Source organism: Coloeus monedula (genome assembly GCF_965178545.1).
Source record: "Coloeus monedula genome assembly, chromosome: 29".
In the NCBI taxonomy this organism is placed as follows: Eukaryota; Metazoa; Chordata; class Aves; order Passeriformes; family Corvidae; genus Coloeus; species Coloeus monedula.
In genome coordinates this window covers 203,182-341,503 of record NC_138809.1, presented here as the reverse complement: position 1 = coordinate 341,503, position 138,322 = coordinate 203,182, and the positions used below count along the sequence as shown (strand labels likewise).

General features: G+C 55.4%; 7 protein-coding genes across 9 annotated transcripts; 5 read left to right on the top strand and 2 right to left on the bottom strand.

Moving 5' to 3' along the window:
• Window positions 1–7,717: 7,717 nt before the first annotated feature.
• Window positions 7,718–19,881, bottom strand: MEX3A (mex-3 RNA binding family member A; the record flags this gene model as incomplete). The annotated part of the gene is made up of 2 exons (XM_082298447.1): window positions 7,718–8,823; window positions 19,416–19,881. 2 exons carry the CDS (start codon window positions 19,879–19,881, stop codon window positions 7,718–7,720), a joined length of 1,572 nt encoding a protein of 523 aa, XP_082154573.1.
• A 24,403-nt stretch (window positions 19,882–44,284) lies between these two features.
• On the top strand, window positions 44,285–66,720 carry LMNA (lamin A/C). The gene is made up of 12 exons (XM_082298925.1): window positions 44,285–44,698; window positions 60,361–60,517; window positions 60,703–60,828; window positions 60,936–61,106; window positions 61,205–61,330; window positions 61,435–61,655; window positions 61,746–61,950; window positions 62,084–62,191; window positions 62,355–62,474; window positions 62,556–62,651; window positions 64,467–64,721; window positions 65,356–66,720. Exons 1-12 carry the CDS (start codon window positions 44,349–44,351, stop codon window positions 65,386–65,388), a joined length of 1,968 nt encoding a protein of 655 aa, XP_082155051.1. The 5' UTR covers window positions 44,285–44,348; the 3' UTR covers window positions 65,389–66,720.
• Window positions 66,721–72,724: 6,004 nt separating this feature from the next.
• SEMA4A (semaphorin 4A) lies at window positions 72,725–77,848 on the top strand (the record flags this gene model as incomplete). The annotated part of the gene is made up of 14 exons (XM_082298527.1): window positions 72,725–72,860; window positions 73,829–73,989; window positions 74,102–74,164; window positions 74,246–74,344; window positions 74,848–74,956; window positions 75,070–75,186; window positions 75,290–75,420; window positions 75,652–75,821; window positions 75,897–76,047; window positions 76,287–76,476; window positions 76,565–76,680; window positions 76,768–76,949; window positions 77,023–77,135; window positions 77,226–77,848. 14 exons carry the CDS (start codon window positions 72,725–72,727, stop codon window positions 77,846–77,848), a joined length of 2,361 nt encoding a protein of 786 aa, XP_082154653.1.
• Window positions 77,849–78,880: 1,032 nt separating this feature from the next.
• On the top strand, window positions 78,881–95,029 carry SLC25A44 (solute carrier family 25 member 44). Of its 3 annotated transcripts, XM_082298832.1 has the most exons (7): window positions 78,881–79,017; window positions 82,747–82,858; window positions 83,202–83,929; window positions 85,852–85,979; window positions 86,388–88,104; window positions 88,209–88,784; window positions 89,600–89,691. In XM_082298832.1, exons 3-5 carry the CDS (start codon window positions 83,308–83,310, stop codon window positions 86,577–86,579), a joined length of 942 nt encoding a protein of 313 aa, XP_082154958.1. In that variant the 5' UTR covers window positions 78,881–79,017; window positions 82,747–82,858; window positions 83,202–83,307; the 3' UTR covers window positions 86,580–88,104; window positions 88,209–88,784; window positions 89,600–89,691. The 3 variants fall into 3 exon arrangements, with proteins under 3 accessions (XP_082154958.1, XP_082154957.1, XP_082154959.1); XM_082298831.1 differs by having other exon boundaries at window positions 86,388–88,784; XM_082298833.1 differs by lacking the exons at window positions 78,881–79,017; window positions 82,747–82,858; window positions 83,202–83,929; ... (1 more) ...; window positions 86,388–88,104; window positions 88,209–88,784 and adding exons at window positions 89,242–89,418; window positions 90,409–90,509; window positions 93,460–93,655; window positions 94,002–95,029 and having other exon boundaries at window positions 89,600–89,705.
• An 877-nt stretch (window positions 95,030–95,906) lies between these two features.
• On the top strand, window positions 95,907–96,693 carry BGLAP (bone gamma-carboxyglutamate protein; the record flags this gene model as incomplete). Its single annotated transcript, XM_082298448.1, has 4 exons — window positions 95,907–95,967; window positions 96,233–96,277; window positions 96,360–96,426; window positions 96,561–96,693. The coding sequence occupies 4 exons, from the start codon at window positions 95,907–95,909 to the stop codon at window positions 96,691–96,693; spliced, it is 306 nt and encodes a 101-aa protein (XP_082154574.1).
• Window positions 96,694–102,147: 5,454 nt separating this feature from the next.
• On the bottom strand, window positions 102,148–133,114 carry SMG5 (SMG5 nonsense mediated mRNA decay factor). Its single transcript, XM_082298508.1, has 22 exons — window positions 132,964–133,114; window positions 126,789–126,887; window positions 126,082–126,205; window positions 125,293–125,449; window positions 122,270–122,359; window positions 120,880–120,969; window positions 119,924–120,002; window positions 119,221–119,346; window positions 118,701–118,769; window positions 116,624–116,832; window positions 116,340–116,477; window positions 114,546–115,247; window positions 111,435–111,604; window positions 111,091–111,166; window positions 110,118–110,293; window positions 109,599–109,757; window positions 109,314–109,373; window positions 108,400–108,559; window positions 107,929–108,019; window positions 107,277–107,351; window positions 106,847–106,985; window positions 102,148–106,463 (listed from the first exon to the last, which is right to left on the bottom strand). Exons 1-22 carry the CDS (start codon window positions 133,038–133,040, stop codon window positions 106,380–106,382), a joined length of 3,150 nt encoding a protein of 1,049 aa, XP_082154634.1. The 5' UTR covers window positions 133,041–133,114; the 3' UTR covers window positions 102,148–106,379.
• Window positions 133,115–135,776: 2,662 nt separating this feature from the next.
• On the top strand, window positions 135,777–137,349 carry TMEM79 (transmembrane protein 79; the record flags this gene model as incomplete). Its single annotated transcript, XM_082298565.1, has 3 exons — window positions 135,777–136,497; window positions 136,688–136,901; window positions 137,145–137,349. 3 exons carry the CDS (start codon window positions 135,777–135,779, stop codon window positions 137,347–137,349), a joined length of 1,140 nt encoding a protein of 379 aa, XP_082154691.1.
• Between the last annotated feature and the right edge of the window lie 973 nt (window positions 137,350–138,322).

The following is a 138,322-nucleotide window of genomic DNA, read 5'->3' as shown; positions in this document are numbered from 1 at the left end:
TCCCGGGATCTTCCCACACCTTTGGTGCTTGGAGAAGTTCAAAAACCAAGAACAGCCCAAGGAAAGTAACAGCAACTTTGAACATTTTTCTGCAATTTCCTGCTCCAAGCCCAAGGCTGGAAGTCAGAATAAGGCAAAAATTAATGGCCTAAAACTTCCTTATTTTGTTCCGTGACTAGCCAAATCTGTCTATTTTTATTAAAAAAGCAACATAAACCCCCAAACGTATCTTTTTAAAAAAATACATATTATTAGATCCTTTTTTTTTGTCTTTTTTTTCCCCTCTATAAAAATAACTTCAGGACTTTGATTGACAGAAGGTACCAGTTGGTGGCCATTATTTTGTTAGGCTTTCGGTCATTTATTTGTTTGCTTCAGAAAAATAGTACCAAAAAAAGATGGAATTCCTGGGGAAGTTAACAATGATCGTGTTCACAAGTTTATTTTACATTCTGCTCTGTCTGGGATCACTTGGATCTACTATAGATTAAACAATATGGATAGCATCTACTATTTGAACTAGTTAATTTTTTTTAATCTTTACTCTAGGATTATATGAAATAAATTTGAGTGTTTATTATTATTAACATTTTTTTTAATACCCATCAACGCAAACCTTTTTTCTTCTTCTCATTTTTGGTTAAAAACAAACAAACAAACAAACAGAAAAAAATCTTATTTTAAAATGCTTCTTTGAAAGGCAACAGAGCAGAAGCATCGCCCCATCTTCCTGCTGCTTTGGGAGGGGGAGCAGGACATGGGCTGGATTGGGGGTGTGAGGGGGACAGACTACCCCTCACTCCCCAGCCCACAGGGAGGTCGTGGCTGCTCAGCACATCCCTAAAGCAGCCCCTGGGACAAGATCCTGTGAAACACTCCGGGATGTTCTGGAGCCAAGCGCATGCTGAAGAGCTTTCCTGGGTTAAAGAAAGCTTGGAAGCCTGCCGGGGGCACTCCCATTGCTCTGGCTGTCCCTGCAATCGGTGTCTTGCAGGAGCTGTGCCCACACTGGCTTGGGGGTGACATGTTCCCATCCAGGGCGGGCTGGAGCTGGCCAGGAGCTCTGTGTAAGCTCAGCCCGTGGCTGGTCAAAGCACCAGCACAAGCCGACAGCTCTGGTCTGGCACAAACTCCAAAGGAATGACCATGGATGTTCTCAAGATCACACCTGGCCTGAACACTGGGACCAAACCCTCCTGTCCCTGCAACCCGCCCAGTGCAGGAAGCGACGGAGCCAAGGTCTAAAGGGAGGCAACAGACGGTGACCACCCTCAGGTCTCCAGAGCCCCCCACGAGCACGCTCCAGCCGGGCGTCTGTGCCGGCAGCGGCTGTCAGTCCCTCCCAGCAAGGCTGTGCAAAGGACCATAAACCCTCGCGTTGCACTGGGCTCTCTGGAGCCAGATCAAGGACAAAACTCCTCTGGCTTCCTGGGATGGGATCAGGCTGGCAGTGCTGGCAACAAGGCGGAGGAGGGCAGGGAGGTGGGTAGTGCCAGCTTTGCCCTCCGAGCACCCAGCTCTCCACAAGCCCCTGTCTCAGGGAACCACAGCAGGAGCAAACTCTGTTCCCCAGCGCCCGCCCGGGTGGTGAATCGGGTTGGGTTGGACCCTGGGATGCCCAGGGTGCCCAGGAAGTGCTGTGCCACAGCAGGGCAGGGCCTTGCCAGCGCCGGCACGGGGTGATGCCGCCCAAAGACTGCCCCAGAGCCAGCCCGGAGCCGAAGCCCACCCAGACCTCGACCCTTTCCAAGGGGATTCCCAGATGGAGCAGCCACAGGATGGGGACACAGGCTTGGGTTTATAGTGGTTTTTCTCTTCTACTTCTCTGCTTTTAATTACCTTTTTTTTTTTTCTCTTTTTTTTTTGTTTAAATACATCCAACTGTGTTAATTTCTTATTTGTGGAAAGGGCTATCTGCACCATAACTATCACCTTTACATACACACACACACACACGAAAAAGGAAACATATATTAAAAACACTTTTTAAGCAATACTCTGGATACAAATGTATTTTTTAACCTACATATATTCTAAACCTTCTAAACTTTTAAGGATCACTTTATCATAAAATAAAATATCCTTTTTTCTTATAATAAATTACCTAATAAAAAGTATTTTTATTAGCCCAGTTCCTTGCTACATTTACATGTAATAAATGCATTTATTAAAATAGAATATTAAATTATAAAGAAATGTTCTAATTTTAAAATCTTAATTTTTTTTCCCTCCTCTCTCTCTCTTTAAAAAACACCAGGAAATGCATCAAAATAAACCCTTCAAACACTAAACAAAACAGGTTGGAGTATTTTGATTTCAGAGGTTAACAGTATTAACAGTCTGAGCCTTTGTATGTATGAAGATTATTATTTTTTTAAGAAAGAAAGAAAAGAGAAAAAAATAATAGATATCCCTCCAGCTGAAAAATACTTTTGCAAATGGGAGCTAGGACAAGATATTTTTATAGTATCTCCTCATTAAATATAAATCCAATTTTGGTTCTTTTTTCTTTCGTTATGTATTATAATACACACTATTCTCTATATAATTTATGTCGATGAGGATGACATCACAGCATGATATTACTTTATCCCTCCGTTTCCCTTTGTTATGTTTTGTCACCCGCTCCCCCGCACCGTCCCTTGTCCAGGAGTCGCTGTCTCCGCCGCGGCAGCTCGCAAACACCGCCCGAGGACGCAGTTTTGGGGGACGCGGCCCCGTCCCGACACCCCGCGGCCCCGGTCGCCTCTCCCTGCCGTGCCGGGAGCGGGGAGCCCTCGCTCCCACAGCCCTGACGCGGCTCGGGAGGTCCCGTCCACAAGGAGAGGTCGCAGGATGAGTCCCACATCCAGCACAGCCCCAAGCCCCGCTCCTGGTTCGCAGCAAGTGCCGGAGCCGGCGGAGCTCGGCAAAGCTCGTGCGGAAATGCCAGCGGCGCTGACCGGGCGGGCACCGCGCTCCGGCCGCTCCGTCCCCCCGCGGGCTGACCCTGCCCGGGCCCGGACACCTCGTGCCCGCAGCTCAGCGCCTTCCAGCGCAGCTCTGCTCTCTCTGCTCCCAGCCCCGGGTTTTGGGCACCTGCCCTCGGTGCCACTGCTTGTGCCCTCGTGTCGCTGCCTCGCAAAAGACCACCACCGGCATTCACCCCGCACGGCGCGGCGCGGCGCGGGTCACCTTGGGCCCCACCCTGGCTCCACCGGCCCCCCGGGCTGATGCAAACCCCGGGGAACACCCCACTCCCCAGCCGGGCCGAGGGGAAACCAGCGGCGTCCGTGGGCACCGGCCGCCGTCGGGGCGTGCCCGTGTCCCGTCATCGCTCCCCGGAGCCGATCCCGCTTTGGTGGGACGCGACTTTGCAGGATGGAGGTCTCACGGACCAGGCTTCCCACAAGGGTCTTACCGCTCCTAATCCAGAGGGAGGAAGACTCGCCTTGGTGCGTCGGGTCCCAGCCCCACCTGCCTCCCTCCAGCCCAGGCGCAAGCGGGGTGTCCCCATCACTTCAGCACCCCGAGGGGGTTATCCCAAAAGCCTGGGAAGAATCGTGGGGGCAGCTGAAGCCAGCGAGGTTCAGTCCAGCTGGTTCAAGGGGTCACCAAGGGCATCCTCGTGGTGGAAGGCGAGAAGCGCAAGGACCCGGCTCCGTGGGCGCTGCAGAAAAAGGACGGGTGCAGGAGGAGGGGGCTGTCTTTAGTTATCGTTATTGCTGGTGAATTAGACCAACAAGCCATTTTTAGTCACCTATCAAGGAAGATACAAGTCAGAGCAAATAGTTAAGGTCATGGGCATTTTTCTTGTTTTTTGTTTTTATTTTTTTTTTAAGATTTTTATATATATACATATATTTAAAAAGAGAGAAAAAAAAATTACGCAAATTTGTTGTTTAAGCCCCGCAACCGGGCTCCCCATGAATGCCAACAGGCAGGGCCCAGGCTGCCCCTCTCCAGGTGCCCCATGGGGCCAGGGAGAGGCCCGAGCCCCCCGAGTTCCCCGCAGCCCCCGCTTGAGGCAGAGGTAGCTCTCGGTGCATTTACAGCGCCTGTTTTTTCTTTCTTCCAAAGTTGCTACATCAAAATATGGAGTCGGTGGGGGGTACAGCGGGAAGCAGGGGACAGGGAAAAATCAAAATAAAACAGGGGCCGAAATACTTCTATTCATTTTAAACTAGAACTGCTACATCAAGCTTTTTTTTAATATATATGTATATGTATATATATATGTGTATATATATATATGTATAAAGGTTATTGGAACTGAAGATTTTATTAAAGGCCAACTTGGAGACTTGAGTAGGAACCTCATCTGCAGAGAGGGGCAGCCCCCCAGGACAGCCCCACTCCGGTTCCCATCAGCAAGCATTGGACGTTTGTTTGGGTCATGATTCTTTTTTTTTCCCTTCTTTTTTTTTTTTTTAAAGAAAGGGGTTTTGTTTTTTTCTCTAACATTTGTCAGCATGCAGGAGGCTTTTACATCGTTTCGCTTGTTAAGGTGAGGGAGGAGGTACAAGGAGCAGAGGTGAGCCCCCTGTACCCTTCCCACTCCCCACTCCCTACAGTCAGTGCTAGAACAGGTCCCCCCACCCCAGGTCCCCGACACAGGGTCTCCTTCCCCCCTCCCCACTCCCACCCACCTCTTCACAACCTGGCATCAAATAAAGACATTGATCAAGAACTTGCTCACATTACCACGAACAGACTCCACTCAGCCAAGAACGACTACTCACTCACTAACACAGCGGCCCGGGGCTGCGGCCACAGCCGCTCCCAGCTCAGCCCCTCCAGCACCAATACGAACACTTCTCAACGCCCCTCCGAAGGGTGGTTGATCCCCCGCCCGCCCCCCGCCCCCCGCCCCCCAGCTCGTGCTCCAACCACTCTCTCTACATCAGCGGGAGAATTTTGGGCAATGAACGGATAAAATACAACCCTGGGGTGGGGGGGCAGGACACGATGGAGAAGGTGGCACTGGGGAGAGGAGAGGTTCCCGGAGAACAGGAATGTCCTCCTCTCCCTTCCCTTCCCTTCCTGGGACCAAACTTCTGAATGAGAACTGGGTCAGTTCTAGGAAGGATGTGGCCAGTGCTGGCCGGGGCGCCGAAGCCTTTGCCGAGGCCACACTGCCACAGGGAGGGACGGCTGCCTCAGGACAGTGCAGGGGCACGGGGGCTCTGGGAGTTCATCCAGAGCACCCCAGCCCTCCATCACCCACAGCCCCCACACCGGCGGGTCCAAAACACGGCGCCTTCCCCCAGGAAGTGTTCGCATCCCGAGCCGGTCCTGGTGCACGCCGCAGGGCCGGGACAGCCGCACGGCCAGGCATTTCTCAGAGCTCTGGGGAGGAGGGGAGCACCAATTCTGCCTGACAGTGTCCCGTTAGCATGGCACTGTTACTTTTGTCTTTACTTTTCCAAAATATCAGCATCTACTACAGCCTGGGAACATTGCCCACCCCTCCGATCTACCTCTTGCCCCTACGGAATATATTACTGTTGATGCAAAACAGTGGAGGCATCCCATCATCCCACCATCATTTCACACCCTCCAACTGGTATCTGAAGATCAAAAGTGGATCTTTATCAGCACAGAGCACCAGCAACACCTGCCCCAGCACAGTGAGCTCAGCCCCTTCAGTGACCGTGGCCGGTGACCATGGCTGGCCTGAGCCCACCGTGCCAGGGCACAGACAGCAACTGGGAGCAAGCGGCAGCAAACCGAGCAGAAGAGAGGATGTTCCCAGGAACATTATTACGATGAAAATAAAGTCTCCTGTAACTGAAGGGAATAAAAAAATCTCAGGCGATTTTTTTGTTTGGTTTTTTTTTGCTGTTAGAACTGTCTCTGCCAAGTCGTGAAACTTGTTGGTTCAGTTCTAAATCAGGGTCCAGGATCTGTGAGCAGAAGTCGAGGGGTAGGAAATGGGGAAGCAGTGGTAGTGGGAGAAAAATTATATATATGGGTTTATATACACACATATATATATATATAGGTGCTTGCTTAATTAAGTGCCTATATATATATATACACACATATATTTATAGCTGGGTGTACTGGTACTCAATAGGTCAATCCACCACATTTTTACCATCACAGCATTTTGGCATCCACAGACCAGCTGAACAAACCTGATGGAGTGAAGATGCTGGCCTGCACCTTGCATGCATTGGCACGGAAGCCAGACCTGAAGCCCATCCTCTCCCACTTCCCAATGGTTTTAAAGTATCTCATTTAACAAAACCAGGAGTCTTGAAATGATTAAAGGATGTTCAACAAGGCAATTTTTTTTCTGTTTTGTTTCGTTCTGAAAAAAATATAATATATAAAAGTGGCCAACCTCAGGAAGATCCAGGAAAAGGACAGCTGAAGAGGTTTTGGTCCATAAAGAAATACTTTTTCTTCTTTTTTGTTTTTTTTCCCCCCACTTGGTTTGGGTAACAAAAGTTTTGGTCCAGTTTAAAAACGACGACAACAAAATTATCTCTATAAACTCGGGGTTTTTTTGCTTTCTGTTGGGATGCATGTTGGTTTCATATGGGCTCATTGCCTGTATTGCATGATCGTCTCTCTTAGGTTTTGGTGCAATAGGTATATTTTTGAAGAAAAGCACAATGTTGTGTGTGTGTGCGTGTGTGTGCGTGTGTGTGTGTGTGTAGCTGCAGCTGGCATCACTTGAAGAAAAGAATGAAGAGTGACCTACAGAAACGTGGAAGTCGATGCACTCCCCCCACGGATGGGAACTCGGGACTGCTTTGGAAATACCCTGTTAGTGACTCCTGATTGGGCTGATGAACAAATCCCTGCTTGGATAAGGAAAAAAGAACAAAGTTCCAGACTCCACGGTGGCTCAGAATAACAAAATAAACGCTCGTCGCCTGGTGTGATCCCAATAGGTTCTTCCAAACCTTCTTCAGTTTCACTGGCGTCATTTTTATTTCTTCACCTTCTTTTTTGATTTTCTTTTTTTTTTTTTTTTGTGTTTTTTGTTTGGTTTTTTTTTAGAAAAAAAGGAAAACAATAAAAGTTCTTCAGCTGTGATTTTTTTGTTTAAATCTTTGAGGTAATACAGTTGTGCCCTCGTTCTAACAGGTTCCCAGAGGTTGATGGTTTCTTTCTTGTTCTTCTAAATCCCTGTCATCCGTTTTCCTTTCTTTCTGTTGTGTCTTTCTGAGCTCCCAGTTGGGCCGACAACCCTGGGGGGAGGAGAGTGGGGGCTTCAGGCCAAGACAAAGGTTGAACATGGCTGGAGAAAGGCTGGCAGGGCCCTCCCTGCATCCCTGCTCCCTCCCTGGTTGATCCAGGTGGCCTGGCTTGGTTATCGCCAAGAAGTCCCAATCTCACCACCAAAAAAAAATGAACTAAACCGCTTTGCTTGCGAGATCCGAGTGTGCGTTCTGAGTACTTGGTTTACAAAAGACATTGCAGGCTGGAGCATTGTTCGCCCTTCAAAATTTCTGGCTTTGCTATTCATTTTAATTTTATTATTCACTTTTTTTTTTTAAAAAATAACATACATTGCTTGTAAAATAATTTCTTTTCTTTTCTTCTTCTTCTTCTTCTTCTTTAAATTAATTTATTCTTTCATTCATTTTTTGCTCTTCAGATGTCATTATTATTATTATCATCATTATTATTATTATTATTATCATCATCATCATTTTTCTTTCATGGACCCCCCCCATTCTCCCTTCCTACCCCCACCCCCCTAATGCCCTGCTCTGTCTCTTTAGGAAAATATTCTAATGGCCTGAGTGGCTGCCGCGTGGCAAACTGGGCACTCGGGATCAGTCCTCTCGCAGATCCTCACGGCACACTCCATGCAGAAGAGGTTGTGGCCGCACGGCACCAGCGCGGCCGTGACCTCGCTTTCGAAGCACACCATGCACTCGCGGCTGCTGGCGACGGACGTCCGGGCAGCGGCCGGCGTTCCCAGCTTGGAAAACCCCTGGAGCGGCTCCCCCTGCGACCGCCTGGGCAGCCCAGAGAGGCTGGGCTCTGGGATGGAGGAGGACGGGGAGCGATGGGAGTTGGGATGGATGGTGCCGGTGCTGCTGGAGCGCTGCTGCTTCGAGAAGAGCACTGAGACAGGGTTGGTGTTCTCCTGCCCAGCCCACATCGGGGCCCCCGACTCCGGCACCCCATAGTACAGATCCTGCTTGTTCACACCGTAGTTGGGGAAGAGGTAACCGTAATTGAAGTCGTTTTGGTCGTTCAGCCGGGGGGTCTCATAGACGGGGTCGACAGAGCAATCACCGATGCAGCCCAGGCTGTTCTGCCGGAAGGTGGAGAGGGGCTTGCAGCCCGGCGCGGGCGTGTGGACCCGCCAAGCCTCTGAGTAGCGGTTCTCCATGCCAGAGTCAGGGCTGCTGGAGAGGAAGTCATTCTCGTTGTTGTACTCCAGGATCTTGCCTGTCCTTACCGCAATGTGTGTCTCAATCTCTTCCCGGGCACGCTCCACGTTGCCCGGGGCACCGGTGATCTCAAAGACGGGGTCCCGGTCTCGGCTTGGCGTGATGATGTAGGTGTTGGTCTGCTGCTGGATCCGCTTGATGGTGGCTCCCTTGGGGCCCACCACCAGCCCCACCACGCGGTAGGGCACGCGCACCCGGATGGTGACCTGCCCCGGCAGGGTGGGCGCGCTGCCGAAGGTGGTGCCCGCCTTGTTGCGGGAGGCTCTGATCATGGAGAAGTGCTCGGCCGCTGAGATGATCTCCCGCCGGGCCATGGCCACGTCCTCCCGCCGCCCCGTCACCATGAAGACCGGCTCCTCTCCCCGCACCGGGGTCTTGATGTAGGTGTTGGTCTTTGCCCGCAGGGCTTTGATCTTGCAGCCTTGGGAAGAGAGAGAAGAAGGCATGGCAGTTAACAAGGCCGTCCCACCGCTCGCCCTGCTCTGCAGGACACTGGGCTGAGTGGCCATAATCTCCTGTGCCACATGGCAGCCACTGCGCAGAACAAGGCAAAGGCCCCATCCCCCTACCCCTGAGGGGAAATGCCAGAGGGAGGTCCACCCTCACCATTCCCAGAGACTCCCTCCCTCAGGAGTGCCATGCTCCCTTATACCCCAAAACGGAGATCACCATCTTGTGCGCTGCACCGCACCACACCATCCCCCCTGACAGCCTTCCCTCAGCAATCACCCCTAAGATCTCCGTTCCACACACCCCAACACCACGGAGTAACGGGGGATCCAAGCCACCCCCAGGAGTCAGTGGTCTCTTTGAGGAGGCCTGCCCCAGAGCCCCAGGGTGGCCCCCCAGAGAAAATGGTTATCCTCGGGCTCTGGGGACAGAGCTGATGCATGGGGCAGCCTGGAGGTCACAGAACAGGGAGATGCCGGTCCCACAGTCTGGCTGGCCAATGTGGAACCCCTTGGCCACCCTGTGCCAGCTCCCAAGGGGAGTTGCCTGCCATGATTCCAGAGAGCCAGAGCCCTCCGGGAGGACTGTGGTACTACTGAGGAGGTTTTGGGGTGAATGCGGTCAACTTCAGGGGGCCAGGTGTGGAGTTGCAGAGATGCAGCAGTTTGGGCCTCCCCACTACAGACATGGCAGGACTCCAAATGCCAGCAGAGCTAGATGGCCGGGGGTAGCAGGATGCCAGGATTTGCTTTGGGGCTGAAACAGCAAGAAATGGGGCAGGGCTGCCCTCCTGTGAGCCCCACAACAGGCTGCACCACACCCGCTCCAGGTGCTCATACCCTCTCCTGGGATCGCTGGCTACATGTGGTGCTTTTGTGTACCAATATCCACGTACCAGAGCCCACTGAGCCCATTCCCCAGCTCCTAGAACCCACCAAGCCCATTCCCCAGCTCCTCACAGCTCAGAAAACAGCCTTCTGCTTTCCCAAAAAGGGCAAAAGACTTTCCAGTGTGTTTTGGAAGGTCTTGATCTGTGACTCCAGATTCCCAGATGACACCAGGATGCCATCAAGCAACTAAGTGTTTTTACAGATGGGGCACAGTTCTCTAAAGGACCCCTCCTGCCCCTCAGACCTCTCTCTTGAAAAGCCTCACTTGGTGCCCCAAGGCATTTCCGAAGCCTGGCTCCGAGTTCCCATACAGGCTGGGGGTTCCTCAGCAGGAGGTGTGCTCTGAGCTCAGATCTCCAAGAAAAATTAAAACCTGTGATTCTCCAGCGCAGATGAAGCAAGGTGAGCACTTTGAGCACTTTGCTGTGGTTTCCCAAGGATTTGGGTGTCTCACTCAGGGCTCACAGAACCACAGGATGAGGACACAGCACTGGGACCTCTGTGAGATCCCCCAGCACCTCCTACCCCACCTTCTCTCCCCAGAAAAGAGCATCTCCTGTACTCTCCTCTGACTATTTCACACCAGCAGGTCTTCCTCCACACACTCCACTGACATCACACTTCAACACACAAGGAGCTTCAAACGATGCCTCTGCAACCACGAAATGCAGATTCCTCAGCTCCTGGGCTGGAACATTATTTATACAGATCCTAATAAATAACAGCATCTCCCAGGCTGGCAGCTCGGGGCTGCCACTCACCCACAGCTCCTCTCGTGAGACACGGGCTGGTGACATCGGGGTGTTCACTGGAACGCAGCGATCCCACCACCTCGTGTCATTGGCAAGAATTGAAGCCTGCACCTGTGGCGATGGAAACAGCCTTGTGCCACTACAGCTGACAGGAGCGACTCCCTGGGCTCGCAGGCGCCGCAGCAGTCGCTGCATCCAGCAGTGCCCGGCACGGAGCACGCCCAGCCCCGCCGGCCGCACCGCACGGGCACCGGGCACCGGGCACAGCTCCGGCCGAGCGCAGGCTCCGCGCACACACAGCCCCCGGCACAGCTGGCAACCCCACTGCCCCTCGGAGGCTCTTGGCAGCAGTGTGGGACACGTGCCGGTAAATCGGAACTTCGCTGTCGACTCCCAGTGTGACTTTTAACTCCTCAGAGCTACTTCAGCTCCCGGAGCCTCATTCCCCATTTCTGGAGCAGGAATAGCTGTCTCCTGCCTTGTGCTCCCGCAAAACTTCCTCTTAACATTCCACATCACAGCGCTGCTGCACTAAACCCGTCTCTGAGACAGGAATTCCATGTTCCTGGGGAATGGAAATGCCAGATCTGACACAAAGAAGGATCTGGGCAAATCCCCAAATCCAAACCAAATCCACCCCCTGCCAAATCCAGCGTAGCTCACGGGTTACTCCCCAGAGTTTGCACCATGAGGTACATTTGTGATGCTTTGCTGAGTAAAGTTTCCACACAGCCCATGTGGACCAGTGGTCACCCAGTGGTGTGCTATCAGTTCCCAGGAAACCCAAAGGACAGGACCTCGTGGAGCCAGGCACGACTCAACTGTAGGATAAACCCACACAGGCAAAATCCATAATAAAGGTTCATCCCAAGGAGAGCTGGATAAAACCGTGAGAGGTTACCTACGCCCTCTGGCACCCCTGGGCAGGGTGGGCTGTCCCTGACCCACCCCTGGCAGACATTTCCCTGCCCCACTCCTGTGCCGCTCACTCCAGAGATGGAGATTCCATCTTAGGAAGATTAACCAAGATGCCACCATTTCCCCAGGGATACCACCGGAGCTTCACATGGAAAGACAGGGGTGTTCACGGCAAGCATCAAGCTGAAAATGCCTCCCTGTGCATCACCCCAGGCTGAGGGAGCTCCATCGCATTCCGCAGTGACCCGCGCTCTGCCTCTGCAGGGCAAGGCTCGCTCTCCTGTGCAGAATGACCTCAGGCAGGCGTGTGGCACGGCTGGGATTGGGCTCCGCGCTGTTCCGAGCCACGGGACAATGACGACGTGTGGGGGAGAGGGATCTGAGCCCGGCACGACAGGAAACAATCAGGGAGGGTCAGGGAGGCAGAGCGGTGACAAAGGACAGGGGCTCCATGCTGGGGACAGATGGAAGGGAACAGCGGCAAGGAATACACATGAATGAGGGCAAATTTAAGCACGTTACACGAGCTGGAGGAGTGGGAGGGAGTTAGGGATGGAGCAAAGGTGATGGGAATTGAGGGAGAGGCACATCCTCCAAAGGAAGAGGAGAATGAGGGGTGGGGAGGCAAAGCAGAGACACCCCAAAATGGCCAAAGGAAGATGGGCAATGAGAGAGCACGGCGAGAGGGAGGGGAAGGAGGATCTGGAACGGACAAAAGGACGCGTGGTGCAGTCGGTGGTGTGAGAAGGGGGGAGGGAGGGTCTCTGTGCAGGCCTGCAGACGGGAAAGCCAGCTTTGTGGAGACAGACAGATGGGGATCCTGTGCTTAAAAACAGGAGAAAATCACCTCGTAAGAAATTACACCAGCAAGCCCAGCAGCACAGTGGGCTCAGCGGCCCTGACCTCCAGCAGCTCTAAACTGGCACAGACAATGGCCAAACCATCAGCAGCCCAAATCCAGAGAGCTCCACAACTTCCAGGAGCGCTGCACTGGTTTACATCCGCTAAAACTAGGCTGAGCTTAAACGTGATTTACTCACTTAGTGCCAAGGCTCCCAGCCCATCTCAGCCCCATCCCTGACTCTGCTTTGCACACTAAAAAGGGGCTGAGCCTCCTTTGAGATCATCCTGTTTCTGATGGAGCACAGCTGGATCAGGATGTGGCCCGTGACACCCCAGCCAGATGGGCAGCACACCCCAATGTGCTTATTCCAAATAAAATTTGCCTTGCACGGGGTATTTTTTTGACACTTTCTTCGTGCATAACTGAAATTTGAAAACACCAAGTAACAAAGCATTTTACTGGGGGGATTATTCAAAGGGGAGGGAGGTGGAAGGGAGGGAATTGCCTAGCAGGTGGTGTCAAACGAAGCTAAGGGGAGAAAAGGACCCGTCAAAGCTGCACTAATACATAACCTGTGTATGTTCTCCTCGATATGGAACTGCACAGACATCAGTGTGTCGATCCCTGGCACACTCCTGCCACTTAGATTTTTATATTAAACAGAATTAAGCCCTTTCTCATTGTGTTTCCACAGCCTACCTTCTATTATCCTGGTTTTCGTCAAAAATGCCAATCCCAAAGCATTTCATGAAGGAGGTTGTAAGCTCAGTTCCTCCCCTCACCCTTTTTTCTCTTTAATTTCACTGATTACCAATTGACTCAAACTAAATGTGTTTGTAAATTACCTGAGTACGTCACAAACATTCCCACACAGGACCAAACCCTGGAGGAGTGGAGAGCCTCTGGTGCCCAGACCCGTCAGTTAACCGGAATTAATCCGCAGAGCAGCCATCTCTGGCTGAAAACACATAAATAAATTGAGTCTAGACATTGCCAAGATGGGTGGTGGGGGTCAGGGGGAGATCTGGACACACAGCCACTTTCTCCTCTCTGCTTACCCCTGCATCAGGGCAACGAATCCATCAAAACTAATGGAGAAGGTTCTAGGAGCTTGGTTCACCTCTCCAGCAAAGGCAGGTGCTCACAAGGGACATGAGGGTGCTGGATGCATCTGATCTAACTGTCGTTTCCTTGCCATGAACCCATCCCAAATGTTCTCACTCTGAGCAGCCCCAAACCGATGTGTTTCCATGGGACCTCAGCAGGGTTTACGCCAAGGCTCCCAGGCGCTGCTCCATCAGCGGGAAAAGGAAGGAGCAGTGCATGGAATGGATGTGCCCAGCACACCACCATGGTGACAATGCCACCAGGACAGTGCAGTGGCACATGCAACCGTGCCTATGGAGTAGGTCCATCAAATAATTTCACTTTGGTGTAAATTCAGAGTTACACCCGCTGATGACCTTCTCCTCAGTGCTGCCACAAGGCCAGATCCTGCACAGGTATATTCTGCTACTGATGCAGTCTAGAGACTCTCACCTGGCACCAACTGGCACCTCCAGCCCAGGAGCGTGACCCTGGAAGCATCAGAGGAGCTGTACCAGCCACAGCAAACAGCTCTGGAGCCAACCCTGAGGTGGGTCTTTTTGTTTCATTGACTGTGTTGTGGTTTTATTTCGGAAAACACGCCCCACAAATCACTCCAGGTCCTGATATTTTTTGTTTTCATCAGATATGAAATAATCTCTACAGACAAAAGCTTTTTAGCCCTCTTCTCATTTATCCCAAGGCACCGTTACACTGCACAGATACAAATTACACCTGTAAATACCCCACGCAGTCCATTCTGACAGTGCTGGTGGGGTGCGTCTAAGGGCAAATTAGAACTCGGTCCTTTTTTCTCTTGTAGTCATAAAATTGAAGAGGATCATAAAATAAACAATCCTCAGCTACCTCGGGTAAGGTGGGGCATTCTTTTCCCCGTTAACATGAAAGCCTTGTTAAAAGACAAGCACACAAAGAACCTCACAAATAAACCCTCCTGACGGCCTGTGGGGTAAGGTTTTGCTGCATTGAAAACCTGATGAAAGTGGTGTCAAAAAGCACAAATGCACACAAAAGGACCACAACCAACCAACTAAATCTCTTTGCACCGAGGGTTTATTGTCCTGATGATGCAAGTTGTGTTTACAAGAAGGGGAAAAACACCACCCAACGCACCATGCCAGGAAAATCAGCGGCTGCCTTGTTCCAGTGCAGCGATTTTACGCTTTTTCACATTGTGATGAAAGTTGTTTATGAAAAAAAAAACAAAAAAAAGAGAAAAAAAGCCCACCAAAACACCCAACAGAAACAGCCCCAGCGCCACAGACAATCAGTGCCTTGTGCAGCGGAGGAAAGTTGGGAAGCCCCCAGCCCCAGCAGCGATGCATCGCATGGAGTGGGTGTGCCCGTGGCCCCCCGCATGGCACAATCCTGCCGCGGCCCCGCGGCACACGCGCGGCACCGGAGCCGGCCAGGGCGCGGGGGAAGCGGGGCATGGCGAGCGCGGGGGGGACGCAGGGAGGGGGCTGCCAGACAAAGGCGGGGGCCCCCACCCAGCGGCAGCACGCTTTCCCACTGCCCTAGATTCCTGGATTCCGGGCGGCTGCGCTGCGGCGCGGTTCACTCGGTCAGCGCGGCATCCAGCCGCCCGAGCCGATGCGCGGGGGAGCGTGCGTGTCTCCCTAGAAAATTCCCTTTGTCTCTCTCCCAGACCCATTTTCTCCTCCCACCTCCAGTTCAAACAGCACAAAGTCGATCCCGTTCCGCACTTTTCCCTGGTGTAAATTCAGACCAATTCTCATTAACACTTTATAACAACCCGACACCAATTGCAATATCTCTCCCCCTTTAAGGCCCATCCCGAGATGCCAGAGCAGCGTACAGAGGTTGTCTTCAGACCCCACCTGATGGGGTGGCTTTAGCTCCAAGATTTCGGTGAAGCAAGGAGATAAGAAGATCTGCCCCCCTCGCTGCTCCTCGGATGCTGTACATACATCCACCTCCACAGGGTAGGTGGGGGAGCTGCAATCATCAGACTTCCTCAATGGAAAAGGCTTCCTTGGACTATTTTTAAATGCTGAAAGCGTTGGAGAATGTTTGGAGCTACACAAAGAGCCCAATCACCTGGGTTTAGTGGGGCCTCTTGTTATTTGACTTCACCTTGCCAAGAAAGAGCAATTACGTTAAGATCCTCTCTCACATAATCTCATTCCTGGTGACAACAGGCTGGTTGGAGCAGGCTGGGAGATGCTGCATCAAAGGGTGTCTGTGAGTACAGGTGACAATGGATGCTATTACTGTGATGAGACCAAAAACCCTTAGAAGGACCAAAAATCCTTAGAGTCCAAAAATCCTTATAGGGAAGGTCTCAGCTGGGAGTGGGCGCAGCAGGAAGCCAAACCAACCCCACACCTTCTCCTGACACCTGCACGAAACAGACACACAGAAGCAGCACCATGTCTCCCTAACCACAACATCTGGCCTTAAATGTGCCCTGTGGCCTCTTCCCTGGCTCCACCAACAGCAGTCCGGTTTGTCTGTGGGAGCAGGCAGAAAAGTTCGATACAAATCTTGATCTGGCTGATCTACACCCACCTCAGGTCACTTCTAGGGAAGAACCCGGACACCACAGTGACTGAGGATTTCTGTCCCTTTCTAAGTTCACAGTATGCACAACCAAAACATGATGCCCTTAAGACACTCTCCATTCCTCCCAGCACCTCTCCCATCTCAACCCACATCCCTTGATGTCCCACCATCCCCTCAAGAACCTACTGCAAACACCTCCAGTGCTTTGTCTCTACAATTTCACTGGCATGGCCCTGAGAGCTGGCAGTCATGGACAGGCTATTGCAGGCAAGACACCCACAACACGAGCTGGCAGGAGAAATACAAGAGCCACCAAGCACCCTGATGTGCCACGCAGGCCTGGACTGGCTCCAGAACCAGGGAGCACTGTCGGTGCCATGGCACATGCCAGGAGGTTCAGTCACCCAACTCAGCAGGGCTGGAATTCACACACACGCCAAGGGAAGGGTGGATGACCTGCGGGAGCTGCAACTCAGGCAGAGACTCACTCCTGCCTCTCACCCTCACAGCAACAGGAGGACAGGCATGGAGGTCACGGCTCCACGTCCAGCCAGGGAAGGGGTGTTGCTGCCAACCATGGCCAGGGGTCATAGGCACCAGTCAAAGGGATTCTTATGACTTCATCCCCTCGTTCTTCCTTTTCCAGTTTCCTGTCCTCCAGTTTGCAAAGCAGCCCTTGGCACATCCCACCAGCCACCCAGCTCTTTGCCATGGACCCTGGGGCACCAGGTGGGAGGAGCCTGTCTGGCCAATTCCCACCAAGTCCCCCTTTCCACAGCCCACCATCTCATCCCAGTCAGTCCCCATCCCAGCCGGCTCGTGGCCGCGCTGCTGGAGACGCGCTGCTCAAATTCAGCGCACAAAGCATGCTGCCCCAGCGCAAACCGGAGCAAGGCTTCCAGCAGGCGATTGGCTCCGTGAGGGCACGTTCACAGTTCCCGGGGAAAGCAGGAGCTGCCAAGCTCAGGTTGAGTTCCTGCAGCATCTCTCTCTTGGAGTGGAGCCACCCCCTCTGCCATAATTAATCCTCTTCACAAACCACCCTTACAGACATTCCAATAAAAATGTATCAGGCTTGAGCCTTATTTACACTTAAGTGCCTTTACACTCCTTTGGCAAAGTGAGGGGTGCCCTGATGGCAGGTGGAATTCCCATGGCCAAGTGTGTGCACCAGGGCCCCTGTGCCCAGATCCAGGCCTCTCATATCCATGCCTGCCTGTGAGGAGCACTTTCATAGATGGTTGATATTATTATAAAATAATCTGAAGGGATAGTGTGTTTCTTCAGAAAATAGTAAGCTGAAGAAAAAGCGAAACCCTGTTATCAAGTAAAGCCCTGAAATTATTTTTATTTCATTATTACTTTTTTCCTCCATCTCTTTTTCAAGATGTTTATTACCCTGTTCACAGGTACCCATAAAACAATTGTTTTCCTAGAAAGCCATCTGCCACATGAGCAGTACTACCAAGGGGTGACAATCTGCAGTTTCTGGGATTCCTGGTCAGGCATCCATGAGAGTCCAGGATTCAATCCCCCTGGTAGCCCTGCACCCAGCTCCAGACCTTCTTAATCTGACCTTCTACACAAAAACAAGGCACAGGAGACAGTGGAGGCATTCCTACAGGCCTTTAGAAACAAGTGTGGGCCATGATCTCTGCTGGACTAAAGAGCCATAGCTGCAGGGACTGTGCCGAAGGAATCCTGGCTTCTCCCAGCACAGGATCCATCCCACCCACCTCCACGATGGGGCACAGGCTACACCATCTGCCCCATCAGCCAATGGAGCACAGCCACAGCCCCATCCCCACAGCTCCAGCACACTGACATTTCAGTCTCCCAGATGTGGGAAAACCCTCACATACACAAAAAATGGTGGAAAAAATCCAGGTCTCTGCGTTCCTCTCCATCGCTCTGGACACAACAGGCACGTGCTGTGTTCTGAACACATGGGAACACACCCCCTTCTCTCAGGAGTCTGGGGCAGCAGTGAGATCCTGGAAGAAAACAGCCCTGGCACGTTTCCTCTCGGTTCCGCCTGCCGAATCCTCTTTCTCAACTTTATTAAACAAAGGGGGCCTGATTCTCTATGGCCTCACACCCACCCGTGCACAGTTGGTGCTGAGCCCCACCATGTCTGCCTGCGCTCCGCTCCCGGCAGTGCAAAGGCATCACAGGGAGGATCAGGATCAGGGCCAGTGGGATCTCCTGGGCCAGACCTTCACCCCTTCCCGCCTGTCTCCCCGGGTCCCCAGTGAGGGGCCCCCATCCCACTGTGGTGGACGCCAGAGCAAGAGCTGTTCCCTCGGCTGCAGATGCCCCAAGTTTTGGGGAGGTCAGCATCCCCCGGACTCCTGCCCACTCTCCATCCCGGCGCGGGAACCGGACCCTTGCTCCACGGGTGGGAGCAAGCGGAGCCTCCGCAGGCCCCATTGTTCCAACCACACGCCCTAGCGTCAGAGATGCCCAGCAAGGAGCCATTTGTGTCCCTCTCCCCGTGGCTTCCCCTCGCCCACCTCAGGCCTTCACGGGGCACAGGGGGTCATCACCCCCCGGGTTCCACCACAAACCCTCCTGCTCGGGGGCCTGCGATCCCAACCCACAGGGGAGCATGTGCCCATGGAGCCGCAGGCTCTGCCCATCGCACTTCCAGAGCTTCAAGTTACTTGTTCAGAGAAAGAAAGAAAAAAAACCCCCAACACTTAGCCGCACTATTATTATTTTTTTTTTCTCTGTAGCGACACAAAACTTCTCTCGGCAGCGCCGTGCCCCGGCTCCCGCAGTGCCCACGGGCGGCGCGGGGCCCCGCACCGCACACCCGGGAGTGGTGGGGGTGGGCGAGGGGTGACTTAAGAGTGGGTGTGGTATGGAGATATATATATATATATATAATTTTTTTTAAAGCCCTCCTCCATTCCACCTCGCTCCGAACGGAGCCGTGAGGAGAACAAAAGCATCACTGTGGCGGCGCGCGGGCAGCGGCTGCGGGGGGCCCACGCGGGACGGCGGGTCCCGCTCCGGGGTCCCCCCGCTCCCAGGGGCGGCGGGAGGAGCTCGGCTCCCACCCGCTCATCGGCCGCTCGGACCGAGCCCGGCACCACCACACCCCCTCCGCCCGGCCAACAAAGGGGGACTCCGGGGCGCGGGGCCGGGCTCAGCCTGCACCCCCGCCCTTCCCCCGCCTTATTCCCAGTTTTTTTTCTTAAGGAGAGCGCGGTCAAGATCGGCTCTCTGGCAGAACCGCGGAGCGGCGCGCGGGGCTCCGGTGCCGGCAGCCGGACAAGCCCCCGCAGCATTCCCACAGACCCCCCATCCCACCCTCCCCAAAAACCCCCGTGCCGGGAGCGCAGCCACCCACCCACAGCCCGGGAGCCCCGGGCTTTGTCCCCGGCGGAGCCGAGCGGCCCCGGCCCCGAACAATGGGCGGGAGGGAGCGGCGGGAGCGGCGGCGGGGCCCCCGGCCGCGGGGGAGTGTCCCGGGGCCGGCGACACCGGGGGGGATCGGGGGTACCGGGGGCCCGGCGCTCACCTTGCCGTCCCACGATCTCGGCCACGTGCTCGGAGCTGGGCACCGGGACGCACTCGGTGGTGTTGGAGCTGCTCTTGAGCCGCAGCTCGGCCTCCTTGTAGAGCGCGCACAACTTGGGCTCCGCCGCCCCGGCACTGGGCGCCGCCGAGCCCTTCGGGGCCGCCGGGGGCGGCGGCGGCGGCGGCGGCGGCTGCTGCGGCGGCGGCGGCGGCGGCGGGGGCTGCTGCGGCGGCGGCGGCGGCGGGTTATTGTTGTTGTTGTTGCTGTCCTCCACCAGCACCACGGCCGACGAGGAGGAGGAGGAGGAAGGTTCGCCTAGCCCCAGCAGGCAGAGCTGGTCCAGGGCGAGCTGCAGCGCCCGGTCATCCTCAAGCAGCGCTCTGTCTTTGCCGCTCCCACCGAAACAGCCTAAATCGCCGAAACCCCCGTTCCTTTCCATTATCCCTGGGACTACCAGGCTAGGCATGGCTAACAAAGGCTTGGGAGGGGGCTGGGGGCTGGGGGGGGGGGGGGGGGGCGAGAGGAGGGGAGGGGGGGGGACACAAAGAGCTCGGGAGGGAGAAGGGAAAAAAAAAGGCAGAGGGAGAGAACGAGAGAGAGAAAAGGACCCTCCGCCCCCCGCCCCCCGCCTGGCCAAGCCCCTTTCCCGTGTAACCCGAGCCCCGCGCCCGCCGCCTCCACCGCGGTCCCCCCGCCGACGCCCCCGCCCCCGGCCGCCGCCGCCGGGGGGTGCGGGGGTGCGGGGGGTGCGGGGGGCGCGGAGCGGAGCGCGGCCCCGCGGGGGGAAACTCTTTTGTTTGAAGGCGGCTGGGCGCTGCGGGAGCGGCCCGGCCCGCGGGCTGATGGGGGATGTAGTCCGGCCGCGGCACACCCCCGCCCGCGGCGGCGGGGACCGGGGCGGCGGGACGGGGGTGGCGAGGAGCGGGGCGGCGGGGGCCGGAGGTCGCGGGGACAGGCCATACGGGGAGGGGGACCCGCTGTGACACGGGGAGGAGGATGTGGGGACCCACGGTGACACGAGTGGATGTGGGATGTGTGGGGAGCGGCTGTGACATGGTGAGGGGGCTACAGGGGGACCCGCCGTGACACGGGTGGAGAGGCTGCACGAGCACCCACGGTGACATGGGTGGAGTGTGATGGGGGGGACCGCCTGGGACACGGAGGGAAGGGGGGATTTGCTGTGGGGAGACACATTGTGCGGTGTGTGGAGGGGCTGCAGGGGCACACACTGTGTCACGGGTGGAGGGGCTGCAGGGGGACCACGCGGTGCCAGCAGTGGAGGGGGATGCAGGGGGATCCACCATGTCACCGGTGGAGGGGCTGCGGAAGGACATGCCATGACATGGGTGAAGGGGATTGGGGGTAGGTGCTGTGACACGGGTTAGGGAGGTGAGAGGGGACCGGCCATGGAATGAACGGGTGGAGGGGATTGCGTGGGGACCCACTGTGATACGGCTGGAGGATGACGCAAGGGGATCAGCCGTGCCATGGGTGGGACTGTGGTGGGACCCATTGTGCAATGGGTGGACGGGGCTGCAGTGGGATTCCCTGTGTCACATGAGGAAGGGGCTCCTCGGGGACCCATCACACAACGGGTGGGTGGAGGGAGCTGCATGGGGACCCACTGAGACACAGATGTAGGGGCTACATGGGGTCCTACTCTGAGTTCCATGAGTGACTCACTCTGCACACCCCTGGCATGGAGGGATCACAAGAAAGAGGGGTTTATGTGGGGACCCACCATGTGCCCCCCACCGTGGAGGGCCATGGGTGAAGGGGGGGGGGGCACATGCACATGGGGACCTGTCAACGCACACCCCATCAAGGAGGGTTTGTGTGGGGACCTGTTGCTTCCCACCCATGAGGGGTGCTGCAGAGGTCTCCAGGGCTGGGATCCATCCGGAGACCCACAGGGATAGCAGGGACCCCTGGGAGGAGTGGTGGCTCGGCGGGGACACCTCGGGGTGGAACTGCTTGGGCACAGGCTAGCAGGGCACCAGGGTCAGTGGGGTGAATGGTGGGACAGTGGGGCAGGAACCCCCCTCCCATGGACAAGGAGCTCACTGCTTCATCCTTGTGAAGGAGGACATGGCTTTCAAAAAGGCTTCCCCACAAACATGAGGACTTCAGTCTTGCAGTGGGAAGACCCTCAACCACAGCCACAGGCATTTGAGGGGCAGTACTGCATGTCCACCAGGACTGGGAATTACGGAAAACAAGAAGGGGGAGCCCCTCAGCCCCCCAAAGCTTTGTAGTATCTCCAGGCACAGCGAGGCTTGACAGGGCTGCTGGGGCTCAGCTCCCCACCCTTGGCTCCGTGCCCCAGCAAAGCCCCTTTCTGCAGACTGGGAATGCTGGGGGGGGCCGTGGGACAGCCCTGCTCCCTGGGCTGGCCTTTCTCATTGAAATGAGGAGGATTCAGCGTGGAGGGAAGCATTGACAATCGCTCCCCAGCTCCCAGCCAGCCGGGCTGGGCGGTGAGCGTGTGAGCGCGCAGTTCTCCCCTCTCCCCTTTCTTCCCTCTGAATCAAACCAGATGTCTCCCATGAAATGAGATTGCCGGAGCTCACACTGGAGAGGGACAATGCAGAGGGATGCGAGGCTCCCGCCGAGCCACATCGCGCTGCAGCTCTGGCAAAGGCAACGGCTGCAGCGAGGGCTGGGGGGTGGTGGCACTGGTGCCTTGTCACCGGGGCTGGACTTTTCTACCCCCCACTGTATCCTGTATGATTTCCTCTCTCTGGCTCTGGAATCCTTACAGGAAGGTATTTTCTTTCCCCCCCTCCCCTTTCTGGGTCTACCAGCAGAAGATCTCAGCTGCGGCTAAACTCGGCAGATGGGGCACCCAGCACAAGGAGATGGCTCATCCACTGACTCAGCCGGTAAGGTGCTGCTGGAGCTTTCCCTGTGAGTTTGCCCAGGCACTTTGGGAAGGGAAATTTTTGCTTTCAGTTTGGTTTTTGCATCCAGGTTTCCTGATGTATAGTACAAACTCAGGGAGATGCTGGGACACCAGCCGGAGGGGCTGCTGCTGGTAGGTCCCCTCTGCAGCAGGACCTGGTGTGGAGCGGCTGTGGGTTAGAGCTTGTGGTGGTTGTGCTGTAGGTGTGCACAAAAAAAGAGGAAAAAAAGTAAAGCTAAGGGCAGGAGAACCCACCCACTGCTGTGTTTCATGCAGCTCATTGTGGTCATGGCTGTAGAACAGTGTCCTGAATAAGGCTTTCTTTCTTTTTTCACCTTTGTGTGGTGATGGGACTCCTGAGAGCGGCAGTTCGGGATGTTTTTCCTTCATGGCAGTTTGGGATATTTTTTCTTCTAAGAGGTGGTGTCTGTTTGTATTGGGATGTGATGGATGGTGGCTCCATAGGGCACATACACATCACATGGCAGTTTTAACACAGGCACTTGGCCGGGTGGGCCCCGTTAAACCACCAAAAATGCGCACTTAATGCACGTGGGCGTTCACACACACTGCGGGTTACCTTGCACACACCTGCTGGCTGTGGCTCGCTCCACACTTACAACCAGGTGAATCCCTTGTGTGTGTCTGTGTAAGCACATGGTGCAAACACGTACAATTATGTACACTGAAATATGTACATAAACCACGCGCGTTTGCATGCGAGGTGTTTGTACGCACACACGTCTCCGTGCAGGGGTGTCCCAGTGTGGGCGAGGATCGCGTGTGTGTCCATGTGCTGGAACACGTGTGGTGGTGGAGGGAACTATCGTGTTCTGCCCTGTAAATTATGGAGTTTTCGCTTGTCCAAGTTGGATCTCACGTGTGAGGCTGATAGCAGTGCCTGCTCTGGAGGCAGCATGTCATTTTAGGGACATGGTTTTGCTTCCACCTCCATTTTAAGTTCTGTCATGGAGCTCTCAGGAGAAGAAAGTGCCCCTGGAAATCAGAAAGTGAAAGGAAAAAAGGGAAAAACTATGGAGCTCCAGCTCTGAGCATTCCAGCAGCACGAGCCAGGCCCAGAAATCACCAAACTGACTAAAAAGTTTGTGCGACTCCAAAAAAAATACTGAAAATTGAGTTTCATTTCATTTGCCTTCTCCTGGGGCTGTCGGATTTCACTCTGGTTACATCACCTTGCTTTTCTGCACAGCCACAAGGTCTAGAAAATTACTTTAAAAAACAAAAATTCATACTCGCACAGATTCACATGACTCACAGAGCTGGGAATTTAAGGCAACCAGGAATGCTCGTAGAAAAATCACAGGAACTGGCAACATGGGCAGTGACTAATCCTGATGGGTCCCTGATAGCAGCGTCTCTCAGTTCATACAATATTTTGGGGGCGTAGCTGGGCTACAACCAAGACTTTGATCCTCTTCCCAGTGATAGCAGCTGCTTGGGAATGATCTTACCTCCCGTCTGGCATCACTGCCTCTGGGGAAGCTGGATTTCAGGAGTAATTCAGGTTAAAGTTAGCTCTGCCAGGTGGCTTGAACCAGCTCGATGAGCTGGGGTAGGTCATAGGGACTCATGTTGTGGGGCTTTTGGGTGCTAGATCATTCCCAACTCCCTGGACAGAGGGGTAAAAGGTTGTTTTTTGGGGGCAGGTAGCGCTGGATTGCGAGTGAGGATTTCGCTGTGGGTGTAAGTCTCTGCACGGCTACATTCACTCAGCGAACACCCCTGCCGAGGTTTTGGCAGAAACACAGTGTTTCTAGTTAAAAAGCGGGTATTTCCAAATGTTTTAAAATCCACATTCCTGAATTACTGTCAGGGAAAAAAAAAGAAGTATTAATTAAAGCCAGGGACAGCGGCAGAGTGCTCCGAGCAGAGAGGTCGGGATCAGGCAGCGGCGTCACGTGCGCCTCGTCCCTTCCTGAGGCTGCAGAACGATCAAAGAAAGGGAGAAATTGCAAACTGCAGCTGCTGCCGGTGCCAGAGCCGTCGGGGAGGGGTGGCTGGGCACCACGGCTGGTGACAGAAAGTTCTGTGGGAGGCAGGAATAAAGCTGACATTGACTGAGGAAGTGCCAGCAGCCTGTCCTTAGGCAAAACAGCGACTTAGAGTCACCATCAAGAGCTAAGGCAGAGAGAAACTTTCTGGATGAATTTGTGTCATCGGTGTGAAGCCAAATTTGGCACTTCCCAGTGCTGCATCCCTCTGCTCCCCGACATGACTCAAGTCTGGGGGAAAGGTGGCAGCTGCTAGGAAAGGTTCAATGCTGTGGAAGCATCCCACGTCCCTTAGACTGAGGTGATGAGCTGATGGTGGGGAGGACAGAGGGAGCAAACACCTGCTTCGAATCAGGACACCTTTTTTAGGCTTTCCTTCATTTCCATCTTGCATAGAATCATAGAATATCCTGAGTCAGAAAGCTCAGGCTGGGGTGCCATCGCCACAAGTGCTTTGAGACGTCGTATCCCTGTCCCTGAACAGCTCATTTCAAGAACTGCTCAGCTGCATGTGAAACAGGAGTATCCCAAATGCTGGAAAGCTGGAAGGGCTCCCTTCCACTCTGAGTGCACAGCCCTGTGTGCTGGCTGTTCCCTGAAGCACGCGGTGCAGGGGTGACTCTGTGCTCCGTGACGGCCGATCCACCCGGCATGTCCCTCCGTCCCCGTCTGTGGCCGCCACTGTCCATACAATTCATCTGCTCCCTGTTGACATTAAACCTCTTTGCTTTGTCAATGGGACCAGCAGCAAGAGTCTCACTGTCCGTGCAGGGATCCTAAAGTGCTTTGCAAACATTTGTTAATTAAGCTCTTCTATGAGATAAGTAAATTAGCGCAAAGCCTGATCCAAAGCTCCTTGAAGTCCATTGGTTTTGGTGAGCCCAGGTCCATGGGATCAGGCCTGGGAGACCAGATTTTAACCCCCCTCAATTTTGTTAAGAGCTCAGCATATTGGCTGCAGATGGGTGCTAAGCTACAGGGACAATCTGGTGCTGGGATCGTGGGTGCCGCACCCTTGGCAGACTTGGTTGCGTTCGTAACAGGGAGGGTTTGGACTTCTGGTCATGAGGGGTTTTTCTGAAGAACTGCACTGAGGTTGCTGAAGAAACCTCTGCTGAAATCTGGATAATTTTAGGTCTGGGATCAAAAGGATTTGATTTCAAGGTCACAGTCTCCCCTTATTTCTGCTGCTTATACATGTAGTTGATTTTTCAAGGAACACATTTCCCTCCCATTGGAATCTCATCTTCTGCAAGCAGATAATTCCCGATTTCCATTTCTAGAACATCAGAATTACCATGTGTTTCCCTGGGTATGTCCTCTTCTGAATTTTGTCCAGGGGCATGTTGGGGTTTTGGCACTTGCCTGTGTCTGAGTCTCCATCAGCCCAGAAATCCCGGCACAGCCGCAGACCAGCTCCGTGAGCATCGCACCCACCTCCACCATGGTGCCAGTGGGGCCGGTTTCCTGCATGTGCTCCAACTGGCTGCCTGGTGCATCCGCCGTCAGTCAGATGCTTTCTGGACATGTCAAGCCCGAGGCCCATGTGTTGGCCAGATGGTCCGTGTGTGCCCAGCAAATCCAACACGTCCAGGATGTGTTGGATTCGCTGCACGTTCGTTGTCAAGCTGTGCAGCGCATGTGCACGTATTTCTGTCCAGGAAATCTTGAAGGGAAGTACGGCAGCTTCATCCAAGGGACTTACCTGTCTCCTGTTATCCTGACAAATGAGCCCTGTCTGTAAGGGTCTGCCTGAGGGGGAGGATGGGCCACCTTCCAAGGACAAAGGGAAATGGTTTCAAACAAAAAAGAGGGGAGATTTACATTAGATATTAGAAGGAAATTGTTCCCTATCAGGGTTCTGAGGCCCTGGCACAGGCTGCCCAGAGAAACTGTGGCTGCCCCATCCCTGGAAGTGTCCAAGGCCAGGTTGGATGGGGCTTGGAGCAACATGGGATAGTGGAAGGTGTCCCTGCCCATGGCAGCGGGGATGGAACTTGATGGGCTTTAAGGTCCTGTCCAACACTGATCATCCCATGATTCTATGATTCTACGATTTCCAGTTTCAAGACAAGGATGTGAGGCATGGAGTCAAATCAACTTGCATTAGGTACAACCAGAGTGACACTGGCATTTCCGTGAGCTACACACGCGCTCCCTCAGCACAGTCACATCTTCCTGCTTGGAGGCTCAATGCACCCACTTTTAATGCTCTTTCCAGTTATGAGTTATTTTAAATGAAAACAGGGCAAGTTTATAGGAGGGGCGATGCCCAATGAAATCCCATTCTTTCAGGAACATGGATGTGGGTGGTGTTAGCTGACCACAATCATATTTTTAGCCAAAGAAGGCCAACAAAAAGTTTTGAAGCACGGATTTGGATATCCGCACATGGAGTGAAGGATCAATGCCTCTTCCTCACTGCCTGTGCTGGAGAACAGTGACACTGATTATTCACACTCACAACACATACCATTAAATACATGTAGAAGAGATTTTTTAACCTTTTATCCGGATGTTTTCTTGCTGTTCATAACTCTCAGGTGGAGTTGGCATGTATGATCCTTTAAGTCTTCTGTGTCTTTCTAAGCAATTTGATCAAAGTCATGAAGCAGGTCCAGGGCATAGTCCAGCAGAGCCAGCACCCTGGTTTTTACTCCTCTGGACAAGTGCCATCTCTCCAGTTTTGTGTGGAACCACCTTCCCCTATTTCACTGCCTCACTTTTCCCCATCATATTCCACAACCATTGTTGCACATTTTGACAGAGATAAGTCATTACATTGCAGGTGATGCCTCCTTTCCAGGGAGGCTCTAATCATCCTGTCGTGCTCCAGAGCTCTTCCTGTCGGTGCTAATTTTAGTCTCATGGTGGAAGTTGCTGCCGGGTGCTTGGGATGGGATGGAGGCTGAGCCACACAGGTGTGTTGCAATCCTAACACTGCTCCAGCATCCTGCATGGCCCAGCAGTCTGGATGTCAGATCTTGTTGGGAAAAGTCTAAAGAACACATCTTTTTTAGCTGTTTTGCCCTTGCTTATGCCAGTCCAGGGATGGCTGATGCCTCTCCAGAGGCTCAGCAGGGACAGTGGGGACCTGCTTTTCCAAATAGTTCGGTCTCATGCAGGCACCTAAAGCAGAGCCAGGTTTTCCCAGGCATTCACCTCCTGGCTCTGCCTGTCTGGGCAGGCTCCTGCGGGAGCACTGAGTGGTTCTGAGCAAGCAGGTCCTTGCTCTGCTGTGCAGAGAAGACCTTGTCAGCAAAGGGACTCTGGGCACAAACAAGCGGGTGACACTGTCAGGTCTTTGCATTTATTTTCTCTCTGCAGTTCCAGATCCTTCTGGAAGTCTCCCACAGCTTGAAAAGAGGGTGTTTTATCATGGCTCTGGGCTCAGCCTTGCACTGCTCTGCTCTGGACACTGCTTTCGGCGGCGTAGGTTGATGAGTGGGACACAAGGACCAGATGTGTGAGAGACAGAGCAGAGGGACCCAGAGAAGCTGTGGCTGCCCCATCCCCTTGGCTGCAACCAAGCTCCGAGGGAACTTAAAGCTCATCCAGTCCCAGCCCCTGCCATGGGCAGGGGCACCTTCCAGTAGCCCAGATTGCTCCAAGCCCCGTCCAACCTGGCCTTAAACACTTTCAAGGATGGGGCAGCCACAGCTGCTCTGGGCAGCCTGTGCCAGGGCCTCACCATTCTCATCACAGGGACCAATTTCCTCCCGATATCCCATCTAACCCTGACCTCTGACAGTGGGAAGCCATTCCCTGTGTCCTGTCCCTTCAGACCCTTGTACAAAGTCCCTCTCCAGCTCTGTTGGAGCCCCTTTAGGCACTGGAAGCGACTCTAAGGTCTCCCTGGAGCCTTCTCTTCTCCAGGCTGAATTCAAGCATATTAAAAGTTTCTTAAGAGTTCTCTTCACCTCTGCCTCCTAGGGGTTAAGGTCCTGGCAGTACTCTGATTTCTAGGTTTAAAAACTGGGAAGAACAAGGTCTTTGTCCAGCCTAGTGTAGGTTCTTGGTCTCAACCCGCCCCAGTGTTGCCCAGGCACCACAGTGTGCTGCTGCGCCAAGCACACGGCAAGGCAGAATCAGGCCCTGAGCCAATTTAACCCTTCTTCTTATCAGTCTAGACATCCTCATTATCCAGATAAAAGTCTGATCCCTCACTGAATCCCACTAAGCTCCTGCCTGTACTGTACTGATGGCAGAGGGCACGCACCCTCAACCAGGACTCCCCTGCGGGTAGGAGGTGCCGCCCCCAGCTCCAGTTCCTGCGCTGAGAGCAGGTCGCGGGGTGAGCGTGTAGTATTCCGAGTGCTTTACCAATTACAACTCATTACTAATGCTTTTATTACCATTATTTAATAGATCGTGTTAATTATTATTATTAATTTGCTTTAAAAGCAGTGTTTCCATAGCAACAGGGAGATGTGTGCTGCTTTTCAGGCACATCAAGTGGACACGTTCCCATCTTCCCCAACGGGCTGACAGCCCACCGCAGGGCCGGGTGATGGAGGGGGCTGTGCTTTGGTCCCTGTGGGGATGGTACCAGCAGGGCCATCCAGGAAAGATGAGAGCACCATCTCTGTCTCTGGGGGGTCCCTTGTGCCATTAAAAAGTTCCTTCGGGATGCAGACTTTGTGCCTAAATGCTGCAGATGCCCCAAGAGAGCAGAGCAGGTGCGGTAATGTTTGTACCTCTGTGTGACCCAGGAGTGAAGGCGCTACTGTTAATTCCCACATTGCTGATTCCCTGGACTCCAGCACTCCCTCAGAAAGTGCCTTCTCTCCTTTTATGTTTTCCAGTCAGCTGCAGAAGGACCAGGACATGGAAGTCCAGCTGAAGTCCAGCAGAGCTGGCATTCCCTGGCTGCGGGATGCCAAATCCCAAAGAGGTCTGCAGTGAGCTGGGGGCTGCTGCTGGCATGCAAGGAAGCCCTGAGCCTCGGCAGGTGCCACAGTGGTTCCAGGGGTGAAGGACCATCCTGGATGCTCAGGTGCCACTTCCCAGTCTCAGGCTGTCTACAGGCTCCAGTACAGGTATCCCTGTGGTGAGAGGGAAATGCAGGGATTGGTGCTGGCTCTTCTGGGATGTGTTCAAGGCTTTGCCAAGGCTGGGAAGGTAATGCATGCACGCTGCTTTGTAGGTGGGGTTTAAACACTGAGCCCACGTTTAAAGTTGGTCTCTGACCCACTGTGTCCCTCTCACACTATGCCCAGCTGGCCTTCGCCCTACACTGCCATGGTCACTCCTCCCAGGAGGGATGTGCCTCACACACAGCTTCTGGGGGCCTGAGGGGCTGGGGGTGTCATTTGCTGGGGACCATGTACCCCGTCGCTGGTGGAGGTACCTGCATTTCGGGCTGTGTCCTTGGGAAAGAAGTTTACAGCAGAGGGGATGCAAGAGGCCAAGGTCAAGCTCGGCCAGGAGCGATGGGTCAGGGCACGTTCTGACCCCCAGCACTGCGCAGGGAGAGCCTGTACCCAGCAATCACTCCAAAACAAGCTGGAACACTAATTGCTGGCAGCCAGAACACAGAGCCCAGCACTGGAGAGCCCACAGGGACCACGACTCCATCTGCCCAACCTAAAGGAGTCCCGGGAGGGCTGGAGCCAGACACGCTGTCACCTTATCCCTGCTGGTCCAGGTGGCCCCAAGGGTTGCACCAGGAGCAGACACACATCCCCACAGCGGCTGGATGCCCTGCCTCTGCCTCCTGCTGGCAGGTCTTCACCAATTCATTTGCCCACTGCTTTCTGTGTTGTAAGAGCAGTGGAAATCCATCGTCTTCATAAAGGCTCCAGCCAAAGCCTCGATCCAGCAGCTCCTCAATGGGGGTTTGGAAGCGGCAGCCTTAAGGAACACCAGCAGTGACACCCGGGCAAGCAGGAGCACTCAAGGCACTTGCTGTAAAGCTGAAAGCACTTGCTCCACAGTAGCACGTCCCACATCATTCCCGTTCACCCTGCTCTCCTGGGTCGGTGGGTTCTCTGGGGCTGGGAGAGGGGATTACCTGCTCAGCCCTGCATGTCCCTGGGGAGAGCAGCTCCCGGCAGTGTTTCAGCTGCTTGGGGTCAAAAATGGGGGTGGCAGGTGGCTGGCACAAAGCCCCATGTCACTGTCACTCCCTGTGCCAGCTGTGGCATTCCCAGGGCTCGGGGGTTCTGGTTGCCCTGGTGTGGGGAGGTGGGGTGCAGGTATGTCTAGATGGGACCCACCGGGAGCACGGTGGCACCGCGGTCCTGCGGGGACACCCGTGCAGCTCCGCGCTGCACAAAAGCTGCCGAACGCGCCCGCGCCTCCCCCTGCTCCTCGAGAAGTGGAGAAACACAAAAGAGAGAGGCAGGAGGGCTGGGAGCGGTGGAAGAGAGGGAGGGAGGGAGGGAGAATCCCCCATGCCCGGAGCTAATCCCAGCTCCTCTAGGAGAGGGATCTCGAATAACAACCGTCCGTGGTCGTGGCCAGATGGATTTGATTTAATAACAAAGCAGGGGGGCTTGGGATCATTTCGGAGCCTACCAAAGGGCCGGATCCTCGGCAAGCAGCAAAGGGTCATGCAAGTGGTGTAAATCCAAGCGTGAGCTGCAGACTGCTTGCATGCTTCCCGAAATGCTGGGATTGCCTCGGCTGTGGCAACATCTTCTACTTCTCAGGAGCTCCTTCAGTCCCGGCCACCCGTGGGGCACAGGGCAGCGCCAAATGCATGGGGGCTCTGGGTTTGTCACATGGACACAGCCAGGAGGGAAAGGGGAAGAGGACTGGGAGGCAGTTCCTGAGGCTTTCACAGCCCCAGCTGAGGTGTCTCACCACTCAGCACTGCCGTGGGCTCAAACCCCTTTATGGAGGACAGGGCAGCCCTTGGTCCCACTTTTGCAAATCCAGGAGACCCCCACTGCACCCCACAGTGGCTGAAGCCTCCCACTCCTTAGTTTCAGCATCTCGGAGGCAGGGAGGTGGCTCAGGACAGTGTCACCCTCTCCCTGTGCCATGCCAAAGGAGGAGGCTGTGGGTTAGGAGAGGGGGTAGCAGCCAGGGCAGCAATGCTGATCCCAGGTTTTACCCTGCTCCTGCCTCGAATTCCACTTTGGATTTGCCTTGGAGAGAGTGGGTGAGTGCAGGGCGGAGTTTCCTGCACATGGCAAGAATTCAGCATTTGGGCAAAGAGCCCCCCAGCTATCTGAGCCCCTCCTGCCCTTCCAAGACACATGGGGCCCTGTTCCTGACCCCGCTGTCAGGAGATGCAGTGGGCACCTTGGGCCATGCCTGGCCTGTTCCCTTCCTTGGAGCAGCCACAGAGCCAGTGCCAGCAGGCAGATGCTGCGGACCAGGCTGGCTGAAGCAACACCACAATCCCTGTATTCCTTCCTGTCCCACACGATCCTTTGGGGTGCTCAAAAGGCAACAGTCCTGTGGCAGGCAGGGTGGCAGCACAGCGGAGCAGCACCGCGCTGCCAGGCCGTCCCCACCACCCTGCTTGCCACGTCTGCCAGTTGGTGCTTGGGCCAGCAGCCTCCCTGGAGATCTTGTTTCTGGAAACTGGAGCAGCCTTGGCGCTGCCCCGCCAGCTCCCCAAGCAGTGGGAGGTGCTGCCGTCAGCCCAACACCTGCAGCTCAGCCTGCGACTGCTCCCGTCCGGATCGTTTGGCGCTCCGCCGCGGGAGCAATGAGATCCCGGCGCCAGTGATGTGCCGGCAAGAGCAAGAGGGGTGTTTTCTGCTCGGGGCAGGATGCCGGGGCTGTGCAGCTGGGCTGGAAGGGCACCGGGAGGCAGGAAGAACTGTGGGTCCATCCCAGGAGCAGGGAGCCAGGAGCCTGGCTGTGGCCGGCATGTTCTGTGCAGAGAGGCCGGGATGCAGGAGCTATCACTTGCACCCCACGTCTCCAATGGACTGTGTGTTCTGCTCCAATGGTCTCCTGCTCAGGGCACTGTGCTCATCTCCATCCCCATCCCACCTGCTCCTCAGTGGCACCATGTTCGGAGTGCAGCTGGTTTCTGATTCCCGCTTCCACCCAGCACTGCTGTTGGCACCATGTCCCGTCTCCTGGCTGGCTCACCGGGACTATCTGCTGTCCGGGAGCCTTTCCCCCCTCCCTTTGCTGTTGGCAAAAAGCCTGGAGGGAGAACCGGATCAGCGTGGGGTGGTTGAGGGAGGCAAAGGCTGTGCTGCCCCTGCTCTTCCACTGCTAGGTCAGGACGAGGTTGTTCCTCCCCACACCAGCGTCAAGGGAATGCTCTCCCCAACCTGGGTGCTGAGAGCCTCACGAACAAGTGCTGCTGGCAGTGTAGACCCCGGCGAGGGATGTCTTCTCTCCTCATCCCCTTGGGAAGACGCCAGCCTGGTATGGGAGCTCGGGACCATTTACTTCCAGCTCTGCTGCCCTAATGAGAAGCAGTCGCTCAGCCTTGGCCCCGTGCCTGTAAAAATGAATCTGTGCTTGTGCTTTCGGTGCCACGTGCTCTGCGGCCAGAGCAGTGGGTCCGTGGAAAGGGGTGGCACGGGGCAGCGAGGGGGTGGCATCCTCGTGGGCGAGCACCCCTGGGCTGTTGGGAGCCTGAGGGCTCTGGATGGCAGCCGGACGATCCCCTCCACTCGTGGTCTCCGGGCTGGGACTTCGCAGAGCCGAGTGACATCTCTGTCCCGAGTCCCAGCCTCCTTCAGGAGCCACAGGGTGAGGCTGGCCGTGGGTTAGGGCAGCCCCCCGAGCCCTGCCGCCGGGACACGGGGCGAGGAGCCGCCGTGGCCAGCGTTGTGCCGGGGCTGGGCTCCCCGCTCTGTACTGCGGGCGTCAGACACGAGATGGAGCTGCCGATCCCTCCTGTGCCCTGCCGGGACTCTGGCTGTGCTCTGCTGAGCCTTGGCCCCCGGCCGGCCGGGCCACCCAGCTGCGGAGCACAGGAGGGGTGACCTTGGCATCACCTTCCGGCGGCTGGAGGCTCCCCTTGGCCGCGCGTCTCGGGCTGCGAGTCCGCGCGGTGAGAGAGGGTTTGGTGCTGTGTCTTTGCTAATGCAGAGTCCCATGGGGACTGTGCCTGGGCTGGCCTCTCACTGCCCGGGGGAGGGGAACCAGGATGGGCCCAGCTGTGTGTCCCAGCAGAACCACACGACTGGTCAGACCCTGGCGGTTACAGAATCACAGAGTGGTTGGGGCTGGGAGAGACTTTAAAGCCCATCTCCTTCCACCATGATGCCATGGGCAGGGACACCTTCCACCATCCCAGGTTACTCCGAGCTGTGTCCAACCTGGCCTTGAACAATTCCGGGGATAGGCCATCCACAGTTTCTCTGGGCAGCCTGTGCCAGGCCCTCACCACCCTCCTCCTTTTATCCTTTGACAGAGGAGAGGACTGTGCAGAGCCTGCAGTGTGGATGAAGCTGTATAATCATTAATAATACATGAATTTATTTGCATTATGGTAATTTCCAGCATCCTCATGGGAAAGCAGGGCTTGACTTCGCAAGGGGCCATGTATGGAAGTCCTGCCAAAGAGGATATGTCACTGGACCTGTTGATCACCAGCGCAAGTGAGCTCATCAGCGACATCAAGATTGGAGGCAGCCTGGACTGCAGTGACCACACACCAGGGGAGTTCACAGCCCTGAGGGATGTGGGACAGGCAAAGATTCAAGCCAGGACCCTGAATTTTAGGAAAGCAAACTGCAAGCTGTTCAAGAAGTTGATCAAGAATGGGATGCCCTAAGAAACTGCCCTTAGGGACAAGGGGGCAGAACAGAGTTAGCAGGTCTTTAAGGACTCTTTCCATAGAGTGCAAGAACTCTAAATCCACATGAGTAAGAAATCAGGAAAGGAAGACAAGACACTGGCATGGCTGAGTGGAGACCTGCTGGTCAGCTGGAAGGGCAGGAAGGAAATGAACAGGCAGTGGGAGCAGGGATCATGGAAAGAGGACAAATGGCAATGGCTTTAAACTTTAAAAGAGTAGGTTTAGATTAGATATTAGGAAGAAATTCTTCCCCATGAGTGTGGTGAGGCACCAGCACAGGTTGCCCAGAGAAGCTGTGGCTGCCCCATCCCTGGAAATGTCCATGGTCAGATGGGGCTTAGAGCAACCTGGGATCGTGGAAGATGTCCCTGCCCATGGCAGGGGGGTGGAATGAGATGGGCTTTGAGGTTCCTTCTACTCCAATCCAGTCTGTGATTCTGAGATTCTATATGCTTGAAGATACCATCTCTTTGCAGAGAAACCCTCATGTGTTAAGACAGTAAAAGAAGAATGGAAAAATGAAAGAATGTGCTGAATCCAGCCTGGCAAATGGACAAGCCAAGGCATGGACCTGCGCATCATTGACAGATGAGCTTTGAAGACCCCATACCTCATGGGTATGGGCAAAAGGTAGAAGTGGAGGCAGCAGAAAGGGGAACTCACCTCCAGCATGGAACAGGAGGGCAGTTTGGTGCTCTGTCATTGGAGCCAAGGGTGTTTTCTGATTGTCCATGAGTCATTCCCAGTGGGGTCTGTCCTCCAGCCCCTCTTGTACAGTGATTCTTGGGGCTGGTGTGCATCACAGCACCCTCTGCTTCTGCTGCCACTGGCCCCTACAGCCCCATCCCACTGCTCTCTGCAGCAGTTGGGGCCTCCAGACAGCACAGTCCCCTTTCCTGGTACCACAAGCTCCATCCTGGCAGTCCAACCCCACCCTGTGGTCTCAGCTCTGCCCACAGATCACAGCAGGGATCCCCTGGCTTCCCCATCCCAAACCCTCTTGAAAGAGTGGCTGAACCACAGGGCTCACAGATCCCAACCCACAGCCACGGCGCCCTTGGCAACAGGCAAACAAACAGCCTGTCGCTGGCTTCGTCACCACAGCGTGATTCATGGTGAGGCCTATTTGGCCACTCGGCCTCTCCTGCCTGGGACAAACTAGGATGAAGCACTTTTTCATCACATTTTTCCTTTGATGTTAATCTGCTCATCTCCAGCCTCTACTGCCTTTTACATCCAAACCCCATTAGGGAAACTCCCACTGCTCCTCCGCCCAATGGCCTGGGGATGCTGCAGGAGCAGCTCCAATGAGCAGCACAGGTGAGCCTTGGCCCTGGGGCTGCTCTGGCTTTGCCCCATGCTGCCAGCCCCGGATTCCCCCTGCAAATCATAACCTGAGGTCTCCCTGAGGACGTTTTGGGGCTCCAGGCCCTTCCCCGAAGCCAATATCCAGAGCTTTCCCCACGGGGCAGATTTGCTCACCCTGCTTTGGGAAAAGACTTCTACCTCCCAGCTTGGACAAGAGCAGCCTCAGGGCTGCTCTAACTATACCGGGGTGGTAGTGAGTCCCACACCCCCCCATTGCACCATGCTCTGACTCTGGCTTTGTGCAACGTTCTGCTCTAATTTCTACAACTGAACCCTTTCGGCAATTGAATCTTGGACCCGAATCCTTTACTCAAAGCAGTGAGTTGGTTTTATACACTTTCTAAGGCACAGCATTTCCCTAAATGGCGTGACCTATCCCGTGTTGCCACACCAGCAACACACTTCATAGGGGTCTGCCCTGTGACACCTCCTCCCCCAGGGCCCAGTGGAGACAAGCCTCTGTGTGCTGCCATGTGCTCCTTTGTGCTGCCATGTGCCTTTGCAGGCAGGTTTTACAGCTCACAACCTAATATCTCTTATAATTCCCCCTTTTCTGTTTTCGTTTTCTCCTTTAATCTGAGGGACTCCCCCAGCACTTAGGTTTTGTGCTATTTTGAGTGCAGGTTTTTTTTTTTTTAATTTGGTTTTTTGTGTCACTAAATGTGGTAAAGCCAACCAGCCCCATCGTGCTGCCCTCTGCCCCAGCGGGAACACTGAGGGGGCCAGGAGGGAGAAGTGTAGTGAATAGCAGGAAAACTTTCTGTTGCAGAAAGCTCTGTGGAGGGAAATGAATGGAAGTGGCTGTGGACACACCTGTCAGGGCTGGCAGGGTTTGCCCCATGCAGCTTTCCCTGCTGATGGAATATGGGCAGCGATGCTGCATCTCTGGGAAATGCAGAGTATGGAAGAGGGGGAAAGGTGCTCAGCAGCCCCTCCAGACCATGCCCTGGGCTGCTGTCCACCAGTGTCTGGCAGTGCAGGTTCCCTCCCCAGAGGCTGAGATCTGGCTGCTCTGAGCAGCTCTTCTGCTGTGGAGGAGCCAGGGGATGCTCAACATGCTGAGTGCATAGGGAGCATGAGCCTTGGGACAGGGAGAGAATTCCCTGAGGGAATGGCTGGAGCTGTGCCAGTGGAGGGATAAGCTGGATATCAGGAAAAGGTTCTTTTCCCAGAGGGTGGTCAGGCACTGCCCAGGCTCCCCAGGGAATGGGCACAGCCCCGAGGCTGCCAGAGCTCCAGGAGCGTTTGGACAATGCTCCAAGGCACAGGGTGGGATTGTTGGGGTGTCTGTGCAGGGCCAGGAGTTGGACTCATGATCCTTGTGGGTCCCTTCCAACTCAGGATATTCCATAATTCTATGGTTTGTCCCATGGAATCCTGCTCTCTGAGCTTGTTAATATTGCTTGGAGTTGCCTCCACAGCAGCAAAGGTGGCAGACTTGGAAGGAAAGAATGGAAGAATGGAGATTCCATGTCCCTGTCATTCTGAGTTGAAATAAGCTAACACCATATTTTATATGAGAAAATGTCTGGGATGTTTCTGGCAGGATGTGCTGACACTGAGGTGTTCATTGCTGTTGGATCCAGGGTGGCCGAAGGACAAACAAGGATAAGATGCTGGGTTTGGAGGAGCAGTGAGTTTGTAAAACATCTCTGGCATAAGAAGACCTCAAGATGCTGACAGCTGGATTTTCTGGGGCTTGATTTGGTTCTGCCAGTGTGGAATGGTCCCAGGTGATCATTGACATCTAGAGACATGGCCCCTCCCCTGAGGAGCTGCCAAGGACAGAGAAGGTGGCACCACCTGAGGAACCGGGACAGCGTGAAGACTGCTGGGGAGATGGGATGCAGTTTGGAAGCATGGAGTGTGTCTGCTCTGCCCCTCTGCTCTGTCCCAAGGATCCCAGGAGGGACATGGCAAGGTCTCTCCCCCTTTCTGCCTTTTAAAGACAGTGAAAAGGAATGTGAATATCTGCACAGCCAATGTGGAGCTCCAGGTGTTTGTCCCAGCTCACGTGCCTTGTCCTTGTCCCCATCCCTTCCAAAGGGCAGCAGGATGAGGGAGCCAGGCCTGGGGGCTGCTCTCCACTACAGCCCCCAGTTAAAGGTGAGCTTTAATCCCTGCAGCTGGAGCAGAGGGGCAGAGCTGGACATTGTGCACATGGGCAAAGTGTAGAAGTGGAAGATGTCACTCTAGAGATAGGAATAGTTCATCCTGAAGCCGTTCCTGGAGATTATTTTTCTTGTGGGATCCTTAAAGCCCCAAGCAGTGGAGACCCTTGAGCACACGGATGTTTTACCGCAGGAGCAGCAGCAGCCCTGGGCTGTAGTTTCTTACATCAGAAGATGCCCATCCCAGGGCTTCCCTGGGACAGAGTGACAGTGCTGGGAGCCCTGCCAACCCAGGGACTTGGGCCCTCAGGCCAGATTTGGGGCTAGGCTGGCATCCTGGAGGATGCTGCGCAAGTGCAGCAGGGCTGTGGTGAGCCCTGGAGGCAGGATGGCTTTTATCCACCTTCAGCGTGGCACTGGGGAGGGCCGAGCCCTGCCAATGGCCTGGATCCTCTCCAGCTCCATTCTGCACAAACATCCCCTCGGCACCTCCACTGCCCTGCAAGGAAACTGGTGAGCTGCCGCCCTGCTGACAGCCGGGGATTCCTCTGGCCCGAGATGAGGGCAGGCAGACCCGCATCCTGTCCGTGGTGCTGGCTGCCAGACCTGCTGGGGCTCGGCGGCTCCGGTGTTCTGCATGCCAGGGTGAGCTGGCACAGGCTGCGGGAGGAGAACCTCCACTGCCCTGCCAACCACATCCCTACGCTGGCATCCCTGGTCATGCCACAGGCTGGAGAGGCAATGCCACAGGACTGGCTGGGGAGCTCCAGAGGGGTTCCCAGCCCCCGCACTGACCAGCTCATCCCTACCTGGGACTATCCCAAGGGACATCCCAACCCTGCCTGGAAATTTCCTAAGGGACATCCCTGCTTTAGACATTTTCTAGCACAAACGGTGAGAGTGGGCAGCAATCACCACAGGCAACTCTGCTGGTTTATTTGTGAAGCCCCCAGTCCCTGCTCTGCCTCAGAGAGCACCCACTGCTGCAGATCCCCATGGCTGAGATGACTCTGCCGCTGCAGTGTGGGAAGCAAAGACTAATTTCCAGCTGTGCTGAAGTTCCCCTAATTTGCCCCAGGTGTCTGGGCAAGGCGCAAAGGGATTTTTTAACGCCTTCGAGTCCCCTCTCAGGATTGATGGGAGTGAGCCAGAGTCTTCCCAGTCACTGCAGGTTTGGGGGCTGTTCCAAGGTGGCATTTAATGGGGCACATCCAGGGCTGGTGTCTGTCTGTGTGAGCCCCCATCCCTCTGCCCCACGCTGGCCTGGTCTGGTGCCAGCCCATTGTCTTTTGGCTTTTCCTGCAGGCGCCAAGCTCACTGCTTTGGGAAAACCGGTCATGAGAATGTGAGTGTGACCCCAACCCCACAGCGCATGGGGCTGTGGGGAGCAGGAAACTGGCTTGTTTGGGATCTTATATTCAGAAACACTTCTTTCAGTGAAATGGGATATTTTGAGCAGATGTTTCTGTGGTCTACTGACTTTATAGAAAATAGGCTGATCCTGCTCAATAGAAGGATCAGCAAAGCTGGAAAAGGGGTAGGAGGGCTCAGCATCTCATCCCTGGTCCCCCATGTAATTAACCCATGAACTGAATAACGGAGCCACAAAGCAGCACAGCACTAGAACAGCTTTTCCTTTAAATCCCTCTCCTTGGGAGGGCTCATGGGAAGCCACGAGATGCATTTTCCATTGGGTCACCTCTTGCCACTTGGCAGTCTGACCGCAGCACCCATGCTCGGGGTTTGGGAGGGTCTGGGAGAGTTTGGAGCAGGCTGCACACCCCAGAGTACACTCCCCTCTGCCTGGCACTGCGGGTGGGCTTTCATCTCTGCTACTGCACCCATGGGCCCCTGCTATCTTCGAAAGAGAGACTCAGACACTGGATTACGGGGATGGTTTTTCTCCTGAAAGTGAAGCCTGGCAGTGTGGGGGGACATGGGCATCTCCACAGTCGTTGCTGTGGGCAGACATCTGCCTCAGCACATGCTGTCCCCATCTCAAGATCTCCAGCAGAGCAGAGGTGACTTGTTCCAGTGTCCCCAGGGGACACACCAGGGACCCCCGTGAGCCTGAGCCTGCACCTGCAGAGCCTCATCTTCCCATTTGGCCTGTCTGTCTGTCCGTCCATCTGCTCTGCTTGGCTCCTGCTCATGGGGCAGTTTGCTGGTGCTGGTGGTTCTCAGATTGTCCTGGGTGGAGGGGCAGGATCCATGCCAGAGAGGCTGGGCAGCTGCTCTCCTTCCCACTGCTGGATATCAGAGCAGAACCACCAGCACTGTCCTGGCTGCTGCACGCTGCCAGTTGCAGCTCCTCAATAAATACAACTGGTAAATCTATTAATTTTACAGCTCTAATTGATGTATTGCTGTAATTACCTTTTATAACAAGGCAATTAAACCCTATTAAAGATTATTAGCTAATTAAAACTCCTCTATGCACACACCCCAACCCCCTTAATGTGCACAGATTGTTGGATGGGGGGAACTGGAAGACCGTTGCAGCCGGGTGTTGAGGTCAGCATGATGCACGGCATGATGTGATGGGTCAGGATGCTGGATGGGGAGATCATGGAATCACAGGCTCATCTGGATTGAAAGGGACCTTAAAGCTCATCTCATTCCACCCCCTGCCATGGGCAGGGATGCCTTCCACTATCCCAGGTTGTTCCAAGCCCCGTCCAACCCGGCTTTGGATACTTCCAGGGATGGGGCAGCCACAGCTCCTCTGGGTAACCTGTGCTGATGCCTCACCACACTCACAGGGAACAATTTCTTCCCAACATCTCATCTAAACCTTCTCTTTTTCAGTTTAAAGCCATTCACCTTTCTGCATGTCCCATTCCTGCCTGTACCACTATCTGTCTCTTCACACTTGGGCAAGTCACTTAGCCAGGGCTATAAGGGATTGGGACTGCTGCATGCATCCAACCCAGCAATTTTCAGCTTTCTGGGATCAGATGGGAAAAAATTTTGAGGCTGGGATCTTCTCCTCCTGGTAGTGAGGTGGGTGGAGGTGTAGGGCTAAGGATGCTAGGTCTTCTTAGCCAGAAGAATGGGCTTAAAAGAGAAAAGCTCTGCTTGGAGATGGGGTGTGTCTGCCCTGGAAAGGAGAAGTGGCCCCGTGCTGGGAGCAGGATTGAGGGGAGTACATTGGCTAGGGAGAGAACTTGGAAGGTGTCTGGGGGACTGGGGTGGCTCAGCCCTGGGTTGTTCTGCACCTCCAAAAGCTGTGCAGTCTCTAGGAAGTGAACCCCAGGGTCCTTGCAAAGAGCCTAAAAGACCTGAAAAGCCATCAGAAAAGCAGCCCACAAGGGTTGCCCCAGGGACACTGCCTGACCCCATGGCTCATCCCCTTCCTGCACCCCTCCATGTGGAGCAGCCAGGGAGTGGAGGTCCCTGGAGTTGCAGTTCCTCTTGTCACTCCCAAATCCAGCTTCATTGCTGCCCACGTCATTTGTATCATAATGTTTACAGGTCCCAAAACTGCGCTGTTCTTGGAGGCTAAAGAGCTGGAAGTACACTGAAATTCCAGAGATGTGGCTGCTTTCTGTTTTCTGAGTCACGAGAGTAAGATACAGCCTCTGCTGAGAGCCTCTCCTCAAGCACCAGCTTCCTGTCTGTCCCTTGCCCCTCACCTGTCCATTACTCTGCTGCAGTGTTCTGCACCCCGGGTTCCCTCGGTGCCCACAGAACCTGGAGAAATCCATGTTAGTGGGTTGAAGCACAGCGCCGTGCCTGTGCCAGAGCTGTGGAGCACAGCCAGTCCTCCTGCTCATCTGGTTTGTGTTAAGCCCTCCTGCCTTGCACAAGTGCCAAGTGCCTCTTTGGCAGACCCAGTGACCAGCTCAGGGCTGTGCTAGCGCTGGGCTCCCCGTCCCCATGTTGGGTTGGATGCTCTTGCCCCTGGGGGCTGGTGGAGAAGCGGAGCAGCATGGGGCTGTCTGTGCCCGGGTTTGCAGAGGCGCAGTGTGAGGCAGCACTGCCCACCCCGTCCCGGGCCAGCTGTGTGTGGAGCAACTACGGCAAAGGAGCTGAAGTCTGACCCTCCCTGGGGGCTCTCCACTCCAGGCTGCCAGCAGCCCCCGCGGGCTCCAGAGCAAGCAGGCTCCCCCAGGTCCCCCATCCTGTCCTGCTCGCCCAGCCTGAGGGAGCCCCCGGGTTGGATCCCCCGGGCAGTGAAGCGTGGGACACCGACTGAGCCGGGGTCCTGTCCAGAGCAGGAGCTTTGTGGGGAGCATGAGGAGCCAGGAGGCGCCAAGAGTGCCAGATCAGGGACAGGCTGTGCCAGTGACCCTTAGCTGTGATTTCCAGCTGTTGCCCAAGCTGGTCCCTCCCTGCCTTTACCCTGGATGCTGTTTCCCACGTTAAGGCAAGGAAGCTTTAGCCCCGCTGTTCGTGTCCCTGGGAACGCTCTGGTCCCCCTGGGTGCCGTGGACCGTGGCAGGCACCTCCTGCTGAGGGAGCACCCTCAGGCCAAAGGCCCTTTCGCTTTCCCTGCCACCCAGGGTTACTTTTAAAACAAAACAGAGCTGCGCGGTGGCGGGCGGCCCGCGCGTCCCACAGTGCCCCGCGGCCTGGCAGCCGGGCCCGCCCTCTTTGTGCCGTGGGGCCTGCGGGGGCCGTGGCTCGCTGCGGGGCCGGGGCCAGGGCCACCGTCCCTGGCTGTTCCCTGCCTCACGGCCGGGCCATAGCGTCCTGCATGCTCTCGCCTGCCTTGCCGTGTGACACGCATGGGGGTTCCCAGAGCTGCGGCGTTCCCCCCACCAGGGAACGGGCTGTGCGCATGGGAGGACAAAGGAAAGGTGTGGGGAAGGAAGGACAGCCCGGGACAGGCAAGGAGGCAGGAAAGGAGGAATTTGCGTGGGGCTGAACAAAGGAGTGGGGTGAAGGAGAACAGATTCCCCCTGGAGACGCAGGGAGACCGGTGCTGGGTGGGTGGTGGCACAGTAACCCCTGCCTACAGCACTGATGGGGGCTTCTCCATGCAGGGGGCTCCTCTGCGAGCCAGGCTGGGGAAGGGGATGTGGCGACAGGGGAGGAGGGGGAACCCCAACCCCTCTGCGTGGCAGTGCCAGGCGGGCTGTGCCCAGCTGACACCCCCCTCATCCCCGCCTTTTCCTCCCTTTCCCCTCGCCTCTCTGACGTGGCGCTGGGGCAGATGCCCGGCACTGAGCTGTTGCTTTTTGAAAGTTTGACCCTGGATTGTGGCCGGGGTCCCTTCCCTACCCCGCAACCGTGCACCGGCAGGCGGGACTGAGCGGCTGCCAGCGGGTTAATCATTGACGGAGAGGGCGAGCAGACACACGTGTGTCCTGTGTGTGTTCTGCGTGTTTGCGTGTGTTGCTCCGTTGCTGTGTGAGTCATTCTCAGCCTGCCTGGGGCTGTGCTGCGCTCCCTGAGCTCAGAAGCAAATTGAGCTTGGATTGCAGCACGGACAGGAGGAGCCGGGCGGCCGTGGCTCGGGTTGGCTGTGCCCTTGACCTTGGACCCCTCTGTTCTCAGGGGATGGTTGGGGGAGGTTGTGCTTTAGGGTGCTCCGGCTCTCACCAGTGTCCCCAGCTGCGAGGTGTAGCTGCCTTTCCAGCTTTCCTTGCCACAGAGCTCAACTTTCTAAGCAGGAGCTCACAAGGAGGAAGCTGGAGCCCCCGGGACCCCCGCCCACCCCTCAGTTCTAGGGTGTAAAAGGGTTGCTTTTCCATTCCCGTTGACATTTTATTCCCATTTCTCACACACGGGAGGGTTTGGCTCCACAGCACAATGCAGGGAGGGGGATGAAGTCCAAGGAGGGGACACCCTCTCTGTGGTAGCACTGGGAGTGCCTGGAAGCATTTGGCAGATCTGGAAATCACGAGGTGCCCGAGTCTTGGCAGCCCTTCGAGAGAGGCAGAGCAGTCCGTACCCGCTGGGAGGACTGGGAATCACCCCTGCTGGGAACCGGCGATACTGGAAGGGTGGTTGAGTGGGACTGGGAGGGGCTGGAAGTAGGAGGCAGGAGAACAGGAAACAGTGCAGGGAATCGGGCTGGGGGCTCAACTGGTGCTCAGAGTTTGGGAAGTTACAAACTGGCACAGCTGGCACTGAGGAGAGCTGGGAAATGGAGACCACCAGCGCTGAGAGAACTGAGCAAAACCAGTGCAGGAAAGTGGGTAGGTGGGTGGGGATATTCTTTGGTGCCCCAGAGCTCTGCGTTTGGGATTCCTCAGGATTCAGGGAAACCCAGACCAGGGTGTTTTGGGTGACCAGGGACTGTATTTGGGTCCCTGGATCCCAGAGTCCTGTGCAGCCTGTGGCTCCTGCATTCAAGGTGTGCCAGGACCCCCCACACCCTGGGGTCAGCTGCTAGGATGCTGCCTGCCCTGTCCTGTGGAACAGCGATGTCCTGGAGGTGCTCAGCCCAAGGGCCCTGGGGGTGCCTGGCTGCACCCCCTTACTGCAGCCCCTCTCAGAATGCACTTTACCTTGGCCAAGTTCCCCCAGTCTGCAATCCAGCCTCTGCCGGGGGAATCGCCCTAGAAAAGAGTGTGGAAGGGGGTTACCCCGGACTGTGCCCCCAGAGACACCCTCTCAAGGCCTCTTTACCCAGGGATGCTTTCCCAGCCTTTCCTAAGGAAGGGCTGAGCCTGATGCGAGTTGTCTCCACCCAGGTTTTGGATAACTCCACCCGCCGCCGCCTCGCAGCTCCTCCTCCCAGTGAACAGCCCAGCTGGGATATAAGCAAGTCACTCAGACACCAGGAGCTGCCGCGACAGCTGGGCGGGTGGCGTGGGACATCGCGCCGTGACCTGTGCCGTGTCCTTCGCCTCGACGCCGGACCCCATGGCGACGCCTTCCCAGAAAAGGAGCACCCGCAGCGGGGCTTCGGGGACCCCCTTGTCCCCCACACGCATTACCCGCCTGCAGGAGAAGGAGGACCTGCAGGAGCTCAATGACCGCTTGGCCGTCTACATCGACAAGGTGCGCTCGCTGGAGCTGGAGAACGCCGGCCTGCGGCTCCGCATCACGGAGTCCGAGGAGGTGGTGAGCCGTGAGGTCTCGGGCATCAAGGCTGCCTACGAGTCGGAGCTGGCAGATGCCCGCAAGACCTTGGATTCAGTGGCCAAAGAGAGAGCCCGGCTGCAGCTAGAGCTCAGTAAAGTCCGGGAGGAGCACAAGGAGCTGAAAGCCCGGTGAGTGCCCTGGGGATGGGGGGGGACTGCAGTGGGACGGGTGCTGTCGTCATGCTTGGCAGGGAGCCGGGAGGGAACAAGGAGCGACCTGGAGGAGGCAGGGAGAGGAAAAATCCGTGGCCTAGCCGGGGAGGAGTGTCTGTGGTAGGCACCGAGAGAGGAGAGAAGCTCTCTCGTCATTCCCACTCTCCCTCCAAGCGCCATCTTTGGCCGGGATGCCCTTGGAGAGGGGATTTGGGAGCAGAGCTGGGCACGCTTGGGGCTGGGGCTGAGCAGACATGCCCTGGGCCCCCGGAGGGTCTGTGTTATGCGGGGCACAAGCGCCAGGCTGGCGGCCCCTCTGCCTTCGTCATGCTGGAGCTATTCCTAAACACGCTCCGGCACAGCCCGGGAAGCAGTGCCAGCCAGCTGGCTCTGTCCTGCCTACAGATTTCGCTTGCTCGTCCTATTTTTCTTTGCTGTCTTTGGCACCGATTAAAGAACCTGCTCCAGGTTTTGTTTGCCTTAACTCTCCCTGTGCCAAGCTGCTCCTACTCTGTGGGGTCCCTGGCTTTGGGGGAAGCAGTGTGTGGGCAGCACCCATGCCTCCCTCCCACCAGCTGTCACTGGGTGACGTGCTCCCAGTCCGCATTGAGGCACGAATCCCTCCAGCCGCTTCCCATCGGGTTCATTTCTTTCCCTCCCTGCCATCAGAAATGCCCCCCATCGTGGACCCCTCCCTGCTGCCTCTGGGTACCTCTGCCCTCCTCAGGGCTGTCACCGGTTGCCAGCACAGGTCCCCTGAGGACACGGGGCTCCCTGGCCAATGTCACTGCTGGCCAAGCAGGGGCTGGCACTGGGCTTCCCCCGGGCTCTGCCAGCCCGTGCAGCGTCAGGACGTGTCCCTGTGGCACTCAGTTCCCCGAATCCCGTTCCACGGAAGGAGCGAGCGGATCCCTTTCCGTCATCAACTTTGGCTCGCAGCCGGATCCGGGCTGGGCAGTGGCGGGACAACCCCTTCTTCTTCCATTTGATCTTTTGCCTCTTATTCTGGACGCCTCATTTGAGCCTGTACCAAAAGAGGCTAAAATTAACTTCCGTGGTAGATGCCATAAATACTCTACCTGGGAGGGAGGGAGGAAGGGAGGGAGGGAGTGTGCTGCCTGTTTCAGCTGTCTCCGAAAGCCATGTGGGGTTATATTTAGCTATTTCCCGTGCTGCAGCTCCGTCCTCAGATAAGGCGGTTTGCGGCTCGCCAGATCCCTGCTCCCGGATCCCAAGGATCCAGATGCTGGTGAGAGGAGGAGCTGAGCTGTCTAAAGGCTTTTTCTGCGTTATGCAAACCCAGAACTATCTTGGCCGCGATCTTTTAAGGGCTGGAAAAAATGCCCGGCCCGCAGCCGTGGCTGGAGGGGAGCTGGGAGCTGGCTGCGCTGTGGAGCCGGCCGTGTGGAAAACGGATGTGGAATTTTTCCCTGCTATGGGCTGCGCTTCTGGAGCTTCTGCGCTTGTTCCCGGGCTCTGACAAATCCCCTGAAAAAGTGCTGTGACTCGCGGGGGTTCCCGAAGAGTAGCTTGTGGTTGAGAGATGGGTTTCAGTGGGTTTTGGAGAGCAGTTGGTGCGCGGGGCTCTGGGGGACAGGGCTGGTTCTGTGTTTAGTCACCTCTGAGTCACGGTCGATGAGATGGAAGAGCGGAGATGCGGGGGAAGCCAGTGTTGTTCATTCCTGCCTCTAGCGTGTCCCCTCTTCCTAGGGTGTGGTATGAGGGCTGCTCTCCAACCCCCAAAACCTTTGCAAGGAGGCTGCAGCTCATCTTGTGTCCCTGGGGACCTGCTTGATGAGGCAGGGCTGCTGAGAGAGGAGCACAATTGGTGTCTGAGCTGCGATGCTGCTCTTTGGGCTCAGTTTGACTGGGGTGTCCCGAGTCTTTGGGGCATGAGGGAATGGGGCAACCACGAGCCCAACCCTGTGGAGGGGTCAGAACTGTTGGCAGGATCAGGAAGGACCTGTTCAGACCTTGTTCTGCTGCCTGCCATCCAGGTGGTCAGGGATAGGCCTGCTCTGCCAACTCTCCCCGCCCACCCTGAGCCCTTGGGTCACCACTTGGTCTGGGGCCACTTCACTGTCCTTGACACAGGGACACTTTGGCTAAAAAGTAACTGGCAGCCCTCTGCACCCATCGCTGTGCCCGTCAGCCCTGGGGAAGCACCGGGTATCTCCCGCAGGGCAGGCGCCCAGGGCTGCGTTATCAGCACCCACAGCATTGCCACTGCCCGATGCAAGGGTTGTCTTAGCAGCACAGAGGGAGGGTGGGGGGCCAGGAAGCCAGGGAATGACATGTCTGGATGGACACAGTCCTGGCTGCTGGATGCTCTGTCTGGGGAGGGGAAAGAAGTGCTGACTGGAGGGGGGGACAGGGTGTGCAAACAAGAGACCAGTCAAACCAGTACTGACGCACGAGTGCAAGAGCTGCATGGGTGGAGGAGGGTCTGAGCAGAGCTGAGCTGCCTGCCCTCTCTCTCCTGCTACCCCTCTGTCCCTGGCCAACTGCTCTTCCTTTTGGGGAAGTTCCCAGTGGGATCTTCCCACTGCCTGTTTGGCTGCTTCCAGTGGTGATCCAGGAGGGGTTTCCCAAAGTGCCCACCTGGCTCTTTGCACGGGGACCCTCAGCCCTGTGCAGCCTGATACTGGTTGTGCCCTGGGACAAGGGACCCCTCTGGGCAATTCTGCCTGACCCGGTGTCACATGTGTCCCCAGCTCTGGATGGCCTCTGGCTATGCCGTAGCCACGCTTCAGGCAAAGCAGAGGGTGCGGTGAGGGTGGCTGGTGACTCAGGGGTGCTGGCAACACTGGCATCATCCCCTCCCAGGCCATGGGTAGAGATAGAACTAGTCTGAAATGCCCCTGTCCCCGGCGTCCTCAGGCTTCTGTCCCTCCTTGGAGGACACCTGGATTCCAGCATGGCACCAGAGGTTGGAGAGATGCTCTGTGCTTGGCCCATTGCCCCCTCTCCTTAAGCTGGCTTCTGACTCACAGGGTGAACAGGAGCCACAGCCCTTGCCTTGTTCCATGAGAATTCATCCCATCCCGCAAGTGGGAGACATTTGTCAGTGCAAGCCCCAGTGTGGTGGTGCAGGGATGTAGAATACAGCTCTTGGGCACCTTCAATCCTAGGAGAGGCCCCCTGAGGAATTCAGTGCCCACTGCATGGGTGAGGAGCGGCCATGCAGTGGCCATGTGGTGGTCAGCTCCCTTCTCCAAGGCAGGAACCAGCCCTTGTTAGTACCAAAGCTGATGAGCGATGCCTTCCTGAATTGCAGTCCCTAACCTGATTAAGCCAGTGCCTTGGCAGGGCCTCTTCCTCCTGGGGCCCAGATCTCATCCCTGACCCTAATGAGGACAAATCTCTTATTTCCCAAACGTTGTTGTGGAGGGAGGAAGCTCATCCAAGGGCAGAGCAAGGGAGGTAGCATTGGGGTGCCAGGAGGTGAACCCAACCCTTCCCCAGTCCAGGGGGGTTTTACCCCATGCTTTGTTCAGCGATGACCCTCCAGGCAGGAGCAGGTAAAACAAAACCTGTTTAGTTGAAAAAAAGGGAGGAAAAAGAATTAAGGCTCAGTGCTGCTGGGAGGCCGGGCACTTCCTTCAGCAGCGATGAGCTTGTGCTGGAACATTTTGCGTGGGGTGAAACTTTGGGCTCCTGGGCTGCTCCCCCGTCTGCCTCATGGAATCCCTGCCAGGGAGGGAATGCTTTGGGTGGGAGGAGGCTTTGCCCTTTTGGAGTGAACAAAGAGCAGCTTGTGCAGCTGAGGATACTTTGGGGGAGTCGGCAACACAGAGCTGGGCTGGTCCAGACCCTCGTGGCCCACTGGGACCCTCTTAAACACGCCAGCCTGACTCTCCAGCCCTGCAGACACATTGGTTGTCCCTTGACATCTGCAGCCAGCAGCTCGGGCCGGCTGGGCATGCCGGCCCCCCTGGCACACTGCGGGGCTGGAGGGCTCCGTGGCAAAACATTTCTTCGAGGTGAAGGTTTTCATTAGCTGTTCCCAGTGGAGAGGAATTCTCGCCTGTGCAAACATCCAGCCCCTCTTTTTCCAAGAAAAATTGTGGCAGAGAAACATGCTCCAGCACTTTTGGTGTGTTTTCTCCCATTGCTGTGTTTGCCATTGTCTTCCAGCCACAGCTCATCCCCTCACTTTTCCCAGGGATGAGGGGAGTGAGAGGAAATCTTGTTGCCTTGTATATATTTATGATGATAGGATACACTCTGGTTAAATTAAGGACCTTATCCTTGGAGCTGAGGATTAAGGAGAAGTGATTGCAAAGAGAATCAGGGCTGCATTTGGTGTGGGAAGGGATCCATCCCTGACAGCCCGTCCCAGCCTGCCCCGGTCCCACATGCTGCCACAAGTGTTTTTCAGCCTTGCACATGTCACTTCACTTGTCTGAATCCCATCAACACTCAAACTCTGGAGCCCAGAGGACGGGGAGTTGTTCTCAGTGTAGTGCTCAGGGATGCAGACAGAGAGGGTGGCACAGCCAGGGTGGGACATGTGGGGTAGCTGCCAGCTCCATGTTCGGCTGAATTTGTGCCCTTTGGGAGGTGCAGTTTCCTTTCGTGCTGCTGGCAACCAGGAAAGAACTCACCAGAGTTCTTCCTCTAGTCCTGGCCAAAATTAGGCCTGGCATGGAGGATTCCCCAGGAAGTGTCAGCTCAGTGGGTTCAGGATGAGCTGGGAATCACCTTCCACTGTCCCATCACTGGCTGCATTACCTGTTTCGCCATCCTGCTCTTTGTGAGGCTGTTTGCTGAGCCTGTTCCTTTGTGACCAGCTCAGCATGTTCCCAAACAGCTGAGGCTGGTGCCATGTAAAACCTGTCTCTGTCAACAGCTGCCATCAGACAGCATGATGTCAGGGCTGGGTGCCCACCTGCCTCTGCTCCCTTCCCCTCCCTGCCCAGGGTTGAATATCCCCAGTGTGAAGCTGAACAACTGTGGGTGCTGGTGTAGCCCCCCAGCCCCACCTGGTGCAGTGGCAGCTGCAGCCCTGACTGCAGAGACATCTGTGTGACAGCCAGGCTCTCGGCCACCCAGGAGAAGCCCTATCCTTCCAGGGACAGGGCAGCCACAGCTTCTCTGAGCAAGCTATGCCAGGGCCTCACCACCCTCACAGGGAAGAGTTTCTTCCTAATACCTTGTCTAAATCTGCCCTCTCACTTTAAAGCCATTCTGCTTTGCCCTATCACTCCACGTCCTTGATAAGAGTATAATAAAATACACACGTTTTTCCTTGTTCCTGTATGTGAAGGATGCCGCAGCGTGTCCATGAAACATGGTGGGATCCAGGGCTGTGGGTGCTGGGGGAAAGCCAAAGGGTGTGGAAGTTGGTTAAAGAAGTGCATTGAACTCAGCCCACAGAGATACCACAAAACCCAGCTGGGGTGGGGCACCTCCGTTCCTGGTGAGGCTGAACAGTTCATGTTCTCTACCATAAACCAATTACCTTTTCCCAAGGAAGGTGAAGGTGCCCTTGGTTTGGGGTGTCCTCCAAGCTGCAGCCAATGCCCTATTTCTGCCTTCCACGGTTAGTAGAGCTAGGAATTGCAACAGCAGCAGGGACAAAGTTCCCCAGCACACAGGGAGCAGGGTGGGTGCTGCCCTGCCTCTACTGTACCTTCCTTAATTATGGGGTTGCACCATTGCAGGCGTTGGCGCCGTATCCCTGTGGAGAGGTGGCGGAGCCAGGGTGGAAGCAAACATGGGCTCTCCTGAAGCTGTTGAATTTTTGTGTCGGGGCTGTGAGTGGCTCAGAAGCACTGCTGTAGGAGCAAGATTCTGATAGCAGACGTCTCTCCTCCCTCTTGCACAAAAGCCATCTCCAGCCACTTGCTCTGGCTACTGCTTTCCACACCCGTGTCCTCCTGCCATCCAGTCCAGTGCTGCCATCCTGGTCAGACAGAGCTTGGCATCTCCATGCTGCAGTGCTCAGCTGGAGCTCAGACGTTCCAGTTTGTTGGGGTTTTTATTCATTAACAGCTTCAGGACACAGTTTTTCTCCCTAAAACCCCATCTGAGTCACATGAGCCCAAACAAATGTCCAAGCTCTTGGTGTGGATGTGTAATGTGGGCTTCAAAGGGGTGGGAGCCCAAAGAAAACGTGGCCCCAGCTCCCACGGGCACTGAGGGGTGGCCAGTTGCCCCACTGCGAAGAGCCACGTGTCCCCCTCACCTTGCAGTGCGGTGGGCACGCCGTGGCTGTGGCAGGGCTCTGGATGGGCCCTGGCAGAGCGGGGAGATGAGTCACGCTCAGCCGTGTGTCTCTGGGCTGGAGCAGGGTGCGGCACCGCGGGGCCGCGCTTCGGGGGGGCCCCGCCGGTCCGGCAGTCACGCTCTGCCCCTTCCTTCCTGGCGTGGCAGCCGATAACCCACTCCCCAGCAGCATCTGTGGGGTGCAAGGATGCTCCCCGTGGGGCACCAGGCTACACTGGGACAAACTGGGGGTGTTTTCTAAGTTGAGCTTCCATGCCGGGGGCTTTAGGGGAGAAGGGGAGCACTGAGGAGAGCAGCCTCCCCCCGGGCATCGTGCTTTGCTGTTTGGGTGGCTGCCAGGCCCCTGTTTCAGGGCAGAGATGCTGCTTTGTGCAACCCAGCCTCAGCTCTGCAGTTCCAGAGTAAAAAGCCACTGGACTGGGTTTTCCTGGTGGTGAGTGTGTTGCAGGGACGTGAGGCTGAGCGGAAGGGAGGTGGTGGGGAGGCTGGAGCATCTCAAGGTGGTCCTGTTCACAGGCTGTTCTGTGCAGGCAGCAATTGGGGCTAAATTGTGCTTTCTAGGGATGCCACAACCGCAGTCCTCGCTCTGGGGAAGTGCTTATTTCCTGCCCACGTGCCAAGCAGGTCTGGGCTCCATCCTGGCACAGTGCAGGCTGGCAGGGAAAGTGGGCAGAGGTGTGCTGGCAGCTCTGCACATGGCACAGCACAGCAAAACATAGGCATTCACCTTGGTTGCTGCTCATCCCTACACTGAGCTGCATTTTCCCAGTGGCATCCTATCTGTACCCATCCCCGCAGCCACTCCAACAGCAGCTGGAGCTCCTGGTGCCGGCAGTGACTCAACATCGGCGGTCAGAGCACGCAAACAGGCGGCCCCAGCGCAGCCCTTGCCGGCCTCGCTGCCGCCGCCACACGCAAACAGACCTTGTGGCAGTGTAAACACCTCGTCTGCCTTTATCTGCGCTGCTGGAGCCGGGAGAGCAAACCCTTTTGTTCCCAGGAATACGTGTGGCATCTGGATCCAACAATCCCTCGCTTTGTTTCTTAAGCAAATGTTGCTGGCCGGAAGCTTTGCGTGCCCAATTTATGAAAAACAGGGTGAGCTGCTGCTGCTTCTGAAGAGAAAAAGGAGGCCTTGAACTCCTGCCCTGTTTTGTCAGTCTTGGCTCCTTTCTGCCTTGTCCCGCCTTGCACAGGGACCTGGTTTCCATTGTGGATCAGGATGCAGCAGGTACAGAGCGACATCCTCATCCCTTCCCATCACCCCTTTGTGCTCAGGAACTGCACATGTGAGCAGAGGAAAGGGGAGCTGCAGCCACATCTGCAGCGTTGGCAGCATGTTTCCTTGCTTCTGGGGCTGGGATTGCATCCCTGCTCCTTCTCCACTGCTCCACATCCTGGCTGTGTTGCCAGCTCCTAGCAAAACACAAGCTTATGGCCGTTTTCCGCCAGTGCTCCTGGTCCTGAAGATATGACTAATACAAGTGACTCAGCTCCCTGTTTTTAACTCCATTTGTAAGGCTCCTGCCATGCCCAATCTCCCAGGGAAACACCGGGAATCTCTGCTTTGTCTTTATCCTTCGAGATAGTGGTTTATGGGCTTAGCATTTCTCGTTCATCCGGAGAAGGATGTATTGAAGTGAATGGAATGTTCTGGGGTTTCCATGGAGGGGCAACGCTCGGAGCTGTTCTAGGTAGAAAAAAAGCCCGACCAAACCCACAAGTTTCCCATTAAGTTTTAGCCCAGTTATTAAAAAACTGGCTTTTGCTGTGTCAGAGTGAGATAGTCAAGGCTGGGCAAAACGCCTTAAATTTCATCCAGTCCAAGACTTAATTGTTAATTTGTCATTACATATAATTTAACTATAATAATGATACAAAACTCACTTGTTACCATGGTGAGTGTTCAGAGTAGTGCCATGAAGACTTGGAATTTCCTTCTTCCCTCCTCTTCCCAAAGGCTTTGGCTTTATTCAGCAATAGACAACTTTGCAAACTGTTAGCAAATTCTGGGTTTGAAAACAAGCTGACACCACCCTCAAGCACGTGGTGGGATTTTTGGGGCTGTCCTGTGCAGGAGTTGGAATCAATGATCCTTGTGGGTCCCTTCCAACTCAGGATATTCCATGATCTCAAAGCATTTTTCTCATGTCTCTCCTACTGAAACCTTGTCCTCAGAAGGTGGAATTGAGCAGTGTGGAAGGTGGTGTATTGACATATTTGAGTTGTGTCTAAAAGAATTCTCTTTCCAGCACAATTCCAAGCTCTTTTTTAGCAGGTTTCTTTTCCTTGATAAAGGGTGTTACTGCTTTGATCTATATTTAGTATGGTTCAATTCCAGACCATCAAGTATCTTTTAGATAACCCAATTCAAGATTCCATGGGAAGCTAGGAAAAGGCAGGCTGGCATGTTCAAAATGGATGGGTTTGGGTTGTGCCGAGCCTGGGCTGCGAGTAGGGTTGACCAGTGTTTGATTGTGGTGTTCTAAACAGCTGAGATTTTAGGATTTATAAAGAGATAGAATCAGATCATAGTTTCAGTTGGAAAAGCCCTCCAAGATCATTGAGTTCTCCCAGCCCTGCCAAGGCCACCCCTAAGCCATGTCCCCAAACGCCACGTGTCTGTTAAATCTCTCCAGGGAGGGCAACTCCACCACTGCCCCGAGCAGCCTGTTCAAGTGTTTGGTGACCTTTTTCAGTGGACAATGCAGTTTTTTCAAGCAAGGAACTGGCCTCCCTCTGGAAACCCTGGGCTCAGCCCATCCCCTCAGGACCTGCACAGACACTGGCCAGGTTTTCCCAGTGCCATGCAGACAATTCTCAAGCTCTCCAGGAGCAGTTCTGGTGACAGACGTGGGACTGGGCCAGGTTTGCTCAGTCAAGTTTCAACTGGTAGCACTTTGCATGTCACCCCAGCCTGGAGGCTTGTTCCAGGTAGCCCAGGGTTTGGTGGTGGACATCCCCACAGGGAAATCCTGCCCTCATTTTGCTCAGCCACAAGCAGTGCTGGGCTCTGTGTGCTCCCAGCTCGGGGGTCTCCAGTGGTTGATCCTCCTTGCACTTTTCATCCTCTTTGCATCAGTGTCCTGGGGCTTGCTGCACCCTGGAAAAGCTACAAGCAGCTGGGAAAAGGAGTTTCAGGGGTAACGAGGGGGTTCTACAGGCAGCAAATGGTGTTCCACAGGTTGGCAGGGGGTCTCACAGGCAGCCAGGCACTGGCAGACCTGCTGGAGTGTTGTGATACATGCTCCAAGCTGGGACACTTGTCCATGGAGGTTAAATCCTGCCCTTTGTCTGTGCAGACACACAGATTTATGCCTGATACAAACCTCCCCCAAAAACACGTGGGCTGTGGAAAACCAAGTCTTTCCCATTCCCCCCCCCCCGATGAGTCCCACGTGGCAAAAGGGCAAAACCTCCTTTTCCAGCTCCAAAACCCCTCTGGTAATGCCATCCACCCTCCAAAACCATGGACAGTCCTGTTACTATGGGGGACTCAGCCCAAACAGCAGCGTCAGTTGGTGACTTGGGATTTCCATTCGGAGCTGCTGGTGGAGGCTGGGATGAGTCACCAGCTGGCGTGACAGCCCGGACAGGGAATGAGCAACTCTGGGGCTCCCCAGACAGCACCAAGCTGCAACATTGTTAATTCTAAACAATTAATACACTATCTATTCTCAGAAATGTGCTTTGAGCTCTTAAGCAGCACGTGGCTGCTGGTCCATGCTGCAGCCACCTGCATCAGTTGGTTGTGATGCTGCTGAAGCTGAAGTGCTTCTCCTGTGGTGAGAGGGGAGACTGAAGGGTGACAGGTCTTTGCTCTGGTGCATCCAGGAGAAGGAGAAAAGCTCCTTCAAACCTTCAGAGGGGGTGTGTGTGGCTGGAGGTATTGGTATGGTCAGGTTCCATCACACTTGAACACTCCCAGCAGTGTTCCTGGTGAGGGGAGTTGTGGAGGGACAGGAACATCTTGGGCTTGGGGAATCCTAGACTGGGGGTCGGTTTACCTCCCCATGAAAGGCTTTTTCCTGGTTCCCAATGAAGCAGCAGTTTTGGTTCATTTTAAAGGTGCAAGGAAAGGCCAGATCCCAATTCCAGGAGGGGAAGCCCAGCTCTTGGGAGATGCCAGTGAGCTGTTTCTGCTCCACTGGGGCCACGTGGAGCTGGACAAGCCCCTCAGCCCCATGGATGAGCATGTCATGAGTGTGTCAGGAGCTTGTGGTGGGGCCGGCACTGACACTGGCACCAGGAGGGGTCTTTGGCACCACTGATGCCAGAGGGTGGAAGCTGTTTCCATGCATCCGTGAGCCCAGCTGGTGCTGGCATCCCCAGCTGCCTTTGGCAGGGCTCTGGTGCCCAACAGGATGCCGGCTCCGTGCAGATGTTGTCCTCACTATACATCATGCTGGCTATTTCCAGCTCCCCTGCTAGGAGACCGGCCCATGTTTATCCTGGTGATTTGGCAGAGGCGCTGCGGCACAGATGAGTCAGAAGCTGGGAGAAGCTGCTTTGCCACATTCCCATTGCCCCACTGCAGAGGTTTTCCAGGTCCGCCTCTCCTCATGCTGTCTCTGCTGCTTGTCCTGTGGGGCCCTGGTCCCTGGGATGGGGGAACAATCCTTGATGGGGAAACAGTCCCTGGGATTGGGGAATAATCCCTGCAACGGGGCAGTGATCCCTGGGATGGGGGAGTGATCCCTGGGATACGTGTGGTGGTCCTGGGGCAGATCCCTGGCACTGGAGGCAGTGCCACAGAGAGCAGCCTGCCCAAGGTGGGGCAAAGCAGGTTTTCTGGGTCCTCCCAGCAGAGACTTCCATGGGCACACACTGCCACTCCTGCCTCAGGTTCCCAAGCTGTAAACATGTCAAAGCCTTTTCTGGGATAGCGTTCTCAGCCTGCGTGGCTGGGAGCCGGGAGTGGCCCCTGGCAGCCAGGTGGGACTGAGACCGGCAGTCCTGGGGAATTTGCAATGTCCATAAAGATTTATGGGTGGGGCAGGAGCCAGCGAGTTCCCTGAGTTGGCACCTTCTCCAAGCTGGGGCAGCTGCGATTTGGAGGCAGGGAAGGAGGGGAATGCCTGTGCCTCCACCAGCTCTATCCCACTCATTGGTCCTCTTCCAGTGTATGAAGCCCAGTGCTGCCCAAGCTTCAGGAACACTTACAGGGTTAATAGTGGAGAGGGAAACCAAGGAGTGTTTTGTAAAAATGCATTGAGTGGGCTCTGGCATCTCGGAGAGGGTTGGCATCTTTCCAGCAGCATGGTGGGCTCATGCCTGGAGCTGTTCCAACGAGCTCTGATGACTCTGTCCTGTCTTGACTTTTCCAGAGGGAGAGCCCAGGCCTGCCAGGTTTCCTGGCTGGGATTTTGGGGCAGAGTGGGGGGAAGCAGTAGCAGATGCTGCTCTGCGGGGCTGTCCCTGAGCCCTCTCTGAATCCGTCGCGTCGACTTCGCAGCCTCATGTCTGTCTGTGCTGAGCACAGCCAGAGCAGATCCAACTTTCCATTAACATTTGGATTTTCTGGCAGCTCAGCTGCAATTTTCAATCTTTTTTTTTTTTTTCCTTCTTCCTGCTTTTAAAAGCTAAAAATAAAACGTCTTGAGGCCCCTTTTCCCTCCATCTTTTTCTCTTGAGACATTTGTTTCTTGAGGATTTGATGCCTCTGTTGTTTTTTCTTCTCTTGGATTGTTTTTACTCGTGGCTCTCCCAGCACAGGGGATCAAATCCTGTGGGATTTGGAGGCACCCAGCCCTCCAGAATGAGTCTCTGCTTCCCTTTTCACTGGGGAATTTGGGATCTTGTAGGCTCTAGCAGGCAGGATGGAGAGGCCAGTGAAAGCCTCTGGGGAGGAGGAGGAGGAAGGTCCGGCTTCGTCCTCCTCTCCAGGGAAGTGGGAGCGACACGGCTGCCATGGAAGTTTTTATTTTTAGCCCAGCGCCAGCTGGAGCCTGTGAGGCTTCCGGGGAATAAAAGCAGGACCTGAGAGCAGGAGAAGGGAAAACTCAAAGCTTGGCTAGGCTGGAGCGGGGATCAACAGGCCTGGTGTGAAGTGGTGGGCTGGGGGTCCCCAGGGCCAGAGAGGGCTTGCCTGTGTGCTGATCCCTCATCCAGAGGCTGCTGCCACATTCGGGGTCAGGGTGTGTTTGGAAGGAGTATGGGGGAGATGCTCGGGTCCCAGGGAGCCGAGTTCTGCAGACCACTGGAGCAGAGGACAGAAGAGGATTTGTCTCACCCCTCTCCCTCTGGCAGAACTACCCCAAACAGCCCCATGGCTGGAGAGCTCTGAGCTTCTGACTCTGCTCCTCGTGGTGGAATCCAGAGTTGAACACAGGAGGCTTCTAAGGAAAAAGGATTTGTCCTCGAATCATCTGGGGTTTACTATGGGGCTTTCCAGGCGCTGATGCCCAGAGCCCTGGATCCCTCTGGTCCCTGGAGAGGGCAAATCTGCTGCAGACACAAGTGTAACCATCAGGATTTTTCCCTCCGTTTGTCACTTACCAATGGAACTGCTGTCCCTTGAAAGAGTCATACGATTCAGGTCGTGCCAGAGCCCCATCCCGAAGAGCCAGTGTGCTCTAGCTGTAGCCAAACCTCCACAGCTGACACGGCGAGCAAAGAGCAGCAGCAAAACACCAGGGATGAGCTCTTCCTGGAGTCACATGGCAGTTCACTCCATCAGGAACGACAGGACTGGACCCCATCAGGAGTGCTGGGGTGGCCACGCTGGCTGTGGGGATGAGCCAGGGCCAGATGGGAAAACTCGGCCTCAAGCGCTGGTTGCAGTGAGCCTTGGAGCCTCGGATCCCCTCCCAGTTGGCATTCTTGTCCTATGAGTCACTGGCACAAAAGGAGTGGGTTGAACAGGAAGAACCCAGCACAGAGCTCCAGCAGCAGCTCTGGCAAGCGAGACTGTGGTTCCCTGGAAAAGGGGGACCAGCAGCATTTCTTGGTCAGTTATTCCACTGTGGGCTAAAGTCCAAATTCTCTAGACTGCTTAAATGCTATTTAGACATAAAAGAGGCTATTTTATGGAATTTATGGGCTGTGAAATCATACTCTATGCATATCATTGAGACCCTCTTACCTGAGAGTCCCAAACATGAAAATATGAAAATCCAACCACAGAAACATTCTAGAATTCATTACAGATCCAGTATGTTATATTGAGCCCTTTGCACCACAATAAAGAGTGTTCTGGGCTGGGAAAGGAGCTTTCAGAAATGGAAAGAAAGGCAGAAGATAGGTCTTCACACACTTCCAAGAAAAAGTCTGCAAGCTGTTCCTGGATTCCCAGAGGCTCTTGGGCTCTCCTTTTCCTGACAGCAGCACTTTAAGCGGTTCTGAATTTCGTTACTGTACATGTTGAATTGTTACTTTCTTTAACTGTCCTTTCTCAAGTGGAATTCCTACTCTTTTAACATGGAATATCCTGGGATTTGAAGCAAGGTTTTCCTAACATTAAGGAACATAAAAAAATTAACATCACAATACATTCGTAACAATTATGTAACATGCGAAAAGCCAACATCACAATACCATTTATAACACTGTACATGTAGGAATTGTTACTTTCTTAAACTGTCCTTCCTCAAGTTAACATGGAATATCCTGGGATTTGAAGCAAGGTTTGCGCTTAAAAACAGTAGCCTAGGATTCTGAAACCTTTGCTTTAGTCTGCAAAATAACAGAATAACTTCTCCATGCTGGCTCGGGTCGGGAAACAGAAAGAAGTGCAGGAAAATCTGCTGTTGGCCAATCTAGGAGCTTCTGACATCCCACATCTGCGAGTCTGGGAACGCCGTCCCTGCTGGTCCCGGGTCCCGTTCCTGGTGGGTCTGGATGCTGCCCTGGGATGGGCCGAGTGCCGGCGGTGCCGCAGCCGCTCCCCGGTGTTTGTGAGCCGCGGTGTCACGGTGCCCCAGGCGTGCGGCCACTGCTCCCCCACGGCCCTGGGGCCCGCGGCCGCTCCTCGGGCGCCTTCCACCTCCGCCAGCCGCACACCCCGTTCTGAGGGAGGTGGGGTAACAATCCCACCCGGGGGTTGGTGGCGGCTGGGGGCCGTTGGCTCTTTTCTTTTTATAGGACCTACCAAAATAGCTCCAGGCTGTGTTTTGGTGGTGCAGTCAGATCAGATTCCCTGGTCACACGGTGGGTCTGTAAGGAATGGCTGTGACCTGCTGTCAGAGGGCTGGAAGAGAGAGGGGGGCAGTGGGGGCTGGGATGGTGCAGGAGTGTGCATGGTGATGCCAGAGGTTGGACTGGGGGGCTGAGGCACCACAGCTCTGCATCCACTGAGCAACAGCTGAGCTCATGGCGAGGCACAGCCACACCAGCGCGGCCCCCAGACCCCACTCATCGCCTGGTGCCCCCTGTCCACTCCAGGAGAGGCACAGAACTATTGGCACTGGCAGGGTGCCACAGACTCCTCTGCCTGCCCACCTCAGGTGGGCAACACTGGCTATGGGGCAGTTTCAGCTTCTCCCCAGCTGCTGCTGCCCCATCCAGCCCTGTGTCACACAATGCCATGCCATGCTGAGGCGCACTACACCACGTTTGACTCTATCATGCCATGGTGGGCTCTGCCACATCACATAGTGCTGCTCCATGTCACGCTGTACCACATTGTGCCACACCCCAACGCGCTCCACAATGTCCCAGTGCACTGCACTGTGTCCCACCATGCCACACTGTGCCACTCCAGCCCCAGCCTCATCAGCACTGGTCTCTTGCGATGCAGCCATGCCGTGGGTGTGCTTATTGCCCATGGGAGCTGCACCCTGAGGCTCCTCCTGCTCCCCCAGTCATTCCCAGCCCTTCCTGCTTTCCAGTGTCCAAACTAGGGCTGGGTGTGCCAAGTGGCTGGGAAATGCTGGTCCCCTTGGTGGGTGGTTGTTAGGGACAGTGGTGCAGCTCTTTTGGGGTCAGTGTGCCACTCTTTGTGCTTGGGGTACAGTGCACAGGCTTTTCTGAGAACAGCCCTGAGGAGAAGAACTTGGAGGTGTTGGTGGATGAGAAGCTTGACATAACCTTAAGAGTCCCTTCCACTACCTAAAGGGACTCCAAAATTTCAAGAGGGACTTTGGACAAGGGTCTGGAGTGACAGGACAAAGGGGAATGTCTTCCCACTGCAAGAGGGCAGGGTTAGATGGGATATTGGGAAGGAATTCTTCCCTGTCAGGGTGATGAGGCCCTGGCACAGGTTGCAGAGTGCTGCCCCTGGAAGTGTCCAAGGCCAGATTGGACAGGGCTTGGAGCAACATGGGATAGTGGAAGATGTCTCTGCCCATGGCAGGGGGTAGAATGAGATGTGCTTTAAGGTCCCTTTGCACCCAAGCAATTCCATCATTTCCCGATGACTATGATTCTTCCTGCCATGCCACTCACCTGTGCCGTCCTTTGCCCTGCAGGAATGCCAAGAAGGAAGGGGATCTGCTGACTGCCCAGGCACGCCTTAAGGACGTGGAGGCTTTGCTTAATTCCAAGGAGGCTGCGCTCTCCACGGCCCTGGGTGAGAAGAGGAATCTGGAAACTGAAGTGCGGGACCTGAGGGGACAGGTGGCCAAGGTGAGCAGTGGCAGCTCTGTCTCCAGCTGACCCAGGGGTCCCTTTTATACCCCCCTACCTGGGGGCTGCCAGGTCCTCGCCATGCCAGGGGCTGTGGGGCAGATGCAGGTGGGTGGTGGGTCCCCAGCCGTGCCGGGTGCAGTGCCCAGAACCTGCTGTGATAGTCCTTCTCAATTCCCTGCCAGCTGGAAAGTGCCTTGGGTGAAGCCAAGAAACAGCTGCAGGATGAGATGCTGCGCCGCGTGGATGCTGAGAACCGGCTGCAGACGCTGAAGGAAGAGCTTGAATTCCAGAAGAACATTTACAGTGAGGTGAGCTGTGGTGTGCTGCAGTGGGGCTGGGACCACTTGTGATACCCCCACTGCATGTGTTGTGTCCCCTCCCTGAGGTGACACAGTGTCCCCTGGCCTGTCCCCAGGAGCTGCGGGAGACCAAGCGGCGCCATGAGACCCGGCTGGTGGAGATCGACAATGGGCGGCAGCGCGAGTTCGAGAGCAAGCTCTCCGAGGCCCTGCAGGAGCTGCGCAGCCAGCATGAAGCCCAGATCAGGCTTTACAAGGAGGAACTGGAGAAAACCTACGGAGCGAAGGTGAGCAGCCTCCCCACGCCACTCTCCTCTCCCTCCAGCCCCACAGAGCACAGGGGGACTGTGGGTGCTGAGATGCTGATCCCCGTCCTGTCCCCCAGCTGGAGAATGCCAAGCAGTCAGCTGAGAGGAACAGCAACATGGTGGGTGCTGCCCATGAGGAGCTGCAGCAGACCCGCATCCGCATTGATAACCTCTCCTCAGAAGTCAGCCAGCTGCAGAAGCAGGTGAGTTGAGACCAAAGGGTTCCTTGGGATGTCTGCCCTGGGGATGGTCCCCTTCTGGGCACGGCCCCGGGTGGAGTGGCCGCCCTCACCTTCCCTCCCCGCAGTTGGCTGCCAAGGAAGCGAAGCTGCACGATTTGGAGGATATCCTGGCCAGGGAACGTGAGACCAACCGGCGCCTGCTCTCCGACAAGGAGCGGGAGATGGCCGAGATGCGGGCACGCATGCAGCAGCAGCTGGATGAGTACCAGGAGCTGCTGGACATCAAGCTGGCTCTGGATATGGAGATCAACGCCTACCGCAAGCTGCTGGAGGGCGAGGAGGAGCGGTGAGCACAGGGTGCTGTGCCCAGCTCTGGACTGTGTGGGTCCCAGCCCTTGTGTCGCCCTGGCTTCATCTCCTCTTCTCCCCCTGCCAGGCTGAGGCTGTCCCCCAGCCCTTCATCCCACAAAGGTGCATCCCGAAGCCACCTGTCCACCCCAGGCTCCTCCAAGAAGCGGAAGCTGGAGGACAGTGAGAGCCGGACCAGCTTCTCCCACCATGCCCGGACCAGCGGCCGTGTTGGCGTGGAGGAGGTAGACTTGGAGGGCAAGTTCGTCCGTCTCAGGAACAAGTCCAACGAGGTGAGTTTGCCTTCGGGGAGATCCGTAGAGTCCCTGGGGTGAGGTTCAGCCCTGCTTCACCCTACAGGCAGGAGGTGAATGGGACAAGTTGGAGAGGAACCGGGGTTCTGAGGGTCTCTACTCTCTCTCACAGGACCAGGCGATGGGGAATTGGCAAATCAAGCGGCAAAATGGGGATGATCCCCCCATTACCTACCGCTTCCCCCCAAAGTTCACCCTGAAGGCTGGCCAGGTGGTCACGGTGAGTCACTGCCTGGTGGAGGATCCAGGCAAGATCCCAAGCCCTGCCAGGCCACTGGTGACATGGAGTGGTTGGTGTGTCACTTTTTGTGGTGATAGACCCCTGTCCCTGGGCTGGAGTCTGCAGACCTGAGAAGTCCCTTTTCTCTTGCTTTTCTCCCTAGATCTGGGCCTCAGGAGCTGGAGCAACCCACAGCCCTCCCAGCAATGTGGTGTGGAAAGCCCAGAGCAGCTGGGGCTCCGGGGACAGCCTGCGCACCGCCCTCATCAACTCCAATGGGGAGGTGAGAGCCAGAGGCAGCTCGGGCGTGGGCCGGGGGGGTGGCAGGCACTGAACCTCCCAACTCACCTCCTGTCCCCCACAGGAGGTGGCCATGCGGAAACTGGTCCGCACTGTGATCATCAACGATGATGAGGATGAGGACGATGATGAAATGAGCATCCACCACCGCCATCACCATGTGAGTAGGGTGCTGGGGATGCTGCTGGTCCCAAGGGGTCCGAGGGGATGCAGGTTCAGTCGCAGTCAGGGTGGGAGGCAGCTCAGCATCACACAGGATCAGGCACATAGGAGCAGGCAGCGGGAGGCTGCTGTGGAAACAGCTGCATGAGAGAAGCCAAGAGACCTCTGGCACCTGGAGGAGATTGCTGTTCACTAAAAAAGCTCTGAAGACCTTGCTGGAAGTTGTCTCCAACCCTAAGCAACCCTGACATGCCATGAAAAGGGCCAGAGGAGTCAGAGGGAGGCTGAGCTGGTACCCAGCATTGCTTGGAGGATAGGATGGTGGGAAGTTGATGGACAGCACTTCTTGTCAGCAGCTGCTCTGGCCTCTCTGCTTCATGAGGGTGCTGGAACAAATCCAGAGGTGGCTTTGTCCTTCCTCTCAGCTCATCATTCCTCATACAGAGCTGAAACATGCACCAGGAGGAGGAGCAGGCAGAGAGCAGGCAGTGGGCAGAGAGCAGGCAGCATGCCAGGAGCAGAGCTGCAGCCACTTCTCCCAAAGAAGCATCCCTGGCTGCAGCCCAGCATCCCCCACCAGCCCATCCTGCAGGGTGTGTGTGTCCTGCACACGAGATGCCCGCAGGAATCACCTGCAGAGAGGTGCCATCGTGGCCAAGCCGTGCCTCAGTGATGATGAAAGATCTTCTGGATGCCACTTCCAGAGCTCTGCAGGAGCAAAATGGGGCATCCCTCATGCACTTCCCTTTGAGTTCTCTGGATCTGAAGAGCTGTGCCGAGACTGATATCAGCAGGTTGAGCTAGTGGATTGTCCCCCTCTACTCTGCCCTTGTGAGACTCACCTGCAGTGCAGGGTCCAGTTCTCAGGCCCCCAGCACAAGGACATAGAATTGCTGGAGCAAGTCCAGAAGCAGCCATGAAGGTGCCCTGAGTCTGGTGCTGGAGTCTCTCTGCTCTGGAGGCAGGCTGGGAGAGTTAGGGGCAGCCTGGAGAAAAGAAGACTCCAGGGAGACCTTAGAGTGCCTTCCTGGGCCTAAAGGGGCCCCAAGACAGCTGGAAAGGGACTTTGGACAAGGGCCTGGAGTGACAGGACAAGGGGGATGGCTTCCCACTGACAGAGGGCAGAGTTAGATGGGATACTGGAAGGAAATTGTTCCCTGTGAGGGTGGAGAGGCCTTGGCACAGGGTGCCCAGGAAAGCTGTGGCTGCCCCATCCCTGGAAGTGTGCAAGGCCAGGTTGGATGGGGCTTGGAGCAACCTGGGATAGTGGAAGGTGTCCTGCCCATGGCAGGAAGCTGAAATGAGATCAGCTTTCAAGTCCATTCCAACGCAAACCATTCCATGATTCTGTGATTCTCTTCTATATTGACTATCCCTGGACAGAGGAGCCAAGCTCCTGCAGCCAGTGCTGCCCATTCGTCTGGAGGCTGAATCCTTTCCAAGAGCAAATTTCCCATGGGAAAGCTGCCAGCTCACAAAGTGGTGAGGAAGACGATGTTTTCAGGAGCACAGTTCAGGTGTCTCCCGTGTGCTGAGAGCTCAGGGTGCAAGGCCAGGGCAGAAGGGCTGGTCACCCACTGGTAGTGTGCTGGCCCCAGTCACTTGGGATTAGAAACACATAATAAGGATTCTATTTTATTATTTTTAAACCATGTGATGGAGAGGACAGGTGAGTCAGACTCTCTTCAAGGCCTAACGTGAAGAGCTCTCCTGGGTCACACCACTGCTGCCACCATCCTCAGGGCAGGGGCTCAGGGCAGAGGATGCTCTGGCAGGGGCTTGAGGTCGTTTTGTCTGTCCCCCCCATGTCTAGGGTAGCTGCAGTGGCTCTGGGGATCCTGGTGAATACAACCTGCGCTCCCGCACGGTCGTCTGTGGCACGTGTGGTCAGCCGGCTGACAAGTCGGGCACCCAGAATGCCGGCATCAACACCATGTCCTCGGGCTCGTCCTCCTCCAGCGTGACCGTCACCCGCAGCTACCGCAGCATGGGCGACTCTGGCATCGGTCTCGGGGACAGCCTGGTGTCCAGGAACTACCTCCTGGGGAACTCCAGCCCCCGCAGGCAGGTCAGTGCCATTCCCAGTCCCTGGCACTGGACCACCGGCTGTCCCGGTGCTGCTGGGTCTCCACCCTGTCCTGGCATTGTCCTTTCCCAACAGTGCTGCAAGGGTCCTATCCTGTCCCACCTCTCCTTCTCCCTGCTTTTCCTCTTCCTCTTTGGGCTGGCACAGGCCTTTATAAGGGATGGGAGATTCTGAGAGGGATTGGAAAGGGATGTTGGCCATAGCAGCTTCCCACCCCATTCCATCTTATGCTTGGTCCCCTTGGCACCCCAGAGCATTCCCCATCCTCCACATCACTCATTCCACTGCTGCTAAGTGTTGTTCATGCTGATAATGTGAATATTTCAGCATATGAATATATATTTTATATCTGTGTATTGGATTAATATATAATATATTCTATAGTGATACTCTTAGTCAATATTATAATCCTCATATATCACATACCCCTAATTCTCAAATTTTAGAGTTATGGACATCCCAGCTTTGGAGGATTTTTTTATCACACCCCAAGGGCCAGGATGGAGGAGGGCGCTGTGGACATTCAAAGGATCCCACTGGACACTTTGCAGTCAGAGCAAATTGATGGTGACACTGAGGTCTTCTTAACTCTCTTTTTTTTCTTTCTCCCTCCTAGGCTCAGGCTGTGCAGAACTGCAGCATCATGTAATTCCGTGGCGCATTCCTGTGGTTCCTGCCCGTCTCCAGCCAGGTTTTTTTTTTCCCAAAGCAAGAGAATTTTTTTTTTCCCTTAAAAAACAAAATATCAAAAACCAAGGTTGGTTTTTTTGTTTTCTATAGCAGGAATTTTATATATATATATATTAAAAGTGCTAAAAGATGCTTTGATTTTTTTTTTGTAAAGAAAAAATCTATTTCTATATAAAAAAAACCAAACCAAAAAATAGCTTTTCAGCTTCAAATATTTTTTAGAACTTCAGCCAAAGACCGCAAAGAATTGTGTTTACGGAGCAGCCATGCAGGAGGAGTTCGTAGTTGAAATGCTCCTTAGATTGTACCTTTTTTGCCAAAGCTTTTTACATAGGACAGGGAGAAGTGCAGCCATCCCCACCGGAGCTGCATGCCACAGGGGCTGCTGTCCTGTCTCAAGTGGAGCACAGTGCCTTTACAACCCTTTTTCTTGGGATCTGAAGCCAAAATTCCCTTTTTCTCTCTTTTTTTGAATCGTGATTCCCGGCGGTGCTGGCGCGGGGGCCCCTGGCAGCTCGCGGGCGATGCCCATGTCTCTCCGTGGCCATTGCCCCCTCCCCAGCCTCCTGCCCGCCTGCACTCCCGGCGCTCTATGTACTGTATTCCCCACATTCCCCATCCCAGGCACCTCTTGCCCTTTGGGTTCCCTTTTTCTTAATCAGCCGAGTTGTGCCTTAGCTGAGGCGGGGGCCGGGCTGGGAACCCCCTTGGACCCCACACGGCATCGATTGGAGATGGAGATGGGGAAGTGAAAACCCACGGGAGCTGCATTCGGGGACCAGATGGATTTGACAGCTGAGGTGATGGACCTGGTTCCCACAAGCTCAGCCCCAGTGGGGCCCCCCAGGCCCCCTCTTTGGGAGCCACTGCATCCAGCAGGGTTCACCCCAGTTTATCTTGGCTGCGGTTATTCGGGCTCATGTCTGGTGGCCAGAGCTCAGGAGCCGTTCCCGGGATAAGGGAAAAGATGGTCAGTCCAGGTCAGAGCTGGTTTGCCAGGAAAGCACCTAGGAAGGCTTTTTGTTCAAGTGAGGTGGATTTTGGGATCTGGTAGGGGCTGTTTCCCCCTTTGCAAGAGTCCATCCAGCCATTGACAGATATCTTGGCTTTTTGCCTCGATTGGGAAATGCCCACAGCCCCCCCAGCCTCGAGTGTGGGGAGGGGGGGGGGGCTGGAGCAGGTGCCAGGACAAGCCCCCCACTCCAGTGGGTTTTGGGGCGGCTGTGTATGTATCCATGCTTGCAAAGCTTCTGTATTACTGCCTATATTTTCTTCCAGAGTCAAAATACAGCTGAACCCTTCCCACGCTGTGTGCTGTCGTCATTGCTGTCCAGGGGGATTTGGGGGTGCTGTGCTGCACCCCAGCAGCAAAGGGACCTCCCCCAGGGATCTCTCTCTGCCCCACAGCCAGGGCTAGGGCTCAGCACCCACCATGGATGGGGGGAAGCAGGGTGGCCCCTTACAGCCTGGCTCACCCGAGGGTGGGTTGCTAAGAACTGAGCCAGCCAGGCAAGGAGCCCCCAAGAGAGGGGGGATGGAATGTGGGGTAAGGACTCGGAGATTCCTCTTGGGGTTTTGGGGACCAGACATTCCCCAGGATGAGATGGACTGGGGGGGTGCAGAACCTGAGTGAGCCCCTGAGTGAAGGTTTGCTCCTACCATAGGGATGACCCCCACACTCTGCCAAGGGGACCCCCTATGCCCCCGGGCCGTGCCAGGCACCGGCGCGAGGCAGGAGGGGATGCTGGGGAGAAGGAGAGCTGTAAAGCCGGTGCATAATCGGCTTTACCAGGCACAGCGCTGCGGAGCCGCGATGTGAGGGACGCAGGCGGGCGGCCGGGGCGCAGGCACAGCCAGGTAGGTGCCCGGGATGCCCAGCTTGGGGGTACCCCCGCCCCAGTGCTGGGATGCCTGGGTCCCCCCATGCTGTGCAGAGCCACATCGCCCCAGATTTGGGTGCAGCAGGGCCGAGGCTCGGGAGGGCAGGGGGTGCCAGGGGGTCGAGGGCATCGCTGCCACCTCCCAGCTTCAAGTGAGCCTGTGGAGAGCCAGCAGGGTGCCATGTCCCCTCCCAGGAGAGGGGTACAGGGACGTGTCAGAGGCAGTTGCTGCCAGCATGAGAGGGGACACGCTGGCCCCCTCTCTGTGCGCTGTTTGCCTCCCATTTCTGCCAGCTCAGGGATACCCATGCCACAGTGCTGGGGCAGCTACCCCACAATGCTGCAGCCTGTCCCCTTTTGTGGGGATTCAACCCTACTCCAGGCGTGGCACTGCCAGGCCCCAAAAGTCATGAGGTTGTGCCCAAAATAGTGGGTTCCAGAATGATGGGGGAAGTCATCCATGCTGCTGGGATCTCGTGCTGCTGCCTGGACGTGTTCTTGCGAGGAGACGGGTCAGGAGACACAGGAACTGCTATGGGGAACTGCCATGGGGAAATGCAACAGGGAAATAATGCCCTGGATCCCCCCCCCCATGTCCCCCACAGGACCCCAATGTCCTGGCACTCCTGGGCTGGGTCATGCTGGGCAAAGGCTGAGCTGGGGACCTATGGGGGTCCCTGCACGGCCCCCAGGGGACATTGCAGAGCCCTGTAGGGACAATACAGGCATTGTGGGTTTCTTACAGAGCCACTTGAGGTCTGTACACTCCCCACAGGGACCCTGCACACCCCTGTGTGGACCTTGCATAACCCTGTGGGGATCTTTCACATCCCTGGGGGGCCATGTGCAGCCAGTGGGGACCTCGCACAGCCCAGCGGGGAGCCACGGCCCACAGAGACCTCACACATCCTTATGGGGACCTTGCAAAAGAGCCTGTGAAATGGCTCCAGCCCCACTTCAGCCAAAGCACTGACTCAAGGTCGGGTTTCTCCCGTGCCTCCTGTTGTCCCGTGGAGCTGAGCCCTGCTTCGGGTCCCCCAGAGTCTGGCAGGAGGGAGATGGGATCCCAGAGCAGGGGCCATGGCCTGGCCTTGCTCACTTGTGCACTGAATGTCGGGGTCTCTTCAGAGACACCCTGGGTGGGCAGGAGCACCAGGGTTTGGGCACACGTTGAGGACCACCAGTTTTGTGGGGGGAAAGTCTAGCACAGGAAGCCTTGGAGCAATCACTGGGATGGGGTAGAGCTGGGACTGACTCCAGTGTCTGGCAGCCACCAGGGTTTATCAGCCAGGGCATGGCCGAGTGGGTGCTGGGGGCCCTGCCAGCCCCACACCGGCCCCTCCAGGCCCCTGCGTGCCCAGGGGGATTAAGGTCAGGCCACCCCGCTAATCCCAAGGGGGGGTTAAGATGTGAGTTTGTGCCCACTGCTACCCCCCAAAGCTGCACCCCAAGGTGCTGCAGGTCATAGGACCCCCACAGGGCACCCTGGGGGAGCCAGGGCAGGGCTGAGGGGCTGCAGCTCAGCCTCGGGGTGGGAGGAGTGTCCACAGCAGGCCCCAGCTAAGCCTCCAGCGCTGGTGGGCACTAGGCACAAGCTCCTTACAGATCTCTGTGAAAGGCTCCAACCTCCCGAGCCCTGTGGGAACTGCAGGGGCACTTGGCTCTGCTCTTCAGCCCTGGCAGAGCAACTACCCCAGGCAATGGGCCTGGTGCAGGCTTGCAGCTTTTGGGGGTGCTGGTACCACACCCCAGCTGGTGCAGAGGCTGGTCCCTCTCCGGTGCCTCGGCTGCGGCTGTGCAAGCCTGAGGCCATGCAGGGTGGCTGCAGAGCAGGGAGGAAGTAGTAGCTGGGGATCCTGTTTTGGGACTCATGGCACCCTGCTGTCACACAGAGAGAAGGGGAAGGGGGCAAGTTCCACAGGAGAAGTGGGATCTGCAAGCACCAGCTAGGCCAGGCTTTCTGGCAAAGGAAATTCCAAGGGCGGAAATGCCATAAACCAAAATTTGTGGATGCTGGGTGGGGGGGGACACGCATGCAGCCTGGTGCCACGACTGCACCCCAAGCCCCCTCCTGGGATCCCCAAATCCACATAGCACCGGGAGCCAGAGCCAGCAGCACTCATCTGGGACGGGTGAAGTGGGAGGGCTGAGACAGGGATGGGGTGCAGGGATGGGGTGTGGATATGGGGGCGCAGGGATGGGGTGCGGGGATGGGATGCAGGGGTAGGGTCTGGATCTGGAAGTGCTGAGATGGGGGTGAAGGGACTTGTTTCCAAAAGCTGAGAGCAAAACCGGGGTGAAGGGCCCCATTGTAGTTACGGGGGCACAGTAATGTGTCAGGCAAGGGGTTGGATGGAACACATGTGGGGGCAGAGGGGTGTCCCTGCACCTCGTGGGGGTGTCGGGGGCGTGTGTGGGGTGAGGGGCGGTGGTGTCCACACGTTTACCGGTGGGCGCCCGCCCTCATACGCGGGGCCGTGTCCATCTCCCGGTGCGGGGGGGCTCGGGGTCCGCAGCCCCGTGTCCGTCCGTCAGGGTCTGTCGGTGCGGGGGGGCCGCGGACGGCCGAGGTGCAGCCGTAGCCATGGCGACGTGAGCCGGATGCGGGGCCGGGGGATGCTGCTCCCGCCCGCCCGCCCGCCGCAGGTCGGTACCGCCGCACCGCGACCGGGCCCGGGGCTGCCGGGGGGCCCGGGGGGGTCTGGGGAGGCTCCGCGGGGGCGGGAGGTCGAGAGGGAAGGGGGAAATCGCCACAGTGGAGCTGGGCGTGGGGGACCCCCCAGCGCTGATGCTGCCAGACAGCAACAAAACCGCTGAGGTGCCGGCCCTGGGGAGACCCCCGGCACCCCCCGGCAGTCCCCCGGACTCCCTGCCCTCACATTCCTCCCAACCTCCCCTGTCCCCCATCTCCTGCGCACTCCTCCACTCCTCCTCCACCCCTCCACTCCCTCCTGCGCATCCTCCTCTCTCTTACCTGCACCCCCCCAGCTCTCCCCACCCTTTGTATCGAACACCCCCATGAATCGTCTCCCATTTCCTCTTGCACACACCCCCCAAATTCCTCCCCTTCATCCCCCCATATCCTTAGTCCACCCCCCCCCTCCTCCCTTGCTTTCCATCTCACACACACACACCCTGCTCTGGATCTGGGGGGATCAAAGGAGCTTCCCCCAGGCTGAGCTGCCCCAGCCCCTCCTGGGATGTGACATGGGCAGGGGATTGGAGTCCAGCTGCAGAGAAGGACCAAACTCTTCTGTGCTGTGGGAAATTGAGGCACGGGGAAGGTCTGCGCAGCTGGGAGAACAGTGCCACAGCTTCACACCTGCCCTGCGCCCGTCACAGCTCAGCTTGCTGAGCACAAGGGCTGGGCCTGGCTCCATCCCGTGGCAGGCGACATGCTCTTTGTAGGGAGTGTGGGTGTTCACTGACAGTACAGTATGCCCTGGCTTAGAGGGAATCCTCCAAGAGGAGATCCAAGCAGCAGCAAGACCCATGAAGCCACAGCTGTGGTCAACCTGAAAGCATCAGGGGAAACTAAACCACCCCAGTGTTGAGAGACCCTTGGTGGCACTCGCTCCCATGCGCAAATCGCATGCAGGGAGGCTGTAAATTACACCTCCCCACCATGTCACCAGACCACTGTGACCAGGGGACCCATAAAAGAGGAGAGATAGGGCTGAGAAGGGATTCTGGCTTCCCACACTGCTGGAGCAGCCTCGAGGCTGCTGTCACCTCACATCCTGTGTCAGCCCTGGCTCATGCTGGGGAACACTCTGGCGGTTTTCCTTAGCCCCACCACAGCCCCCACCAAGCCTTCAGCCTCGCCAAGGAGCCTCTGCTCTCTTTCCCATCCCTCCTCCCCCTCCGCGGCCTCGGTGGCTCTGGCCCAGGGCAGAACAATGCAGCCGGTCCAAGGCTCCGTGCGGCCCCGTCCCTCAGCCAGCCCTTGGCCAAGTGGGAAATCCGGGGCAGAGTAACCTACTTTCTGCGCTCACAAGGAGCTTCTGTCCCAGCCAAGCAAGGTGGTGAGGACAGCGCTGCCCTCCCAGGGCTCTGCGTCCCGGTGGGCTGCTGTGGGGACGGGGGAGGCAGGTAAGGAGGCCCCAACAGGGCAGGATGCTCCTCAGCCTTGTCCACAGAGGGATATTGGAGTACCTCAGGTATGGCTGTGATGCTGAGGAACTCCAGGGCTTCAGCTTTGGGGGGTCTCTTGCCTACAGCCTCCCCAGATCAGCCTGGGGTGAAGGATGGAATCTCCAGCGAGGCGGGTTCCTGGAACAGCTGCGGGAGCTTTGTGGGGCCGATGCTCGGCCCTGGGGGACTGTTTGTGGGGATGATAGCCCCATGGGGCTGTTTGTGGGGAGCAATGCTCAGCCCTGGGGGCTGGTTTTCTGGACGATGCTTGTCCCCATGGGGCTGGTTTCGGGACTGATGCTCAGGCCTGCTGTTGGTCCACACAATCCACCGAAAAAATGCCGCTGCTTTCCTCACCCCAAAGATTTCCCCAGCAAGCAAACCCAGGCATCTGAGCACACCTTTCTCCGCCACGTCACCCCCTGAGCACCCAGCCGGAGGAGCAGAGCTCGCTGGTTCCCATCCCAGCTGCCTCCGCCAGGCTTCGCTGCTGTCCCTGCGGGGGTGCGAGGCAGGGGAGGCGGGCGCAGGCACCCACTGCCCCAACCTGCCGAGGCTCGTCCTCTTCCAGCAGGACTTTCAGGTTCCCGCAGTCCCGGCGGAGCCACGCAGGGTTGGGCTGGGCCGGGCTGCAGCGAGCCCAGCAGGAGCCGGGCTGGCAGCACGGCCACGCTGCAGCCGGGTGCAGGGCATGGGCCCACGGGGGGCTCGTGGCCACAGCCCCCAGGGCTCCGGCGCCTGCCGGCTGCCCGTGCTCCAGGGCTGGAGGTGAGCGGCTCTGTCCTCGCCCGCCAGAGAGGTAATGCCGCTCGCTGGGGACGCGGTGGCCATCAGAAGGGGTCCTGGGGACCGCGAGGTTCTCGAGACATGGCTCTTTCCCCAGTGCTTCTGGCATGAGCTGCAGAAAGAGCTGCAAGAAGGGGGCTCCCGTGTGTGTTCCCCCCCATTTTGTGGACACTCTGGTAACTGATGGAGCCAGACAGAGAAATCCCTGATGGGGATGGGCTCTGGGGGCAAAGGCAGGAGCATCTGGTCACCTCTGTGCCGGGGTCCCTGGTGCAGGAGCCCCAGAGGGTGAGGGGACATCTCTGACTGTGCCAGAGATTTTGGTGCAGGAGGCCCGCAGGACTTCTCTGACTGTGCCGGTGGAGCAGTGGGAACTTCGTGCCCCCCCATCCCCCGCCTCTGCGCCGGTTGCTGCTTCCCCTCTCTTGTTTCCGCCGGGTGAAGTGACACGGCAGCCCGGCAGCGTGTACCCTCACCCTCGCCCTCCCCGCAGGGATGGTTGTGGGACCCTCCTGGGGCGCATCCCTGCCGCCCCCCGCCATGCCCGCCGCCCTTCGCCTGCTCTGCGGGGTGGTGGTGCCGGCTGCCATGCTCTGCGCAGAGCCCCTGCCCCGCATCACCTTCCCCAGCGGTGAGTATGGCACCGGGAGCAGGAGGACTGGGAAGAGCTGGGACAGCTGGGGAAGGGGACACACAACATCTGCCTGGGAGAGTGTCCATCCCCAGGGTTGAGCATCCAGCATCAGGAACCTTGGGGTGCCCCCATCACAGCCCCTCCGCCCCATCACTGACCCTCGTGTGGGGCTGGAGACAGTGCCAGTGGCCGCAGGTGATGCAGTGGGGGATGAGAGTAGATGAGTCTGCTTGGCACCCCAGCACCCGGTGTGCCAGACCCAACAGCCATTTTGTCACCCACCTGGCACCCAGGGTTTGCTCAGGGTCACCCTGGGGGGATGAAAAGCTGTCTCTGGAAGGGACAAGGCATGGCATGTCCAGCTGAAAGGCAGGTGGCGAAGCAGGAACTTGGTGGGGGCTGTGCTGTGGCAGTCGGGCTGCAAGAGGGTCTGTGCCCTATGGTAGGGTCGTGCCTTTCCAGCCATGACTGCGCTGTCACTTCCCCTTCCCCATGTAGCCATGCCGAGAATTGCAAAAAATCCCCCACTTTCGGGGATTTCCCCCCCTTCAGTGGTCCTCCTTTCGGTGGTCATCCCTGGTGACCCCCCCCAGTCTGGCACCTCGGGGGCTTGTAATCCCTCCAGGGTGTCACCCTGGGGCAGTGCATCCCCCAATCGGAGCACTGCCCTTGGCCATGGCCCCAAAGCATCACAGGCACAGCTTGGGGGAAAATGCACCCCATTTCTGGGGCTCTGCAGCTTGAGGATGTTCAGCTCTTGCAGTAGGACCTGGAGGGGACAGGGGGAGGTGGGGACCTGGAGGGGGAATGTGGCGTGGGAGCTGGAGGGGAAGAACTGCACCCCATTTCCTGTGTGAGATGTGACACAAGCTGCAATGGCAGCTGCTGCCACATCCGCCCGCGGCTGATGGTGGTGGTGTGTGTGTGACCCTCTTGGCCCCCGTCACCCCCTCTGCTCCTGCCAGGGGACCCCCGGCGGACCCTCACCCACTTCAGCCAGGACAACGTCTCCCATTACGACGTCTTCCTCCTGGATGAGAGCGAGGAGGAGCTGTACGTGGGGGCACGCGACCAGGTGCTGGCCCTTGCTGTCGGCACCCCCGGCAGCATCCATGCCAAAGCCACGGTGAGCAGCCACCGCTTTTGGGGAGGTGGAAGTGGGGAGACCTCCACTGTGTTTCAGTTTCCCTGCTGGGGCTGGGCCCCGCAGCCCAGGAACATCTCCATTCTCTTTGCAGATAACATGGGGACCCACAGCTGAGAAAACCTCTGAATGTGCTTTTAAGAAGAAGAGCCAAGAGGTGAGATGGCCCTTTGGGGGCTCAGGGGTCCCACAAAGCTACTGGGGTGCTCAGCACCCAACTCTGCTCTTTTCCCCTCAGACCGAGTGCTTCAACTTCATCCGAGTCCTGGTGGCCCTGAACCAGACCCACCTCTACGTCTGCGGGACCTACGCCTTCAGCCCCGCGTGCACCTACATCGTGAGTGTCCTCCCCAGGACAGGGCACAGGGGTCTCTGTGCAGGTTGTGGTGTTGCTGTGAGGACCCACAAAATACGCTCCCAGAAGTGAATTGCATCATGGGGTGTCCCCAGGAAGGGGGTGCTGGGTGTCCCCGCCAAGGGACATCTTTGTGTCCCATCTGCTAAAGGAGCCCGTGGTGATTCTCACTCAGCTGCCAGCAACTCTTCCTCTGGCAGGGAAACCCCAGTTTTGGGTCCCCTCAGGTGACTCCAGGCTCTCTGTCCCTGCCTCAGTTTCCCCCGTGCTGAGCACATGGTGACTGCCAGTCCCCAACAGGAAAATGAGGGAAGGTGACAGGACCCAGGTACCCTCGGCATCCTCTGTCATCACCCCCTGTCATCATCCCTGCACCCACCTTGAAAACATGGACCACCCATGTCTGCAAGATGTTCCGCAGTCATTCCCTACAGATCTGGGGTTGTTTTCACTCCTTTGGCTGATTTTTCTCCCCTTTTCCACAGCACCTGGAAAACTTCACACTCATGTCCAGTGGCAGAGGACAACCCTTCCTGGACGGGAAGGGCCAGTGCCCCTTTGATCCGCAGCACACCTACACGGCCCTGCTGGTGGGTGAGTATGGGGCCGGTGGCCTCACGGGTGGGCACCCACCCCTGCGATGGAGTGGAGGATGAGGGTGGGGGGTCCCCACCGCAGCTCACTCCCCCCACTCTGTCCCCGAGCAGACGGTGAGCTCTACGCCGGCACCATGAACAACTTCCAGGGCAACGAGCCCATCATCTCCCGCTCACTGGGTACCCGCACCCTGCTCAAGACAGACGCCTTCCTCCGCTGGCTCTCGGGTGAGCAGAGGGAAGGTCCTGGGGAGGATCCCCCAGTGCCAGGGGTGCCTGCAGCCCCCCACGGCTCCAGCTTCTCACCCACCTGCCCTGGCTGTGCCTGTAGCCGACGCCGCCTTCGTGGCTTCCTTCAGCATCCCTGGGGACGACAAGGTCTACTTCTTCTTTGAGGAGACAGCGGATGAGTTCGACTTCTTCGAGCGGCTCCTGGTGCCACGGGTGGCCCGTGTCTGCAAGGTGGGTGCAGGGATGGCAGCAGGGAATGAGGGTGGGCTACAGTGGGGGTATGGTGATGGGGGATGATGAGGATGTGGGACAATGATGGGAGACAATGGTTGTACTATGATCGGCAACGATGACAGGGGACAATGACGTGGGATGATGACACCGTGATGGGGACAGTGACAGGGGACAAAGGGAGTAACCGGATCTTGTCACCTTGGTAATGAGCACCCTCCGGCTCTGCAGAGTGATGTAGGGGGGGACAAGGTGCTGCAGAAGAAGTGGACAACTTTCCTGAAGGCGCAGCTGGTGTGCTCCCAGGCCGGCCGCTTCCCCTTCAACGTCATCCACCACGCCTTTGCCCTGCCCCGCCACGACGGCCGTGCTGACTTCTACGCCGTCTTCACCTCGCAGTGGTGAGTGCCCAGGGGTGTGGAGGCAGTCGGGGGCCTGTGCCCTGCTGCTGCCCACCTGGCTGTCCCTCCCTGCAGGCAGGCGGGCAGGGCGGGCAGCGCCGCCGTCTGCGCCTACAGTCAGGAGGATCTGGAGAAGGTCTTCGAGGGCAAGTACAAGGAGCTGAACAAGGAGAGCTCTCGCTGGACCGTCTACAGTGGCGCCGACATGACTCCCCGGCCTGGCAGCGTGAGTGCTGCCCACTCAGGGGGGCTGGACTCTCTGGGGGACAATGCTGGTCCCCAAGAGACGGGTCTGTCTATCCCAATTTGCCCTGTGTGCTCACACTGCAAGCAGGATGAGAAAGGAGGAGGGGCCCTCTGCACCCCACTGGCGCTGGCACAGGGCAGTGCAGTGATGCAGCACATCCTCCCCTCCCCATGCCTCAGTTTCCCCACACCAGCACAGAACCCTCTCTCCCCCCACAGTGCGCCATGGGTCCCTCCTCAGACAAAGCCCTCAGCTTCATGAAGGAGCATTTCCTGATGGACGGGAAGGTGTCACCCATCCAGGGGCGGCCTCTCCTGGTGAAGTCAGACGTCACCTACACGCGCATCACAGTGGATGAGACTCGCGGCATCTCAGGGGTCACCTATCGTGTCATGTTCCTGGCCACAGGTGGGCTTTTATGGGGGTGCACGCAGGCTCACCCCTCCAACCCTTCCCTTGGCTCCAAAGCCTCAGTGATGTCCCCTGTGCCCCGCAGCGGAGGGTTTCCTACATAAGGCAGTGGAGCTGCCCGAGGGTCCCCACATCGTGGAGAGCATCCAGCTCTTTGCGATGCCAGAGCCGGTGAAGAACCTGCTGCTGGCCCCAGGGAAGGTAGGGCAGATGCGGTCACCCAGGCCACCCAACAGCCGTCCAACAGAGGCTGGGGGGAGGCTCAGCCCTGCGCCTCTCCCTCCCCAGGGCATCCTCTATGTGGGCTACTCCAGAGGCGTCCTGCAGGTCCCGCTGGCCAACTGCAGCCTGCACCAGAGCTGCGCCGAGTGCGTGCTGGCACGGGACCCCTACTGTGCCTGGCACAGCTCCGAGGGCTCCTGCCAGCCTGCCCGCCTCGCCACCAATGCCACCAATGCCACCAATGACACGTGAGCAGCGGGACGAGGATGGGAAGGGGGTGTGGAGGTCACCTGGATGCTGACCCCGCTCTCCCGGCCGCAGGAGTGCGTGGCTGCAGGACGTTGAGACAGGGAGCCCGGTCACCACATGCCACCACAGGAGGAGCGCAGGCATGCCCCGAGCCTGGGGGACACCAGAGGATCCCACCGTGCAGGGTTGAGTATGGGAGCACAGCGGGATGGGGCACATGGGGTTGGACGGGGTACATGGGGTGCACCTCATCACCCTGCTCTCCACACCCACAGAGCTCAGCCCCCAGCGGAACACCGTGGTCCAGCTGCCGTGCCCCCGCAACTCTGCACTGGCCACCTACAGCTGGCAGCAGCCCAGCAGTGGCCAGGGGAACATGGTGCTGCTGCCTGACCACACGCTGGTGGTCATCATGCAGGAGGATATGGCTGGCACCTACAAGTGCCAGGCCACGGAGAATGGCTACACCTGGACCGTGGCTCACTACCAGCTCAGGGACCCTGACAAGGTGGCCTCGGGGGACGGGATGGATGACAAGGAGTTGGCCCAGGAGCCATTGGGCACTGGCACCCCCTGGTCATACTGGCCACACTTTGTCACGGTGACAGTGCTGCTGGCGGGGACGCTGACCGTGGCTGCCTGCCTGGCCCTCCTCGCCTACCATGACCAGCTCAAAGCTCGGAGCAAGGTGCGGGGCTGCAGCACGGCCCACAGCCCCCCGTCCCGCCACCGGGAGAAGGTGCCCCTCAATGGGGGCAGCACAGAGCCCCCAGCACCCGGAGCTGCCACCGAGGAGGAGGAGGAGGATGAAGGCTCCCAGGCTTGCTGCCTCCAGCTTGATGGGGACATCGATGTGGATAACAACCGACTGCACGTGCCAGCGGGGGACACGGCGTGACACTGCCAGCGGGTCAGGGAGACCCTGGGGAGGGGGATATGGGGAAGGGTGTGAATGTGAAAGGGTTTTTGGTTTGTTTTTTTTTATTTAATACACCTGTTTTAACATAAGGTTCACATTCTGGGGGAGGAGGTGGAATGGGCCCTGGGAGCAGCAGCATGGGGCAACAGGGTGGGATGGGGCAGGGGAGTGGGATGGGGAGAGAGTGGAGGGCAAAAGAAAGTCGTAGGGACAGGGAAAGGATGTGGCACAGAGGAGAAATGTGGCCATGGGGCAAGGACGTGGGGTGGAAATGGTGAATGCTGACACTGGTATTACCCCAGAAAAAACCCCAGGTTCCATAAAAAGCTCAACATGGGACAAGCGGTGCTCAGTGGGCTCCATAAGCCAACCCCATGGGCACCCACCCCGCACTGCCACCCGCCCCTCAACACCGCATGATCCCACCCCTTGGGCCCCCCGGGTGGCAGAGCCCCCCACCTCTCCCTAGCTATCCCCCCGACCCCATTTCCAATGTCTTTGATCTGCCTTTTTGAAGTCAAACCAGCTGTACATTTTCCTGCTCTTTGCTTTTTTATTAAAAAAGGAAAACTCAATGCCTCACATTGCTGGGTCCATGGAGCAGCCCCGGGGGGCCTTTTGGGCAATGTGCGTGGGGGCGTGCAAGGCGTGCGGGATCAACACGTGTGCGCACACGAGTGCGTGCAGGGATGCGTGTTCCTGTGCGGTGCGTGCCGGGCGTGCACGTGCAAGGAGAGCGGGAAGCGGGGTACAACTCTCTCACACTCGCCCATCGCTCCCTTCCACTGGGTGCATCCGGGCTGTTTTCCGCTCCTCGCCGTGCCCCGGCCCTTCCGGCACGTGCCGCGCAGGTCCCGCACGCGGCCGCTGATGGGCGCTGGCCCTTTAAGAGCCAGAATTCGGCGCGGTCCCTTTAAGGCGCGCGCGCCCCCTCGCGGCTGCTCCGCGCCCCGCGGCCGCCGCCCTCTTTACTGCGGCCGGAAGCGCGCGCGGGGCACTTCCGGCGCGGCCTCTGCCCGTGCCCAAGATGGCGGCGGCGCTCGGGTGCTGACGCCGCCGGGCGCTTCCGGCCGGGGAACGGCCATGGGGCAGCGGGGCCGGGCCGGGCCGGGCCGGGCGTCCTCGGGGGTCTCTCCCGCCGGCGTCAGGTGAGGGGGTGGCGGGGCCGGGCCTGCGGCAGGACGGGGAGAGGCCTGGCCTGGGCCAGCAGCGGCGTGGCAGGGCCTAACGGTGGTGACCCGGCCCGGCCCGGCCCGGCCCCGCCGGTGCGGGCGGCGGCGACTGAGCGGGGGCCTGGGCAGGTGTGGAGGCTGCGCGGCCGGACGGGAGGGCGGCGGGCGGGGGAGAGGGGGCGGCTGGCGAGGGGTGCCGGTAAGCCGGGATGGGGGCGAGGGTTGGTGCAGCCCCACTTGGCCTTGAAGGACCCCAGGAGGAGGGGCCGGAGGGTCCCGGGGCAGACGGGGAAGGGCCCGAAGCCCCCCCTCGGCGAGGCCGCCCGGGGCAGGCGGAGCGCGGCTTGCACGGCGGCGGGGAAGGGGGCTGGAGGTCCAGGGACCCTCCCCAGGGCAGAGGCCGAAGTCCCCGCAGGGTGGACGGGGAGGCGGCCGGAGCCCCCCGGGGCTGCAGGGGTAAAGCTGCCTCGGGGACGGTGGGGACACCCCCGCGATACGGAGCCGCGTCTGGCCCGGCAGTGACCTTGAGCGGATCCCGGACCGAGCTCTGCCCCTGTTCGCGGCCTCAGAGCACGGCCGAGGTTTTGGGGACCAGGGATCAGAGTTGGTGGTTTCGCTCGGGGAGTAGGAGGGTGAGGGGCTCCTGCCCGCGGGGCTGGGGAGAGAAGTGCTGGCATCAGAGTTCCTGTGCCACATCGGTTCCAGAGCGACAGCTGCTCCGCGGGGCTGGGGTTATAGCCAGGACTGCCTCGCGGGTTTGTGTCCGCTCCCACCGTGGGGTGAATTTAAGGAGGGAGCAGTGGATTAGCTTAGCTCGGTGAGTTGGATATGGTGCTAATAACACCAAGGTCAAGGTTCGATCCCCGAATGGGCCATTCACTCCAGAGCTGGACTCGATGGCCCTTCTGGGTCCCATCCAACTCTGACTATTCTGTGATCCTTTGCTGAAGGAGATGCCAGGCAGCCTCGGGGCTGGCTCCGGATGGTTCCCAGGCGGGTGCTGAGGCATTAGCATGCTGGGCAGGACACATCCCTGGCTGGGGGACACAAAGACCCTGTCTGTGTTTGCCAGAGAATCATCTTTAGCTCCAGCTGCAGCAAAGAGCGGGTTGGGGACCAGGCTGACAGGGTAGCATTAAAAGGACATAAATTGGGGGGGTTTCTACTAAGTTGAGTTCTGTGTATAGGACACTGAGGCTGTGCCCAGACGAGAGAGCGGGGGCAGGGGCAGCCTGTTTGGTGCCCCCTGCTTGGATTTCCAGGCAGAAGTTCAAGAAATGCTGCTTTGTGCATGGTGGGAAGGAACCACTGAGGGATGGTTTTGGCACAGAAGCTGCTCCAGAGTTTAAGGAAGCGTGAGCTGCAGGGAAATCTGGTACACTTGTACCTTGTTTTGGAGGGCAGGTCAATTCTTAGGAGATGTAGCCATTACTTTTATATCAGCCTCTCTAAAATTGCTTGAAAGATCGTCAGAGAGTTGCTTAATGAGTGTGATGGGATCCCTGCCCTGAGCAAGACCTTGGTCTGAATTTCTGGAAGGGTAAATGCTGTGAGCAAAACTCTTTATGTTGGCAAAGTAAGAATTGTGGCCATGCTGGTCATCCTTCGAGCTGCCAGGATGCTTTCCTTCTTCCACACAGGAGAGACTTTGAGCGCCTCAGAGCCATGGGGTTAAAGTGACTTTGTCTAATTGGGATCCCAAATGAGAGGAGTTATTGCTAAGAGTCCAGAGAAAGTACAGCTGTTTACTCAAGAAGTTGTGGCTGAAATTCTAAACCCAAAGCACTAGAGCACATAAAACTAAATAAAGATCAAGGATACTTCACCATTATTTTATTATTTTGTTTTCCATATTGCAGTAATGAGGATGTTTTTTGCAGGCAGCCCTTCCCTTTCCTTTGTGGGGAGCTGAATTCCGTCCCTGGGTGGCAGAGGAGTTTGGAGTATGGACCAGGCTTCACCAGGGAACCATATTGGCTAGACCCTAAAATATTAAGCTAGTGGGACTCCTAACAAGAGCCAAGTCATGTTTTCATAGGTGCTGTGTGCAGATCATTCCTGTGCAGGAAGCTTTGTGTGTCAAATCATGCCAGAATTAGCAAACCCAGTAAGGCTGTAATTGTAACTAAAGCAATCCAGGCTTTGTTTAGCCAGGCTGTGGTGTTTGTTGTGCCTTAACTGCCAAGGCAATTGCTTGGGAGGGTGAAGTGTAGCTCTCTTTGCAGTGGTAAAAATGTTGGTGCCCTTGGGGGTTTTTAACTCCCCTGTCCATCTGCAGGAGCTGTGGTAGCCTGCAATGCTTTTGTTGGCCGACAGGCAATGAAATGGTCAGTTAATGGGACACCCACCCCTGATCTGCCATAATTTCATAACTGTAATTTCTTCTCTGTGCCAGAGGAGAACAATTTCCAGTTTTGTTATTCTGTTTCTAACAGAATGTCTCTGGCCTGTGTGAGCTCTTCATGAATTCTGACATGTGGAGACATTTCCCCAAGAGTCACAGACTGGTTTGGGTTGGAAGGACCTAAAAGCCCATCCCATCCCACCCCCTGCCATGGCAGGGACACCTTCCACTATCCCAGGTTGCTCCAAGCCCCATCTAACCTGGCCTTGGACACTGCCAGGGATGGGGCAGCCACAGCTTCTCTGGACAGTCTGTGCCAGGGCCTGCCCACCCTGACAGGGAAGAATTCCCAGTATCTCATCTAACCCTGCTCTTGGTCAGTGGGAAGCCATTCCCCCTGTCCTGTCACTCCAGGCCTTGTCCCACGTCCCTCTCCCTTGGAGCTGCTTTAGGCACTGATGTTGTGGCTTGGTAATGGAAAGTGCCCCCAAATCGGTGTGTGGTGCTGGCTGCCCGTCCCTTTGAGTTCTCACTTGGTGAATCTGTTTTCAGATCTCAGGTTTTGGCCCCCCCATTCCTGCTTCTTGCTCTAGCTCTGCTCTCCAGCAGTTCAGCTCGTGCCTGGGCACACGCTTCCAGTACCCATTTGCCAGCGCCTGGAATATGTTATGATCCAGCTGTAGTGAAGCCTTTCCCAAAAGTTTAGCCACCCAAACACCCCAGGGTTTTTTATTTTGATGTGGAAGGTAAGTCCTTACAGGCAGTGAAATGGTCAGTGTTGCTCTGGGTGATTCTCTGAGCTGCCCTTCTCTTGTTGCCTGGCCCTGTGTGTAGGTTCTCTTAGCCCAAGCTTGGTTAATCATGCAGCAAGTTAATTTGCTAATTACAGTAGCTGGAAGTACCAGGAGCCTGGTTATGGAGAAGCAGTTGGTGCTTGCTGAGACATGGTGATGAGCTGCAGCAGTTGGGGCTGGGGGAGGCTGAACCAGCACCTTCCTCCTCATCCCCCCCATTCCTGGTGCTCAGCAGAGCCAGCACTGGCAGGGGGGTTATCAGACCAGGAGCAGCAGTGGAGTGTTGGAAGGGAGGGTGAACTTTGCTCGATGTAGCTGACAAGCAGCTCAACAGAGAGATCCTGGGCTGTGGTTTAACCCTTTCTTTTCGGGGCCTTGGTCATCAGTGTGGAGACTACATGACTGTTTTGCATGGGCCTTATTTTCCCATTGTTGTTCTTCTTTTCACCTTCTCATCACCCTCCAGCTTTAGGAAGATCAGAATGGAAATGCCCAAAGAAATGTGTCTAATTCATGCAGGGAATCTAAGAACGCAAACAGAGACTTGTCACTTTCTTCTTTGTACAGATCCTGGAACTGAAAAGTGACGTCCTGACACCTGGGAGCATCACAGACCTGGAATGACCTGGGGAGAAGCTGCTTTGGTTGGCCATCCCTGATCTTGCGTGTCCATTAAAAGGTGTGTGTGCTGCTGGAGTGGTGCTCATCTGATGGCTCTCAGCCTGCTTCCCAAAGCATGGGAGCTTTGCTTTTCCACAGAGCAGTCTGGGCTGTGGTGAGAGCTGCCACATGTGCCAGCTGCTGCTGGAGCTCAGAAAACGGCCACGGTGACATCAGAAGGTGTCACCATTGGCCACATGGTAGGGCCCTACCTCTGGAGGTTACAGTCCCTCTGCTCAGTTGGCACAATGCTGTGCAAGGGCTTGCTGTGTGCTCGAGGAGAGTCAGCAAAGTTTGAGGTGATGTGGGCGGCCGTAGCGAACGGGGGCTTTGTCCTCTACCCAAGAGGTCTCTCATTTCAGGTGCCAGCACTTGCAGTCTGGTTGGTCAAGGCTGGAAGGCTGGGCCTGGATCTGCTCTGTACCTTTGAGGGAGATCTGGACCTCTCCTGCCTGACCCCAAGGAGCCATGGAGGACAAACGCAACATCCCCATCATTGAGTGGGAGCACCTGGACAAAAGGAAATTCTATGTGCTTGGGATTTGCATGACTATGATGATCCGGGTGAGCGTTTACCCCTTCACACTCATCCGGACACGGTTGCAGGTTCAGAAGGGCAAGAGCCTTTACAACGGGACTTTTGATGCCTTTGTGAAAATCCTGCGGACAGAAGGGACGGCTGGGCTCTACCGTGGCTTTTTGGTCAACACCTTCACGCTGATCTCAGGACAGTGCTATGTGACAACATACGAGCTCACTCGGAAGTACGTGTCACGGTACAACAACAACAACGCTGTGAAGTCTCTGGTGGCCGGCGGCTCGGCCTCCCTGGTGGCCCAGAGCATCACGGTGCCCATTGATGTCATCTCCCAGCACCTCATGATGCAGAGGAAGGGGGAGAGCATGGGCAGGTTCAAGGTGCAGAACCAAGACGGCAAGCGGCTGCTGGTCTTTGGCCAAACCAAGGACATCATTGTACAGATTTTCAAGGCCGACGGTTTTAGAGGCTTCTACAGGGGCTATGTGGCCTCGCTGCTCACTTATATTCCCAACAGTGCGGTCTGGTGGCCCTTCTACCACTTCTATGCTGGTAAGTGAAAGGAGACTTGAAACGTATCTTATCCCAGGAGACCCAGAAGCCCCTCGGATCGACTCTTGACACTGTGGATTCAGCATGATTCGCTTTCTCTCTCGAGGTGGGAGCAGAACCTGTCCTGAGCTAAAGAGCTGTGTCTGGTTGTGTAGGAATTCTGCAGGTGTTGGGTGGAAGTTTAACAGAGCAGCAGTGTTTCAATGCAAATAATGCCGAGGGGTCCAAGTGCTGGAGGATTTTAAACTGGATGGCTCTAGGCAAGTGGGGCTTTATGTATCTGCTTTAACTGTCTCTTCCACTGATCCCAGATAATGCCTTCTCCGTGGGAGTGGGAAGGCTCTTGTGTTGGGCAGAGTTTAGGAGCCACCGTGTAAGTATAGTTCATCTTTCAGTTCATGTGGACTCAGCAATCTCATATATGGCAAAAGGACTTCTAGAGCCACAAATCTCATGGCAAAACCAAACAACAGGCAGAGACAAAGGCCAAATCTTCCCTGGGTTTCTGTCAGGTGTTGCTTCAGTTTTGGCAGCTTTAAAATTGGCACCAAGTCTTGGGATGAAAAACTGCACTCAGCAGAATGTTCTTTCTCCCTAGCTCAGTTCTCATACTCCTTAGGGTGTTTCCAAAGGCTAAAGGTATTGGCCAGCTAAGGTTTATTTCCACCTCTGGTGATCCTTTAGATTTCTGCTGTACAGCATTGCACGTGGTTTTTCTGCGTCTGCTTACCTAATTTCTGCCAAAAGGTGGTGGGAATGAGCAGTTTGGGTTTTTGCTGTACTGGGCCTAAAATATGTCTTGGAGGTCACCTGTTCTTCAAAATCCAGATGTCTCAAAGGTCCTGTTTGCTTTCCAGAGTTCTGGTAGCTACAGGGAATGTTGGTTCTGCATTCGGGCTGCATTTAAATGGCAGTGGCATTAAATGCAGCTTGGCAAGTTGGTCCAGTGTGTACTTTGTGGGAGTGCTCCCATCAGTCTCCATGTCAACAGTTTATAAGACCAAAACCCACTGTATTAACTGTAAGATTTTCACGCCAAAAGGGCTCAAAGGAGGGCATGTAAGAACAAGGCAGTTGATATGGAGAGACCAGAGCTCTCCGCTTCCAGGTGTTTGCTCTTTCCCTGTCTTCTCAGTGGAAATCTAGATTATGGGAAACATAAGCCCCAGCTGTCAGTGAATCTGCTTTGGCTGCATTTCCCAGTCCTCTGTCCCTGGAGCAGCAGCGGGGGTCACTGAACCCTCCTCGGGTTCAAAGGACACTGCTGGCCCTGATTCCAATCAATGGGCAGAGCTGCTTCCTTCCCGCCTGCCAGGCAGGCCTCCTCATCGTCTGAAAAAAATGGGGCTTTTGAATGGTCTTCTGTCCAACTTTAACCATCAAAAGTGTGGGAGATTCAAATCCAATTGGCCAAGCAGCAGGAGCAGAGTGAGGAAATCTGGGATGAGCACTACATGGTGCTTTTCTCCTTAGGGATCCAGAGTGGGATACCAGGGTACCTCCTGGACAGTGTGTCCAGTAGTGACAGCTTCCTGTGCAAATCTCTGCAGACACCTTCCGATAGGGCCTTGTCTTAAGGCTTCCCCCACCTTCCAAAGAGGGTGGGTGTTTTCATACCCTGTTTTGGAGACATAGAAGCTCATTCTGTCCAGTTTGCCCCACAGGTGTGGCAGCTGATGGGAGGCTGTGGAAGGAAGCATGGGGAGTGTCCTGAAGCCACTGGTGTGATGAGTCGTGCTCCCTGTGCTGTGCCAGCTTTCTGGTTGGTGTAGGAAGCACCGCCTCGAGATTCTGTGGGAGGAGGTGGCAGGCAGAATCAGGGATTCTGCTCACTGCAAATCAATTGGAATTAGGGGGTGGAGTTAAGGAAATGATAAGCGGCCACTGAAAGTCTGAAACTTTCCTCTCTCTCCTGTTCCCAGAACAGCTTTCGAGTTTGACTCCTAAAGACTGTCCCCATCTCCTTCTGCAAGCGATATCGGGGCCGCTTGCGGCTGCAACAGCTTCCACACTCACCAACCCCATGGATGTGGTGAGGGCTCGGGTCCAGGTAAGAGCTCAGCCTGCTTGGCACAGTCCGGGGTGGGGTTCAGCCTCAGCTCCCTGATCTCTGTGGTTTCAGGTGAGCTGCTTCTCTGCTCTCCCTGGCCCTTTCATCCTGGCTATTAGCCGCTTGATTAACCCTCAGCATTAACGAGAGCAGCCCAGGGAGCAAGGCTGGCAGTGCTGGCCTGGCCTGCTCAGACAGGCTTTCTCTTCAGAAAGGGAGAGGTGCTTCCTGCTGCCTCCTTAGGACTCTGTGCTTTTTTTGCTCCCCTCCTCAGGGAATTCTGGAGACCAGATCAAGGCTGTTGGACAGGCTGATCTGTCGTCTCCAGAGTCTTCAGTTGCAGCAGAGCCTCAGAGCAGCTCAGTATGGAGTCTGGCAGCTCTGTCAATGTTTGTTCTGGCATTGCAGGTGGAAGGCAAGAGCTCCATCATTCTCACCTTCAAACAGCTCATTGCAGAGGAAGGTCCCTGGGGGCTGACTAAAGGCCTTTCTGCCCGCATCATTTCGGCCACTCCTTCCACCATCGTCATCGTGGTGGGGTATGAAACGCTGAAGAAGCTGAGCCTGCGCCCAGAGCTGGTGGACTCAAGGCACTGGTAGAGGCAGCTGGTGGAGGAGAACCTTCCTGTGAACCCTCTTGAGTTTGGACTGTCACAGGGGAGAGCCTGGGAGGCGGCGCAGCTGCTGTGCCTTTGTCTCTGGCTGGTTTCACAGCACAAGGCAGATGCAAAAGCAACTGCGCTTCACCTCTTTTGATTTGAGCGTCATGCGATGCTCTGCTGCTGGTTTTGCTTAAACCATGACCTTTGGCAGTGCCGTTTGCCTGGGACAGTCCATTCCAGGTGTGTGAATGCATCCTGGCAAGTTATTAATTCCTTTTATTTTTAATTAAAGACTTACTGGCTTAAGCAAAAAGCCAGTTTATTCTCTTTAAATTATTTTCATCTTTGCCAAACTTCCAAGGAGAGGAGTCTCACAGCCTGCAGCAGGACCCTCTGGTGGGATGTCTCTAAGTGGCAGTTGTGCTGTGGGAAGCTGGAAGCAGAAGATAGACAAGTGAATTTCTCCAATTACCTGCATTTATTTCTAGAAGATGTGAGATGAGAGTAACCTGGAACCACTTCAGACCTGATTTCCTGCGTTTTGAATAGATCTACATACTTGTTTTGTATATTCTTGGAGAACGTGCCCTGTCTCTCATCCTCCAAACAGCAAGCTGGCTGATAGCGAGTCAGGGGCTGAGCTGGCTGTTTGGAATTAGCTGATGGCGGTTTTGACACCTAACCTGTGTTTTTAATCTGTTGTAATTTAATTATTTTAGGGAAGCTTATTCTGATTTCTGGGGAACTGAATGGTTGTCCTGTGGCCTTGTTCAGTGTGTCAATCCTGCATGTTCAGAGTGGCTGCGGCCACTTCCCACCTTAGTTAGTTTAAGCCCAGAAATGCAGTTTGGAAGTGTCCAATTGTGGTGCTGCCGGCAGCTGGATGAGAACTGAATGGGGTTTGAGCTACAATTAGATGCGAGGTGGGGAAGGAAAAACCTTGTGCTGGCTTTTGATCTGGTTCAAACCTGACTGGCATGTTCATATTGAATAAGAAGTGATGGTTCACTAATACTTAATGAGTTTAAATTCTGCTCATCCTGTTTGGGAAGGGCAAGGATAATGTTTTGCACAATTGCTGGATCAGAATCCTGAGCTATGGTCTGTGTATTTTACCAGGTGAAAACTTCAGGAGGATGAAACCAGAGGCTGCTTTTTGGGGAGGGGGAGGGAAGGGATTGTTTGACTGTACTCTGCTGCTCTTGGTGGTTGTGATTTCCCTTTCATACTGCCAGCCCACATGTGGTGCTCAGCCCAGTTAGCCATGTCCAGGGGGGTTTGGGATGCACCTCCAAACAACAGAGTGCACCACCTCCATTCCCCTGCTGCCATAACCAGGAATTTTGGTCGAGGTGTTGATCCTGCCGACCTGTGGCTGTTACTGGCTTCCACTTGGCTGTCTCCTCCTGTGGGGACTCACCATGTGTGGCTCTGCCCTTCATCCCAGTGTTGGCCCTGCCCAGCAGGGACTGGACATGCCACCATATCTGCTGGAGATGGAGCGTGCTGAAGCTGCTGCTGAGGTGGGTTCTCTGCTAAGGGCAGAGCGTGATTCTAAGGTGTGGTGCTGTGATGGGCTGCGGGTGACCCATCAAAGCCCTCTTCATCCCATTCTTGTTTCCTGCAGTGCTCAGAAAGGCACTGGATGCTGGAGCCACTGGTGGAGCTGTTGGAGCAGCACCTTCTGCACCTGCTCTGGTCACCTGTTTGTGGTTTACAAGTTGACAGCAGTCGGCTCTTGCTCTAATAACAGATTCTGCTCTGAAAGGCAGAACAACAGCACCCCAAATCGCAGGGCAGCAGTAACGCTAATATTAACAGGAACATTAACAAGCGACCTCTGCCGAGTGCAGCAGGGCGAATCCCAGTGTGCGGCGTGGAGGGGCGGCAGCACCGGTGTGGGGAGACACTGTCAAACTTAATGGTAACCAGCAACGTTCTTGACAACTAATAAACTTCAGAGACCTTCGGCTTGGTGCCTGCGTTTAAAAGCACATGACTGTCCATGCCAGGGGAGGCGGCTGCTTTTTGTCGTGTCACAGAAAGGTTTCACCCTTTGCCTTTGGACCAGGGACTAGGAGAGGGACGTGGCCTGCCTGAGAGCGCAGGGACAGGCGGCTGCTCGGTGGCTGAACGAGCCGGGGAGAAGGGGCTGGAGCACGTGGAGCGCCTGCAATCAGCTGTGACCCAGACCCGCCCCGAGGTCCTGGTTGGCTGTTACATGGGAAATGTCGCTTTTTTTCTCCTCCATTCGAGCTGAACTTTACTGCTGCTTTCCTCGTTTAATTCTTCAGGCTTGATCGTTTCACTAAACGGTCGAGAGCCTCAGTAGCTGGGGGCCAGGGCGGGCATTTCCACAGGGACAGGGGAGGGAAGGACGGTTTCTCACGCTGCTCCGCTTCAGGGCCGGCAGCTTCTTGGGGCGGTGGGGTTTGTGGCGGTTTTGTCTCGGTTTTGTCACGGTTTTGTCGCGGTTTGGGGGCGGCCCCGGGGCGGCCCCGCGCTCTCTTCCCGCGCTTGCGGCCGGCGGGGGCGGGGCCCGGCGCCCCGGCCAATGGGCAGCGGCGGCCGCCGTGGAGGCAGCCAATGGGCAGCGGCGGCCGCCGTGGAGGCAGCCAATGGGCAGCGGCGGCCGCCGTGGAGGCAGCCAATGGGCAGCGGCGGCCGCGCGCGGGCCGAGCCATGGCGGCGGCGGGCGGCGATGGCGGCGCGGCGGTGGCGGGGGACGGCGGTGCCGATGGCGGTGGAGGCCCGGCCCTGTCGGCGGCCCCGGGTCGCGCCCAGGTGTTCACCACCGTGGTGGACACCTTCCTGGAGAAGCTGGTGGCCGCCGGGAGGTGAGGCGGGAGCGGGGTCGGGCGGGGCGGAGCGGGGAGGGATCCCTGAGCCGGTCCCCGCCCTGCCCTGGCCATGGGCCCGCCCGGCTCTGAGCCTGGCCCTGACCCCGGCCCCATCTCTAACCCTGCCTCCGACTCCACCGTGACCCCAGTCCTGATCCTGCCCCCCTCGGTCTTGCAGCTACCAGAGGTTTGTCAACTGCTACCGCTGCTTCTACAAGCTGCAGCCCCAGCTGACCCGGAGCATTTACGATCAGTTCATCTCCCAGCTACAGGCGTCCATAAAGGTGAACAGGGGAGCCACCCGGGTGCCTGGGGAGCTGCTTAGAGAGCCTAAAGGAGATACAAAACCCTGTGAAAAAGTGCTGAACAGGTTGATTTTAAGGGCAGCAAATACATTTTCCTAAATGGCAAAAGCAGAAAGCTGCGGCTGCTCTCCAGACCGCTCTGTCTTCCCCAGAAAGAGCTGTAGAATCATTCAGGTTCGAAAACACTGCTAGGACTGTCGAGTCCAGGCATTTCCCCAGCACTGCCAAGGCCACTACTAAACCATGTCCCTAAGTGCCACATGCACGCATCTGTTAAATGCCCTCAGGGATGGTGATTCTTAGGGCGTAGGCCCTTCATCCAGGACAAAGCTGGAAGGGCTTCGGACAAGGACCTGGAGTGACAGGGCAAGGGGGAATGGCTTCCCACTGCCAGAGGGCAGGGATAGGTGGGATATTGGGAAGAAATTCTTCCCTGTCAGGGTGGAGAGGCCCTGGCACAGGTTGCCCAGAGAAGCTGTGGCTGCCCATCCCTGGAAGTGTTTAAGGCCAGGTTGGACGGGGCTTGGAGCAACCTGGGATAGTGGAAGGTGGAACGAGATGGATTTTAAGGTCTCTTCCAACCCAAACAATTTCATGACCAGCGGGGGCTCACAAGCAGAGTGGTGCCTGTGTTTGTTCACTTCGGGTCTTGCTGAATCCCTGTCGTGTCCTTCCTTTGCAGGAGGAGATCCAGGAAGTGAAAAATGAAGGGAATCTAGAGGGACTCTTTAGTTCATTGGATAAGGTTGTGGAGGAGGCAAAGGACCGGGAAGAGCCAGCATGGTATGGATGGCCAGGGGCAGGGCTCATGTTCCTGCAAGGGCAACATCCTGGGTGATGTTTGGGTGTCCTCTTGGCCTCATGCTGCAAGGGAGGGTCTGAAAGCTGCTGTATCTTTACAGCAATGTCACTGGGTGTCACTGGGCCTGAAACACACAAAAATCAGTTTAATCTGTGCATCTCTGGGTCCGGGATCCATTTCCATTTGCTTCCTTAGTGCAAGGAAGTCAGTGCCACTGAGACGGGGGGACAAGCCAGTTCTGACCGATCTGTTGGGCAGAGCTTCTGTCCAACAGCAGAGCTCCCCTGGGTGCTCTTTATGTTCCTGGCTCAGGGCCTCAGCAGATGCTGCAGGTGCTGTTTGGCCACCTGGGAGACAGACTGGGGACTGTAGCCAGAAACACCCAGATTTTGTGTTTCTGTGCTGAGGGGGTGAATGACATCCTGCCTGCTCCAGGCTTCCACTTATGGCCGGGTTTGAGGAAGGGCTTCCTGTTCCCTCCGGTGGGGCTCCTGCTCTGGCTGTCCTCAGTTCCCTGTGCCAGAGGAAACTGGGGGAGCCGCAGAGCCGATCCCACCTGGCAGCAGTTTGGCACCCGATGGGGCAGTGTGGGTCAGTGTGGGGTCAGTGTGGGGTCAGTGTGGGGTCAGTGTGGGGCTGTGTGGGGCAGTGTGGGGTCAGTGAGGGGCAGTGTGGGTCAGTGTGGGGTCAGTGTGGGGCTGTGTGGGTCAGTGTGGGGTCAGTGTGGGGGCTGTGTGGGGCAGTGTGGGGTCAGTGTGGGGTCTGTGTGGGGCAGTGTGGGGTCAGTGTGGGGCAGTGTGGGTCAGTGTGGGGCAGTGTGGGGTCAGTGTGGGGCAGTGTGGGTCAGTGTGGGGTCAGTGTGGGGCAGTGTGGGGTCAGTGTGGGGCTGTGTGGGGCAGTGTGGGGTCAGTGAGGGGCAGTGTGGGTCAGTGTGGGGTCAGTGTGGGGCTGTGTGGGTCAGTGTGGGGTCAGTGTGGGGGCAGTGTGGGGCTGTGTGGGGCAGTGTGGGGCAGTGTGGGGTCAGTGTGGGGTCTGTGTGGGGCAGTGTGGGGTCAGTGTGGGGCAGTGTGGGTCAGTGTGGGGTCAGTGTGGGGCAGTGTGGGGTCAGTGTGGGGCAGTGTGGGGTCAGTGTGGGGCTGTGGGGGTCAGTGTGGGGTCAGTGTGGGGCAGTGTGGGGCTGTGTGGGGCAGTGTGGGGCTGTGTGGGGTCAGTGTGGGGTCAGTGTGGGGCAGTGTGAGGTCAGTGTGGGGCTGTGTGGGGCTGTGTGGGTCAGTGTGGGTCAGTGTGGGGGCAGTGTGGGGCTGTGTGGGTCAGTGTGGGGCTGTGTGGGTCAGTGTGGGGTCAGTGTGGGGCAGTGTGGGGCAGTGTGGGGCTGTGTGGGTCAGTGTGGGGCAGTGTGGGGCAGTGTGGGTCAGTGTGGGGCTGTGTGGGTCAGTGTGGGGCTGTGTGGGGCAGTGTGGGGTCAGTGTGGGGCAGTGTGGGGCTGTGTGGGTCAGTGTGGGTCAGTGTGGGGCTGTGTGGGGCAGTGTGGGGTCAGTGTGGGGCTGTGTGGGTCAGTGTGGGGCAGTGTGGGGCAGTGTGGGTCAGTGTGGGGCTGTGTGGGGCAGTGTGGGGCAGTGTGGGGGCAGTGTGGGGCTGTGTGGGTCAGTGTGGGGTCAGTGTGGGGCAGTGTGGGTCAGTGTGGGGCAGTGTGGGGCAGTGTGGGTCAGTGTGGGGCTGTGTGGGGCAGTGTGGGGCAGTGTGGGGGCAGTGTGGGGCTGTGTGGGTCAGTGTGGGGTCAGTGTGGGGCAGTGTGGGGCTGTGTGGGTCAGTGTGGGTCAGTGTGGGGCAGTGTGGGGTCAATGTGGGGCAGTGTGGGGCTGTGTGGGGCAGTGTGGGTCAGTGTGGGGTCAGTGTGGGGGCTGTGTGGGGCAGTGTGGGGTCAGTGTGGGGCTGTGTGGGTCAGTGTGGGGTCAGTGTGGGTCAGTGTGGGGCAGTGTGGGGTCAATGTGGGGCAGTGTGGGGCAGTGTGGGGCTGTGTGGGGCAGTGTGGGTCAGTGTGGGGTCAGTGTGGGGTCAGTGTGGGGCTGTGTGGGGCAGTGTGGGGCTGTGTGGGTCAGTGTGGGGTCAGTGTGGGGCTGTGTGGGTCAGTGTGGGGCTGTGTGGGTCAGTGTGGGGTCAGTGTGGGGCAGTGTGGGTCAGTGTGGGGCTGTGTGGGGCAGTGTGGGGCTGTGTGGGTCAGTGTGGGGTCAGTGTGGGGCAGTGTGGGGCTGTGTGGGGCTGTGTGGGTCAGTGTGGGGCAGTGTGGGGCAGTGTGGGGCTGTGTGGGGTCAGTGTGGGGCTGTGTGGGTCAGTGTGGGTCAGTGTGGGGCTGTGTGGGTCAGTGTGGGGCTGTGTGGGTCAGTGTGGGTCAGTGTGGGGTCAGTGTGGGGTCAGTGTGGGGCTGTGTGGGTCAGTGTGGGTCAGTGTGGGGTCAGTGTGGGGCTGTGTGGGTCAGTGTGGGGTCAGTGTGGGGCTGTGTGGGTCAGTGTGGGTCAGTGTGGGGTCAGTGTGGGGCTGTGTGGGGCTGTGTGGGTCAGTGTGGGGCTGTGTGGGTCAGTGTGGGGCAGTGTGGGTCAGTGTGGGGGCAGTGTGGGGCTGTGTGGGGCAGTGTGGGGTCAGTGTGGGTCAGTGTGGGTCAGTGTGGGGTCAGTGTGGGGTCAGTGTGGGGCTGTGTGGGTCAGTGTGGGTCAGTGTGGGGTCAGTGTGGGGCTGTGTGGGTCAGTGTGGGTCAGTGTGGGGCTGTGTGGGGTCAGTGTGGGGTCAGTGTGGGGCTGTGTGGGGCAGTGTGGGGTCAGTGTGGGGCTGTGTGGGTCAGTGTGGGGTCAGTGTGGGGCTGTGTGGGGCTGTGTGGGGCTGGTGCCGGGCGGGATCCCGGCCCTGCGGCTGCTCCAGGCCGTGCTGTGTGCGCAGGCGGCCCAGCGGGATCCCCGAGGACGACGTCCGCAGCGCCATGGTGCCGTACTTCCTGAAGCACCGCTCCTACCTGCGCAGAGTCCTCAGGGAGAAGGAGGAAGAGAACAGGAGGGTGGCTGAGTCCGTGCTGATGGGGAGGGACAGGATTGCGGAGTTGCAGCAGCTGATCCAGGCTCGCCAGCAGGCCTGGCAGGTAAAAACAGATCCAACCAAACCAAACCAACCCAACCTCCTCCTTGTAGCACCCGCTGGAGGGGGCTCAATGGGGCCTGGAATGACATTCAGACCCTCCACTTCTCCAAGACCTCCCCAGCAGCCAAGTCCTGCTGAAACTTTAGGCCTGGGCATTTTCTCTGGAGGTCTCAGGTACTTTTCCCTGTGGAGTAGGTGGGCTGTGGGATGTTCCTGAGGGAGGTGAGGGGGTTGTTCTGTGCATGCAGGGGACAGCAGTGTGTGACACACTCAGCCCACTTTCCTCCCTGAGTGTGGCAGGGTGGGAGAAGCATCATGTTGAGGTCTGTGGGTTGTGTTCCTTCCAGGCAATCAGTAAGGAGCAACGAGAACTCGTCATGACATTCCAGGAGCCCCAGTGAGGCCTCAGAATGTCCCACGGGCTCTGCTGAGACAGTTAATTGTCCCAAAGCACCGATGGGACAGGGTGTGCACAGAACCCAAACTGAGCATCACCCCATCAGGCCACTGGAGACTGCAGAGGAACCGGAACAGCTGCTGGACTGGCACCATTTGATCAGATTTGGTGAAGAAACAAAAAAAACCATTGGGATCTTTGGAAATGGATGGCAATTCCCTATTTCCTACTCAGCTAGACAGAGACAAGTGGCACAAAGTGTGTCTGTGCTCTCATCTGCTCCCCTGAGTGCTGTGACAGGCCTGACTCCAGTTTCCAAAGCCACATTTGGGGTTTTGTAGCTGTATTAGCTGTGCCTTAGACAGAATTCAGTGCCATAAGCCCCAAGCCACACCGTGCCCACGAGCAGGAGCACACATGCTCCTGCCTGTGCTTGCAGGTTCATTCAGTCTCCATGTGCTCAAACCCATTGCAGATGTGGCAGCAGCTGCTGCACCAGGTTCCTCATTACCATCTGTTCTGTTCTCCACGTTATTTCCAGCCCTGGTCCCCTCTCAGCTGCCTGAGGTATCTGGGGGTCTGTGCAGAGGTTGGAATGGCCCTGCCTCCACTTTGTGGGCTTGTGGCACAGGGGTTTAATGTTCTGTTCTGGAACCAGGCTGGTTTTCCCCACCCAGAGTCATCTGTTAAGTGCCTCATCGAAAGTTTGCAGGCTGGGGAAGCGAAGGCTCCTGGGATCTCGCTGCCAGAGCCCCACGAGTGACGTGTGCCTCCAGAGTGAACAGGTTGTTCCTGGGGCTGGCAGGGAATGAGGAGAGTCCCCTCGCACCTGATGGAGACTGAGAGAGGTTCTGAGTCCAGCAGCCACTGAGGGCAGCAGGTTCCGTGGTCTCCACCCCAAGGAGAGGCTGTGCCCTGTGGCAAACTGGGGAGCAGCAGTGGCTGCTTGCACCACACCCCAACCTCTGTTTGCAATTAGAGCCCGCGACAGAGCGGCTGCAACCATTTCCCCTGTGCCTGCCCTTGTTGTGCTGGAATCTCAATAAATTGGGGCTGTTGTTCCCAGCTTGGCTCCTGCCACGTCCTTGGCCCATGTACTCTATACTTTACGGGTTTGTCTGACAAAGGCTCTGGTTCAGCAGTTCTATCCTCCCTCTGCCCCAAAGCCTCCAAGTTCCGCTTTTCAGGACAGGGCTGGGATTTACAGGATCAAAAAGTGGTCAGGATCCCAAAGAGGAATGTTATTCAGGGGCTCTGACTGCCCTGGCCACGCAGCATCTGCCATGGCGTGTGGCAGGGAGGAGCTGTGCGGAGACCAAGGGCATGGGCACCTGCTCACCCTCCTCCAGGGGCACGGCATGACAATGCCACAAAGGAAGCCTGTGCTGGTCCCTCAAAAGTAGGTCAACAAGTCCCGACCACTGGCCCTGCACATGGAGGAAAATCCCAGTTTTTGGCAGGAAAGTCTCCCCATGTCACAGAAGACAATGCTGGGATCCAGCAGTGGGAACTGGGGCAGGGCAGTGGGTGACTGGGGAGTGCATCGAGGAGCCCCCAGTGCCCCTCACCCATTCCAGTGGGGACTGGGTGCTGCCATGCCAGCAGGGCTGGGCCCACCAACAAATCCCCCGCTGGCCCAGGGCCACATTTCCCTCCCTTTGTGGGCTCTGGCTGGGCATAGGGGGACCAAGTTCATCCCAAACCACAATTGCCGCCTCTGCCGGCAGCTCCGGCCATGGCGGATGTGCTGGAAATAACCCTGGTGGGGCCATGCACCCCCCTTGCCAAGGCCACAGCACCCTATAAAGACACCCAGGGAGCTGGGGCTGTGCTCAGCCCAGCACAGCAAGGCACCATGAAGTCCCTCGTCCTGCTGACCCTCTTGGCCCTGCTCACTCTTGGCCTCTGCCGCAGAGGTACGGGGGTGTCTGGGGCTGATGGGGACAGTGGGGGTGGTTCTGTGCCCCGGGAAGGGCTCAGGAGGGAGCAGAAGGACTGGAAGAAATTTGCTGAGCCTTGGGGTGGGGGGGCATGGGGCTGCAACAGGGAGATAGGGGGCAGGACATCCTTCAGCAGTTTGGGGGATCTCAGTGAGGGATCTGAGCCCCAAAAGGAGTGTGGTGAGAGGAGAGCCCACATGGGGCTTTCCTGAGCCCACCCACCCCTCCGTGTCACTCGCAGCTGCCGATGGCTCCACCAGCACCAAGGACTCACCCAGCTCTGAAGGTGAGTGACCGCAGCTGCTGGGCCCCGCTGCCCTGGGGAGAGGGGGCCAGGACCCCCCTGACCCACCACCCTGTCCCTGCAGCCTTCGTCTCCAGACGCGCCAGCGCCGAGGTGGTGCAGAGACAGAAGCGAAATTATGGCTATGACAGGTAGTGCTTGGTCCTGCTGGCCGAGGGATCACGGCCCCCAGATGAGGGGAGGCCTGCTGGCTCAGCCCCTCCCCAGGAGCCCCCAGCCCCCATGGGACCTCCCAACACCCCCTGAGTCCCCCATTTGTCCCCAGCAGCACCTATGGAGCCCCGCCTGACCCACTGGAGGCCAAGCGTGAGGTGTGCGAGCTCAACCCCGACTGTGACGAGCTGGCCGACCAGATCGGATTTCAGGAGGCCTATCGGCGCTACTACGGCCTCGTGTAGCCCCAGCCACGCCCTGCTGTGCTGTGGGGCAGGGGCTGAGCTCCCAGAAACCTTCGTCAGCTCCCCCTTTACACCTTCACCCTCTCACCCTTTCTGTTAGCCCTGGAAAGGAATAAATGCAAATGGTGGAGCCAGTTCCTTCCCAAGCTTGGGGCGTGGGTGGGTGGGAGGCTGCAGTGGATGTGCCCCATGTCACCCCACCCCACACAGCTGAGGACTCCTGATTTCCTCCCTGTCCCCCCCCAGGCTCCAAGGAGAAGCAGTGCTACCACCCCCAGATCCTGCTCCCAGCAGTGACGAGCCCAGAGCTGCACCATCATTATTCCAGTTTAATTTAAAGCTGCTTCTCCCAAGCATGGGGTTATTGGGGAACAGCAGAGCTGCTCCATGCACCCTGGGGCCCTGGGGCCTGACCAGGGATTTCAACACAAACCACCTTAATTACTCATTAACCTTGACACACACATGCACGCAGGCACTGCTGGGTCCCCACATCGGATGACATATTGTCCCTGCCCCAAATTCATGGAATCATTACTGGTTTGCATTGGGAGAACTAAGGCACAGTCTGGGTGCAGAGGGATGAGGGATGAGGTGGGGGAGAGGGACATTGCAAGACACCCGACAGCGGGGTCCACCACAAAGAAGCTGCCAGGATGCTGCGTCCTCCCAGGCTCCACAGCCCAGCCCCTCACACGGTGCCCCAGGTCCCTCCAGTGCCCAGCCCCAGTGGGGATGCCTGGGGGGCGGCCAGGGCCACCGGGGGTCTTGGGCAAGGCCACAGTCAAGGCACTGATGATGGCGGTGTTGCCCACAAGGGCCAGCCCAGCAGTGCTGGAGGTGTTTGGGATCCCAGTGGGGCTCAGGTGGCCCCACAGCCAGGCCTGGTGCATGCACACATCACAGAGGATGGCCTCCAGCTGCAAGGGGGGGCCCAGCACAGAACAGATGTGGAACAGCTGGTGGCTGTGTCCTGCCAGGCTGAGAGGCCAGCACCCGTGGATGCTGGGGATCCTTGTGCAGCTCCTGCTGCAAGGGGCTGCTTTGGAGGCAGGGGACAGGAGCCATGGCAGTGGGGGGCACCGGGGGTTGCTGCTCACTGGTGCAGTCAGAGCAGCCGGGCACAAGGCACTTGGGCAGGTGAGATGTGAAGAGGAAGCTGGTGAGCAGCACGAAGAGCAGGCGGTGGCAGTACCTGACCACAGCTTCACTCCAGGCACAGTCACACCAGAAGCAGCAGAGGAGCTGTGGGGAGGAGGGTGAGAACCACCCTCTGGAAGCACCCTGGCCACCCCTGTAGTGGGGGCACCCTACTCTTGCCCTGGGCCACCCAACCCACCTGGTAGAAGAGCAGGAGGCTGTCGTAGAGGAAGGGGCACACGAAAGCCCCCTGCAGCACTTTGCTCAGCTGAGGACGCTCCAGCTCAGGGAATTTGTGAAGGGGGAATGGATGGAGGGGCACAGACCCCTGTCAGCTCCCACAGCGAGGACCCTGCGAAAACCTTGGCTTTGGGCCTCAGCAGGGGGAATCACCAAGACAACCAAAAATCTGAGAAGGAGGAAACCTCCAGCACCAGTTTCTTCATCCCAAATGTGCTGGGAATAGCAAGAGAGGCCAGTGCAGATGAAGGAGTTCAAAACAGCCACAGGGACAAAGCAACAGTGCCAAACATCGCTGAGCCAGGAGTCTGGCATTGTGTAGGCACCCACAGGCAGACGTGCAGCCTGTGACAGACACACGCTTCCATGTCATGGGGCCTGCAGCTCCCTGCCCCAGTGCCATCCCTGTGCCAGCCCGAGATCACTGAGCCTCCCCCAGGCTGTAGAAGCTGAGGGCTCCACAGTCACAGATGCAGCAGATGTGGTGGGCAGGCACCAGGAGCTGAAGAGGTGGGCACAGCTGGGGGCAAAGGGATAGGGGCAGACAAGCAGCAGGCAGATGAGCAGTGGCCAGTGCTGAGGCTCCCAGCAGATCTCCAGGGAGGACAAGAGCACCAGGCAGTGCCGCATGAAATAGCTGCTGGCACAGCATGTTTTGTGATGAGCTGTGTCCCTGTCCCTACCCCCATCCTTGTCCCCATCCTCATCTCCATCCCCTCCTTATCCCTATCCCTGTCCCTGTCTGTGTCCCTAACCCCATCCCTGTCCCCATTGCCAGCCTTTGTTCCCATTTCCATCCTCTTCTCATCCCCAACCCTGTCCCCATCTCCACAACCTCCACAACCGTCCCTGTCCCCATTTCCATCCCATCATTTCATCGCCCCCATTCTTGTCCCTGCTCCCATCCCATCTCCATCCCCATGCCCATCACCATTCCTATTCCCATTCTCATCTCCATCCCTGTCCCCATCCCCACCAGGTCAGCAGGAAGTGTGTCCAGATGTTGCCTATCTCATTCATCCTCTGAAAGGAGCTGAGGACACAGTCAATGGCTTAGCTCTAGGGGTGCCAGTACCCCAACATGATCCCATCCTCCCAGAAGATCTGTGGGGACAGCGGGGCTGGTCAGGGGACACCCCAGGGGAAGTGGGGCAGCCCAAGAGCTGCTTTGGAATCGTGGTGGGCGGGGAACTGAGACAGAGTGGTCTGGGAGTATCTCCCAGCTAGAACAAGGTTTCATGGGGAGTCCAGGGGATTTCCCACCTTGGATGAGGGAACCAGGGGAAGAAACCTGGGGACAGAGCCTCCCCTTCCCCCAGCCACACATACCCAAGGCACCTGGTGGACCCTGGAGACCTGCTCCAGCTTTACCTGCAGCATGGTGGGGCCACAGCACTCAGGGTGAGAGAGAGGTTGGGTCTTCAGGACCAAGCCCACCGGGGGATGGGGATTGTGGCTGCAGGAGCCAGGACAGACACACCCAGGAAGGCTCCTGGCTTTTTCCAAGGTTGTAAGCGGCAAAGCCTGCTTTCTGTTTGACTCTCACAGAGAGCCACTGACTGGACAGGATCAGGACCTCAGGCCCAGAATGGGGGAGCAGATCAGGGTCAGGGGTGGGGGCTGGCCAGGGGTCCAGGGTGCTGCAGGAAAGAAGGAGATCCTGCTTCATCCCCCATGCCACTGTATACCCTCCCCCCAGAGAGGCTCCCAACCCTAGGGATGTCCCTGGCAGATGAAGGCTTAGGACCATCATGGCAGGAGCAATCCCCCAGAGACACCCTGCAGCCCCCCATGCCCCAGCCCAGCAAAGCTGTTATGCAAGGCCTGATGAAGGACACTGAACTGGGCAGCTGGGGAAATTGGGGCAACAGGGAGAGCAGCTCAGCAGCATGAGGGGTGCCATAAGCATCCCACTCACCCCTCAGCCCAAAACTCACACAGTGGTTTAGAGGGAGGAAAACCCAAAATGAACCAAGAGTATCTGGAGAAACTTCCTGCTGCTCTGCCCCCAGCAGAAGCCAGAGCAGTGCTGGCAAGAAGCACCAGTGGTACGGTGGCTGCTGCCGTGTGGGCATCCCCTCCTGCAGCGGCCCTGCAGAGCCCCCTCCTCACCACTGCCATGGGCCAGAGGTCTCAGTCCTGCCAGTGCTGCTGGCTGCCCTTCTCCTGGCTCCATCCTGGGTCCCTCCCCGGCAGCTCCCACTCACTGCAAAAGGGGCAGACGGGGCCTCTGCAGGGCTCAAAGGCAGCTTTGTGCTGGACAGATCGCCTACCCTGCCACAGCCTTGCCTTGGCTGAGATCCCCTCAAATTCCTGCTGAAGACACGACCCCTTACTGTGCACGGGGGGCACACGGGAGCCTCCAGCACTGGAGGGGCCACTGGAAGGCGGTTCTGGGCACTGGACCTTAAATGCCACCAAGCTTGGGAGAGCCAGGGCAGGTGACAAAGCCAAGTGCAGGTCCATGCAGGGGGCCTCAAAAACACCCACCGGGGCACAGTGCAGGGTCCCACCAGGGTCCTCCCATCTGGGAGGGAAGAGGTGGAAAAAGCAAGTTTGGGGAAACAAAACTGACCTGGCAGCAGGAGGGCTGGCAGCAGCTCCAGCTTAGCCCATGGGGGCAAATGCCAGCAGAAGGTTCCTGCTGCAGCTGCATGAAGCTCAGGGGAGAGAGGAGTGAGCTGAGAGCAGGATGGATGCTTTCCAAAGCCCCTATCTTTGGGGATTTATTGATCCCCAGAGGACTTGTGTTGAGTGCTGGGCACCACATGAGCAGCTCAAAAACACCCTATGGCTGTCCCGAAGAGCCCGAAGTGCAGGCTGGTCCACACCAGGGCTCTGCTGTTCTGGTGGCCCCAGCCAAGAGGAAGTCACTTGTCCCCAGGGTTGTTGGCAGGAGGCCAAAGGGAGGGCCTAAGATGCAGACCCTGGTGCTGAGCAGTCCCTCCAAAATAACCAACATGAGACACAGCAAACCCAGGCAGGGAGATGTTCAAGGCAGGGGAGTGACACGTCTGTAGCAGAAGTGGGAAGCAGAGGCACAGAAGAGGGGAACAGGCAGTGAGTGGGGTTGGAGAGACAGCAGCTCCTGGGGGTCCTTGAGGATTCAGTTCCCCAACAAGCAGGACCAGGAGCCCCAACCCCTGACCAGGGTTGTGGCCTTTTTCTGCTTCAATTTCCCCTCAGTCCGTTCCCATGCAAGGGCTGTGGGACAAACCCCCACCCACGGACCCTCCCACAGCAGCACCATCCTGCACGGACTGATGATGGAGGCTCAGGGTTTGTTATGGGGCCGGCACCCTCTTGACACGGCCCTCCCAAGCTGGAAGAGGCGTTCCCAGCCCTGTTGAAGGGGATGGAGCCAGCAGTGACAGTCCACTACTGCCAGCTTGGTGTTGGGACTGGGCAGGTCTTGCCCACAGCCCAGTTCCCCGCTGGGGACTGAAGCTGGATTTGCCCTTTCACAACCCCCCTCTCTGACCTTCCTGCCGGTAGCAGCCTCCAAAGAATCCGAGAGAGAATTATGACAGGAGAAGCAAATCAGGGAGCTTTGACGGCAATGAATTCAGGGAAGGAATACTGATTTATTTCCTTTCCCTACAGAACACCCCACAGCTGCCCTTGGCACCAGGGCATGGTGGGACCCTTGCAGAGCCTGATCTCCAGCCTGCAGCCCCCAGCCCACCCTCTCCCAGCGCCTCAACTGGACACTGAAAAGTTACACATTTAAAAAACTTACACTTTCCCTGTCACCTGCTTCTCCACCCCCCTTCCCCCGTTAAGTGAGGGGCCCCAATGAGCCACAGCAGGTCCTTGTGCAGGGTCAGGGGTGCTCCTGTGGCAGCAGCATGCAGAGTCCTAGCAAGAGGATGAAGTCATCCCAAATCACAGAGGTGGCAAGGGAAATGCTACTCCCATCACAGGGATAAGGAAGGACCCACCTGCACTTCTTTACTGGGAAGTTCAGTCAGCAAAGCATATGCTTGAGAGTGGATTTACAGCTGGAAAATGCACTCAGCTCCAGGGCTGCACAGGAAAGGTGGGATGGGCTGGGAACGACCACAGGACACAAAGTACAAACACCTGGTATTTTATTAAGCCAGTCACCGTGTTCAGACCATGGTCAGACACATGCCAGGAGCCCCAGCCCTTCCTCGCCCAGCTGGGCCCCACATCCCCTCGCCCCTCATTGAGAGCGATCCTCCCTGGCTCTGCAAGCCCGTGTGCCACATGAGGGCTGAGGAGAGGTGATTGTCCCTCGCCTCAAACCCAGTCCCCTCACTGCAGGCGGCAAGGCCAGTGACGCAGCCCCTGTGCCAGCCCACCCTGTCCCCACACTGGCCAGCCTGGCCACTGCTGCTGCACACCAAGAAGGAAAAGAGCCCTAAATTGAAGATGTGAGACAAAACCCGAGGCATTGCGGGTGGCCTCAAGCCAAGCAAGGATGGGAGCAGAGAAGCTGCTTGGAACAGCCCATGAAACCATGGAGCAGAAGCCCAACAAGCACCAGCGACTGTGTCCACCATGCTGTGGGGACAGCCCAGCCGGCCTCAGCCACCACAAACCTGTGTCCTCCCAGTGTGGGGTCACCCCAAAAACCCCCAACAGCTCAACAGGGTACTAATGAAGAGAAAAACCAAATCCAAGAAACACACCAAAACACATGAAAACCCTTGTTTTCAGCCCACAAGATGGTTTTTCTGTTTGCTCTCCTTCCCAGAACAGCGGGCACTACCGGACTGACTTACAGCTGCTCCAGGGCAAGCCTGGAGTTGGTGCAGAAGCAGCACTGCAGGGAACAGCCATGGCCAGAGCCTGCACAGTGTCCATACTGCCTGATGCTCTCTTGATGAGGCAGCTCACAGTTCTGGCTTGGACCAGGTGCACAGGGTGGGGGGCTCTCGGGGAGCCCCCACTGCAGCACCACAGCAGCCACAGGCTGCACAGAGCCTCCCACAGACCATCCTGTTTGCTTCCACCCCAAGAGCCACGTCGTATCAGCAACCACCATGCCAGGGGAGAAACGCAGCGGCCCTTGGAGAGAGCAGATCTGTTCAATTTATCCCCAGGGAGAAAACTCCAGCTCATTCTGAGTGCTGGGATGGGGGGCTGAGAAGTGCCTTCCTTTACCCCAAGCCTGGGGATGACATGTTTGAGTCCCCTCAGAAGGCCACGCTTGCTGGAGGACACTCCATGCCATCTCCCCAAGGCTGCTCTGCTACCACACTGTGGAGCCTCCCAGTTTTTCAGCTCCAGGTATCTCTGACTGGGGATGCAAATCCAGTAACTATTCACCAGGTCCTCAAGCACAACTGTGCACTCTGGAGAGGAGGAGGGCGGCATAGGGACCATTCTGGTGTCCCTTTTAAAGGTCACAATCCCTCCCCATCCAGCCCAGAGTGAAAGGGGCCATGGGGGCAGTCAGGATTCCCCATTGCATTGTGAGGGCATCTTCCTACCCTCCAGGTATGCAAAACCTGGGAATATTAAACCAGCCCCTCAGGGGACTAGAGCAGTGACTGAGGGATAGTTGTGAGCAGCCCCTGCTGTTGCCATGCAGTCCCACATGGGCTCCAAAGCTCTGGTTACAGAAACTGAATCTATTTACTTTTGTTCTTAAACTGCATCCTGTGCCCACACAAGGCCTCAGTGGCTCAGAACACAGATCCTCCTCAGCCTGCCCAACCGCCCAGCACTTGGCTCCCAGCTGCCACCCTGCACAGCTCCGGGAGCTGCAAGAACCGAAACACTTGCCAACAACTGAAACACTTGCCATCAGTGAGACAGGAATTCCCTCTGGGCTGCTGCTTTACCTGTACTGCTCTCCTCTCCCCTCAAGATCCAGCCAGGACCTAAGGAATGCTCGACCTGGAGTGAAGCTGAGGACTGCCCCAGCTCCTCACTGCTTTGACCATGGCCCAGCAATGCTTCTCTTCACCAACCCCAAGAACGGCCCCAAGGGGGGCACTGAGGCTCTCAGGATGCACAACACACCGGGCTCAGCCCCAGTCACCCCCAGACTCCTCTGCTGTGCTCAGCAGCCAGGATCGGGGTGGGGTTTCTTCAGTAGCAGGAAAAAGCAGAGCACACCAACTCTCCGTGCCCCCTGCCAGACAAGGAGGGTTTCACCTCAAGAGCAGTCCCACAAGGTGATTCCCTTCTCTTTTTCCACCCCATCAAACAGAAATAATGAGCTACACAAACAAATGGCTTCAAATAAAACCACTGGAGGAAAGAGTGACTGGGAGCTTCACAACCCATCTCAGATCTCCAAGAATCCCCAAGGTATGCCGGAGTCTCTGACCTGCTGTCCTGCATATGACCTTTTCTTGGCTTAGCCAAGCAAAGCATTGTGAGTTTCAGGACAAGCTGTAAAAGGGAAAATCCTGCAGGGAAACCCCTGTCCCTCACAACCAGCCTGCCAGCCTCCAGGGATGAACTAGCTGTACCACGGAGATTGGCATTTCCCTCTGCTGTGCTGCAAAAGAGCTGGAACTGGAATCGAAATGAATCCTCTGGTACTTGTGCTGGTATTTTTAGTTTTTACCTGAAAACAAGGAACATCCCGCCCCTGCAGTACAACACACCATGCTCGGAGCCTGGACAGGGTGGAGTATGTGACTCAGCTTCTCATGTTACACCCTGGCTGTAGCAGCTTCTGGCTGGCCCATGTGAGAACACAGAAGACTCCAGTGGTTTGTACTTGCATAGCTGCTGCTGGTTCATGTGGATGGAGACATCTGTTCCGTGGGCACAGAGGGAGCATGAAGAGACTGCCCAGCCCCTCTCCTGCTGCCCTGCAAACAACCTGCAGCTTCATATCCGAGCACCGGCCAAGTGACAGCGTGTCAGACACAGGTTGCGTGAGATGCTGTCAGGATGGAGGTCTGTGGGATCCCTCACAGGTCACCTGGGGAACCAGCTCTTCCAGCATCTGTCCAGGTAGCATCAGCCCTCCTGTCTGGGATGCAAAAAGCACGGAACAGTCCGTGAGCTCAGTGCTCCCGGGCAGCAGCGGTCACGGCACCGCCTCTGCCAGCCCAGAAGGACACGAGAAAGGGGGACACAAACACTCCAGCTCTGTCACCATCTCTAGCACGGCATTGCAGCAGTGGTGCATCGAACAACCAGCAGAAAATAATGGCTTTGAGATTCTCCTTCCTCCTCCACATCCTATTGAAAGATTTAGGGGGGAAAAAAAGGGAAAAAAAAGAGAAGATGAAAAAAAGGCTTTGGGTCCTTTGGAGACGTTTGCTCCATCCCAGGGTTGCAGTGCTCAGGCCAAGCATTTGAGCATTAATGGTTTAAATCCCTCCCAGCTCGTCTCTCTCTTCCAGCTCTTATGCTGGATTCCTCCTTTTCTCCAAGGTCTAATGCTGGAAGCAAAGTGGGAGAAACTGCGGATGGAGGCACAGAGTCCTGTGGCCTCCCTGGAGCAGCGGGGTCGAGTTCGTGTCGCTCGTGAAGCGTGCAGCTCCCAGGGAGAGTGGAGTGCACAATGTGGGGCTGCTCCCTCCTCACAGACCAACATCCCTTTGCATGGAGCCCACTCCATGGGGGCCTGGGAAAGGAAATAAATATGCTTGTTCTAAGACAAAAAAAATTATATTAAGAGCTTTCCCCCCCTTTTAAATAGTATAAGTGTTTCCTTTTCTTTCTGACGTTGGAAGAGTATCCAGAACCTGAAGGGAACTCCTTTTTTTTTTTTTTTTTTTTTTTAATATTATTCATATGTATAAAAACTAAAAATTAAAAGGAAAAAACCCTTGAAAAATAATTAATTCAAAAGGGAGGAGGGAAAAATACTATCCGCTTTCCTGTCCCCAGATTGCCGAACAAGAGCAAAACACTCTTTGGATCTTCTTTCCCAAGCCGGAGGGTTCTCTTTCTGCCGCACTGGTTTGGTTTTGCTGAAGTTAAGTCCATGCTTTGAACCACCAGCCTGTTTCTGCTGGCCAAGCAAGCTTTGGGAGGAAGGAGGGGAATGAAGGACTGCCCGTCTCTCGCCCATCTCTGCCGACTGGGAGAAGGGCAGAGCTCTGCCCCGGCCATACCACGGGGCGTCTCTCAGAGCAGTTGGCGCCATCAGAGCTGTACAGCCGTCTGGTCAGGATGCAGGTGGAGGGTGTCGGTGTGCGTGCCCACATTGGATTTTTTTTTTTTAATTCATTTGGGTAGGTATTTTTGTTGCTGCTGCTGCTTCTTCGTGTCTTAAGTGTCGCCCAGATTGTTGTTTCCTTCGTTCAGACGCTGCACGTTCCGAGAGGGGGAGAGAAAGGTTCACCAGCCCGATGCCTTTCTGACCATCAGCCCATCTCTTTCCACTGCTTGTAGAACTCCAGAACATTTTTTATCTCTATGCTGGCATTGGCGGCTGCCTGGATGGCAGACTGCAAGCAAACACAGACAAAATAGGTGGTTAATTTTTAACCTGCCTCGACAAGACAGCTGCCATTCCCAACCCAGGGATTCTCCAGCAGCCTGGCACAGCTGGAAGGCCAAATCCTCCCAATTCTTGTTGCTTTGGTACAAGAGGCCTGCACGGACATGAAATTCAATTCTCCCACCTTTCCCAGAATACTCTGTACCACAAAATCAAGAAGCCTTGAAGGAATAAAGAATCTCAATGTATAAAGTAACTTTGGGGAAACCAGGCCAGTTATTAGCCAAGGCAACAAAACATTAAAAAAAAAAAATTCTCTTGCCAATGAATCATATTATATCCTTGCTGGGAAGCAGAATGGCTCAGCTTGGCCAGACAAGAGCTACTGACCTGCATGGGCACCGAGAACATGCTCGGGTCCTCCAGCTGGAAGCCCGTGATGATGGTGACCATTCCCGTGGTGTCATCCTCTCCACTGCCCTGGGACACTGTCAATTGTTTGCAGCTGTCCAGTATTTTATAGAGATTCCTGACAGAAAAGAGAAACAGAGAGGAAGGTCAGCGAGAAGACCACGTCTGCTCGGGAGGGTAAGTGGGAAGCAGGGCTGCTTTCTTGTTCCCGTTAAGGACTTTTCTGAGACCCTTTTGAGCACAGAGTGCTTGGTATTACATGCACAGATGGCTGTCCCTGTCTCCAGGGAATTTCATCATTACTCACACAGAACAAGCTCTGCAGTGGGTCCCAGTGCCACCACCTCTCCCCAAAGCCACCTGCCTGCTGGGAATTGGGTTCAGATACCTTCAGATGCTGAAATCTTACCAGGCATCTAGATCTTGTCTCTTCAATTTATGCCTCTCAAAGCTCTTCCCAACATCTTTCTGGCAACGAATGTACCTGAGGAGAGAGCAGAGTCTCTGAGTTCGTATGGAGACCGTCACACAGGCTAAAGTCAGCACTCCACGGCAGCTCCTCTGGGTGCTGCAGGGCTTCCACCAACCCAAATTTAACACCCAAAGGTCCATCCAAGGAATCTTCTGTGAATCCCTTCGATCACCTCCCTGCCTCACCACCATTCCCACATGCCACTCACAGTACCACATCTCAAGCCCACCAGCCCTGACCCTGGCCTCAGAGATGCAGTCTGTCCTCTCAGCTGTGCTCCTGCAGAGCACCCAGGCACAATCCGGCTCTTGCAGCACTCCCAGTGCAGTAGCAAAGGTCACCACTCCAGTTTATACAGTGACAGGGATGCAACTCCCCAGAAGCAGCTGTGCTTCACAGCTGAGCACCAACTACCAGCACACCTGAAGAATGCTGCTCAATCTGCTCCTTCAACACCTTCCCATTCCTGAAGTCTGGCTTTTCCTCGGCCCACTCCTCACTCTGCTCCAAGTGATCCACAGCCTGCTCCCACCCCAAAGCCCACCCATTCCAAAAGCAAGGGAAAATCCTACCCCTCTCCTGGTCTCACCTGTTTCCCTTTTTAAATTCTGCTTCCAGATACCGAATGCTGTCCCTAGCACCGGCGTTCTCCTTTTTCAGGAAGTCTAGGCCGTCGATAACTAACAGAAAAAACAAAACAAAACAGAAAACCATCTTGCTTACAGTTCTACTTCTGCAAACTAATCCAGAGGCATCAAGTACTCCCCATTCCACAGAACTCTGTCTGATGCATAGCTGCCACAGGAGAGGCAGAGGAGGAACAGGACCTCTCTCCTCTCAGCTATTCTGACACACTCTGTCAAAATCCCAAGCATGGACCACACAGAGAACAGGCCTCAAAAGCAACACATCAAAATGGTGTTGCAACTGTTCCAGATGAAGTCAAGGATAAGAGCAGGAGGAGGAAAAGCCACCACCCATGGCCCCTGGGGCCTGCTCCCAGCACAGAAGGGACGGGGCAGGCAGCCACTGATGGTTACCTGGTGTGGAGTCCCCATACCTGTTCGAGGGATGATGATGATGAACCTCCCACTACTGGCCAGCTGCTTGACAAGAGCCAGGTGCTGGCAGAGGGCCTGGGTGTCCGGAACAAGGTAAGGAGACATGGCTGACTGTGCCTTGGGCTGCTGGAGACTTCCCTCCAGCTGAGACACCTCCAGCTGAAAACACACATGCAGAGACACTCGCTTCACATTTATGCTGAAACACACCACCAAACGGGGCAAGACTTGCCCTGCAAAGTTCCACCAGGCCCTTCCAACCTCCAAGCATACAGAACAGAGGGCTGGATGCAGCAGAGGGTCAGCAAGAGGTGATGGTCCCACTCTGCACTGCCCAGTGCAGTCCCACCTCGAGTACTGCAAACAGTTTGGGGCACCTTGATGTAGGAGGGGCATCGAAATATTAGAGTGTCAGTTTGCTCAGCTTGGAGCAGAGAAGGCTGAGGGTGACATCATCACAGCCTACACCTTCCTCAAGGGGGTCAGCGAGCAGGAGGTGCTGACTAGCAATAGGACATGAGGAAATGGTTCATTTAATTTCCAGCTTCATTGTTGCATCAGGGCAAGTTCAGGCTGAACATTAGGAAAAGGTTCTTCGCCCAGAGGGTGGTTGGTTCCTGGAACAAGCTCCCCAGGAAAGCGGTTGTGGTACCAAGCCTGCCAGAGCTCAAGGAGTGCCTCGACAACACTCTTGGGCATTCAGTTTAGTTTTAAGTAGCCCTGTGAGGAGCAGGAACCTGGACTCCATGATCCTTATGGGAGCCCTTCCAACTTGAAATATTCTACAGTTTGATCTATGCAGAATGGACTTAATGCCTCTGTGTGGGATGGGAGCAGAGAGTTCCCCCTTCCCAGGATCTGACATTCCAGCCACTACCCTGCTGGTTTTCAGGCTGGAACCGGCATCTCCTACCTGCAGTCGAAGCTGAGCCATGTCTCTCATGAGCCTGTTCCGGCGAGCTTCCTCTGCAGCCTAGTTGCAAAACCAAACTTCCGTATCAGTTAGCAGGAAACACACCAGCTGACACTAGCACACACTTCCAGAAACACTTCCAGGGCGAAAAGGGGACACTGGAATAGCTTTAAGAAGCAGAACTTTCATCTCCTCTCAAAGATCTGTGATTACAGTTACAACCTAAGAGTAACCTACAGGAAACTGAGACAAGTACAGAGAATTCATTCACCTCTACCAACTCACCATGTGAAACTGGGCCTGGGCCTGGTGCAGCAAGTTGTCTTGCTCTGACTGTGCTATGCTGATGAAGATCCCAAGCTCCGAGTTGAACTGCAGGATGCTGCCTTGCAAGTGGGTAATGAAGTGGCCAAAGCTCCGAATGCAGCAGATCCGCACGACAGACTGCAAGGAAGCAGCAGGCAGTCACCAGCCACAGCAGCCACGGGGCTGCGGCCTGAGGCAGCGCCGAGCTGCAGCTCACGCTTTTGAAAAAGGCAGGAACTGATATTAAACGCCTAATTCTGATGGATGTTTCTGATCTCTTCTGAAGTCAGAGACTGCAGGAAAGGCTACAGCTGGCCAGAAGGTTCAGGGGTGCCAGAAGTCTGGGCTACCTCGACCCAAGAAAGTGTTAGGAAACATCAGCAGCACCCCTCCACACCTGCTCCATAAACCTCTGCTCAAGCCTTCAAGTGCTGGGAGGAGGACCCACACAACACAACAATCCAGGTCTGACTTTTTTCAGGATTTACCCCAACTCACCTCCTCAACTGCTGAGAAAATGGGTCGGTCCTGCTCAAAGTTAAACCTCTTGTGTGCATTTTTCAGAGGCGGAAGATTGCGCAGGGCCACATCTTCAGGGAGCAGCAGGTTGGCCTTCAGGTCTGGGAGCTCAGCATCACTCAGGATGTCCTTGACTTCATCACACAGGGCCAGCCCTGGAGAGGAGGGACAAGAAGGAGAGCAAAACAACTGATGAGGGGGAAAAGAGGAAAACTGCTTTAACACACATGATCTGTAATGGTGATGGGCAGAGGTGTTAATGACACATATGCTGTGAGCACCTGCTTAAGGAGGGACCACAAGACCACTCACAATATAAAGAGCAACTCTCCCAAACAATCTGCCAAGGGACTCTGGGAAATTCCCTGTTTGGAGGGATAGCTTTCCCACCTACTCCAAGGGATGAGCAACCCTGTTCAAACTCTGCTTCTCATGAACCATGGGGATCTTCAGACTCAGCCCTGAAGAGGTACAGAGCACATCATAAGCACCTGGAGCTCCAAAACTATTTTCCAGGATTCCCATGACAAAATCACAGCCTTACTTCTGCTCCTGGCAGTGAATTTCACTCCTGTTGTCCACACATAGATTCTCACATGCTGGTGTCAGTGTTTCAGTATGTTGCCAGCCATATTAATGCATTAATATAGCATTCTTTGTGTGTGACTTTTGGGGTTGTCCTGTCAGGGCCAGGAGTTGAACTGGATTCTGGAGCGAGGGCGTCTCTTCCAACTCAGGATATTCTATGATTTTATGAGTCTAAAGACTATGGGACAGTATTTAACTGGAATGGTGTTTACACAAAAAACCAACACATGCACATGTCACTTCCTATTGTGTTTATAAAAACTGCTACTAGGAAATCTCCCTCCCTGGGCTCTCTCACACACCCTGGGAATCACTGATGACCAGGCTTGGTGAAACATGACATTGCCACTTCCTTCTCCAGTACCTGATTCCTGCAGGTCTGCAGCAGAAGGCAGAAGGTTCAGGAGCACAGACAGCCTGTTCCACAGGCTCTGAGAGCTCTGCAGGAACAGAACACAAAAGGCCACAGAAAATGTCAAGACAGACGTATACAACAACCAGGCTGCTCAGGCCTTCCAGCATCTCCAGCAGCCCTCAGAATGCTTTATGAAGGGCAAACGTCACTATCCTTCTTAGGTGCAGATTAGTTTAATTCAGCTGGTGGGGGATGTAATATCACCCTCCGCCCAGGACTGGGGCCATGGCTGCCACCAGCCCAGGGAAGCTGACCAGACACAACCTTGTAGAGAGCCCCGACACCATCCCCACCTGAGCACACATGATGATGAGGTCCGTGTTTGTCCTCAGCCAGTCCAGGAACACCTTGACAGTAAGCAGCAGCCCTTCATTGGTCACAATCTCCAACTTCTCCTGAAGGGATCGCTCATTTCTGCAGGATCTGTTACTTGAAATGCTTTCTTCGGAGTCAGACACATCATCTGGAAAACAAAGGCAAGCACATGATGGCAGCTGTTAAACCCCCCAAGATGCCAAGCCCTGCTGGTGTCAGAACAACACTGGGCTGGTAATAGTTGAGTTGAAATACATGGTGCCTCCACACATCCTCACAAAACCAATCCCTGTCCCCTGTGCTGTTACTAGAGTGTATCACTCCCACATTTCCTTCTTCCTCGGGAGAAGAGGGTTAAAATCTCCCTGTGAAGGTCTGACCATTGCCTAACCTCTGCAGCAGCCTCCAAGAGGCTCACTGACAGAGTGGGGCAGCACATGCCAGCACAAGGACCAGAGCAGTTCCTGCACGAAACACAGCCATGAGGCCAACACGCTCCCAGCTTCGAGCCAGGCAAGAGAAGGAAATGGCAGGGCTGTCCTATGAGTCAGAGCCCAGAGAATTTTAAATATTGAACATATTCTTTGCAGTCTTCTAATTCTCCGGACCTGAGGATCTCAAAGCCGTTGCCAATGGAATCACATGTGACACGAGTGACCTGAGGTCAAGGTGGGAATCAATGACACGTTTTGCTACAGCCCATTATTTCAAGTGCTGCCATTGCTTCCTGTTAGCACAGCCACGGGCATTCCATAAACCCCCGGAATCACAAGGAAGGAAGTGATTTATTCAGAACTCACCCCTGACAGCACCATGAAAAAGCAGTTTGGATACAGCACAGATGAGGAGAGCTCGAAGCTAAAAAGCACACAGTGAACTCATTCCATCTCTCATTTTCTACACCTGTAAAGGTATTATGGCCACACATTCCTGGAGCTGCAACAGCTAGATAACCACTGAGGGAAAGGGTTAAACAGACCAAAACCCATTTGTTTCTTCCTTTAACCCCCATCTCTTTCATGTGGCCATGGAGCAGTGCCGGGAGCCAGTCAACACTAACATGATTTAATACTGTGCCTTCAAATCCTGGCCCAGGCAAAGCCTGAATCTTGCCAGTGCTGTAGGCCAGCTGGATTTGGCAGCAGGATGCAGAATGTTTCCTTGCTCCAGGGAAGCTGGGAGGAATGACAAACAAGACTGAACAGACCCATGTAGTTTTATGTGAAATACAAATAACTCCCTGTAGCACATCAGATCCCCATTTCCAGCTGTTTTTGCCCAGAACATCACTCAGTTGTATAAGTTGAGTGGTAATGGAGACATGGTAGCTCCACCTGCTGTGCTTCTCCCAGGGGTTCAGCATGGAACACTCAGTGAGGCACATTCGAGGAGTCACAGGGAGGCCCTCAACGCCTCTCACACACACCTGGGTTACATCTTCCACACAAACTTCTACATGGGCTTTGGGTTGATAATCTGTCATCTCATGGAGAACTTCCTGTCCTTCATCTGCCCTGTCTGTCACCAGAAGCAATAGTAAGTGTCTGATTAGATATTTCACAGGGGAAAAGGGAAGATGCAATCTTGAATACCTGCTGGAATTGTCCTCTGGAGCCAACATGGCTTCACTATGCCAAATCGTGGCATAGTGAAAAATTTATTGGCCTTTTACGATGGGGTTATAGCAGTGGAGCATGAGGGAAGAGCAACTGACCTCATCTACCTGGGTTTGTGCAGAGCATTTGACACTGTCCCCCACAACATCCTTGTCTCTAAACTGGAGAGACACGGATTTGATGGATGGACCACTTAGTGGACAACAACTTGGCTGGACAGTCATAGTTAAAGAGCTGCAGCCAACAGTTCAATGTCCAAGTGGAGAGCAGTAACGAGGGGAGTCCTCACAGGTTTAACATTTTAACATCTTTGTTGGTGTCAGACAGTGAGATCAAGTGCACCCTCAGCCAGTTTGTAACAACACTGAGTTGCGTGGTGGGATCACACACTGGAGGGAAGGGATGGCACCAGAGGAACTTGGACAGGCTGGAAAGGTGGATCTGTGCTAACCCCAGAAGGAATAGCAAGGGCAAGGAGAAATGCTGTACCTGTGTCGGGGCAACTCCAAGCACAAACACAGGCTGGGGGAGAATGGATGGAGAGCAGCCCTGGGAAGAACTGGGGGGAATGGGTTGACAAGAAGCTCAGCATGCCATGGCAACATGCACTGGGGGCCCAGAAAGCCAAAACTGTCCTGGGCACCCCCCCAGCAGCGTGGGCAGCATGTGAAGGGGGGGGATTCTGCCCCTCTGCTCTGGACAGACCCCCCTGCCTCCAGCTCTGGGGGCCCAGCACAGGAAGGACGTGGAGCTGCTGGAGTGAGTCCAGAGGAGGCCACGGAGATGATCCAGGGGCTGCAGCCCCTCTGCTCTGGAGACAGGCTGGGAGAGCTGGGGGTGCTCAGCTTAGAGAAGTAAAGGCTTCAGGGAGAACTCAGAGCTCCTTCCATTGCCTAAGGGGGCTCCAAGAGAGCTGGTGAGGAACTTTGACAAGGTCCCGGACAAGACAAGGGGAGGAAGGTAAACTGCAGAAAGGTAAATTTAGATGTGGTATTAGGAAGAAATTGTTCTCTGTGAGGGTGGTGAAGCTCTGGCACAGGTTGCCAAGAGAAGCTGTGGCTGTTCCATCCCTGGAAGTGTTCAAGGCCAGGTTGGATGTAGTTTGGTGCAACCTGGTCTAGTGGAAAGGGGATGAAATGACATGGGCTTTAAAGTCCCTTCCAAACAAACCAGCCTGTGAGCCTGTGATTATCAGAGCTGTTTGGCACTTAAGTCTGCAGAGCAGTAGTTCTGGTAACCCTGGCTGGCCAAAGGTGTGTCCTTTGCTCAGTGCATATATTCCCACATGCTGGGCAGCAAAAATAAAGCTCCTCCATCAGGAAATGTCCAACCCAAGGCCTGCTCACTACTTGGTCAACCTGCTCCTCCAAACCTGGCCAAAGGAGACCTTGCACCATGGGAAATGGTGAATTAGTAAACAGACTGCTATAATTTGCAGTTTTCTACAGAAAATTACAGTAACACAGCCCTTACCTTGCTCTGCCAAGCTGGGCTTCTCCAGATCTCCATTGACACATGGCTTGCTCTCTATCCCGTCCTTCAAGGCAGGTGGTTCACTGTTGGGTTTCAAGAGGATGTTGCTGAACGTGGGAGCCAAGCGAAAGCACCGTTTGGTCTGGAACAGCTGGGTGGACATGGCCTGGAGATTACTGGCTATGCTTGCATCATTAGTGCTCAGGGAAGCCGGCCCATTGACTGCTGGATCCACAGCCTCAATCTTAGAGATGCTTGGGCTCTTGGAGTCCCCCAGCCCACTGCCATCTACACAGTTTTTTAAGGCCTCTTTGGGCCCACTTTTGCCTTGGCTGCTTCCCTCCTCACCCGGTTCATCCTCCATGTCCTCCAAGTCAGACCGAGACTCTTGGCTGTTCATGTCGGAGTCTGTCTCCACATCAAAAGCAGCTTCTGCTTCCTCATCACTCTTCTCTGAACCACTCTCTGAGCCATCACTGCCCTTGATGGAGCCCTGGCTGGAGTCAGAGTCAAAGCCCTCACTCAGGTCGCTCTCATCCACCTTCTGGGGGTGGCGGCGGCGGCGTAGACAGGAGAGACGAGAATATTTTTTGCTTTTCTTGCAGTCGTTCTTCCGCTGTTCCTCGCTGGGCTGATGATTGGCCAACTCAGCTTCAGCTTCCTTCTCAATTGAGTTCACAGGCTCCCGTGGCTCCTGGTCATCTGCATTTACAGGGAGAATATAAGTTCAAGTTACAGCGTGTTCCACAGGCTGCTGCTTGCCAGCCCTGGGCCCAGGGAACCAGGGCTGCAAACTTCAGCCATCACTTCCATCAGCGTCTTCCACTGCAGAATAAACAACCCCAGAAGAAGGACTCACTTTCTAAAAGCACCCAGGAAGCCCTGGGAAGCCGAGACGACTCCTGCCCGAACTGGGCTACTCTGTTACCAGGCAGCCTCAGTGCTGCATGCTGCTAAACCAGCATAAACCACAGCTGAATTCTAACTCTCCTCCCCAACTTTCTACAGTCAAGAGCTGAGTCACCTACCAAGCAGGGCAGGGACATGTGCTCTGTAACCACACTGACCTGACCCAATCCTTTTCTTAACCAACACGCTCGGAACCTTTCTAGCAGCCCTGGATCACTCTGACAGCTTCAGAACCTGCAGAGGAGGGGTCATTCATTGTTGCTTTTACCAGAAACTCCCTCACCCTGCATTCAGTGAAGTATTGCAAATTGACTGTATGCAGGGGAAAGGTTTAGCAGTTTTATTCTCTGCTCAATAATGATGGGCTTGCATCATTATAATGCTAATAGAACGATTAATTGCTTCTCTCCCCAGCAATTCAAGAGCCACCCTTGCCTGAGCAGAATTGAGGTATGCTGAGAGGGCCTGTCTCCTCCAGCCCCACTCAGCCCCCTTCTGCCTCCCCCAGCCCAGGTGTTTTACCCGAGATCATCTCCTCAATGGAGGAGGAAAGCAGCCAGTAAACAACAGCAAACAGAGCCAGAGAATAAGGTCTCAGACTGGGGTAAACAGATGATGAATGAGCTGCCAAGGGATACAGAAAGGAAACTCCTTATAAGGAAAGCAACCTGTCCATCCTGTGGTGATTCAGACACTCAGAAAGAACATCCAAGTGGAGACGACTCAGCACATCACCCATCTTCGGGGATTCCAGACCAGCAGTGAAAGATCAGTATACCTCTGCACTACAAAACCCATGCCCAGGGGAGAAAGGGGAGAAAGGGGAAATACAGCACTATAGGCAGGCAACCTGTGAGACCCAGGTGCTGCTGTCTGTTCTCTTACCTGTGCCATCACTCTGAAAGGCTGGGACAGGATTTTCCCCTTCTTCTAGCTCAGCCTGGAGGCGAATATTGACATGATTTATCAGGTGAGAGAAGAGGGCCAGCGTGAAGGCAATGGCTGCACTGTACTGCTTGGAACCTGCAACCAGACAGCACAGTGAGACAGAGGAGGTGAGCACCTTATCGCAACGTGGACAGCATCTCCAACAGCAATGTTCAGACAGCATCTCCAGCCTAGCTGTGCTGCTGCATGTTCACAAGATTTCCAAACAAAGCACTGGTTACCTGCCCTCTTGAGACTGTGAACACTCATAAGGCAGATGATCACCATGCGAAAGATCAGGAGATCAGGAAGGAAGGAGTAGCCACTCTCATACTCTTCTTCATCTTCACTAGTTGAGCTCGGGTTAGGAGGAGAGGGCAGGTAGAATAAGCACAGGTTGAAATCCTCCAGCACAGACTGGCAGAGAGACGTCAGCTCAGAATCCAAAGAGCTTAAAAAGAGTGAAAAATAAATAAGAATTATTAAGATTCATGCTCGTGGCATGTCTGCCCAGAAACTGAACCAAAACTGGCAGTTAGGCTGTCCTTTAGCACTAGGCAGGATGAAGCATCAGGGGATATACTGCAGCTACGGGAAGCAAGTGACATTAATCAGATTACGTTTTCCTCTTTAAAGCTGCTAAACTAAAGACAAATAATACCTAGAGATGGGCCACCAAAAACCAGATGAATTTTCTCCTGGGAGCTCATCAGTGGCCATTAAGATACACAAGGCACTTAAATGCTAAAGGGAGCAAAAGTTCTAGATGCACTGCTCAGTAAAAACTATTACACTGCCACACACATGGGACTCAGCCTTTCCTCCTCCCACATCTCTCCAGCAGCCCTGTAAGAATATTCCAAAATCCTCCACAGCTATTCAGTGCTTCAAATGAAGCATCCATGAGATCAATCCAATGGGCTGTGGGAGCCTCCTAGTTACAAAACAGACCTGTCTGTGAAACTTCCAGCAAAGCCTTTTCAGGGGAAAGTGCGCTTAGGAAATTGAAGTAATTCCCAAATTTCTTATGTGCTAAATACTTGTTGAGTGGATATTAGAGGAGCCTTGTAGTTCCACCTCAGTATAAGGCAGGATTGGAAAGCCAATCCCATACTGGGCTGCATGAGCAAGGGCAGAGCCAGCAGGCTGAGGACATGTTCTCCCTCTCCATTTAGCACTCACAAGGTGGCATCTGGAGCACTATATCCAGTCTTGGGGTCCCCAGGACAAAAAAAACCACCAAACAAAAACACACTCACAAACTGGACTTAGCCCAGCAGAGGAACAGAGAACATGATGTATGAGAAGAGGCAAAGAATTTGTTCAGCCTGAAGGACAGAAGGCATGAGGGGTGTCTTCTGTTTCCAGATGCCAAACGGGTGATTACAGAGGACTGAGTAAGACTCTCCTTAGTGGTGCAGAGCAAAAGGAAGAGAAATTATGGGTACACACTACAGAAAAGTAAAATGAGACTAGATGAAAGGAGAAAAAATTCTATTGTAAAGGTGGTCAAACACTGGAAAGGGGACCAGAAAGGTGTGGGATTTCTGTCCTTGGATCCAGTCAAAATTCAGTGTGATGAGGCTCTGAGCAAGCTCATCTGACTTCACATCTGCATCTACCTTCACAGTGAACACTACTTTGGGGAAGTACTGGAGCCCCAGAAGGTCCCTTCCAACCTAAACCATTCCATAATGAATTTAACTGCAGCCTGTTATCTGAGCAATTTAAAACACCTGTTCAAGCAGTAAGAGGTTTATTTAAAATCACCTGAAAACCTCCCCAGCAGAGAGAGAGAAAATCCAATAAAAAAATCCAAAAGCCCAAAATCACAGAGCTGTACAAAGCCTCCCATTTATTCTAACACAACCAGGTTTTGGTGTTTCTGTGAACAAGGTGTTTGGTTACAGACTTCCAAGTGCAGTGAACAGCCCCACACACGTGTGGATGGCAACTCTTTGCTGTCCCATCAGCCTGAACACAGGGCTTGCCAGGAAAAAGCATCTGATGACTGCATGGGGTAAGCAAACACCAAAGGCACAGTACAGCACAGAGACAGCTGCAAGGCTCAGGAGCTCAACACTCACTCAGGCTGGCTTGATTTAGACAAGTCACAAAGTATTTAACCCTTTGGTGTTTCAGCCTCCCCTGGAAACACAATCTACTTCATGCTCCATGCACAGATAGTCCAAAGTCTTGGGCCTTCTGGCAGAAAGCCTCAGCACAGGCACTGTTATCCTACAGGAAACCCTCCCTTCCAATTCCAAGGGCCGGCTACTGTGAGTTATCAATAGAAGATACAATCTACCGTAACCTTACCTGCTCTTTGGCTGCAAAAGACTCTGCAGGTACATGAAGCTCACCAGCAACCTCTTAATGTCTTTTCCTCTAAAAAGATGGAGGAGAAAACACTGTAAAGCAGGTGCCCCATCACAGAGATGGGCTGGGCTGACAGAGCTCTATTAACAGGTAAATCAGGTTTCAACTGAAAAGTCCATTCTGATGAAACTGGAGAGAAAGAAGACAGTTTATACACTGCCAACTTTCACCAATATGCCCCAACCCTCATGAACAGTCCCCAACTCCAGGGGAGAGTGAGAAAATCTCTCAATGCAACCTCTACACCTGGCCAGCATTTAGCTTTTCTCCTGAAATTATGACCCAAGAGAGCAAGAATGGGGTCTAGAGTGGGGCTCTCAAAATTCTGGGAACAGTCACCGTGCTGAATGGCCCGTCTACCAGCTCCACTTCCCACAAAGACACTACTCTCAACCCAGAGGATACACTAGTGGCACTGCAAACTCTCAGCCTGCACCTCTCCATTTCTTTCCCTTCTTACCTTTTCTTGCTTGGAGACAACTTCCTGCTTTCACATTTCTTCAGCTGATGATACATCTTGGCTGCTTTGTCATATAGCCGCTTCAGGTTCCCATAGGCACCTTCGAAGGACACTTCAGACTGGATGCTAAAGCACCAAAACAGGCCACAGTGAAAGTTACTTTGCCATAAGGCTGCTCACATTTTATGGCTTTAACTCACTAGTGAGTTATTCAGGCATCGAGGCATGAGGACAGGTACCCAGTGCTGCTGTCTGAACATGCTGGGCAACTTAACTCCCACCGATGGCTACAAACTGCACTTCAGCTGCTTCACAGCTTGCACCTGCCCTGCTTACACATCTTCTCAAATCAGCGTTTTCAAGCCAGGAATTCCACCCAGCACACGCCACAGGGTGCCTCCCTTAGCACCTCCACCCTGCTTCCAGCCTGGCTCTCCAGCTCACACAAGGGGCTTGGGCAAAGCCCTCTGGGTGCAGCCCTGCACAGGTGATTAGTAACCAGCACAATGCTTTGATTTGACCGAGGCTTGCTCTCATTACCACCAGCCCTGCTCAAGGGCAAACCAAACTCATCTCTTTCCCTTCCTCTAAAATTCATTTGCTGAAAACAGTGCCAAGCTCAAAGTAAGAAGAGGATCTGGCACCCACAGCAGCAGTGCGTGGGGCTGCCCTGCCTGAGACACCCAGATCCACAGGAACTCACCAGCGTAAGTAGCAGTAAGTCGCTTCCACATTGTAGTATTTGCTCCCTGCCAACGTCCCCAGTTGGTTGAAGGGCATTCCTGTCAGGAAGGAGAGAGGCAATGGATTTCACTTGGAATTCTCCAGTGGCCCTGGCTAGAAAGCGGATCCTTTCCCTTTCACTACATTTCCATACAGGAGGGAAGCCAGGAGACACAGAGTAGCAAAGCTGCAGTACAAAGACCTGGACTACTCAATCCTTCCACTATCCAGGGTTTGTTTTCTGTTTTACAGAGCTTTTAGATCCTCCCCACCTTGTGCCAGTTATCTGTGTAAGAGAGAAGAGCAAACAATGCCTCCTCCTCTGCATTAACAGTGCTGTGGCCTTGACTCCATATTCCTTGACATTGACATCATCAGCATCTGAAAGCTCTGTTCCAGCTCCTGTGGTGCAGAAACTGTGGCCACTTTTATTTGGGAACAGCCTCTCAAACAGTTCAGTGAGAACTCTGCAAAGACAGCGTGTAGAGAACACGTGGCTGGAATCGCACACTCTAAGGTGTGACAGGCCCTCTACTCTGGCACCGATGTGTTCCCAGAAGGAGGCACTTCTGAAGGAGGAAGCAGCACATGAGATTTTTTTTTCAGGGTAAAAGGGGAAGGTGACCAATAATGCTCTGCTCCTGGCAATGGAGAGCTGGATCTGCCCTTAGCCCACAGGTACATCATCACCACAGTCAGGGAAGTCTGAGCTTCTCAGATGAGTATGGTGAGGTCACTGGCAAAGAGCACCCTGGCTTTAACTCCTCTGTTCAGCTTGCCAGCAAGAGAAGTTCTCAAAGGAAGCAACTTTAACCAGAGGATAAAACCAGTCCTCTCTCAGCTGCAGGATATAAACTTAACCAGTGTAGTACTACATTGCTTTTACATTGCAGCAACATGATTTTAACAATTATAAATTCATGGTAAGTCACTCACCAATTTGTGGTGCAACAGAAAGGGCTTGATAGTAAAATCGCTCAGCCAGCAGCTCCGTGTCCACACCTGCCAGCTCATTCTGATAGCGAGCTGAAAGGAAACCACACACCATGCATCAGAAACCCAAAGGCAGCGTCTGCTGCAGAGCAGCAGTTTCCCTACAGATTAAAAATACCACAAAACTTGAAATACTGGCCAAGTCAACAAATCCACCAAAGAACTGCTCTTGGCAAACACTGCAACACACAGGGTTTGACAGGCCTGTATGAAACACTTTTCTTTCACCTGCTCACACCACACACCACAACTCCTGCTCTTCCAGACAAGGGCAGAGCCCACCACACTTGCAGCATCACATGAAGAAAAGGAAGATGTTCTTCTGATCCATGTGTTAACTGCTGATTCATCCATCCTTGAAGTAACTCAGAGCTGTGCTCCATTTTCCTGTACCTCAGACTATATTCTAGTACAGCAGGGTGTAAAGCCTAAATCAAGTCAGCTGACTTAATAAAGTACCTGACTGTGTCTAGACTGGACTTTATTCATTTATTGTCTATTTTTTTTTTTTTTTTTGACAAATGTAGGCATTTTGGAAACCTTAGGTGACAGCACTGTGAAAAGGCGAGCACACTTCTCGCCCACCACTCAGGTAAGTCATTCCTACTACCCTCACAAGACATTTATTTGCAATGCCATTTTTAGGCTAATTCATATGCAACACTAATACCAAACAGCTTTCACCAGCTTGGAGGCTGCAGCATCAGACACATGTACCTGCGCCACACTTCCAAGAGCTGCTCTCCACACAGCCACATTTTCTCCCTGCCTTTACTCCCACATGTTCACAATCAAGAAGCTGACACACTTTCCACACACTTCAGGAGGTCGTGACTGTGGGACAGTCATGCCTGCTTATAAAACGGATGACACACAGCCAAGCATAATGACAAAAAACCCGGGGCTTTGCAGCGGCAAAACTCTGGACTGATACACAATATTGCTTAAATCTGATTTTCAGTCCCATGGTGCTGATGGCAGTGGCTTTGTAAGGCAAGTCACAACTGTGCAATCTGAACTGAACTCTCTTTGATCCTTCACACTGTTGAAACAACGTGAATAAAAGCAAAGGCTTCCACTCTTTCACAGCCATGGCTACAGCTGCTTAGCAGCAGCAAACTCCTCACCCACCTGCCCAAATACAAAGCTCCTGCAACTTGTAGCAGTTCAGCCATGAGGATTTCAGCTTATCCCAGTCTGTGACAAAGATGTCAGAGGGAAACAGAATCTGCAAGTAACCTTGGCTGGTGCCCAACAGCAACAGCCTCACATGGCACAAGCACCATCTTCTTCCCATTTTAAAGGCTGCCCTGAGAGGCAATGCTGTCCTTACCTAGATCTCCCAGATAAACCAGACATCGGTGACACGCCATCTGTGCCCACTCCATCTCCTTCTCTGACGCAGACACGGGTTTCTTGCAGCCTACGAGCAAACACAGAATCACTTAAGAGCACTGGGTGGAGGCTGCTGGGAAGACACAGAAGCTGCCCATGCCGCTGCCCAAGACACCCAAATCAAATCCCACACGGTCAGACCCCACTGCCAGCTGTGCCATCTTGTAGAGCAGCACTGGGTCACTCTTGTCAAAATGTGGAAAATAAATGCAGAAAAATACTTAGAGACTCTGCTGTTCACTCACTCCCCTTGGACTCCCTGGCAATGGGGGCAGTGCGTGTCACCGCACCACCAACAGGCACTGAAATAAATGACTGTCACCTCGTCTACAAGGTCTGCCACAGAGACCTGGCTCCATCTGCCCTCAGATGAGAGGACAAAGGCCAATTCCTGTCTGTGTGATCATGTGCTCACATTAGCACTGAACACAAGTAATAAGGCTGTTTTCACATCAGCATGGCTAATGAGGCCTTTGGATGGGAGCAGGCACACATCCCTGGAAACCAGAACAAACTCTGAGCACTGGCACTGGGTAGCAGCACACAATGGGGACAGACCCTCTCCAACACTCAAGATGGTAACAAACTCATTGTCTCAGGACCAAGATGCAGACTCAGGACTGACCAACCAAAAAAGGGAAGAAGGTAAGGTAAGCAAAACTAGGACAGAAATCTGCGCTGTAGGCAGGACAGCTGGAGCCAGTTAGGGAGAACTGCCTCTGGACAAGAGTGCCTTTTGCAGTGGGTTCAGAAGGGCAACCGAGCTGGTGACAGGGCTGGAAGGCACAACCTGGGAAGAGAGGCCACAGACTTCAGGCTTGTCTAAGTTGGAGAACAGGAGGCTGAGGGATACCTCATTGCTCTCTGCAGCTTCCTGAGGAGGGAAAGGTGCCAGTCTCTTCGGCATCCAGTGATAGGGCACATGGAAATGGTTCAAAGATGCATCAAAGGAGGTTTATATTGGAGATGAGGAAGCCTCTCTTTACCAGAGGGTGGTCACACCCTGGAACGGGTTTCCTAGAAAGCTGGTCAATGCCCCAGACCTATCAGTGTTTAAGAGGCATTTGGAATATGCCCTTGACAACATGTTTTAACTCCTGGTCAGCCCTGAGTTATTCAGGCAGTTGGACTGGACAATCATAGGTCCCTTCCAACTGAAATAGTCTTGTCTATTCTATACTAAACTTATAAAAAAAGAGCTGTTCAGGCAGTGGAAAGTGTCAAAAGCAACAGAGGAGGACTGTAGCCAGCTGATCTGAACTAACCAAAGTCATCAAACATGACTGAGTTCCTGTAAAGAGCACATCCCACCTCCCCCTCAGCCAGCAGGGCCACAGTTCAGCCAGAGATCAGGAGGCAAAGGCTGCTGCGTCTGCACTTCCCCTCCGGAGAGCGCCCGCTGCCGCTGGGTCCCCAGCGTCACGGATTCAGCCTGGCTTCAGTCTTCCTGCTGCCAAGGACTCACACCTTCTAGAGGAGAAAGTTCCCTCAAGCAGGAATCCCAAAGAAGATTTTGAAGACCGATCCAGTCTGCGCTCTGCTTCCCTTCTGGCTGAGGCTAAAAGGGTAGACATGAAATCTGGAGGCTGCAGTGACCAGTAAGGAGCTGTTCCCACTTCCCAACAGGTGTTGTACAAGTCACATTGTACAAATACACAGCCGTAAATACGTGTCCACATACACCGCTGGACTCACGCTCCCTTTTTTGCTCTGACTACTCTCGCTCCCATCCATATAACCATCAAGCTGTGCCCACCCCAATCCGTGGTTTATATGGGATCCTTTCAGATCCATCTTTCCTGGATAGGCAAAAGTTCATCTCTGCTCTCCAGTTACGTGCTCACCTGCAGCATCCTTCTAATTGAAGAGCCCAAACACACCAAGAAACCTGAACAAGGGGAGCCTTTCATGTGCAATCACCCCTCAGGGTATAAACCCACAGGGAACATGCATATTGAGGATTTATTAATTCTGCAGTACTGAGATACATTTCAAAAGCAACAGTTGCCAAGAACATCAGCCTTTTAAACCAACACTTTGAAGCCAAGAGTGATGCCATCATCTCCCAGAACCAAGAGTAGGATCCCAGCAAGTAAAACCTTCTTTTGCTAAAGACACACTAACTTCCCGTAGCCAGGTGCTGCCATCCTGCCCCCTGCCAGCTCTAAGCACATCAGTTAAACCCTTGCTAATACAGTTCACAAAACAGAGGCTTCATTTCTCACCTGGAAACCCCCCACAACAGAAGCACGTACCCTGAGGCCACTGAGTACAACCCTAGGCAAATGAGAACAGACCATTACAAGATAATAGAGGATGTGAATGCACAGGCAGTCTTGGGCTGTTTCAGGACTGTACATACTCTTATTCTTCCTTCCCTAACAGGTACAATACCTCAGACTTCCCTGCACCTAAGGGCACATCAAAGGAGGTTTATATGGGCCAGCTAACATGAGCTACAGGGCCTTCCTGTGTTCTCAGTCCAAGATTCAATAGCTGTTTCAAAGCCACACAGTGAAGACAGCACAGACAGAAGAGGCACCAAGACGAGGAACAGTGTCTTACATATAGTGAATAGCATGTACTGACAGAAATCTGTTGATTTCAAGAATCTATTCCCCTGTTTGTCTGCTTTAACTAAGCTTTTAACAACATTCTATACAGCCAGCAATGCTCTTCAATTTTCCATAAAAATCTGCCATCACCAGACAATTTTACTAAAGAACTTTCTCAGACTGTTTTTTTCCTGTTAGAAACCCTTCTTTCTTCCCTAATTTAGTATTATATAAAAAAAAAAAAGTGCCACAGAAAAGAGAGCAGGACAGTCTTTTCTAAACAGAGACCTTGCTAATCGGGAAAAAAAATTCCTTTGAATGCTGAAACAAAGATGGATTACTGCAAGGGGATATCACCTGTGTGGGATTCAGCCTTGCCCACGAGCCAAACACCTTGAGCACAAACCTATGAGAGGGTCCGTCACATGTGTCCAGTCGATGCAGCACTGCAACTCCAGCTGATAATGAGACTGGATGTAGAGCAGAAGATGCTGGTAAAATCCTATGCCAGCCACCAAGTGAGTCCGGTATGCGCACTCCAGGGTGCTGCGGCTGTGGATGTGCTGGGAGAAGGAAAAGGAGCACGTTAATGCAGTCTGGAGCGCGGCTTAGGCTGGGCACCCAAGCTGCACTGAGAGTGAAGCAAGACAGTGGTAGCTCAGCTGGAACTGGTTTTGCACAGCTCTGTACCTGCTCCTGCTCAACAGTGTTCCCTCTAGTGGTATTTACCAAGGGTCAACATCGGGGAGGAATACTTGCAAAAACAAATAAATAAAATCGAAGTATGCAGTTAGAGCACCTTAAATGCACCCAGACCCCTGGAAAGCCAGCAGGGCTCATAGCACCAGAGAGCACTGAGGACCCTCTAGTGATCAACTCTTGTAAAAACAATTAGCACTGACAAAGCCTCTTAAAACTATCGCTCTACCTGGAGAGATCTATCTTATGAAGAGGGGAACACAAAAAATAAGCAAATTCTGTTGAAATGCCTTCTGCAATGGCAGGTCTCTCAACAGCATGTTAGTGCTTACCTGCCTACTGCCAGACACATAGGACAGCTCCATAGGAATTTGAGAGTGCCCAGCTTCCTACCCTGGGCTCAGATCACAGCTTCTCCAAGCAAATGAAGCTGTAAACTTCACCTCATCCACTGCACAGCCAGAGACCTTCTCATGCCAGAGCCATAGATACCTGCCTTTTTATTTGTTTTAATGAGCTGAATAACTTCATAGTACACCTTTCTCCAGAGCAGTTCTTCTGCTTTTCTTCCATAATCCACTGGATGCAGGAACATCAGCTTCACACACAGCTCCCGCAGCCTGGGACAGAGAGCAGAGCATTCTCAGTGAGCTGCTGCAGCCTCAAACATAGCTGCCACTATAGAAGCACGGAAGAGGAAAACCCCAATCCACTACAATGGCTCAGCCTGGATCACTCCCACACAAGAGCACCTGGAAAAGCCATATACTTAAAACCAGTGCCCACCGGACTCAGATGGCCATCAGTGTCTTCCTGAAGTGCAGTAATGACAAGAATTGGCTTGACAGCTTAAAAAATGATTAAGAATAATCCTCCTTGCTCAGCAACCCCTAAAAGTGATAGATTTTAGACACGTGTAAGAAATTTCTGCCCCACAGTTTATATTACAAGGAAGGAACTGGCCACACAAAGACAATTTATTTGTATCAATGGCACCCAGGAAAGCCTCCAGCCATGGACTGTGCTGCTCAAACACAGGTCTGAAATCCAGCCTCTGCTTCCAAAACCTGGAAGGATCCCAGGTCAACAGGCACACTAACAAACCAAATAAGCATTAAAACTGCAGATTCAACAGCTCCACGTGTTGCTTCACACAAATTTTCCCCAGCCAAATACAAAACACAAGCACACTGCCCAACTTACTTGTTCCTCAAGCTGATGTTCTCTGGCTTGAACACGTCCTGATAAGCTGCCTTATTGCCAAGGATGAGATCCAGCCGGTGTACGGCCTCAACCACTGCCCTGCATGAGAGCACAGAACCAAGAGTTTCAGGACAGCAGGTCACCTGGGATCACTGCAGATCAGAGGTGTCTGCAAAGAACCACACTGGCTTATTTAGTTCCACTGTCAGCCCACTGCCCTGTACCACTACACCACAGTTACTGATCTCCTTTTTGCATTCTACTTGAAGGTGGTTATGGAAAGCAGAAAAAAGCAGAGTTACACACATTATAGGCATTTTGCTGCAGAACAGTGGTTCAACCACCACTTACTGCTGCCTGCCTGATCACATATGTCAATTATTTCTACAGTTGCAAAATCAGAAATGTCTCTGGCCACGTTAGCAACCTCAGTAATTAAACCTGCTATACCTACACTCAGATTAATTTAAATGTCTTAAACACTGTGATTAAAAAAATTGATTGAATTCTAATAACTACTGTTTTGCTGGGGTAAGTTTTAATGGTGTAAGAATCAAACCTCTACCAATTCCTGTTTCCTTACCAACCTGCCTACGAAAGAAGGCAACACAAGTCTCTCATTTGCCAAAACTTCCCCATCTTCACTACAGGGATTCACTGGTTAAACCCCTTAAAGTTCTCTCAGTGACAGATAACAGATATTCAAACCCAGCATAAAAGAGGAAATTTGTTCCAAGGTTTTCTCCCCTGAAAGCCAGCCAAAAGACAGAGTGAGCGACCTCTAAACCTCTGAGCCATGCAAAAAAGTACTTTGGTGAATCATTGCCCAAGACCCTCCTGCTAGAGGAAAAATCCCACACCACGTGTAAATCTCAAGCACTCAAAAGTTTGTAGCTGTGAACAAATCACACCACAATTCTGAATGCTGCAGTGAAATAAACCCAGGGACTTTCAGCACCATTAGTGCTGAACCTCATCAATACCTCAGGAACAGCTCAATAAAGCACAATCAACTGTCAACCCCTCCTACACAAGAGGTCACCTCCAGCCTCCTCCTTTGCTCTGCCTGTATCCAAGGTCACCAAACCCACTCCTGAAGTTAACTTTCCCCAGCTCTTCTTTAAGCAGTACATCTCCCAAGCCACCAGCTACCAAACTCCAGTGGTCCTTGTTCTTCCCCTCAGCTTCAAGTCTACCGCACCCATTGTCATTCCTCCTTTGCTCCAATACCTGTCCCACCGGGGCTGCTGAGCCTGCTGCACCCAAGAGCTGCTGGAGCAAGGAGCTGAAGACAATCACAATGCGCTGCAAACACAAAAGGCAGGACCAGAGCAAATTCCCACCAAGCAGAGCAGTGAGGTGCTGCAGCCAGTCTGCTCCCCCTCCCGAAATCTCCGTCACCTGCAGATCGGGAACTCCCCCACCACGCTCACAGCACCACACAGTGACTGAGCCTGCTACTTCTGCACTGATGGTGGCAAATGGAGCACAGGGCACTCCCAAACCAAAGCCTGGAAGCCCATGTTCTGGGAGGCCGAAACCACCACCACTTCCTTGAAAACTAAAGATATTACTGCAAAGTAACCGACGGTTTCCTATGCCAGCATCTTCCCGGTGAGGCCAATCTCTCTTCACAAACTCACTACACCCAAAGGAACCTCCCTGAAAAAAGCCCCAGGACATTCCGGAGCTCACAAAGAAAATGTCCCATCTCCTGCTGTGCCACAGAAAGCCTCTCACTCAAGGTAAGGAAATTTCACTTGTTTCCAGTAACCACAGAAATTGACAGGAGAAGGGAAGCGTGGGGAACAGAAGCATCTCATGCAACGCGCTGGGAGAGCAAAACACCATAGACTTGAACCAACTTCTTCCTGAATAATCATGAAGACGACCATGGAGATAGTAAGAATCACACGAAAAATCCTGTTACATCCTTGACATCCAGTCCCTCCTGCTCACTGCCCTCTTTCTCATACAGCCTGAAGGGCGTTTGCAAACTCTGACAGCTGCGTACCCTCACAGCAAGGAAAGAAGCAAGTAAAATACATTTTAAGGTAACAGGCACTGAGTATGCAGCATCCAGCCAAGCTCATATTGGGGCTGGGACATTCCAACAAGCCCCCCGGTTTAGTTTCCCCACAAAGCACAGGCAGTGCACATCTCCTTACTGTAACCTGGCACTGCTGTCCTAGCTGTGGCTCTCAAAGTCCCTCCCTCAGCACACCAGGAGCTGACTGGCTTCCTGTGCAAAGGGTGACCAGAGGAAAGGGGAACTGCAGGTTCAGTCACTGATTCCCAGAGAGAACTATCCTAAACTACAATTGTTGATTCCTGACATAGGCAGTAAAGCAGCTGTAAAATGACATTCGGTGAGCGCTGAATCTCAGCTGTGCGTGTCCAATACAAGTGCACATGTCCATGACATTCAGTGTAGGAAATGATCCCAGTGGCCTGCCAAACAAGAAGTATGGAAAAGTTTCCTTCTAGGGACAGGCTGAGCAAGGACACTGGAAGGTATTTTACCTTCCCCTCAAGGTGGCCCAGAGGCCATCTGCCATACAACCTAATTTTCTACAACAGCCCTGGATGGGCACATGCACACACTCAGTGTTTCTGCTGTTCTTTCAGGGTTTGTAAAGAAACAGATTTCATGACCGGAGACCAGCAAGGTTGACACACTGGGATGTGGTTCGTGAGCCCTAAGGGACGCCCCAGCTGAAACATCACCTTGTCCACACAGGTCCCATGGTGCTGCTGGAAGAGAAAGAGGGAGCAGTAAAGCAGAATCTGTGACAGCTGGCCCTCCCAGGATCCCACATCTGAGGTGCTGAGGAAAGAGGACTCGGTGAGGACAAAAGGCACAGGAGCCAGCCTCACTCCAGAAACGTTGGGAAACACCAACACAGGTGCTGTGGACCATGCACTGATGGAAATGCACTTTAGCATCGATACCCTGACTGGCCTGAGACCACAGGTTGAACTTTTCCTAGCAATTAAGAGGACAAATCCTGTCCCAGGACCCATTTTTCTACATGCTGTGCTTAAACATTGCTTTCAGACAGCACATCAGAGCCACAAAGGAGGCACATCAGATGCTAGTCTATTAAAAGAACAAGTACAGCACATGGTGCCAAGCAGGGTGGAAACAGGCCAATACCAAGTCCTCTCAAGCCATACAGACACTGATCTGCCCCCTTTCCTCTGTGCCATTAACAGTCTGGGATGGAGCAGGACAGTGGGGAGAATTATTTGTCCCCTCTGTTTCTTTATTTAGTACATCACTAAGAGCCACAGTGTCTGAGGAGTAAGACATTCCTCAGAGAAAAGACCTGCAGTCATTCATCTCTGCTCTGGCATGTGTCAGTCCACAAATCATACTGTCTGGAACAGGCTCCACACAGGAACAGCAACGCTGAGTCCACAAGCTAATGGTTACCCAGAAACCTATAAAATAAACCTGGTCACCTTATGCTACAACATGCATTGTAAAAGTGGACCCAGGATAATGCAGTTGCCACATTCCAAGGTGAAACCTGGGAACTATCAATCTAGGAAGACTTGGAAAAGATCAAAGAGTACCCTATGAGCAGCGATGGGCACCCGCATCTCTGAAAGGACACTCCAACAGCCAACATGCTGCCAAGGACCTTGGAGACCTGAGCTCAACTCCCACAAGCTGACACAACGCTGACACCATGGGATCACAGTTTAGAGCTGGGACTGTGACATTCACGCATCTGTGACTCAAAGGCGCCACTTAGTGCAATAGTCATGAGTTCCCAGAGACCACAGTCACCACACGACAGGCTGCTTGGAGGGCAGGAAACTCCCACTTCACGCAACCCCACTTCAGGCTGAAACAGAGAAGAAGTGACAGGAGACTGTTAAGGTGGGAACTTGCTCAGAGAACTGTCAGCTAGAGAGACGGAAATTGTGGCCACTGCAGGTACTATAAATCCTGCGCTAAAATCACAATGCTTCCTCCCAGCTAAAGAAGAGCTGTCCCTGCAGGAGGGGGGTGGTTCTTCTTGTGCTGTAAAAACGCTCTAGAGCAACCGCATGCCTTATTCTGCTATAAAAATTCAAACAGAAAACAACCCCTCCCTTGCCTGGATGACAATCCCTCATCTGGCCACAGGCCGTTCTCCTGCCGGCTGCAGCAGAACGTGAGGTTCCACTTGTCAGATGAGCTGAGCAGCACCAGGAACGCAAAGCAGAACAGGTCCTGAACCACAACAAGAATGGTTTCAACAAAACATGTTCTGTTTTGCAGGCAGAAACACAAACATCCTGTACATCCTCTCTGGCCCTGTCCAGCACTCCTTGGGAGGTGGCGGGCACAGCAGTCTACTGCTCCAGCTCAGCCTCCAGCTGACATGGCTGAGATCACTGCAGGTGTCTCAGCGTGGCAGCAGACACAGAGGTGCCCGAGGTGCTCCAGGCAGGACTGTGCAGCCCATACCTCCAGCACACTGAGCTGCTGGGTCCCACTTCTGACTTCGCACCAAGAAAAGCAACCCACTGAACCTCCACAGTGCAGGAACACGCTTGCACTGAGCACACTGTGCAAACAGAAATAACCACCACCCAAACCTGCAGTTACTGGTGGGGATTCCTGGGCACAGATCCTGCCAGTGGCCCCAACAGGAGGCAAAGCCCTGCCCTGCTGTAGAGGAGGGCAGTGAGGTCCCATGAGGTGAAAGGACACAGTCAATGTCACCAAGACAGAAAGAAATGAACCCCCATGTAAAATTTGTCTCTTGTCTCCATTACTTTGCTCATCTTTGAGACCCAGAGTTGCTGCTGGAACTCCTGTGGATCTGTGGTACTAACAGGGAACCTGAGTCAGAAGGGATCAATTTCTGGGCTGCACTCACAAAACAAATCACAAGCGGAGCAGAGACAGCTCGGGGCTGACAGCGTGACACCTCATCCCATGGGACGTCTTGGTCTGGGGGTCTGAGCTCACAAAGACCAGCAAGGAGTGCCCCAATCCTGTTCTCTGTTGCCATTTCTAATGGACAGTGTGGAAATGTGGGACCAGAGTCCTAGGGAGTGCTTAACTGGAAAGATCTGCAGCTGGAGCAGTCCTGCCCTCCACGCAACAGCAAAGTGCCCCAGCTCACCCTCCTGCTCCTCACACCCTCTTCTCCCGCACTCCTCATGTAACTCCTGCCTACAACCAAAGCCAGAGACACCCTCTCCACCCCCCCTCTCCCTGGATGACTCTACATCTCACCCTTATCCCACTGTATCCTAACAACTCCTTTCTCGTCAGCCCCCACCATCCTCCCTGAATCCCGCAGAACTCCTATGTCCTGACCCATCGTCCGGGGTGTCCCCTTACCCCTGACCCCCTTCTTACTCTCCCACCTATCTCCTTCCCCCATGTCTCCATTCTCCCATCTTGCCTGGATCTCCCACAGCTCCTTCCTCCACCGTCCCTTGGTCTGACTCATCTGCCCTAGAGCCACCAGACCCCTTTTCACCAGTGCTGCCCCTCCTGTGTTGCTTATCCTCTCTGGATCTCATACAACTCCCATCCCCACATTCCCTTTCCCGGTCTTCCCTAAACCTCCTTCTTCTCCTCTCCCTTTGCACTGCATCCTTTCCCTAGATTTCCCCAACTTCTTCACTTCAATCTTCCCTAAATTCCATCATCTCCTTTCCCCGTCTTCTCTGAACATCCCTCCGATCCCCTTCACCCTCGTTCCCCCCGTCTCCCCTGGATTCAAGAGGTCCCCCCCCGCCCCGTTAATCCCTGCTGTTACCTCGATTCCGCCATCTCCTTCCCCAGTCCCCCGAATCCTTCCCTGACAACTGCCCCATCTCCTTTCCTTCCATCTTCCCTAAATCCCCTTCACCTTGGTCGTCTCCAACCTCGCCCAACCTCCCCCGCCCCAATCCCCTTCCCTCCCGTCACCCCCAGTCCCCGCCGGACCCTGCCCAGCCCCATTCTCCCCCTGCTCTCCTCAGGCATCCCCTGTTCCCCTCCCTCCCCAGATCCTTCCCCGTCCCCCTGAGTCACCGCCCGAGCCCTTCCGCGCTGGCCCTCCCCAGCCCCATCTGGAGCCGCCCCGGCTCCTTCCCGACACCAGCTCCCTCCAGTGTCCCCCACCCTCCGCCCCTTCTCGGCCACTCCATCCCCTCTGGCCCCCCTCGCCCCTCTCCTCACCGGTACAGCCGCTTGGTGTGCAGCACCTTGGCCTCCGGCTCGCCGCTCTCGCCGGCGGCCCCGCCACCCTGGCTCATCGCGCCCGCGGCGGGCCCGGCCCGGCCCCGCGGCCCCTCAGCACCGCCCGCGCCGCCGCCGCCGCCGCCCCCGGGCCCGCTCGGCCGCCATGGCTGCCCCCTCGCTGCTCTCGCGAGATTTCCCGCGGCTGCGCCGCGCCGGGCGGCCAGGGCGGCGGCGGGGACGACCTCGCCTCGCGAGAGCGAACTCTCGCCACGCGCCCTCACTTAGTGCTGGCAAACATGGCGGCGGCGGCGGCGTCATCTCGCGAGAGTTCCCCTCGCTCACGCACGCGGCCGCCGTGCCAGAGCTTAGTGCTGGCAAACATGGCGGCGGCGGCGGCGTCAGGCGGCCGGGGCCGAGTCGCGGTGCGGGCCCGGCGGGAGCGACGGGCCGGGGTCCCCCTGCCCGGATCGAGGGCTTCACCAGAGCCCCCCCGCGTGGCTGTGGGGCCAGGAACGCGGGGAACGGCGCAGGAATCCCTCGGCGCTCTGGGATTCCGCCGTGACGGGTGTCCCCAGGCATGCGGGCGGGTCCTGTGGGGTCGCGGCTCCCGCAGTGGTGCCTTGGAGCTGAATTATATGTCTTCAGGCTGAGTCTTCTGACCTTTTGTAAACATAACCGTGCCGTCAGATAATATCTGTAACAAAAGTTGTTGAATAAAATAAAAAGACTTCGTATTTCAAGCATTGTGTTAGGTTACGCCAAATGAATATTCATTAGGTAGGCGGGGAATATGTACTGGATAGACGCGTTTATGTAAATTTTACTGTACAAAAGATGTAGCTTCGTGTTATTCTTGGTGCTGAAGAAAATGAATACAAAAGCTAAATTTTTTTAGCAATATAATATTGAACATTTGTTAGTAGAACAAAGGCAAATCACAGCGCTGGGGCACTTGGCAATATTGCCAGAGGCGCCCTCCATTCATTTCACTGTGGGCTTAAGTACTCTCTTAAACTGTTACATATTCATTAAGCCCAGAAAGTCATTTACACTTCACTCAACTTTCCCCCCTGTCCGGTCTCTGCCCCTTCCGCCAGCACGCCGCCTCCTCGGTACTCGGGATCGCTTCAGAACTGAAGGCAGGCACTCCCCTCCGGTGCCTCCCCAGTCTCCAGCCGCCTCTGCAGCTGCCAGTTCCCTTGGGCGGTGTGAGTTCTGATGGGAGAACAGTCTTCCTGGGATACATGCGGTTTATCTTCTTTGTTTCTCTAAGATATCTTGGCTCCTGGCTCTGTAGTTTCTCAGCTCAAAAGACATTTGTTACCATGTATTTATTAATAAATTTCTTAACATAGTACAACTATTTCCAAGTTACAATTTACCTTAATCTCGTTTCCACTTAACTACATTTTACCTTAACACTATTTTTACATAATACATCATCACTTATACATGTTAAAGACATATTCACTCATTTATCACAGTGCGCTCGATTTGTGGAAAACTCCACCTCGCACCCTCGCAGAATAAACAAGGACTGACTTGTTTGTCTCCTTTCTAAACTGTGCCTGTGTTTAGGGAGCTCTGTAACTCGGCACAGCCAGAAGGGCCCGGGCAAGGAGGGATTCGGGTGGGTCCCCTGCCTGACATGGGGACAGCACCGGGGCTCCCCGTGTCCCCCCCGCCGGCGCTGCCCGGCCCGGGCTGCGACGGGCTCAGGGTCCGCCCGACTGGGCGAGGCTCCGCGCCCGCCCCTCTGCCCGTCCCACCTGAGCTGGTTCGGCAGGTTTGAGGTACAGAGGCGGCCGGGAGAGTGCCGGAATCCCGCAGGGTCCCGGCAGAGCTGTCCCGCGGCCCCCATGGCCCCGCGCCTCTGCCCGAGTGAGTCCTGCAGCGAGGGGAGGTGGTGCCGCGGGGGAAGCGGGGCTGGGGGCTGGGAGCGGGGCTGGGGTCCGCGATCCGGGCGGTGGAGGTGCGGGAGGCCCAGGAAGCTGTTTCAACCCTACTTCCGTGTGTGGATCTCGGAGGAAGCCCCAAGCGGCTCCGTGCCTCAGTTTCCCCACACCTGTGGCCAGGCCAAGGCTCCTGCTGATGTGGCAGGGATGAATGTGCTGAGAGGAGTGAACTGATCATTGCAGGAGACAGACGGCAGCACCCAGGACGGGCCAAGAGACAGGGTTCCCCTAATGGGTAACAACGTGGGACCTCTGCCTGTACCTCCTGCACCCTATGGAAGGGCACCCAGCAGCCCCTTTCGCCCACCCCACATCAGTCTCAGCTACAAGAGGCAGCAAACCTGGCCGGCTGTAGCCAGGGTTCCTGGAAGTAGACAGGTCACCTCTCCCCAGGGCTTGGCTGGTCCTGGCCCAGGACAGAGCCACAGAGGAGCTGGTTGTATCATCCAGGCTGTGTTCAGCCAGAACCCCCAGGATGTTTGTTCAGTGGGGGAAGCAATCCCCAGGCTGACCCGTTTTGCAGCCAGATCTGCACCCCCAGGGTTCACCCTGTCTAGGACAGTACCTGATCCCACTGCCAAGGGCCAGAGCACAGGGACACCAGGCACTGCTTTCCCCTCCTAGTGCAAGGACGGGCAGGTGGTGGGGGCTCCAGGGGTGCCAGTTTGCCCCCACTTTGTAACTGGGGCTGTGCACGTGACCCCAGATTTCTCATTTCTGATGTAAATTTTTCTGTCTCCTTTCTCCTGGTCCAGGGTGAAAGCAGGAACTGGAAACAGGACAGGAACTTCATCCCCTCTGAACACTACAAGTGCCCCCAGCTGCACCCCCAGCACTGCAGAACTGGACGCTCTCATGGCTGCTGCGGACCCTGTCCTGCCCTCCGAGGAGGTGGTTTTGCTGGAGCTGGGGAAGGTAGCCCTGGAAACGGTGCCACCAGCCCCAGATGAGCACCTGGGAGACCCTGATGCCACCCTGCCATGGGACCGGTGCCAGCAGAACACCCAGGGCCAGCCGGACCTCGTGGAGATGAAGAGGCGCTCAAGTCCTGAGGGGGGCCATGAAGACCCAGAGGAAGCTGTTCCCACCTGCCCCACAGTTGAGGCTCAAGTTGAGGAGGTCCCCCAGTTACCTGTGATGGCGGCCCACGTCTTTGTGCCCATAGACCCACAGTGCATCGAGCAGAGCCCCTTCAAGCAGAAGCAGCACCCCACCCCATGGGCCCAGGAGGAGGGCAGGGGGGACCATGTTCCCCCCAGTGACAGACCCAGCAGCCTCCATCACAAGCAGGTCTTCCTCCCCCTCGGCCCCTCGCGCTACCGGGGCCCAGTGGGCTTTGAGGGGCGCATGGTCAAGCCCCCAGCTGAGCAGTCGCGGTGCCCATGCACCAGGGAGTGTGGCACTGATAACCTCAAGGCCATGGCATCAGTGGCAGGGGCCCTGCTCCTCTGCCCTTGTCTCATCTACGGGGCCTACATCTTCTTGCCCTTCGACGCCCCGCTGCTGCCCACCGTCAGCGCCCGCCTGGTCTACACATTGCGTTGCGCCGCCTTTGCCACCTTCCCCGTCGTGCTGGGTGAGCCATGGGCTTGGAGTATGAGCACTTTGCTCCTGCTCTGGGCTGCATTAGCCCTGGGGCTGAGCTCTTTGTGGTTCCGTTGCTCCCACCAGGAACACCAGATGGAGTTTTTCTCCCCTCCTGGTGCTCCCCAAACCTCACCATGACTCCTCTGGGCACCCAGTCAGCCCCTCTCTCTCTCCCTCAGGAATGATCGTCAGCGGCATCTCCCGCCTCTGCTCCTCTGCCCTGGAGCCCTTTGGAGAGCTCCACCAGGAGGTGGAGATCCACCGCACTTACGTCTCCCAGTCCATCCACCTCTTCATCCTCTACTTCTTCAACATGGCTGTGCTGGCTACCTACCTCCCACAGGAGCTCCTCAAGCTCATCCCACTGCTCACAGGGCTCTTTGCCATCTCCCGGTAAGTGACTCCTTCACCCTGGGGTGCTGTTGCGCTCTGGCAGCACCAGCAAACACCATCCCTTGGTGCAAACTCCCACTCTGGCAACACCTCACCCAGCTCACCAGAGCCAGGTGGGGTTCTTCATCCTGCATCCCACTTCCTACAGCAGCCATGTCCGGGAAACCCTCACTGGTCAGAACCACTGAGTGCCAGCCCCATAGCACCACCCTTGGCTGAGCCCGCACTCTCTGCCTTCTCCAGGTTGATTTTCTGGATGTCCTATGCCATCGGCCGCTCCTTCCGTGCCTTCGGCTTCAGCATGACCTTCCTACCACTCCTGGCCATGCTGCTCTGGAACCTGTACGGCATGTTTGTCCTGGAGCCCGAGAACCTCCTCTCTGTGGCAGCAGCAAAGCCTGAGGGCCACTCCAAGGAGAGCCAAGCCAAACTCCGGCACTGGGGGTGAGGGAGGCCGGGACGTGGGGCGCCTGGACCCTAAGAGCTTGAGCCCTCCTTGATGCCCTGCCACAGGGGTGCTGGCAGATCCAGCTGGGCCCCTGCTCCTTGCATGGCCACAGTGAGGTTTTGCTGGGCCCACAGAACCAGGCTGCAAACCCTCTGCACCAGGAGACTCCTGCTGGAAGGGGAACAGAGCAAGACACCGCCAGCCCTGTTCCCTGGGGATGGGGTGGGATTTGCTTCCCCTCCTGCTAGAGCCAACTTTACCCAATAAAGCCCTTTACCAAGCAGCTCTGTGGCTGGTTTGGGGAGGGTGAGTTAAATTCCCCACAGAATGACTCAGAGCTTCGCCTACAGGATGCAATCATCCAGCCTCAACATTATGTTTCCAAGAGGGAAAAAATGACGTTTCCCCCAAGACTGTCCCCCTCCCAACCCTGCATCCCACTCCTGGGTCCCTGCATTGCTAGTCTTACCCTGCTTGTCCCTTCTCTTCCTCCTGGTGGAGGTTTAGCGCCCAGTTCACAAACCAGTTGGCCAGGCAGGAGGGAGAGAGCCCTCCCCAGGGAGGGATGCAGAGAGAAGCCAGGCTGGGTGACACAGCAGCAGGTTTGCCACTGCCCAGGGCTAGGGATGGCCAATTCTCCCCAGGATGGATGCTGAGCTCCTCATTCTGCAGACATGAAGGGGCCCCTGGGAGTCACATGGTCTGATGGTCTCAGTTCTCAGTCATAACCCAAAGCAGTAAAAAATCCACCCAATCCAGGAAAAGCCACTCCAGGTCCAGATCTGCCAGATGTCTGGCCTGTTCCACCTCCCATCCTGCAATGCTGTATCACAGGAACATCCCACCCAAACCAGAGAACAGGACTCAAGGACCTGGAGGAATGGAATGAAGCTGTGTCAGGGGAGGTGTCTTGGTTTGAAAGACAGGTGTCTGCCAAGGAAGGCGGGAACCTCCCTTGGAACACAAAATGTGA

What these genes read in the sequence shown, in the direction of transcription:
- LMNA (XM_082298925.1), top strand. Translation starts at nt 44,349, where the DNA reads ATGGCGACGCCTTCCCAGAAAAGGAGCACCCGCAGCGGGGCTTCGGGG. An exon ending in TCAGCCAGCTGCAGAAGCAG is followed by an intron (nt 61,331 to 61,434) that starts GTGAGTTGAGAC and finishes CCCTCCCCGCAG; the next exon opens with TTGGCTGCCAAGGAAGCGAA. An exon ending in TCCACCACCGCCATCACCAT is followed by an intron (nt 62,652 to 64,466) that starts GTGAGTAGGGTG and finishes CCCCATGTCTAG; the next exon opens with GGTAGCTGCAGTGGCTCTGG.
- SLC25A44 (XM_082298832.1), top strand. Translation starts at nt 83,308, where the DNA reads ATGGAGGACAAACGCAACATCCCCATCATTGAGTGGGAGCACCTGGAC. An exon ending in CTTCTACCACTTCTATGCTG is followed by an intron (nt 83,930 to 85,851) that starts GTAAGTGAAAGG and finishes TCCTGTTCCCAG; the next exon opens with AACAGCTTTCGAGTTTGACT. An exon ending in TGGTGAGGGCTCGGGTCCAG is followed by an intron (nt 85,980 to 86,387) that starts GTAAGAGCTCAG and finishes CTGGCATTGCAG; the next exon opens with GTGGAAGGCAAGAGCTCCAT.
- SMG5 (XM_082298508.1), bottom strand. Translation starts at nt 133,040, where the DNA reads ATGAGCCAGGGTGGCGGGGCCGCCGGCGAGAGCGGCGAGCCGGAGGCC. An exon ending in TGTGACGGACCCTCTCATAG is followed by an intron (nt 122,360 to 125,292) that starts GTTTGTGCTCAA and finishes GTTTGCTCGTAG; the next exon opens with GCTGCAAGAAACCCGTGTCT. An exon ending in TTTTCTCAGCAGTTGAGGAG is followed by an intron (nt 109,758 to 110,117) that starts GTGAGTTGGGGT and finishes GCTTCCTTGCAG; the next exon opens with TCTGTCGTGCGGATCTGCTG.